This window comes from Gallinula chloropus, assembly GCF_964237585.1.
Source record: "Gallinula chloropus genome assembly, chromosome: 16".
NCBI classification, from domain to species: domain Eukaryota; kingdom Metazoa; phylum Chordata; class Aves; order Gruiformes; family Rallidae; genus Gallinula; species Gallinula chloropus.
The window spans coordinates 3,357,754-3,501,932 of NC_140101.1; the positions used below are offsets into that span (position 1 = coordinate 3,357,754).

General features: G+C 47.0%; 1 protein-coding gene and 1 long non-coding RNA gene across 10 annotated transcripts; both read right to left on the reverse strand.

The window, feature by feature from the left end:
* Positions 1–16,925: 16,925 nt before the first annotated feature.
* SLCO4A1 (solute carrier organic anion transporter family member 4A1) lies at positions 16,926–30,680 on the reverse strand (the record flags this gene model as incomplete). The annotated part of the gene is made up of 11 exons (XM_084271494.1): positions 16,926–17,162; positions 18,520–18,668; positions 19,197–19,261; positions 19,588–19,760; positions 20,375–20,540; positions 21,120–21,315; positions 22,384–22,538; positions 27,455–27,566; positions 27,851–27,972; positions 28,801–28,891; positions 29,858–30,680. The coding sequence occupies 11 exons, from the start codon at positions 30,678–30,680 to the stop codon at positions 16,926–16,928; spliced, it is 2,289 nt and encodes a 762-aa protein (XP_084127620.1).
* An 18,272-nt stretch (positions 30,681–48,952) lies between these two features.
* On the reverse strand, positions 48,953–115,813 carry LOC311197848. 9 transcript variants are annotated; one of them, XR_014617668.1, is made up of 8 exons: positions 115,641–115,813; positions 115,067–115,276; positions 112,498–112,590; positions 111,759–111,955; positions 94,397–94,582; positions 92,954–93,137; positions 90,686–90,779; positions 89,191–90,257 (listed from the first exon to the last, which is right to left on the reverse strand). It is a non-coding gene; the product is annotated as an uncharacterized lncRNA (long non-coding RNA). The 9 variants fall into 9 exon arrangements; XR_014617666.1 differs by lacking the exons at positions 89,191–90,257; positions 90,686–90,779; positions 92,954–93,137 and adding exons at positions 48,953–49,110; positions 49,539–49,692; XR_014617670.1 differs by lacking the exon at positions 89,191–90,257 and having other exon boundaries at positions 90,525–90,779; positions 115,101–115,276.
* Between the last annotated feature and the right edge of the window lie 28,366 nt (positions 115,814–144,179).

The following is a 144,179-nucleotide window of genomic DNA, read 5'->3' on the forward strand; positions in this document are numbered from 1 at the left end:
GTGTGAACTCAAGGGAGAACTTAAGGCCATGGTAAAGATCATGGTGGAGAGCATGGACTAAGGCCTGGGACAAGTGATTGCTGAGCAGCCGTCTCTTTCTTTGAGGCTTGGGTTTAAGTTAGGATCAGGCATCTGATGTGGTCTCTGAATATCCGACATCTTCACAACTCTACAAGTGAGAAAAGTTGTCAATTTTTATCCTTAGAAACGAAACAAGAACAGTTTGAGGTTTACTCCTCCTGTAACAAAGGCACCAGGTGGCTGGCAAAGAAGCTGTGTTGCTTAATTAGCAGCAAGGGGAGCAGAAGGCTGTCTGTGAACGAGCGCTAGTGCAGCAGAGCTCTCGCCGAAGGAAGCCAAGCAGATGAAGCTGCAGGATGGATCCTCTCCAAGTGATGATAGGAGAAAGGAAGAGGGGCCAAGCCAGTGAGAAAACCCTGGCACTGCTTCCAAGCAATCACAGAGACCTTAAACACTCCTTTCTTACAACTGCGCGATCATCTGTCAAGGTACACACTTTGCCTCAGCCTCTATATTATCTTGCCTAACGAGGGCTGCTGTCCATAAGACAGTGACTGCAGCACCCTGCCCCCCTCTGGGAACCATAACCCATCAAAACATATGGCTCTGCTCCTATACATCTGCTCGGTAGCATCAGTTCTCACACGAGATCCTCAGCAAAGATGGAGATGTGCAGGAGCGGTTCATGGCTGCCTACAGCTTTGGAGGAAAAAATTCCACTCTCCTGGTTTTTGGAGCATCTCTCCTAATTCCATCAGATTATGGTGTTAGTGAGGGTCGGGGAGGCAATAAGCTAATGCATTAGCTTTTGAGGCTTTGGGGGGGGGGGATTTACTACCCTCCCTTTCCTTATACCACAGAGATGTGGCATAGTTTGACATGGATATTGAGAACCAGCCCTGAGACTGTGTGCAAGAAGCTTCCCCTGAGCCTGGGGAGTAATGAGGATGTCCCTGCATTTTAAAAAAGACAAGTGAAAATAACAGAATTCTGAGGGGTTTGGGACTGCTGTTATCAAGATTACCAAGAGGTATTAAAAAGTATATGGCTTTGCTGTCTGCCCAGGAGATCAGCCAGATGAGAAAGGAATAACTCCAATTTTAACCGGCGAGGATTCAGGTACAGGGCCACAGAGCTCTCAGATGGTGTGTGTTGCATCAGAGAGTGCTGTGAATAGCCACAAGCCAGTAAAAGCAATTACTGGGACATTTTGCCTTTCCTTCTTGGAGAGGATTCAGATGAGTCCCAGCAGTACCACTGATGCCTTCCATTTGCATTAAGAGAACGGGAAGTTCAAGCACAGCTCTTGAGGCTTCGTGTTTGCTGAACACATCAGAAAGGGTAAACTTTTCCCAAGCAATTGCAAGCCCCATGAGTTCCACAGGAGATCCAGAAACTGAGGTTATCCCATAGTTTCTCCTAGTTTTGCTGGAGTAAGGATTGCAGCAAAGCAATGCCTGGCTGTGAAGCTGTCCCTTGCTGGGCAGGATGGGTGTCTGCCTCCCTGCAGCCCCCTCAGTGCTCTTTGCTCTCTGCCCCCAGCTTAGCAGCGATCTTCTGTTTATCCCCCCTGCCTGTACATCTGCTGCACTCACCCTTCAGAGCCACCATCTCAGACAGGGTAATCCTCTTTTGGTGCCTTTAACTTTAATTAAAAGGTCACTTTCCCAGCACAAGTGAGAGGAGCCCAGTGGTCCGTTCTGCTGTTCTTACAAGACAAATTAGCCAGGAAGTTATGACTGGGAAATTCAGCAACCCTCAGCAGCAATGATAATTAATTGTCATTCCACTTTAAAGGGCTCCCTCATTCACCCAGGACAGCAGCAGCCAGGGAAAGGAAAAAACCTGAAGAACTGTGAATGATGATCTTAATGCAGCAGTGGTATTGGTAAGGCAATGAAGTCTTGAGTTCAAGTTAACAGCCCTGAAACACTAACAGAAAATAAAAATGGAAAGAGGAGAAAGCTACATCTTCATGGCAGTCGTGTTCTGCTGCCAGTTTGAATGGCTGTGATCAAAAGGAGGAAGGACTGGGAGTTTTCTTCTTGCATTGTAATACATGTAACAGTGTTTTCGGGCAGGATGCTTTGAAAGTCACTCTCTTTTTAAATGTTCAAGGACCAGGTGAGCTTTGTGGGTGAACACAATGCAATCCCTACATCCTTCATCAATAAATCTTGGTTAGTCTTCTCTTCCCCATGTGCCACCAACACCAGGTCTCACCCACCAAGTCCTGGCTGGAGGCACAGCAAGGCAGCAAGGAGCCCTTGATGATGGGATGATGGAGAGGAAAGGTGCTTACAGCCTCCCCTCCTTAGCAGAAAGAAAACGGGCAGAGCAGGACTGCTCATGAATATGACAAAATGAGCAGTTAAAACCACAGGGGCAATTTCATAGTGCCTCTGGTAATTTGTAGCTGCTCGCTGGAGTTTTCCCTCATTGCCATTTCACAATGCCAGCTGATTAAATTTTGCTGTCTGGTATTGAGTCTAAATAATAATTAATAACTTATGAGGAGGTCTTCTAATGAAGCGCGCTCTGTTCCTGTGATTCACTTGGTGCAAAGCGTTGGGATTACTTCCCACCAGACCCAGGGGAGTCAGCCAGCCCTGATGCTCATTTTCCATAAATTTGGATACTGATCAGTGAGGTCTGTAAGGTGCCACCCCTGTGTCATTCAGCTGGCTTCCAGCTACCTGGGGCTGTGGGTGAGGGGACCCAACCATCACCATGGCTCCTGTAGTGCTGAGCATCATGGCCAGCTCAGGGGAAGAGATGAGTGATGAAGTGTCCAGGGACATTACAAAAATGAAAGCCCACCAGCTGCCCTGGAAGCATTCAGCCTCTCCCAGAAGCTATTTCCTCTTACCCACCTTTTATTTGTTTTTCCTTGTCTGCATAAGGAAAGTCACCACAGGGATGAAGTACTGGGCAAGGATGAAGCAAAAGACACTTAGGGCCTGGAGCATCTCCCCTGTGAGGAAAGGCTGAGTGAGCTGGGGCTGTTCAGCCTGGAGAGAAGAAGACTCAGGGGGGACCTGATTAATGTTTATCAATATCTGAAGGATGGGCTGCAGGGGGAAATGGGCAGCCCCTTGTCAGTGTCTGTGGGGACAGGACAAGGGGCAATGGCTGCAAGTTAAAGCACAGGAAGTTCCACACCAACATGGGGAAGAACTTTTCCCCAGTGAGAGTGAGGGAGCCCTGGGACAGGCTGCCCAGGGGGTGTGGAGTCTCCATCTCTGGAGAGATTCCAGCCCCGTCTGGACGCCGCCCTGTGCAATATGAGCTGGGGAGCTGCTTTGGCAGGGGGTTGGACCCCATGAGTTCTGGAGGTCCCTTCCAACCCCTGTGATTCTATGATTCGATGATTCTATGAAACATTTTGAACCCTATAGTGGGTTTCAGCTCTTCCAGTTCCCATCCTTGGTGGAGGAAGACAGCAAATCTGCCCAGGAATGGTGCAAAAATGTACACTGGTTCACCCGGCTGACCCAGTGGGAACTCCACTGCCTTAAACCCAGGGGTTTATTCAAGCCCAGCAACACCTGGGTGTTTAAACCAATTCCCTTTCACACAAACTGCATACTCAGTTCACAAAGGCAGCTCTGAGTTTCCCGGACTGAAACGCACTGAAGCAGCTTTTGTGCAACTTTAGCTCTGAGGATCCCTGATCAGAGGGGTGATGCAGAGTGCCTGTTTCTCCTCCAGACTGGGAGGCAGCTATTTTCTCAGCTGAAGTGCCGTGTGTGGATCCAATATGCATGAAGAGCTGTTGAAGTATCAGTTGCCAGAGTCTGCCAAACAAGAAATAGATTTGCCTTCTACATTCAAGTGAATTTTTATTTTTGTCAATCTTGCCTCTCTTATAACACGTTCCCCCACCCCCCCGTGAAATGTGTTGAACGGAGATAACCAGCCATAACGTGTCCCTGGGGATTTGCAGTGGCAAGAAAACAATCTTGATATTCACAATGAAAAATGTCAAGGAGTTTTATGCCACTTATAGCATCAAATTATGATGGGCTTTATATTTTGTCTGTGGAGAGCATGCTTTGGGCTGGGCTATTTGAATTTATGTACTTGTGTGTTTATTTACTGCATCCACTGATCAGATCAAGAAAGCCATGAGGAATCACAAACAAAGCTCATCATTTTCCCTGCACACCCCAGGATTTCTTTTTTAACTGTAGAGTTTTTTCCCCCCTGTCTAATTGCAGTGCTATTACCTAAATTCGTAGCTGTGGACACAGCTCACAACTCCATAGGCAAACACCTGGGAAAACCTTTGCAGGATCAGGGGTGATGACAGCAAGACAAATGCCACCAAGGACAGGAAAGGTGCTGTCACAGCCAGGAGAACAAAACACATGGGATTTGGGGAGTGTCCTCGGTCCCCTGCAGCTGTGGGATCCCCAAAATACGTTATTCTTTGTTTTGTTAGTCCTTGTGGACTGTAATCCTACTGCAGCTTAGATTCAGAGTGTCTCTGAAGATCCCATGCATAGGGAAGATAGTGGGAGGAAGGTTTACTCACCAAAGGAGATTAATTAGGAAAAAAAGCAGCTGATGAACACTGAATCAATAGGAACTTAAGGGCATGAATGAGTAAGAGCAAGACAAGAGCTTTTCTCTCTCAGCTACTGGTTTCACCACGTGGTTTCTGGTTTCTGGTATCTTCTTCAGCAGGAATAGTGCTTAAAAAACCAAAGATGGTAAAACAAGCCCAAATTCCAAATGCACATCACTGGCCTGAGGAATGGCTTGTGGCAACTCTGTCTCTCTCATGTTAATTTTTAAAAAGACAAGTAAAACTTTTCAGTTCCCAGACACAGAAGACACAGAGAGGGACCCGAGCACTGAGACCCAGGCGCTGCAGAGCCCATACATGCAGGGAGATTGAACCCAGCCAGATGGCTCAGGGACTGAGTGATGAAACACAAGATCTACCTCCTGTTTAAATTCAGACCCAATGCACTTCAAATTAAGCAAATCCCCAAAAGTTTGCATCACCTGAGCCACGTTCCAAACTGAACCTGTCAAGATTTGGCAGCGTTTGGCTCTGATACAGAGCTTTAGCTTACCCTACCTAATCTTCATGTTATATTGAGTTGAAATATAGCTGTGAACTCACTTTGATTTTTTTTTTCCAAGGTAACTTCCAGTCTGGGTTCACTTAATGCCATTACCCAGGTTTTTAATACCTAATTAAAAGCCAGTGGGACTGCAAGAAAATGCCGCCTTAGGCTCTTCACATCATCAGTGGCTCTGTTAAGATGGGGCTGCCCCAGAAACATTTACCCACAGAGACACTGGTGAGTGTGCTGACTGAATTTTATCCTTTTATATGTGTTAAGGGGAAAAAAAGCTTCAGGAGGTGAGATGGGGAATGCTGCAGAGCAAAGGAAGGTAAGGAAAGCCTGTAACATTGCTGTTGTCAGAGCAGTGCACAGAGAAAAGGTTAGCATGAGTGTCTTATTAATTGCCTATTTTAAATGATACCCTTTGATTGTCTGCAGGTAGGAAAGGATGTGTTTTCACCACTCCTAACAGCTGTTTGGGAGTTTTTAATTACACCTGGCACATTAAGAGAGGCCTACATCAAAATACTCGGCACGGGGGAGGTTAAATGTTGCTCTTTTAAGACTACATATTGTCTTTAGATTTACCTCTATAAACAGGATATTACAGCAGCAAGTGTGGCAACACTTGGTAAGCGCTTCTTCCTTAATCCATTGCAGCATTTTCATGCTCTCAGATGGTTCCTACAGTAATTGTGTTTCCTTTATCTTTAATTCATAACTTGATCTTTCATTTAAAATGGTTCTTTCTTCCTCTATAGGTGTGTATGTACATGTCCTGTCTTGCAATACACAATATAAACCAAAAACCTAATGCCAGAGGGAAAGCAAGGCAGCTTTTCCCAGTGTGAAATTTCCAGAGGAGGCTGACATTTGAGGAAGGCTTCAGGTGCCTGAACACAGAACATGTGCTGCTTTGGACCTCCCCTTGGTATCTGAGACATCCCCAGAAGGGCTGGAAGATGTGACAGAAAACCTTTGGGACATCCAAATCCTCATAGGGACTGTGTCCCACCCCACCCCTCCCCAAGGTTGGCTTAATAGAGCACACAGAAAAGCATGTTGTCATGGCAATTATTCCTGATGTTGAACAAACCCAAGGGATGAGGAAAACTTCCCATCTGTCTTCAGTTTTTGGGGGGATTTTGGGAAGATGAAAGTGGGAGACAGTGGCCTCCTTTGTGATGTGAGAGTGGCAGAAGCCTGGGGAGGGTTGTCCCCCAACTCAGGCTACATGGGGGATGCTCTGTGCCCAGGCACCAGGGGTGCTGGCCCCAAGCCCCAGGGGGTATAAGCTGCTCAGACCTGGGTTTAATCTACCTACAGGATTTGTGTAAGAATTCCATGAAAGCTGGTATCTAAAGCTCTCATGAGGCAGAGGATTTGCTCTGATCCTGGGCAGGATAAGCAAAGATGGTGTTTCTTTGAAAACCAAAGCTGGCATAGATGTAGGCAGGATCCCTCAAACCCACAGAAGCTCTGGTTTAGGCTGAAAACACCCAAAAAATGTGCTTTAAAAGAACTGGGATTCCAGCTCTAGGATGGGTCCTTGCTCTGAAGTTGTAGAGCCATAAAGGGAATTTGTCTGTTTTAACACAGCACTGGAGCTTGTTCTGTCTCAGGCTGAGCCTTGTGGCTGTGGTGAGGTGGGAATGGGGTTGGGAGAGACACCCAGGACAGCTGCTCAGAAGAGGAGGGTTAATAAAGCACCTCCCAAAGCTGCTCCTCGAAACCCATCTTTCCCCATGCCCTAACACACTAACCACACTCCTTACCCAGGAAGGAAACCCAGTTTCCCAGCTCTGCAATGAGCACCATTACTTTGGGAATAATGAGCCAGAAGAAAAGCAAGAATAAACTTCAATAACACTCAGCTGCCTCCTGGCATGGGGCAACATTAGCAATGGGATCTCTCTTTAACTCGCTGAGCCTTTGGTTTCTCTCTCCTGCTGCAATAAAAGGCAGAGGAGATGCCAGGAAGGCGGGTGCTGAAGAGGAAATGTGTAAAATGAAAGCAAAAAAAATAAACAAAAGCCAAACTAAAATAGCAGCAGTCTGGGAAGTGGATCCATGGAGCAGTTTATCTGTGAGTCAGATCACAGCGTAGCCAGTCCTGGTGCCTTTCCCACTGCTTTCCTGGAGAGCTCATGAATGCAAACTAATTCTGTAAATACAATTATTTGCAAATGCTTCTTGGAAGTAAATTCCCCCCCTATAAAGGAGCAGAAACAAAATTCAACACGTGGAAAGTGAGCATAAAACAGAGTCAATTGCTTGCATTAATCTGCTTTGCAATTGGGTTGTTTTTTTTTTTTAAAAGGTAGATTGTTGAAGAATAAAACCATTTTTCACAACCTGGAGAGGGGCTGGCTATGAGCAAAAGCTGCAGCACACACAGTCTGTGCCGCTCAGTTATCACTGTCCTGGCGTGACCCAGATTCACATGGGATTTGTCACCGTTCCCAGGGATGAGACCAAGCATCACCAGGGAAGGCAATGCCCTGGCCATGATTATGGAGGGGTTTGTGTTGCTGGCCACACTCCAGGCTTTTCTTTGCCCTGACTGTGCTCAGGTGGGCCACGTGGAGTTTATAGGCTCTTTGCTGCTGCTGGGGAAAACTGAACCAGGTAGATAGAGCAACAGTCCTCAGGGTAACTGGGCAAAGCAGCCAGAAAAAGCCTCTCAAGCTGCCCACCCACAAGCTTGGAGCCATCTCACATTAAACTTCTTTATGGTTAGCTTTCCTAACAAAGCCTGGAGCTCTGAATAGTTTTATAGCATCTTTCATCCTTCTGGTAGGACAAGAAGGGAAAACGCAGCCAGAATTTGCAGTATGACAATTGCAAAAGGAATAATTTGATAATATGAATGTATTTATATCCCAACACTAAAAGCAGCTGCTGAAGCCTGGGAAACCACTTTGGGTGTCAGATCCTGCAATGAGCAGCTGGGATGTGGGAAAGGCTTCCTGGGATAACACAGCCCTGGGACAGGCAGGGCAGAGCCCACTGGTGACAGTGAGGAGTGTTCTGGAAACCTGCTGCAAATCCCCCCATTCCCCGTGCGTTTGGCATCCATGGAAATGATGGTGGAAAAGACCTCAGAGAAGAAAATCTGGGGTTATTACCAGATAGAAATGGTAATCTGTCTGATTAATCTGCTGTCTAATAATAGGCTGCCCAGCTCGAGGGGCTCAGCTGTGGTTGGGGACAAGAGATGTGCAGAACAGGGACGGCTGCTGCCACGGACTCCAGATAAACCATGGGATGGGATGGGATCAGTGCTCACCAGCCCAAGGTACAAAAGGCACTGGGTGACACTGTGAAATGCCTGGGGTTATTTCACATCAAAATAAGATCTCTGCAATGTAGAAATCCACATGAGACCCAGTTATTTCCATAGTCAGTGGGGGGGGAAAACAAAACAAAGGGGGAGGCATTCCTAGGACACTGGTCATCTCATCCTATGGTAGGAATTCATCCTGATGCCAGCTGCTGCCTGAGATGAGTCATGCCCCAGGAACAGCCTCTGCTCTGCTGGCATGGAGGGAGGAGAGCAGCCTGGCACTGCAGGCACCCCTGTCCTGGACTTCAGCAAGAGGCACAAACCTTCTCCCATTTATCCTCTGATGAACAACAGCAAAGTCCCAGTTTAGGCACAAAATGAATTTTCACGTAGTTATTTATGAAACAGAAAAGAAGAAACATAAAATGCAAATTTAGAAAGCTGATTAATTTAAGTGAAATAATGCTATATTTCCAGGTTTTCAGCTCACTGAAGCCTCAAAGATATATGGAAAATCTTTACAATTCTTATGGGATAGGAAGAGAAAAAAAATCTCACTCCCTTTTACTGCTAGTGAGGCATTAAAATTGCAAACCCTCACTTTCCAAGACCACCTGCTTTTTCTGTACTTGGGGCTTTTCTCCTGCCTCCCCCCTCGTCACTAACAGTTGTATAAAAATGCTAAGTATCTCACAGAGACAGAAGTGAGATGTGCCTGCTAGATACACAGCATATTTCCAACTTCAGGCAAAGAGACATTCACAGCTATGAAGCTCCTCTAATGAGAGCAACCTTGTGCTTAGTGGGAATGTTAATCAATTAGACACGCAGAACATTAGTGGTATTTCTTTTGCCTAATTAGGTTAGCAAAACATGAGTACAGCCACTTTTTATTTTTTCCTTCCAGCTCTCCAGCCTGTGCCTCCCAAGGAGCATCACCCATCTGGCTCTGGGATGCTCCAAGGGAGATATTTCCCCAGGCACCCCAGGGCAGAAAGCAGCTGGGTCCTGCCTGTACCCGCTGCCCCCCTCCATTGCCCACCCTGGGGACAGGCAGGACAGCCGTTGTGGGAGTGATGTGGGAGGAATTCTAATGCTCCCTACAGCTTTTACCTTTTTGAGGCTGAAGGCAGAAGTTTAGCAGCTCTTTGGTCTGCTCTGCGGTCCAGCAGCACTTCCCCCCCCCAAACCCCAGTGCTCACAGAGCTGGAGCACATTGTTTAGGTGAACCTCAGGGAGGACCAGATGGTGTCCTGCTTCTCCAGCCTTTGCAGGATTCACAAGGAATCACAGAACTGTAGGGGTTGGAAGGGACCTGGAGAGCTCATCGGGTCCAACCCCCCTGCCAAAGCAGCTCCCTAGGACAGGTCACACAGGTCGGCATCCGGACGGGTCTGGAATATCTCCAGAGAAGGAGACTCCACACCCCCTGGGCAGCCTGTCCCAGGGCTCCCTCACCCTCACTGGGAAGTTCTGCATATTGGTGCAGAACGTCCTGTGCTCCAACTTGCAGCCATTGCCCCTTGTCCTGTTCCCCACAGACCACTGAGAAGAGGCTGGCTGTGTCCCCTTGTGTCACACAAACTGGGCATTCCTGTGACCCATTCCTTGCAGAGCTACTGATATCTCAGAGATAAGAGTCTTATCTCTAAGGGAAGAGGAGCAGCATTGTTTGATTCAGAGCAAAACAAGATACCAGAAAGTCCAGAATGACACAGGCCTATAAAGTGGGATCCCTGAAGAACACTGATAAACTGCCCCAAGGCTTCATCAGTTTTCTTCCCACTTATCTGATTTCAGCAGAGGCAGGTAGCAAGCACACTGCTGGGTGCCCAGCTTGCCAGGGGAGAGAGACAAGGAAAGGAACACACTGAGATATTTCAGCAAGAAAATATTCTCAGGGCAGATCCGAATGAAGTGTTGAAAGGATTGCACAAACCCAAGTAATCTTCCCAGCTTCCTGGTTTGTGGATTATCCTGTAAAAAAGAAAAGGAGGAAAAGAAAGTTTTAATGCATTGTTAAAGATTAACCACTCTGGAAAGCCCCAGATTGTTTCCTCAGCAGCTTGAGTTGCTCCTCAGGAGATGCCTCTCTCCTGCACATGGAGCAGCAAGTCTTTAAGAAGCTAATTAAATGGACAACCCCTAGTTGATCCTGGTTGATGTGAAAAAAACACCCCACAAACCCAACTGCCCAACAACCTTTTGCTCAGAGTCTAAACACTTTAGTGTCACTCAGTGCATCTCCATGTGATGTCAGTCCTGAGTTAGCACTAGCAAAGTGCTAACCTGCAGCCCCATCACTGCTGCCCTCAGTGCCACCACCTGCACTTGAGCTGCTACGGACTCACTGCTCAGTGAAGGAAGTTAATTGGCATTAACTAAGGGTCGAAGGCTCTGTATAAAAGATGACAGCACAAATCCACCCCGTTTTGGTGCATCAAACTCGACCTGAGTTGCTTTATTTTTATTTATTTTTTTTCTTTTCCCCCTCAAAAATTAGTGTCTGCATCCCCAGAGGCAAATCCACCACCAACCCATCCTTGGGAATGCAGTCATGGAAAAATGAGGGGCAGTTCTCTTTCCCTGTTAAAACCATTTTTCATAGATATTGCTTAGGTGATGACTCCAACTACAGGGCAGATTTTCTCTCTAATGCCATAAAGACTCAGATACCTCACAATTTTTAATTCTTACCTCTGCTGAGGTGGAAGGCTTTGTCTGTAATTTCATTGACGTTCAGAGCATTGCTCTGCTCAGAACAGATCTCATATTTTTATACCAGATTGCTAGAATAGGAAGAGATGGCATTTTTCCTATTAGTTCGAACCAGGGCACATTAGTATGTCAAACATTCACGTCTAGAGCTACAGTTTCTATAGTTACTAGTGCATTAGTGTTTCACTGAACTATTGCAATATTAATTTTAAAGCAGCTCTGCTTCCCCCTTACTACGAGGGTGGGTCTGTAATGAGAGGTTGGGGTGGACTCATCCCATTGTGCATAGTTTTAGGAGGTTTCTTGGGACCAGGTGTTAACTGATGGAGTAATGAAGCAGGGAAGATGCAAGACACTGGAACTTCTTAATTGAACAGGACATTTAGTTGTCCACGTGTCTCTAGGAAATTGGACGAAGGGGTCACCAGCTACAGGGGAAAGGCAGTGCCTCATTCACAATAACAGGATGGTCTCATTTTCAGCTTCTAAAATTGCTTTGTGCAGGTCAATATAAAAACTTCAGGGAAGACAAGAAAATTCCGGCATTTATTCTATTCCAGAGGAAATTATTTTGGCCATGGAAAATACCAGCGCATTCTGCTCCCTTGAATCCCCCACAGCAGAGCCACAGCCACCCCACACACCTCCTGGCCTTCCACACCTTTGCTGGAGGACAAATCTTATGAGAAGCAGCTTATGAAGGTGTTTAGTCTGGAGAAGAGGGAGGGGAGACCTTATGCTGCCTGCAGTTACCTGACAGGAGGGTGCAGAGAGGTGGGCGATGGTCTCTTCAGCCAAGTGACAGGAGATGGGACAAGGGGAAATGGCCTCAAGCTGCACCAGGGCAGGGTCAGGTCAGATGTGAGCAAAAAGTTCTTCACTGAAAGAGTTGTGGGGCTGTGGAACAGTCAGCCCAGGGAGGGGGTTGAGTCACCATCCCTGGATGTGTTTAACAGCTGGGTAGATGTGGTACTTAGGGATCTGGTTTAGCATAGGGCAGGAATGGTTGGATCTTAAAGGTCTTTTCCAATCTAGTCATTCTGTGATTACATGAGTCTGCCCAGGCTGGTATACCACACACTTTTCCTCTAATCTGCCACTCTTCTTTATTGCTATTTGACTTTAAAGAAAGCCCGAGAAGTTATTAATTATGAGCCTGATTCAGAGCCCACTGGGCTCAATAAAAGGTTTTCTCCTGATTTCAGCTGGACCAGAGCATCCAAGGGTTATTGCTGTGCTCCAAAACAAGTGTCTTTTGCAGCCACAAAAAATACAGGTAGGCTTTTCTGCACAACAAAAACAAACAAGGGTCTCCTGTGGGGATCTGAAGATTTCATCCTCCTGTAGTTTAATTATTTTTTCTCTTCTGCTCCTCACTCTGTTGCTTAGTTGACTTCAGTCAATTCAATTTCTGTTCTAAGCAAGAGGAGGGTCAGACTAGAGCAGTCTAATCCAGCATGGCCAGAATAACACCGTTTACTCTTGGCTAGCCAAAGGAAAAGTTTGCTGTGGGGAGAAGCAGCTTGGAAATCACCTGTTAATCTGGTTTTGCATCACCCAGTTTGCTCTGCTGCTGCCACATATCCCCTGCCAGCCTGAGGCAAGGCAGAGATGTCTTCATTGCTCCCCTGTCACAGTCTTTACTCACCTTCAGGGTCAGTTTTGGCTCTTTGCAAGTCATGTTCTCCAAAAACCTCAGCAGTTCCACCCCCCAAAGCTTCAGCTGTGAAAGGGAAGGAGCTGCACAGCACCAACCTCCACCCCAGGGAATGGCCCAGCACCAGGCAGCCTGGCACCCCTCAGCTAACCCTTTGCCCCCCAGACTCTCCTCACTTTTGCCTTCCAGCTTCATGACAACACGGTGACAGCAGTGAGTGAAGGTAAAGGGGGATGAGCACGGGTTACCCTCCAAACAGAGGCAAGTAATCATTTAGGGTTAGATGCAAAGGTGAGTCTGGGTGGCAGAGCCACAGGGGATGGATGTCTTGGGAAGCAGAGTTGGGGGATTTATTGTCACCTCCCCCTGAGCCAGGTGAAAGGCTCCAGCCAATAGCAATTGCAATAATCACACTTGGGGGAAGAAGAAAATCAAGAAGGGGGAAAATATATATAGAGAAACTGCCTTTTGATTGACAGCTCAGAGCTCTGCAGCCCTGCTTGGGAAGGGAAAGCTTCAAATAAGAATTTATCAACATTTGTAAAGATAACACAGCTGGTCTGGCCAGACCTCACCGGCCACATCGCTGTCCCATGACAAACGATCTCCATCTTCCCTGGAAAGATGTTTCTAGAAGCCCCAAAGTTTACCGGGAACCTCGTTCAGCCCTTACAAAATACATTAGGCTGGTGCAAGTCCAGAATCCAGCGCACCGGTTCCTCCCCAAGACCCTCCCCGCGCCGGGGCAGCAGGCAGAGCTGCGGGGACGAGCCGCGGCGATGCCGCAGCCAGCCCGGTGCCGCCGTCTCCATTGCCATCTAGCGGCACCGGGACCCAGGGCGATGCGCTGGGCCGGGAGAAGGGAAAAGATGGGAGACCCACCCCGCCCTCCCCGCCCCTGGAAAAAGGGTTTTTTCTTTCTTTCAGTGCAATCAAAACACGTCAATCAGGTGTTTTTCCCCTCAGCCTCCTTTCTGAATGATATTAATCCGAGGTTAAAAAGTGAATCCAAGTATAAAAAGTGATTTACCAACCTGAGCTCCTGGTCCCATCCATGGCAGGAAGGCAGGTGGGGTGCAGGGAAGGGAATGTGGGATACCAAGGGGGTGCAGCTGGCGTAACAGGGAGACACCCAGGCTCTTCTGCAGACCGGGTCGTAGGAGAGGCCAGTCAGTGCAGCAGGGAGAGGGAGGGAGCTCCGCAAAACCATCTGTGTATCACATTCAAAGCTTTTATTTGCAGCTATTTAAAAACCTCCAGGAAGCTTCCAAACAAACCAGCTAGAGAAACACGGCTCATTGACTGCCTGGCTTTTTGTCTACAATAAATAACATTCAGTTCTTCCTGCCTAGACTCCCTTCTGGGTGCTCATTTATTTTACTACCCTGTGGCTTTGCCAACACCAACCACTGTTTGTTTCTATTCTTCAACAGCGTGAATCGCTCCTTAAACAAACTGTAGGTGACGGGACTTCGCCCTTGTAAACGCCCTGGTTTTCATGGGGTTGGTCTGTGGATGTAGGAGGGCAGCAATTGGTTTACCTTGCCTTCTTTGTTCTTCATCTTCAGCAACTAAGCAGCTCAATCTGCCTTCAAAAGCAATTATCACTCATCTCAGGAGAGGGTAAATCAGCAGGAGACACCAACCCACAGGGTCTCACTGGCACCTGCTCTCCCAGGGGCTTAATGCTACAGTTTAAGCACAACCCTAAATCCAAATGCTCCTCCTCAGATGGACTTACAGACCCTTGAAGACACCACAATGACCTGCAGTGAAGCCTGGATCCCCATGGGGTGGTCCCAATGCCGTTAGCAGGAGGATATGCAGGCAGCACAGATGTAGCCCACCCCTGCCAGGAACAGCAGCTGGAAAAGGGGGATGACTGAAAAACACTCACACAAGTACCCATGAAGTACTGATTATATTTCTACACTTTTATAGCAATATACTACTTCATATGAAGCTGGGAAACATACTCTCAGATATTTCAAGTTACTTGTGTACCTACACAATCTGTTTATGGAACAGGAACATCTTGTTGCTATTTACTCAAATCTATGGCTTACCAGTCCCACAGCAACATAGTAAGTGCCCAGAATCCCGTGAGCTTTTCTTTTGCTCTGGAAACACCACTCTCAGATAAAACTCATTCAGAAATGCCTGAATTGCATTGCAATATCCAGATATATACATGAAGAAAACCTTCAACTTTTCATAAATACACAATACATAAAATGTGTTCCCAAAATATATTCATGCATTTTCCCCACCTAAGATCCCTGTTTGCACCCAAAGAATCTGTAAGTTGGGAAGGGCAATCAGTGGGCAAGGCCTGGAGATGGCCTTGGAGATTTTTGCAGGTGGCTCCAAACCCAGGTGGAGGTTGTGGAGAAGCCTTTGGTGTTTGCATGGTGTTGGGGTTAATTTCTGTGTCTGTGGGTCTAATTCTGCCTCCCTAGAGAAACAGGGCTCTCCTGTGTGCTGTGCCCCATCAAAGTTGCATCAGCTGCCTGTGGCCAAAAGCCACCCCCCTTCATCTCACCCTTCGCTCTTTCAGTTTTTCCAGCAGTTATTGGAGATGCTCAAGTCTCTCCCAGAGCTTGGCACAGGCTGGGGAACAAGGGATTTGGAAGCAGGAAGGTCACTACCTGGCTTTGGTGGAAAAGGATCTGTGAATGGAAGAAGCTGCTTTTCCTGACCTGAAGTTCAACCACAGTCCCAGCGTCCCATCCCTGTCTGCGATGGGAACGGTGCCGACTCTGCTCAGAGTCAGTTCTTTGCTAACAAGGGAAACAAATGCCCATCCCTCTTCTGTTTCTGAAAGCATAAATACACAAAATATACAAAAATATCTACAAAGTACTTGTAAGGAGCAGCTGGCACAGAAGCCGTGCCAGTGCTGCAGCTCAGTAATGGAGGTGCCGCCCCTGTGAACGCGGTTTGTACAGTGTAGGTCTCCAGGGACTGGCCACAGCCCTCCCCTGGAGCGGTACCTGGATCGTGTGGCTGTGCAAATACAGGCAGAGTAAGCACTAATCTCACCTGAGCTGGGCTGAGAGCTGTAAACTCAGACATATGCCCTCCCAAATCTCACTTCCCATCCTCCCCCCACCCCCCTCAAGAAGGTCCTGGTCAATATTGCAAGCACACATTCTAAGGTCATTTTGGGAATAGTTGCCCTCTACTTGCAAGCAGGCCAGTTACAAGTCAGCATCCCTTTTCCACAAGTGTAAGCTATCCCTTAAACCAGCTCTCTAGGGACAAATTCAATTCATCCTGACTTTTCTCATCTGCCCAAACTCAGTCTCTTTACAGAGCAACAGAAGAGAAGCATTGCATAGATCTGTGTCTCACAAACAGCACGAAGTAACTTCAAGTTTTGCACAGGACCTTACACAAGGCATCACCTTTAAACAATGCAAGATTTAAAAAAGGAAAAAAAATAATAAGTATGAAGTGTCACCATGGTGTAAACTCTGTGATGAAAAGAGGCAGTGACCGTGCAGTGCTCGGCAGCTCTCAGGAATAGCTGCCTGTAGTGTACTGATGAATTTGCCAGACAAATCTCTCAAACCTATCTCCCATCGCACAGTAATACAAATTTGCATAATTAGAGAACCTGCTCCTGAACAAAAGGAGCGATGCTGTGTGTCACAGGAAGGAGGAGGACACTGTCAGGGCTGTCTGCTCTGCATACAGCGGTTTAAGGGCCAGCCCCCCCCTCTTTGCACTGCACACTGAGGGACAGCAAGGCTCTTTTTCGACTTAAGAAGCCTCAACAAAAGTTTTGCTACTGTTGGCTTTACAACTGAGATACCAGGACCCAGATCCTCTGGTGGTTTGACCCCACATGCTCCATTGGAGTTACTGGTGCTTATTTCCACGAGTGGAGAATGTGGTCCTTGCTTGTCAGACAGAAGAAAGCTAGGGTAGCCCTTTCTTTAAATTAATGTGGGTAACTGTGTATGGCATCAGCGCTCAATTTTAAGTGTGCTTCTGCTGTTAAGAAAACTGCAAGCACACTGGTGGTTAATTATTTATCTTGAACTAAAAAAGTTATATTACTATAACTTAACACCCCCCCCCCCCCCCCCCCAGGAACAGCATAACGTCTTCTCATCATATTTTTCAGGCTGAGAAAGTCACTCGCACACACACAGTGTTATATCTGTCCTAGGGAACCTGCTTTGGCAGGAGGGTTGGACTCCATCTCTTGAGGTTCTTTCCACCCCCTATGATTCTGTGATTCTGTGATATCCTCTTCAGCTAGCAGTGAAGGTTTCTGTCCCTGGAGGTCACAGTTGCCATTTTCTGATGCAGCTGAGCTGCCCGGAGCCGACTCTGCGGGCGGGGGTTTGTAGAGGAAACAGGCGATTATGAAGAAGCTTGACCCAAGCACCTGCAGCCACAAAGACATCCTGTTACCCTCTGCTCCCCCAAAACCACCTACCCAGCCCTCATTTGGGATGGGAATTGCTGACCAAGTGTTGGGGAGGAGATGACTGCCCCCCCTCTCTATTCTGCCCTCATGAAACCCCATCTGCAGTTATGTGTCTAGAACTGGGCCCCTAATACAAGAAAGATGTGGGACTGTTGGAGAGGGGTCAGAGGAGCCAGGAAGATAATCAGAGGGCTGGAGCAGCTCCCCTATGAAGAGAGGCTGGGGGAGCTGGGCTGGTTCAGCCTGGAGAAGAGAAGGCTGGGGGGGGACCTCATTGCAGCCTTCCAGTCCCTGAAGGGAGCAGAGGAACAGGAGGGGAATCAGCTTGTTAAAAGGGCAGAGACAGGTAGGACAAGGGGGATGGAGCGAAGCTGAAGAAGGGAAGGTTTAGATGAGATATTATGTGGATGCTTTTTACAGAGAGAGTGGTGAGGGGCTGGAACAGGCTGCCCAGAGAGGTGATGGGTGTCCCATCCCTGGAGGTGTTCAAGGCCAGGTTGGCTGGGGCCCTGGGCAACCTTGTGTATCTCCAGGACCTGGAGGTTGGTGGCCCTGCCTGTGGCAGGGGGGTTGGAACTCTCTGATCCCTGGGGTCCCTTCCAACCTAGACCATTCTATGATTCTATTCTATGATTCTGTGATGCAGATCAGCACACAGAGCCAGAGGAGGGTAAAAATCCAAATTTAGCCAGTCCTGTAGCAATGGGACAGCGAGAATTTGGAAACTGTTCAGTCCCAGCCCCACACCTGGAGCATACCAACACGGCCTGAGCCATTTGCTGGAAGGTTTTTGAAAGCCTGTTTATCACAGCAACTTCTAAACACCACTGTCTAGGGCAAGTGCTTGTTTGGGAGCAGTTAAAATAATGGCTTTCAGCTAATAAATAAGAAATGTAGGGCTAAGCTCTCTTACTTTATAGCAGCGATCAGGGAATGGTTATTTACAGCCTGCCCACAATGCCATCCCTCACTCTAACACACCACAGATACATATTTTACTCCTTTTCTAGGAAAAAAAAAAATCACTTCAGTAACTGTTGGAAGAAATGGACATATTTCATATGGTGTGAGAGAAGCTGTGAGCCTGGAAAGTAATGGGAATTGAAGAGAAGGATGGTGCCTGGAGCACCATTACCTGGTGAGAGGCAAATGGAGCTTTTGCCTTCTTGGAGAATATTTCTTGTGTGAAGCTGTAATTTGGGTTGGGGGGCAGATCAGCACAGCCCAATTTTGTAAAATTCTCTCCCAGAGTAAAACACTGTCTCCTAAAGACCCACTTGCTCTGTCAGAGAGGGAAGTTAACAGGCAGCATCACCTTGTAGACCAGTCCAGCGATGAACGTGTATCGGCTCATGGCTGAGTTCTGGTAAACGTAGCAAGAACCTTGCTCACCACACTGGTCCTGCCAGAGCAGGCAGGATTTGTCAATCATGGAGCCAAAGGCGATGGGGCCAGGGATGCCTCCTGTGGGAAAGGAGAGTGGACCTTCAGCACAGACAGCACACATGCACTGGTCTTGCAAAACACAAGGTGCTTGCCAAAAAACCCAAGTGGGCTCTGCTGCTACCATGATTAAGAAACCTCATCATGCAACATCTACAGCCATGCCCAGAGACACAGGGCACCCAAAACCTGCTGAATTTCAAGATCTGAGATTCCAGCAGGTCTCTTTGACCACCCTGACCCACGTGTTGCATAAAAGCCAAGAGAAACACAGGATCTTCAATACCTCTGCTGTTTTATACTTCAAATAAGGACTTGGAGCCTGGGTGTTTCCCTTTGACTCCACCTCCATTCAGTTTGCAAACCACATGCAAAAGGAACTGGGTTTTTCTGAATGATAGCAAACAAGAAAACATCCTCCTTTCAACAGCATGTGTCCTACCCTCTTCTTTTCCAACCCACTGTGTTTTACTCTCAGGCAACAGCTTGGCACATGCTCCACAAAGCCACCGGACCACAACTGATGCCCGAATTCGCTCTGTTCCTTACCTAGTGTTCGTACTACAATCCACTGGATCCCGAGTGCAAATGACTTTTGCCTGTCAGGGACACACCTGGGGAACAAAAGCAGATTGTTTAAAAAAGCTGCCATGCTGCATGGCACCTCCCCACTCCAGAACCTCACGCTTGGGGCCTCCATCCCCTCCGGAGATCAAGGTTCACCCCAGTGCATCCCCACCACTGCTATAAGCCGTAACACACACATCAATGCCTTATGTTGGAGGACAGAGCTGCCAGTTCTCAAGTTTGCTTTCCCAGCCAGCCATCAAAAGGAATTAGTCCCAGTGTCTCCAGGCTGCCAGTAACAAGGTTCCCACCACACATTCCTCTTGGCTTCAGCCAGCAGGACAAAGCAGAGACGAGGCGATCCCGTGCTTACCGCAGAGTGGCAGTCAGGGCAGGAATACTGCTCAAGAAGGTGAATAAGATCACCACGAACATGAAGAACAGGAGAAGAGTCTTTTTCTCACAAGAGGAGGTGCATTTCCCTGCCTCTGCTGTGCCAGGGCCAGGTAGGAGGGATCTCTCAATGCAGCTACACTCGGAATAGACCTGGGAAAGAAAGGTCAGTGGGTGGTCTGCAGGAAGAGCACGGACAGTCAAAGCTGGCCTTTAAAAACACAACTTCGGGAAGGTCAGAAACCAACCAGTTTTGCTGTTGGAGTGGACCAGAAATAAAGCTGCATTCTTGATCCACCTCTGTTTCAAAACAGGTTTTTATGCAAGAGGCAGCCCTTGAATGTTCAATGCCATCAATATCCTTCCCAAGCCTGTGCCTGTCTCCGAGTGGCATGCTGGAAGGAACAGAAGCTCCATCATCATGCTCACTGGTGACTTAAGGTAAGTGCTGGGACAAGAACAGGGTGCCCACTGAGCTCGTCGCCTGCCTGGGTGATTCCCCACAGATTTTGGCACAGTTTGAGCCAGGGTGAGGCAAAACCAAAGTCGGGCACATAGAGAGAAGCAAAGCAGGGTGACATGGGAGTACCTTCTGCCTTCATCCCAGGTGGTGCCTGAGAGCATCTTCTACCTGCACCAGGCTGTCTCTGCCTTCTACACTGATTTGCTGCGAAGCTCAAACCTGTGGAGACTTCTGCAGAGCCAGCCAAAACATTCCAAAGATGATGTGCCAGAGCCTTGTTAATACACAGCACTTCTGGACATACCTTCTTGCCATTCCTGAGGTTTTCAGACACTTCTTTGCACCCGGCGTGGCAGGGAGAGTAATACATAATGTCATCACTCCCACAGACAGGGCTGTAGGTCTCCTGGAGACAGCCACACGCTGCGTTGCAGGCTGCTGTCAGGTTTAGGTGGCCACCAGGCAAAGCACTAAGGGAAACACAGGAGCAGTCAGAGGGGAGACACTGAACAGCCTTTTCCAGGAGGAAATGGGTAGAGCAAGAGAAGGGCGAGCGGGAGGAGATGCATTGGATCCTTAAGTAGCACAAAGCCAGGCTTGGGAAGGGGTTTCATCTCACTCAGTTTTAAACCATGAACAGGACTCATGGCCTGAGACTGTCCCTTTCCCACATCTACCAAAGGAGCTGAAGAGACCATCTTACAGGCAGATACCTCAGTTTGGAGAGAGATTCCCACTTTTTATCCACTGGGATAAACTGAACTGAGATGAGGGACCCTGTGAAGGCAACTGGAGCGTGGAGTTATCTCCTGCACTGGCAAGGCTGATCTCCCCTCCCTCACTAAAGAGGGACCCCACTTCCATAAACTCCAACCTGATGCAAAAATTAAGAGCTCTATATTCTGGGTCTCACCCTAAGAATCTACCAAAGGCTGACTGGACATCATCCTCCCTCACCACCACACTCACACACAACAACCACCAGTTATCCTTCTATTCTATCCAGGGCCACACAGCACAGGTCTGATGGGGTGCTTGTTATTTATTACCTTCCATCGTACATCTGAGTTACTCCTGCCATTGGCATGTTAGGGCAGTGAATAAAAAAAATGAATATAGCCAGAAGACTCAACACTGTGCAAAATAAACACAATTTGATGATTCCTGAACAGCGGAGTTTAAATTTATTCACAAGGAATCCTCCCAGGAATGTGCCTCCCCCTCCGGCTGGCACAACCAAATAACCTGAAAAAGAGGAAAAACAAACAAAACAAAGTTTAGAAGTGTCAGCAAGGAGTTTTCATGTCTGGATACGTTAACTGCAGTGTGTCTGTGTGAGAATAACCCTTTGGCTGCTGCGTGGCTTCTTAGTGGGAGTTCAGGGGACTTTGCTGCTGGATGTGGTCCTCCGTAACAGCTAATGTGGCAGGAGCCTGGGAAGGCAGCTTTTCCTATCCAGGGATTTTAAAGGCTGAATGAACTGGGGCTGTTCAGCTTGGAGAGAAGAGACTGAGAGGGGATCTGATCAAAATATATCATATTTATGGTTATAAATATCTGAAGTGTGGGACAGGGGGAAATGGCCAGCCTCTTCTCAGTGGTCTGCGGGGACAGGACAAGGGTTGATGGCCTCAAGTTGGAGCACAGGGAGTCCTGCACCAATATGTGGAAGAACTACTTCATGGTGAGGGTGACAGAGCTTTGGGACAGGCTGCCCAGGGGGTGTGGAGTCTCCTTCTCTGGAGAGATTCCAGCCCTGTCTGGACGCCGCCCTGTGCAATATGAGCTGGGGAGCTGCTCTGGCAGGGGGTTGGACCCCATGAGCTCTGGAAGTGCCTTCCAACCCCTACAATTCTGTGAAAACAGACTCTTTGAGGAGAACATCATGAGTATTGATACTTGTTGGTCACCACTTCCTCAGTCTACAATGCAGCACCTAAATGAGGATCTTCCCAGTTTCAGGATGCTGAGAAAATACATCCCCCCAGTTCAGGCATCCCTCGTTAGAGGAAACATTTAGTTAATGTTTCCTGGTAACACACTGGGAAGAACAGTCTACAATTATTTTGCCTTCCTCTAGAGGGTAACAGATGGCTACAGAAGTGGCACATTTCTTTCTGATGTCAGTAGATACAGCTCTGAAAATGCACTTGGTACAGATGTGCTGGTGGGAAACGATCCTATCTAACAGCTAAAGACAATGACTGCTCTGTAAATGAACTGCAGAGTGTTTGTCTCCATTCCATGTGAGCTACAGTGCTCCTCTGTTTGTAAGCAAAATGGGAAAACATTGCAAAAACCTGGTTTTCTTACCAAAAAAGGTAGCAGCTTCAGAGGCACTTAAACTAAACTGAGACTCCAGGAACTTGGGTCCAAACGTGGACATCCCAGCAATGAGGGTGGCTTCGGTTGCTCCCGCTAAGCAGAGGAAGATGAAGGTAGGGTTCTTCAGAAGCAGCAGTACTGATCTGGGAAGGACAAATACACTGCAATTGAATCACTGTGACATTTTAATTTCAGGTCTGTCCCTTATCTTAAGTCGGAAGAACCACATGTAAGACCAGGCAGCATCCCCCCATGCTGCATGCCTTTGAAAGAAAAAAAGCCAAAAGGAATTAACTGTGGTTTGACAGATCAGTAAGCTTCTTCACTTCTGCTTATTAAGCCCTGCCAGCCAAGAAAGGATGCTGAGGATACCCACAGCTCTGCCTGTCTACCTGCACACTGTAGATATTGGTGCTTTGTGGAGACAGTCTCTGTTGCAGGTGGGGATCAAAAGGTTTGCCTTCAAACTCTGCCTTTATACAGAAAATGTCTCTGATGTGCCAACCTGCTCTAGCTCTCAGCTCCTACTGGGCACTGTCCTGACTTCAGGCACCTAACACACAAACTGACCCTGGCTGTCTTTTATAGCCCCACTGGCTGCCAAATACCAAGGGAATCTGAGGAACATCAACAAAACACCTAAACCAGGAAGGAATAACGTGGTACTCTTCTGTGGCCCTTACAAGGGCACCAGATGTGTCTCTTTTTCCCCATGTGCATGTTTAAAATGGGAACTGGATACTAAGAATGCGTGTGACGATTCACACACAGGGTGCTTACAACTTCTACAGGAATGGTTTCAGTGGTACTTTTCCAATATTTAGGGTCAGATCAAGTGTTTTCTGTTCCCTAAATGGGGCAATACTGAAAGGACACTACTCTTCACCAAACCTCAATTATTTCAAGGCTTTATTAGTCCCAGGTGGCAGTTATCTTAGGAATCATGACTCAACTAAGAGCAAGGAGCAAAGTTGTTCACGCTCACGTATGCACATGTTCCTCATGTGCACCCATATATCCTCATGAGAATAACAATCTCTGATAACCATGGATGTTTTGCAGCTCAGGGGAAATACCAAGCAAGCCTTTCTATATGGAGGAAACACCTCCAAGACGCCTTATATCCCACTGGAAAACAGAAAGCAGTCTTTCTCCCACAGTCTAAGCACAGTTTTACTTTAAGCTTAATGTATAAACTGAGCAAATACATTTTCTTTTTGTCCCACTGGGATTTAGTAGAGAGCCCCCAGATATGCCTGAAAAATTGCCATGTGTCATTTATATGCAGAAAGATGATCCAGCAACAATTCCATCTCTGAGACACAGAAAGACCCTCAGGCACATGGGATGGTCTCAATTATCTCTCACTATCTCGGATATTGGACTAAGAGGGTTGACACTGCTTTGTAGGGAGTGTTTTGTAACGAGCTCAAAGTTCTGCCACGTGATTTTCCCCAAGCCTAGCCCAGATCAGTACCACAGACCATCCCAGACTGGCACAGCTCCGTCATCCCACAGTGACGGCAGCGAGAGGGATGCTGTGGGATGCTCACAGTCACTTGCCACCTACTGCTTTGGAGGAAACACAAAATCAGAGAAAATCCACTGTAGTAGAGTGAGATGTGCTGAGGCTCAGCGTCACATTTATGCAACTTCACCCACAGAAAGTGGAGAAATTCATTATATCAGAAGAACAAAGTAGCTCAAAAGCCAGAAATGCCACACAGTCTTACACCTCGATTACAGGGGGCTTTACACTAAGCATTGTCTACCCATTGGGATTAGTTTCATTTACTAACCTATTTTCAAGGAATAATCTTTTTGACTGTACTTTATCTTAGTGAAAAAATACTCCTTGTAAACCTCGGGGCTGACACCTTTTTACAGTTCAAGAGAAGAGAGAAGTTGTACCCTGGCACCAGCATGACTTTGTGCCTCTTGGTCAAGGGTTAAGAGTTGCAGGTAGGAAAAGGCACAGGAACTCCTTTCAGAGCTAACAGTAAGGATTTACTCAGGTTATTTAACCTATTTATATACAGAATATATAGTTATGAGGAACTATGACCGTAGCAAAGTCAACATAGAACTTTTTATTGCTATCAGTAGGATTTTAATCACACCCAGAAACCACTTAACCCTTGAATACTCTTCTCTGTCCTCCATTCTTGCAGCCAAAGGGATTTCAGGAAGCTCAGCGCTGCCAAGAGAAGAAATCCACCATCTATAAAAGCCTTCACTGATATGGGCACATACAGTTACTCTGCATCACATTATGGCCCTTATGAGTAAGTTGGGACCACGGGTACAATCAGAGCCTGCTCCTCTGAGGAATGCTTGCATGCCCAGGGCACCCCAGACTTTAAGATTTAGAGTATGGCCACCAGCTAATGGGTCAATAATAACAGAAGGATATTCATGCAATCTTAGCTTTTCTTGCACAAAATGACACCTACTGTTACCCTCAAGAAGGGACCAGAGGGCAGCACATCCATGTGTAAACCAACCTCCCTTTGCAACCCACAGAAGCTCTAGCAAAGCCATGAGACAACCCAAAGTCACACTGTGCCATGTAATCCAAGAGGGATGAGTGAAATATTGACTGTGGCTTCTTGTGTTGAAGATTAGGCTTGAGTGAACAGTGAGTGGCCCTCAGAAATTCTGGTCCATGTTAGGACAAAGACTACTCTCCTGGCACAGCTCTACATGTCCTCTGTTTGAATCCCTTTGCATTGACAGCAGGGGTTATTTCACAAGAGCAAGCATATGGAACCAGAGAAAGGAAAACACTGTATTATCAGGCCTTTCCAACCCAAGAATTGACTGACATCTCTTCAGGGCAGAGGAATAAGCTCCATGGGCTGCATTCCTGTAAGCTCCTGTTCTTAGGCAGCACTGTGAATACAGCAACTCATTAAACTCACTCAGAAAGGTCCTGATTGAATATTTCATTGGTATTTCTGCTGATCTTTGCAAGACTCTTACTGTCTATACCATGAGAAAATGTGTGGCATCCAATCCCTTACTAAAACAAAAGCAACAGCCTCCTTCAGCCTCGCTCTCCAGCCTAGTCCATGTGTCCCCAAGAGCTGCACAGATGTGGTCTCCTCTTTAATGCTAGTTTCCAGAATAGCAACCCTTTAAGGCACTTCCCTTTTATTAATCAAAACCAGGGAACACGAAACTCTGTTGGGTTTTTGTTTTCAAACCAAAACCACACCAAGGTCTGGACTGATCTGAATTACTTGATACGTGTTGTCCACCTTTGGTATCTGTTCTTCAGGTACAATGGGTGAAAGAAGATGCTCCGAGGAAGACTGCCTCCATACCTGCTGTCAGACAGCTTCCACAGAGAAACAGTGGGAGCTTTGTTCCAGATGAGGAAAAAAAAAGCATCAACCCCTGAATTTCATCCCTCTCTGCTACCCTGTTTGTGTTGGGTTTAGACATAACCTTATCATTATTTAAATGCAGGTTTTGAATTTAATTTCCGTGCGGAGAATAAGCCATGACCTTGGAAAATGGCATCCAGTCAAGAATGCCATTTAATAACAGTATTGAAATCTGTTCAATGTAATATTCTTCATAAAACTGCCTTAACCCCTGGTAAACTTCCTACAAAGTCTCCCAAGAATTTCAGACCAACGTGAGTAGTTGCGTTGACGCAACACAACAAAAGCAACCTTGCACCTGGGAAGAAATAACTGCTTGAATCAGTACAGGCTGGGGGATGACCTGCTGGAGAGGAGCTCTGTGGAGAAGGACCTGGGGGTCCTGGTAGATGACAGAGTGGCCATGGTGTGTCCTAAGTGGCTAAGAGAGCCAATGGGATCCTGGGATGCATCAAGAGGAACACCTGGCCTTGAACACCCCCCAGGGATGGGGCATCCACCACCTCTCTGGGCAGCCTGTTCCAGCCCCTCACCACACTCTCTGTAAAATCTTCCCCCTAATATCTAATTAAAACCTTCCCTCCTTTAGCTTTGATCCATTCCCCCTTGTCCTACCACTATCTACCTTTTTAACAAGCTGATTCCCCTCCTGTTTCTCTGCTCCCTTCAGGGACTGAAGACTGCAATGAGGTGTGTGTCCCCCCAGCCTTCATAAATACAACTCAACATCAAAAAAACCCCCACCAAAAAAAGTAAGAAATTTCAAAGATCCATAGTGTGTGTTTCCAGATCAAAAGACTGCATTTAATTTTGCCCACTCACTCATTCCTACCCAGGAACCTCTTTAATCCAATCCCTACCAAGCTTTGCACGTGAGCTCACCCATGGCAGAACCAAGCAGCCGCCCTGTGATTAAGCAGACTGCTGTGTCAGTGCTTTGCAGGAGAGATAAGGAGTACAAACACGCAAACTGTGGCTGGAAGATACAAAGGTAAAAGAGAAAAATAAAATATAGGGAGACTAAGAATGAAAGAGCAAGAGAACCGAATGATACCTCGATCCCTGGAATTGGGATGGAGCTGTAAGTGGTGGGGGTTTGTTTCCTCTCATTTCTCATTAAAAGGACAAAAAATAAAAGAGGATCTAACACAAGTCAAAACAGAGGATAGGAAGAAAAGCCCTGAGGGGATGGAGGGGAGGAGCCCTGTCACAGAACCCAGTTAGGCCAGGTGAGGCCAAACCCAACACAAAGGAAGAAATGATGCGGCTGGAGAGAGGGAGTGAGATGGCAATGCCTGTGCATCCATTAGTACCTAAAGGCTGGCACCAAGCCACTCAGTGAAACTTGCCATGTTGTACATAACTGAAGGTGGAGCTTCACATATGGATGTGAGCTTCAGACAACCAGAGCTGGGACCAGTCCCTGACCCCTGCCCTCCCATGCAATCCCCAGCTAAATTTCTAGCTCAGGCCATTTGCCCATGGCCCCTTCAGTTGCTGACAGGACCAGGCGCTATGAAATCTTCTCTACAAGATACAGCATCATCACTGTGTTTGAAGATGGGCAAAGCCTTTCAGCCAGCAATGTGGAAAGCGAGCTCAGTCTGCACCCATTGCTCTGGATTCTGGGGAGGGCTCCCTGAACAGCACGCCCAGGGTGGGTTTCTCACCGAGGCAGATCTTTAACTGTTTTCCCAAAGTCCGGATCCGAGGCTTTTTTGTGGCTCCCATCTTTTAGCTGATGAGCCTCCGACACCCTCATCACAATATACCGCTGGGATCCTGAAAACGAGAGGCAAAGAGGAACAAGGAGCGTGTGAGACACGGCGTGTGGATGCTTCACCAGAACAGTGAATCCACAGGGGGAAACCACAACACAACAGCCACAAGGGAGGAGCTAAGAAAGAGGGAGCTGGAAAGCCACAGGTGTAAATTCAAGTAGGAATTGAATCTTAAACACTGGAAGCTCTTCCTCTGCCCCCATGTCCCCAGCTGCATGCATGCAGGATGCAAGTCCCAAAGTGAGTGCTGTGCAGCCCTTGCCCCAATTCCCTCAAGTCACATACCAGGGAGACGCTGAGGGTACCCCAGGATGGGGATGGAGATGAGGAGGGAGGCTGCTCCAGCCCCAAGGAAGCCAATCCACCATGCCCCCACCCAGAGCGTGTTCTCCGGGGAGATGTTGATCCTGTGAGAAACGAAGCCGAAAGGACACAAAGGAGAGAGGTGACAGTTTGAAAGGCAGCAGGACAGATCGGCACGTCTCTTGCTGAACCTGGTGTCAAGGATCAGGAGGGACACGAGGGTGGACATCAGCAAAGGAAACCAAGCTCTGGCCACTCCCACGGTGATCTGCCATACCACAGTGCTACCTGCCTTACTGGAGAGCACAACACTTAATGAGACCAGGGAATTACATCATTTAATTCTCCTTTAATCTCTAGTTTGGACATTAATGGCTCCAAATTTCACTTGTGCTTTTTGCTACGATGCAACTGCCACCCCATAGCCACCCTTTGCAAGAAAACTGGTGGAAATAACCCATTCCTTCCCCTGGAAACCCGCTCCACATTTCTAACCCATTCACCTGCCAAAGAGCCTGTAAAGAGATAAGAATTAGTTCACAAATACTACGCAGCTTGGAGGGGCCAAGCATCCCGTTTGGCTGGGAGGACGAGCAGCACTGGTGGTAGCATTGCCTCATCAGGGAACTCATTCAAAAAAATCCACCTGCTGCTCACAGCCTCATTAACGCAGGCAGTGCAGCGTGAGGAAGGATTTAATCTGACGGGTTTGTCAGCAATTTTCTTCCAGTGACAGCACTAATGCAAGCCACCCTTCCAGCTTTGGTCCCCCCCTTACCCCCCACCCCCTTCCCAGAAACACCAACGGGCACATTTCCAACCCAGCTCCCAGGTTCATTTCTCCAAGTGGTTACTCTCATTTCTTTTTGTTAACCCAAAGGAAACTCAATAGCATAAAGGAAAAGGAACGAGATTATTTTTTAGCGACTTACTCTCTGCCAATTTCAGTATAAATATTTAGAAACATTCCTCCTACCAGATAACCCGCTGCAGGCCCAAGGATTGCAGCAGTGTAGAAAACAGCTGAAAGGGAAAACAAGCCGTGTTAGAGAAATAGCAGCATTTCAGCCTAGGATGCTGTGGAGCACTGCCAGTGCCCAGCATCCCCCACCCTACCACAGCAACACAGATCCCTCCCGGATCTGGGATGCTCAGCCTCCTACCACGTCACCCCCAAGACACTGAGAAACACAGACAGACAGCTTTAACATGTTTTCAGCTCACACTTCTGCTTCAGGGAAACTTCTTCAGGAAAACCCCAGTGCTACATCCTGACTGCCTGCATGATGATCAGTGGCATTGAAAATACACAGTGTCTACACTAAATGGGGCGCCACTAACACTTCATTTGGTTTGCTGCTGTGGAATGATTGTCACATTACTGATGATCTCCTCCTCTCCTTGCACAGCCTTCTGATATAATGCTATGGACAGACTGCTCAATTTTGCAATGGCTAAAGGCCAGCCTGTTCAGCTATTTCACCCCATAGGACTCTTAGTATTCTGCAATTGCCAAGTGATCAGCAATACAGCACAGAGGAGTGAGCTGAGCCTCTTCCTGCAGTGCAGCTCGGCTGTGCTTTGCACCAGCAGCAGCCAAGCAGCCAGGGGACCATCTCTGCTGAGCTACAGCACTAAAGAAGTGATGTCCCCTCACACAGAGAGGGGATGGCCTCGTGGCTGTTTGCCAGAGATGCCAAGCACATGCTGGGGCAAGGCAGGAGGGCTCTCCCCAGCTGGCCCAGGAGCGGGAGGCACCTCCTGTTCTGCAGGGTGTGCAGTGCGGGAGTGAAAACACCCAGCTGTGCTTACTGTTCCCAACCGTAAATAATCAAAGCTTCCCCAACAGCTGCCACGTCCCTCCAATGACCAGCTCACCCATTATCAGGAAGCTGCTCAACACCACTGTCCAGTGCCGAGACGGATGGAGCGGCTCTCCCTCCCATCACCCAGCTCACGGGTTGGAGCTGCCCCTCTGGCTCCACTCACCAATGTACACAGGGGAGTAGTTGGTCTTGACGTTTTCATCTAAATAGGTGACGCCGAGCGTGTAGAGCGGCGTGGCTCCCATCCCATGCAGGAACTGGCCCAGCATGAAGATGAACCTGTAGCTAGAGAGGCTGGAAACAGCCTGGGCGCAGGGTAGGCTCTGGTTCCCCCCACATTCACCCACCTCCGTGGCCAAACGCACCTCGTACCGTCCCGTGGTGAAGTGGGGCAAGGTGAAGAGCAAGGAACCCAAGCCCATGACCAGCACACCCCAACCCAGCCATCGTGGTTTATGGCCATTCCCCCCAAAATAGCTGACAAAAGTCAAACAGATGCAGGCTGCAATGTCGTAGGAGCTGGCGATCAGCCCGCTCTGGTAGCTGCGGAGGTCGAAGCGTCGCTCGATGGAGGTGATGACCGTGTTGATGAAGCCATTCACCGTCATGCCTTGCAGGAAAGAGGCCACGCAAAGGAAGAACAAGACGCCCTTGGATGTGTTAAAGGCCTGTAAGCACCTTGGGGTGAACCTGCCCCAGCCACACGCCAGTTCCTCCCCATCAGCCACATATTTAATCCCTTCGTTGAACTGGGTCTCCTCCTCTCCCGGTGTGGTGGAGCAGAGGGGCTCTGCGCAGGAGTCAGAGGGGCTGGGCACACAGGAGGATGCCGTGCCATTGCTCAACAAGGGGCCACAAGTCTCCTGCTCACTTGGGGCATCGAAGGTCTGGCCGGCCTTGTTGGGAGGAGCAGATGGGCAGGAGAAGTCAAGTGTCTGAGAGAAACAAAAGCCATTTTCTCCAGTCGAGTTCTGGGGCATTGCCATGAACAGGAATGCAAAATCGAGCAGCAGGTGGAGGTGGGGAGGGTGGCCAGGGTGGCTTCACGGGGCAGCGAGGACCTGCCGGTGCGGGACATGCAGTTTTTAGTGCTTACATCAGCAGGGAGATGGCAAAGGTCTGAGCCAAGACCATTCTGATCTGTGAAAAGAGAATTTTTACACATGCCTTTATATAAAACCATGCTCAAACCCCCCCAATATTGTTCCCCATAAGTTTTAGCATTTCACTGTGCTAGATGTCTGCCCTCCACCATGGGGGTGGAGGCACCTCAGGTATCAGGGAACAATTAATATTACAGAAAAATCCCAAAATAATCAAGAACATTTAAGAAAAAAATGAAATAAAGCACCTCTAAAGCTGAAGCCCCTTATCCTTCCTCTCCAAGAGACCCTGGCTAGATACTCTCACTTCACTAGCCACAACCTCTATCCTTCTCCTTCCCCCTTCAGAGAACAGTGCGCACGGCTACAAGTTTCCCACTGTTAAAAGTCCTTTGCTCTCTCTCACACCCTGCCAATAACAGTTTATAATTATCCTGAAAAGTTTCCACAGTCAGATTGATTTTATTCCAAGCCCTCAGATCTGTTTACAACTATTCAGTAAAATCCTTTCTATAACTAATTAGACTACATGCCATTTCGGAGGGAGCTGGAGGGCAGAGGCAGCTGACTCTAGCCTGATTACTGATGCAGACTGCCTTCATTCAACGGGTTCCTGTGCATCACAGCACCTGATCATGCTGGCAATCAAGAGTGGTTTTTCTTAAATGCCTTGACTGAACTATAAATATGAGAGCAATAAGGTTCCCCCTTGAGTGCTGGTCTTAAATACATGACAAATGCCAGGCAAGAACTGTTTTATTAGAGAGCATCTTCAAAGCATCCTGTGTTTCCCAATATTCTTTGCCAATATATGATGGAGTTGTTCCTATTAAAACCCACTCCTCTTGCAATGGCAATCAGCCTCAGCAACTGGGAACAGGAAAGAACAGGCACTTGTTTTCCCAACAACATGAACCTGGTTCTGATCTCTGTAACCTGGGAATATTGCTGCCTTTGGTGAATAAATTAACTCAACTGCTTGTTGCTGGGAAAAACACCCCAACTTATTGAAATTTTCTTGGTAGATCACAGCATGCATGAACCCTTCATGACAGGCAATTCCTGCAGGCACAGGAAGACTCAGCAGGACATGATGCTTAGAGCAGAGTCATGGTCCTGCTCCTACCCCAAAGGCCAGACCACTGAGTGCAAGCAGACTTCAACCATCCCAGGCTACAGCGGGTCTAGTCCTCAAGGAAAGTTAAATGAGAGCCACCTTTTGTTGGCAGATAATTCTTTCTTACTTGCCCTGTCTGGGGAGCAAGGTGCCCCAACTATTGCAGGATTCATACTTCAGGAGGAATTTGATGATTGTACAGGGCAGGGTGAGCTTGGCAGCCAGAAGAGCACTGCTCTGTGTATCTGTGCTGGACTCTTCTGTACTGGAGAGGGTATAAAGAAGGGCTACAAAGATGCTGAGGGGACCACAACATCTCTCTTATGAAGAGAGGCTGAGGGACTTGGGACTTCTCTAGGCTAAGAAGACTGAGGGGGGATCTTACTAATGCTTCTAAATACTTGAGGGGTGGGGGTCAGGAGGATGGGGTCAGTCTTTTTCCAGTGGTGCCCAAAGACAGGACAAGAAGTGATGGGCATAAACTTGAAGATAGGAAGCTCCACCTAACCATGAGGAGGAACTTCTTTGCTGTGAGAGTGGCAGAGCCCTGGGACAGGCTGCCTAGAGATGTTGGGGAGTCTCCAGAGATGGAGACATTCAAATTCTACTGGGATGCTGTCCTGTGCAGCCTGCTCGAGGTGACCCTGCTCTGGCAGGGGGTTGGGCCAGGTGATCTCCAGAGGCCCTTGCCAGCCCCGATCACTCTGTGATCCTGGGGGTAAATTGTACTTTAGCTGGCTGAACGCAGCACAGGATCACTTGGATGTGTAACATGCACATGCAATAACAGACTGCTGGCATTGAGGTTTTGTTGCAGGGACAGGCTGTTGCAATGTGTTGGCAGAAGAGGAGAATTCCTGGGATACAAGACTATATTTTTTCACTTTTTCACCCCTCCAATGGTCCTACGACTCTTCCAGCTATAAATCTGTTTTCTCATCTTTGGATGCACTATTGGAAACAATAAATAAGAGTGCTTTAGCACTCTAACTTTATTAAAGTCAGAAGTAATTATTAGGTACTGGATCAGGCTCTAAGGGGTGGAACCGGTCACGTTACCCCAGTGTAAATCAAACGTGCCCCCTGCACAGCAGCCAGCTGGCTTCAACTGCACGCTGAAGACATAAGTCTTATGTTATATTTGACAGCACTTGTAAAAAAAGGTTGCTTGGCTGGGGACTGATTTTGCAAGCCCTGCTTTCAGTAGATAAAAACCCCATCGCTGTTTGTTAGCTGATGAAGAGCTCCCCACCCAGCTGGGGGAAATGCCTCTTTACCAGCACTGGGATATAACATTAGTATGTAATGATACTTCAGGATATTGTGAGTCAGGGAAGAGATTACAGTTCTCAATTTAAGTTCATTTTCTCTTGAAGTTGCAGGACTCTGAGTCAGTGCATCCAGGTTCCCATATCATCCTCCCCTTCGACTTTGGTTACCCTTGGTCCTACTTTGCAGTAAACAGAGGGGAATGTTTCTAAGGAAACCACCAGTCTTCCCTGCAAGCAGCAGATGTTTCCCCACACCCAGAAGCCTCATCTACCCCCAGAGCCTACATCCTGGCCATCTCCCGATGGACCTGGGGCTAATGACTTGTACCCAGGTGGCCCTGGCAGGAAGCCCATTCCTCCTCAGTGCTGTCCACCAAGCTGCCTTTTATCTCCCAAAGTGTTTCTAAACCGGCAGTGACACATTCACTGGGAGTATTAGCTTTCATAAGAGCCATATGCCATTTTGGAGGACAGAATATAATCTTTGGGGGGGGAAAAAAAAACCCAAAACCCTACCCAAACAACAGCTTCCTAATCATTCTTATTCATCTAAGCCATCCATTTATTGCCTCCCATTCATTTCGGTTTTTAATGACTCAGCTGGTGATTTCTTGCTTAGGTTGACTCAGTCCCAATGCTATTATCTCCCAGCTATAGATTTATGCATTTTGCTGTTTTTCAGCTGTACAGCTGTTTCCACACTGCCAACACCACCAAGTCATCACAACAGAAGTAGCAAGGCAATGAAAGCATAGGATTTGTATTTTGTGATTAAATTTGTAAAGACACTCCCCCTCCCCTCTTAATATTTAGCATTAAATCAATAGTAAAACTTAAAATGATCACCAGATGAAAAGCTTGTAAGTCACAGAACCAATTAAAAACATGTTGTGTCTCTGCTGAGGACTGTGATTAGATTAATGTTACAAATTAGCTTATAACTGACATGCAAAATAATCCCATTTGCTGAAATACACCCAATAATAGTTAATCTTCCTTTTCGTTCTATGGTTTTTGACTTTTATAGGGTATTATTGTGGCAAATAACATCTATTCATAACTTCTGCTTTCCGTAGCTAAGCACAGTTTATGGGCAGGCAATCATTTTTTTTCAATTCTATGGCACACATGGAGACATTTGCCAAGGAAAAGGAATGGGAGATTAAAAAAATCATCAGAAAACATACTGTAAACCAGGAAGGATCAGCCCCAGGTGATGTTCAGTGGCTGCACTGGAGGATCTTAGTTATCCTCCCCAACACACAAGTGAGCCTGACCTTGCTAAACAGATACTTTGACTTCGGGAAAAATCTTCATCCAAGAATCAAGCTCATGTTACTCCAGAAAGAAACAAATTCATCTGGGTTTGTACATTTAATATCTCTTGCTAACAAATACTGAAGTTTTCTCAGATCCTTTGACTTCAGAGGATTATCAGTATTACTTCTGTCAGGGCTGATAAACACCATATGGATCAAGTGTAATCCACTCGCTGGTTTAGGAATGGGAAAGCCTCCCAGAAGTGAGATAAATCCACATCCTGGTCCTGTGAATAGGGCTTGTCCTTAGGGCCCTGATGCAGTTAAAAGGGAGATAAAAGAAAGTGCCTGGTGATCAGGCTGTTCACAAGCAACACTGAGCTGTTTTCCTGGCAGCTGAGGAACTTTCCTCAGCTTACACAAAGTGTGAACCTTGCATTTTTCAGTGTGCTTTTTAAAAAGCATCCTTTTGGTTCTGTGACACAGAGGATGCTGCCATTGCCAGGAGCAGCACAGGGACCAGCCTGGAGCCTTTTGTAAGCAATTCTTAGAGAAACAGCATCATCCTGCGCACACAGAAAGGTTTCAGGAATGAGAAATACTTGTAAAGACCAGTCAGCTGACCATACATCCATCACTGTGCTCACTGTCAGTGCTGCAGGGACTGCTGAAGCACAGGGGAGGTATCTCGAAGCGCGGGGCAGTAAGATCACCCTAGCACACCCCTCATATGATCAGTCCCACCGGAGTCCGAAGTGTGGATGAGAGCCATAGAAACTGGCTTTAAATTATCACACGAGCAAGGACATATTTATAACTAAATGAATTCCAAATAGCAAAGCTTAGCCCTCACAAATCCTTTGTACGTTTTCCAAGCGCAGGCAAATTAATGCAGTAATATGCAAGAAATCAGGAAAGTGGCTTGGATAATTTTCAATTAGCTGCTTGAAAACGCTTTGAAGATAAATCTAGCCAGATTTTCCAAGCTTACTTATTTGTTCCAGCTTATCTCTAGAAATACAATTGGCTGCAGCTGCCTTAGACCTTCTTTACAAACTTGCAATGCCGACGCACAAAGCAGATTTAACCGGACCTTTTTACTCTGCCAAAGCAAAGATTAGCCAGACAAAAAGCCCTTTTATGCTCTCATACCCAACTCCCTTTCCCTAACGTCACTCTTGCTGTAATATCTCTTTCCTAACGTTAAGTTTGGTCACTGATGAGAAGGTTTTCATGCCAGCACTGTGCTGAGCTCTTCAGCCAGAGTTACTCCCTATGGAGCTGGTGTCTCCCTGGCTCTTCCAACACAAATACACCACCAGCATTTTCCCAATATTTTCTTTGCCCACAGCACGGTGTTATTCCCCATCATTTGGATTCCTGAAATCCAATCAAGGATGCTTAATATTCAGGACAATGTTTCTGCATGAGACTTTTGTCAGCGTTTCCCAGTGATTACCAGTTAGTTCCTATAGATAGAGATATCCCTTAATTTCCCTAGAGGCAATGCAGATTTAGGCAAATCCTGTGTGACGTAAGAAGTGAAACCTCAAATGAGGAACACAAGGCAATTCTTTGCTGCTTCTAAAGCTAGAACCCATAGAAACACAATGCAATATCCTACGCTACACAATCAAAGGATGCTGAGTGCAGGGTAAGTAGAATAGAACAGCACTGTCATCTACCATGATGATTTACATGGTTTACAGGAACTCTCTCTCATCTTCCTGGTTTGATTAGTGAGATGATGAAAATAAGAAGGTCAAACCAGAGGAAATGACACTATGAAACTTTGTGGATGGCATAGCACGGAAAGGACTTGGCACAAATGACACGAGGTTCTTCAGTTGTAGGTGGTGTAATTACACAGAATTACTGCAAGTCCTCATAAACAGAGGGCAACAGTCACTGCTGGAGTAGCAGAGTCTCAAAAAGGCTTTCCACAGGTTTGCTCTTACATTGCTGCTGGGGATTAGCCTCTTCATTGAGATACCTCCTTCATCTGGCTCTCCCCCCCCCAAGGATCAATTCATGTATTCCACCAGGCTGTGCTCCTCTTGCAGGGTACTGGGAATCTATTTTTGGCTTGATGGTAACAGCAAATACAGAAACACACTCACGCTTTGAGGCAGAACTATTTATATAACCTGAGACCACAAGTCCCCCTCCTACTACCACCCATTCAAAAAAACCCCTAGAGAAATTTGCATATTTCCACAACTGATGTTCCCTTGAAACACCCACTGTACCTGTGCTACTGCTGCAGGCTGCGAGCAGGGGGGTTTCACATGAGCCCTCACTGTTGAAGAGCTGTTCCTTCCCTGGGGTCTTAGTGCCTTTTACAAAGGGATCAAGCAGGCCAAAGTTTGGAAATGAAATACAAACCTTAGAATCCCTGATTTCTGCTGCAGGATGTGGAAAAAAAACCAAAATCTATGTGGAATCTCAGAGCATTATGCAGTGCTGTAGAGGAGATCTGGCATGGGACACAGGCTCCGTGCCACCTCTTTTATATGCTGTGGACAAAGGGTGTTGGTGGTCAACATCCAAATTACCTAGCACTTCAGGTGTTTTCCTGAGACAAGATTACCTTCCAACTGCTATCCTCCCTCCTAAGCAGGCTTTCTGGGGAAAACCATATACCAAGAGGTCATACTGTACTGTCAGCCAACAACTGCCAGTTGTTGAGCTTTTTATGACAGCTTGAGCTTTCCATGACACGTTCTCCAGCTCAACTCTATATTGGTGGGCTGGATGCTCCCCCATTCCTGTTTTAGCCAGAGAACACAGAGCTGAAGGGAGCATATCAGAAGAGTGAAACATCTGATGGAAAAAAACCCTGCTGATCATGAGCATCCCCTACAACATTCGTCATCCTCTGTGAGCGCAAGAGCTCTTGGGTCCATGAGACAGGCAGAGTGTGGAAACGCTGCATCAAGTGGGAGCACAAGAGAAACAGAGACTGTGGGAAGGATTCAGCTGAGGGAAGAGTATTTCCCACACAAGCCCACTTTTTTTCCACATCACCAAGTAATAGCTTCCCCAAACAGCCCCTGGAGCACAAGCTCACTGGTGCACACCGCTTAGCCTGGATCTTGTTTAACATTCAGTGATGCTCTCTAATCCTCTTAGGTATTAGTCTTGAGATTCCTGCCAAGCACAGGAACAGCACAGCCTCCCAGACAGCACTTAAATGAACTCCCTGCTTGAAACAGGCCGTTTTGACAAACCCAGTAGAACTCCAGCTGCTTGCTTTTTGGTTAACCTCCGATTAGCACCTAGGAAGTCACTACAGCACGCAAAACACAAAGTGAAATAACACTGATTTCATGTCTCAGGTGACTCTCCAGGAAGTAATTCTGCATTAAGGATTTATCTCTCATAATTACTCATTTTAAAAGTTAAGCACCTAATTTGAGTTAGACATTCCTATTGTCTCTCTCTTGCCCAGTGCAATATCATCACATCCAAGCTCCCTACAGCCCTCAAGCCACATCTCCACAGTCATTATCTTATGTATTACTCAATCCCTCATTACCACAGATACCATCTGGAGCAGGAACGGGCACATAATCATATTTCTGTTGGATGAGCCACGCACATTACGCTGAGCTTATTCTGGCCTCACGTTGGCTACCACAAGGCAAACCATGTTTGGCCTAGCACAAAGCCAGATGGTACAGAAATCTTTCAGCACAAAGGAGTTCGGAGACGATCAGTGCACGGGCTCATGGAGTTGTAGGACTTTTGACAAGGCGTTTACAGCCCCTGAGTTTCTGGGCACCAAGCACTTCCCATCTGCCCTCCAAACACGAGCTAGACAAAGGCCTTACACTTCATCACGTTTCATGCCCTCAGAATACACACAATGTCAGCTTGCGGTTAATTTGTGTTTGATCACGCAACACCCTAGATCCTGCCAGGCTGTGGTATATTTTGGTATTTCTTTGAAGAGGGCACTTTCCTATTGTATAATCAAGAGAAAATGATGACCACTTTCAAAGGGATGACTTCTATTCATTCTCTAACCCCCAATCCCAAACCAGTAGCATAACCACAAACTACAGCTACGATAACTACGAGATGAAGGGCAGGAACCCAAACAGGAATGTGACAGTACATGAGATCAGCACGCTGGCATCATGCAGGGCTGCTGACTACTGTCACTATGGAAGGGCAGGAGCCTGAAGCCAGCTCAGATCTGTTTCAATGATGAGTCCTCGTGCTGCAAGTTCCTACAGTGGCTACAGCAAACATCTTGCATTAGGAAGCACTAAAAATCTCAAAGATGGCCACAAACTCAAGGGGTTGCAAACAGGCAGGTGCACCTTGTTTGTGCTGTTCTTGCCTACCTGCTTCTTGCCCAGCTGTATTTCAATAGAGGAACATCCCCAGTGATTGGAAGAGGTGAGACTCCCTAATACTTAACCCATTGAGAGATGGTGGTGGGAAATGCTGAGCAATACCATTCTGCGTTGGCCTCTCTAAGAAACCCAGCTCAGCATGGAGCAGCAATGCCACCCCCCCACTCCCCTCCATCAATACCCACACTGATGCAGAGCAAGGTGGGTACCCAGGTGAGAGCACAACCTCTGCAAGCTGCCCCTCTTGCAGGCTGGCACATGTTTCATCTGACAAGGCTCAATCCCACTGCCAGGGAGCAAATTGCTGCCAAATGGTGTTTCTTCCTGAGATAAAGAAATAAACAGGCATATAATGTTCCCATTGTCAACCCAAAACATCTGCTGGAATTCAGAGGGGTTTGCTGTCCATGCGCAATGTGGAGATGGCTTCTACTTTGTACCCTGGCTTTTCTCACACAGGAGGAGTTACAGCCTTAGACAACAGCAGCTGCTGGAAAACAGATTTACTTGGAAATCTGGAAATTGCCTTCAAAGGATTCCTGCTGCCATGCAGCAGCATAGTGGGGTTTTCATTTCTGACTCTGGAACTTTTAATCTTCCCTGCTAAGGATCTGCACGCATCCTACAGCCCCTGCCAAGGTGGTACAAGAAGAGGGATAACCCTGTTCTTGGTTATCAGCTTGAATGAGGTCATTGAGGATCAGTTTTGATGGGTGTTCCCTAAGAAATGATGGGCACGATCCTGCCATTGCTGCTTACCTGTCTGCAGTGAAGGCACTCAAGTGGGGTTCCAGAGACCTCAAGCAAAAAGCAAAAGGTAATATGAGAGAATAAAGCTTGGTTGGTATGTGATGGTAGGCAAGGAAGGGGTTTTTTTAATCGTCTCTTGAAAAAAAGGCAATATATTAAGTATCAAATTACTGTAAAACAAGAACATCTGAGACAGACTCAGTGTACCAGGGGCTGGATGCCTGCTTTTCATCCCTTTCAGTTCAGTTTCTACAGCATCTGAAAACACTCTTTTCAAGGTTTTCCACCAAAGAGGATGAAAATACACAATGCTTAAGGGATCACAGCCTGGTCAGGGTTCCAGGGGGACTGTAGAAAAGGCTGATTCTGTGGTAGCCAAGAGCTACATTTGGACCAAAAGGTCCAAATCCTCTGCGGGTTGAATCCACTGCAGCCATATAAAGATGACCATAAAGCTGCTTTAAAAGCACTGCAAGTAAATCCCTTCTTTGGGACAATTCTTATGCTAACACAAGGCTCCATGGCATCTGCCCTGATCCTGCTGGATCAGATCACTCACAGAGGGAAGGCCTTAGAGCAAGCCCTTCCAGCCAAGGAGAGGTAGACCCGCAGCTGGGACAAGAGATGAACTTGTGTTTTCTAAGGGGCTTTTAATGCAAAAGAAATCATGAATTAAGATTTTAAATCTGATTTATCTGGAGTGTGTTAAGCTAATGAGATTGATGCAGTTTTCCAAGGAAAGGCTATGAGGGAACGGACAATCCAACAGAGCCTTTGGTCTTCAGACCTTCTGGGGACTTTATTTCTGTGTCAGGGGTCAGTACCATTTATCACAACTCTTGAATCTAAACATTTTCTCTCTTAATGCCATCTAGAAAAAGAGAGTCCTACCTCATAGCATATCCAAAGCATTTGAACTTCCAAATATGAAACCACAGCTATCCAAATGCCAACAAGTACTTTTTCTTGGATTTTTTTCAGCCAGAACATTGCAAAGTCTAAGTATTTTTATGGGGAGGGAGGGGGGGAAAGGAAAAGTGACCTTGCTTTCTCAGTGTAAAAAAAACTGTCCAACTCCTTCAAACTGCTGATGGTTAAACAAAGCTTGTCAGCACTTCATTTTCTTTCCTGAAGCTACCAAGTCAAGCTCTGAGATTTCAAATGACAAAGATTATCGATGCCACAAGGCAATACCCTTTACCCATTAACAACAGCAATTAAATTCAGTGGATTAGCACAAGACAAGAAATGGGACTGGTGTTTTCACTACTCCAGGAATTTCAAAAAACTGCTGGAAAGGTTCAGCACTTCACTGAATGAGGCAAATGAGAGTCAACAGAGTATTTCCCACCACTGACACATTCCCACTGCTCACAAATCTCGTTTAGAAATGGAAGGACATGACTTGACAGCAGCAACACCATACCCAGTATTAAGGGGTACTTCTGTCTGAAGAGAGATGTAACATTGCTCTGCTAATATTAAACACTTAGTGCCTCCTCTCTTGCTCTGGTACTAATGAGAGGTCTTGGTGGGAAAAATCTATTAAAGTTAGTGGCCCGCTCCAAGTAATCACCTACAATCACTCATCACAGCTAATGAAGTAGGATGGATGAGTTTGCCTGGGATTCATAAACCAGATGAAGCCCTTGACCTCTCTCAGTGTGTTTCCCCAGAAAGTGGTTGCAGGAACTCTTTGTTCTTAAATCCCCCAGTTCAGCATCACTGCTCCTATGCTGGGAGGTCACCCAAGGCCAAGATGGAACAAAACTAATTATATCACAGGGATGTCCAGCAATAAATCAGTTTTGAAAAGGAAGAGTGGTTCCAGGGTAGGAGCAACTCTTACATCTAGGAGATCCCACAACTAGAGAGGGCTGGGACAGCTGGGGAACCTGCTGAAATACAGGAGTGGGAGAGAATGCCAAGCCCCACATCCTGCCTGTCTGCTCTGGGCTATTAGTGCTCTGAAGTGCCCTCACTGAGCCAGGATAATATGATTTTTAAACACACCAGGGAAGACCAATACACTTCAGGATGGCTGGAGAAATCAAGACTGCCACACCAATGCACTTCAGGGCAGCCCACATCCAAAACCATGTACATGGTTGGCAACTCCTACACATTACTTCAACTTGGTTTATTAAGCATAAAATCCAAAGGGGGAACTTTTCCCCCTGAAACCACACTCATCATCTCGCTCAGCCATCAGCTCTGCTGTTTGCAGAGTCCTGCAAAGCGTTTCTGCCATTCCCCACATTCACCATTGCATCAATGGGATTCCAAGGGTTGCAAATCTCCCAGGAGTCAAATAATGAAACCCAAATGGTAAAGCAGAGTATTTGGCAATCTGGCATACTAGCATCTTCACCTGGGGGCTGTGACCAATCCTGTAGGTAAACACAGGTTTCTGGGCTTGGTATGTTCAGTTAAGATAACGGGAAGCAAACCAACAGCTCAATGATGCTTTTTTGGGGTAGACTGAGCAAAATAAGCAGTGCAAAGCAAAGCCATGATTCACCTTTTGTGCTACTGCAGGGTGTAAAGCCCCAAATCTGAGAGCAGGATCCTCCCCAGCATGCTCCATCCTGTAAAAACAGGCACACCCCCCAAAGACTAAAGCTGCCTCAAGAAGTTTGCAGTTAGAAACCATGAGGCTCTGAGCAGCTGGATGCTGATCTCCCTAAGCCAGTAGATATTTCTTTTGTTAGTGGCAGATCCCATCTTCCCCCTTGCCTGCGAATCTCTGATCTCTCTAAAGATTTCTAGCAAGTACTTGCTTACGTGCTCAGGTAGTTTCTGGTTTCAGTGACTTAAGAATATCTTGCAGGAATTCCAGCTTCCCAGCTTATTTCTCATCCCAAGTTCACACTTAATGTGTTTTGTTTTTTTTTGTCACTGTCACTTCGTGGGTTTGCCCCATGGCTTAAAGGAGTATCCATGGAGTAGCTGTTCCCCAGGGCTCTCACACCCAGGCTCGATCGTTGCGCACTGGACAGTTTCACAAAGTTGTGGTGGGGCAGGTGGCTGTGGTCAGTTCCCCGCTGCTGCTTCTGTTTCTGGCTAGTTTCTGAAGCCTGCAGGCTAGACCTCTTTACATATAAATAGACACGTCTTTTTTTTTTTCCTCCCTTTCATTATTTGACTAACCCCCCCTTCAACAGCTCAAGGCACATGTCTCTAAGCACCTCCTTTGTGTTTGCATCCTCCTCAAATGCTGATTTCAGGTATGTTTTTACAAGCAAATGGCACTATTGATCATATCAACCCAGAAATAAATAAATGAATAAACAAATAAGCAGGTGCCAGACTGGGATAACTTCATATTTATAGCACGTTGCCTGGCAAAACCAGGCAGCTATAAAATGGTAATAAAACGTTAATGCAACAAACTCACGTGGCTAATGCACGTTTGTGCCTTTCCAGCTCTGAGAACCGAAAAACGGGGTTTTATTAGAACAAAGCTTTTCATTTGTAGCATCTGAACAAATAGGCCAGCAGAAGCAATGTAGGTAGGGAGACGAAAGCGCTCCAATTCTGGCTCTGAGACTTCCATTTCTAACTTTGGTCACTACGCTCCTGAAGCAAGCATCATTTTATCATTCACACGCTTTTTATTTGCCGTGAGGACCATTTTGCCGTGCTGCCTTACTACCGCGCCTTATTTTCCGCCTTTTCTCCGCGGCTTTCTAATTTCCGATAGAAAAGGAAGCTTTTGGCAAAAGGGAAAAGGAAAATACCCAAAACCCCAGTGCATTAATGAGTTCCGGGTCCAAGACCGTAACACCAGTCCCGAAGCATCACCGGAGAGCGCTTACAAATGGAAAAAAAACTCAATGAGTTGGACTATTTCGGTGACTTGTCACGCCTCTGAGACAAGCTGGGCTGCTGCCGGCGCGCACCGTGGCCATCAAGGCACCGAGCCCACACAAAAGCCCGCACGCCAACTGCCTTACCGCCGAGCATCGCACCCCTCAGCCCGGCCCCGAGCGCCCGCCAGCGGGGCTTTCGATCCCCCGGGGGAGCGGCGGATGCTGCGCGCCCATCTCCGCCTCCTCAGCGCTCGCCTGGCCGCTCCCGCAGACACGTGCGGCACCGCCCGGCAAGTCCTACCGTGCAGGGGTTGGGGGGGGGAACCTCGCCCGGGCAGCCCCTACCCCGTGGTGCCCGGCCCGCGCCCCTCCATCCCTCCATCCCCACTCCATCTTTCCTCCATCCCTCCCGCATCCCTCCGGTCCGGTACCTGCCGCCGGGAGCCGCCGCTGCCCTCTCGCTGCTGCCCTCCCTGCTCCGAGGCAGCGGTACTCGCTGTCGTAACGGACGGGCGCGTCCTCCAATCGGCAGCGGCGACAAGGTGCGGCCTGGCCAATGGCGAAGGAGCTGTGGCTAAAGCGAAAGCAGGGTTAACGCGGGAGCGAGGGGTAGTGTGGGTCGGAAGGAGGGTGGGGAGGAAAGGGGATGGGGTGGTAAGGGGATGATGGGGAGAGGGATGGAGGAGCGAGGAGAAACAGGGCGAGGAGGGAGCCCGGGGAAGGGCAGGTGCATCTTATGAAAAACGCCCGATTTCCTTCGCTGTGCACCTGAGGCCTCGCAGCCCCCAGGCGGGGCTTGTCCCGCACCCCCCGCCCCCGTCCTGTTCCCTCCCCGCAGCCCCGGGGCATCCCAGCCTCCCCGCGCCCCCGGGATGCTCAGGGTATGTCCGTGGACCAGGCGGAAGGAGGAACCCGCGCTGAAAAGCAGCCACGTCCCTGACTCCGGCAGCAGAGAGCAACGGCAGGAGCTTAATCTTTATTTCCAGCTATCGCCACGGCCTGACCTGGCACAAAAGGAAGAAGAAGTATGAGAACAGATGCGTTATTTTCTCTGGGATGTAAACACGGCCATTAGTGTTATCTTTATTGGTGCAACGTGGTGCCAGGTGCTGTGGGGCTGGGCACCACGTGGTTCTAATGATTGCTGAGAGGGTGTAACAGCTCTAGGGCTGAGGAAAGGCTGTGGGAACGTGGAAACCCTTTGATTTCCCTATTTGTAAAGGCCCGTTTCTCTCTGCTTTTGGGGGATGTGCTGTCAAAGCATTTGGTTTACAGACACGGGGCAGGGGAGCCTTGAATGGTTACAGGGGTGAGGGTCCCCCCAGCACCTACACCTCAACACTCTGCACCCTCTGGGTGTAAATAATCTGGCCAGGAAGAATCCTGGCAGATGATGTGACATGTGCAAGGGTCTAACAGTGCAGCTCTTGCATGCCTACCAGGGTGTGCAGCCCCCTCTGCATTGCTTCTAAGTGCTGTTTCACATCGCTTGGGAATTTGGCCTGTTTCTGCATGTTCAGAGATAAATAATTCAGGCACTGTGTGTTAGCTCTTTAAAGCACAATCAGTTCTCCATTATCCTGAGTGCGCAGGAAAACCTGGGTAATGGAAAACCCCGACCAACGCTGCTCAAGGAGAGCAAAGATATGGCTGGAGGCCTGACCCCCGGCTGCCACGCTGTACCTGCCTGGGCTCGGTGCAGAGGCAGCACTGCTGTGCCTTTCCCACGGCTGCTGCTCAAGCTCAGGGTCCCACAGGTAACTGGGAGCTGAGGCAGAAGCAGACCCTGCTGCTCCCCGAGGCTCATCCCAGGCTGCAGCAAGGTGCCTTTTGCATCGCTGCCTCCTCATCCTCCTCTGAAGCAATGGCTCCAGGATGGACCCAGAAAGTGCTGCCTTTTCGCCCTGTCCTTGCTGCGCCTCACGGAGCTGTTGAATAAGCTTTTAAAGCTTTTAAAGCCTGCTGTTTGCAACATGCTGTGGTCAGGAAAAGCAGGAAGCATTTGCTCCATGGGCAGTGATACTGCTTCATTATACAAATCCCTCCCTGTATGCTGAAGTTAGGTCAGTGTTTTGGCTGGTGCTGTGTCATGGATGGTTAAGACCCTGTTTGAAACCGTTCGTATTTGAAATAAACAGGGTGGTAAGATGTGCAAAGGCAAAGAGGGGTGTCAAAAGCAACCCAACTGGTGAAACCCCAGATTTCCTGTTCAGCCATGCCAAGTTGCACTTACTACCAGCTCCAGCTTCAGGGTGATGCATCTCTGCTCCTCAGCTCTCATCACTTCTCCACAAATATTTTGGTCCATCCTGCCTTTGCTGGGGGTGTCCTCAGAGGTGCAGAGTAACGTGGTTACTTAATTTTTGGTGGCTTTTCATACTATGTCTCAAAAACACCTTTCAGGAGAGATGTAAATATATAGAGCTTGTGCAGTGGATTTGCATGAGCTAATGTTAACTTAAGGTGGCCAAGGGAAAAGGTGTGGAAACAAAGGACAGAGTTTACCTGGAGGAAATCTGTCTCCTACAAAAGCTGGCACAGCAAATCAGCCTTGCCATCTCTGCTGATTCACTTGCAAATGAGGAGGAGTCTGTGCCAGGGGCTGGTTTGTTTTCAGCTGTGTTTTAGAGCCCCCCAGGCTCAGCCTGCAGGAACCCAGGCACACCTTGCTGCCAGGAGAGGTGGAAGGTTCATCCAGAGCCCGAGTCTTCCCAGGATCTGGCTCATCCTGAGCATCTTTGTAGCTGGCTGAGGGAGCTGGGCCTCTTTAGCTTGGAGAAGAGGAGACTGAGGAGTGACCTTATTAGTGTTTATAAATATGTAAAGGGCAAGAGTCAGGAGGATGGAGCCAGGCTCTTCTCAGTGATGGCAGCAATAGAACAAGGGGCAATGGGTGCAAGCTGGAGCAGAGGAAGTTCCAAGGGAATATAAGGAGAAACTGTCACTGTGAGGGTGACAGAGCCCTGGGACAGGCTGCCCAGAGAGGCTGTGGAATCTCCTCTGGAGACATTCAAACCCACCTGGAGGTGTTCCTGTATGATTTAGTCTGGCTGATCCTGCTCTGGCAGGGGGGTTGGACTAGATGATCCGTTGAGGTCCCCTCCAACTCCTACCGTTCTGTGATTCTGTGTGATTCCTTTGTAAGGAACAGGAGAAGCTGGAATTCATATGCCAAAGCTATGGAGTGGTATGAAGTGTGTGTGATGCAATGAAAGCTGAGGGAGGCAGGGGGTGGGAAGGACAGGCAAGGTTTGGGCAGAGCCTGGATGAGCACAGGGAGCCCTGCCCTTGCTGGAGGAGCACGGGCAGGGTGGCTGGGACCAGAACGTGAAGGTGCTGGGGTCTTGGCATGAACTCAGGTCATGCCTCACTCCATTTCTCCTGACACTGCAAACCTGTGAAGGTGAAGGATGCAGTGGGAGCAAAGGTAAAGGGGAAGAGCAGAATTGCAGAGTGCTCAGGTAATCCTTAACCTGCTGTGAGCCAGAGGTGGGGGGAAGGCAGTGGGGAGGCACAGCCCAGTCCCCTGCACTGCCACGGACCTGCATCAGCTTTGCTTGACAGCATCTGGCCTAACTCTCCCTCACATCTTCTAGCCTCTCATCCCAGGACCATCTCCTTTCGCTGCCTCACCTGTCAGGCTCAGCCATGCTGGACACAGAGCTCTGCCAGTGGCTGATGCAGCTGGTGGCTCTTTTAAAATCCATGGGGACAAGGCTTTTGTTTGGTGTGGTTTTGGTGGTGGGCACAAAGGATGTTTCTGCCCAGGGCCATCTCTGATCCTGTCCATCACTAAAGCTAAGAATTATCAGGGCAGTGATGGTAATAAACAATGACAAGGAGACTGGTAATTGTTTTAGTAGTATTACTGATAACATTGTAATATCTATATTATTTTATGGGTTTCTGTCTCCCCAGGCTTGGGAGCTTCTGAGCATTCTAGTTTGCCTGAACCCCTGATTTTACAGGTCATGTTAACACTTGCAGGTATCCCTGAAGTTACTTTCATTCAATATTTCACACCGGGGTGGATTTATGATGGGATTTATTCTTCCAGCAGAACCTTTGGGAGTGTCAGGAGCTCTGGGCTGCCATTTTTTATAAATCTCCATAAATCATTAAAGCTCTGGTTTTAATGAATGCAAATGTAGCACCATGGAAGGGAACTCAGTTGGCTGGAGGTGCTCCCAGAGCTGGAATCACTCCGTCACCAGCGGCTGTTGAAAAGATGTTTCTTCAAGTTCAGTCCTGTAAGCTGTGTGGGATCTGAGGTGATCATGGCAATCTTTGGGATAAATCTGTGCAGACGTAAACCTTATTAACACCCATCAAACAAAACTATCCTTGTTTTTTCAAAGATCCACAGAGCTGGCTGGGAAAGAAGGGGAGTTGTTGGACATTCATCATGTAAAATCCTGTTCTGGGAACATTTTACATTTTTTTTATATGGTTAAGTGTGCATGTATTTACAAGATTAGGTTAACATAGTAATAAACAATTTATTTAAAGACATAATATCTAATACAGATATCTGGTGCATGAATGATCATTTCCTAATACTGCTGTTATAAATACTTCCATGATTTCCATTTCCTATTGCAGAACAAGCCATAAATCTCTGGGAAGGAAGTACAGAACTCAATTTTTTTCTAAAAAGATGCTTTTTTTTGAGTTTTATTATAACTCTAATTTGAGCCAGAAACTCATTAACAGGAAACATACAATAAATAACTAATAATGATGGGACTTTTCAAAAGCACTGGCTGGTGGGAAATGGCTTGCAGTGGAAAACGTGCTTCTGAGAATCCCACCAGGATATTTCACTGGACTTTGTGCTACCCTACCTCTGTAAGACCTTGCTGGTTTTGCAGACTGGAGCATCAGAATCCGTCCTACTCAGCCCTGTGAGCTACATTTAACATCACAAGAGCAAGGAATGCCGTGAAGGAAAGGGTGAGGTGGGAGGTTTAAAGCAGGCTCTAGTGTGGCAGCAACCATTGCTGAAGGGCATCCCAGAGCTGAAAGCACAACTGTGCCTGAGGAAGGATTAGATGGATTCCTGGGTGACACACGCTCTCCTGGCTGTTAAACCCAGTAATCTCCCTGCAAACCTCTATCTCAGTGTATCCCCAAGGTGCTGATGGCCAGGGGAGCATTGTGAGAGGCTGCTTGTCCTGCTTTGCCCCTCTTCATACACCAGCCAGCAGCACCAGCGCCCCAGTGTTCCGTGGTTAGTGGGAAACAGTATTAGGAACTGTGCCATAGCATGCTGTGGTTAGTGGGGAGGGGTATTAGGAACTTTGCTGCAGAGCGTGCACAATGGGATGCATTAATTTTAAGAGAGAAGGGAGAGCTGTAGCTTCTCTTAAAAAGATTTCTTTTTAAAAGGGTCTGAGCTCTTTTTTCTCAGGTCTTTTCCATTAGGTGATGTACAGACACCACAGCCTTTTTTTTCCCCCCTAAGACAGAGAGAAAGAGAAGTGATTTCTCCCACCCCAGTCAAGTTTTATTTGAATGAACTATGACATTACACTGGGAAGGACAGCAGAAGAGTCCAAAGACAGCATCATCCAAAGACACCATTGTTCAGAAAGAAAACACCTCGAAGCTCAGCTACTAAAGGCCTTTTCCAACCAAAGGGATTCTGTGCTTCAGTGCAGCAGCTGTAGGGTTGTTCCCACGGAGTGTGAGCAGTACGAGGGACGTGGCAGCTCTGGGTCAGCATCAAGGTCACTCCAGGCTTAGGAGAGAAATTTTGACTGTGATGACGCAGTAATCTTGTAACTGTTGCTTTTTTGGCTGAAAATAGCCCAGATTAGCAAAAGGACACTGTGGGACTGTATGTTCTGGGTGCAGAGGAGGCAGAGTTTTTATGGTAACATATAAATGCTACGCTCAGGTCCAGCTCTGCTGCTCAGGACAGGTGGTCAGCACCTCAAGGGTCTCCTTCCTCTGTGCTGATGTGCTGCACAGCTCACAGGAGCTCCTGAGCTGGATGTGCAAACAACATGTAGCAATAACAATAATTACAGTCCAGGCCATTACATGGGTTGTGCCCAGCTCCAAAATTTAAATTCTTTGAGCCTAATTAACACACTAAGTTCCTAGGAGGGATTATGGCCTGTCTCCTGAGATGGGGGATGGAGCAAGGAACGCTTTCCATCTTACCTTCATGGGCTGCTAGACCTGAAGCTCTGCTCCAGGATGAGGATCAGCCACCTCGGAGAGCTGCGGGTGTGGGGGAGCTGTGGGAATCCCAGGGCTTGGGGAGGGAGTGAGGGCAGAGACGAACCCCAATCCCACTTTTTCTCTGCTTGGTTCACTAGGAGAAAAGAAAGCCATGAAGAGTAACCAGAGCAAAACATACAAGAGTAAATCTTTGGTGAGCATGTGACAGCTCAGAACTCATCATTACATTGGACCAAGCAGTGATGCAAATGGGAGTGTGGGGAAAGTCACCTGTGCTGTGGCCTGTGCTTCTTATCCACGTGCTGTGCTTTTGGCACCATATCCAATGGGAATATTTCCTCTTCATTTAGCAGCAGCACAGGCTCCACCATACCAAGGAAGAGCACCACAAACCCTTTTCAGGGCAGAAGTGAGGCAGCAGCATCTCAAATAAGATCCCAGCAACGCCCGCAGTGTGCAGGAAGTTGGTGCAGAGCATCAGCACAAGGGTTTGGCTCCAACCAAGTTGCCATGGTCAACACAGTATGTTTATACAGCAAGAAGAGATTATATTCATCAACACAACACCCTTCCTTTTTACACATGTTTATGAAGTAAAATCATCATTCAACTGCCCATCCTCTTGCTTGGAGACTAGGGAAAAAAAAGGTTATTTTCAGTCATCATAGGTTTTAAATTTTTTCCCTACAAAGCTTGGTGAAAAAACACCATTATAACTGAGGCATGAACTTTTAATCACTTTGTTTTACAATCTTTTTGAAGATTCCTGTTGAACTGAGTCTTTCAACTCTTTCTGCTGTTGACTTAAAATGCTGGCGTGAGCGTTGCTCTGGATCTCACGTCCTGTGCTGTGTGCCCTGCCCAATTCTCCATGTTGCCATTGCAGTGTAACAAAGTACAGACCCTTATTGACAGTGATATCATCTGCCTATGTGATCTGGGAGGTAGTCATGAGCATCATGTGTACGTGAAGAATATATTCCAGCATGCTTAGTTAGCTGGATTGGAAAGATTTTCAGATAACTATTGATTTTCCAGTCCTGTAATTAGTTCAGAGATTACAAACATAGAAAATATCGCTCCAGAAATTGATTTTTTTAATTGTTCATAGCACCAAAACTGTGGTGTGACTGCAAAGCACATCACATGCTTTCTGCATAAAAAGACTTTGAACTTTGGAAAAACACTGCTGCTGGAAACACAGAGAAGCCAACGTCAAGCTAATTCCACTGCTGCCTCTGGTAAGGCTGGATCCCAGTTGTTTCAGCTGGTTTTGAATACCCATCCTTCTAGTTCTTCCTGCAAGACCAAATTCTGCTACGGTGAGACTGGATCATGTGCTGACCAGGAGCTTGGATCAGGATCAGAGCAAGCATCAGCCACCCCTTACGATGCAGAGCCCTCATCTAGGATGCCCCGGGGGAGCTGGGGGTGATGTACACCCATGTGTGCTCTCTGCTCACCATCACACACTGCCTGTTGTCCCTCCAAAGAGGTCACAACCCCATGGAGCACATCCCACCTATTTCACCAGCACACACCCCTCTGCACTCAAAATGCTCCTGAGGAGGAGGCAGGGTCCTTTGCTCCCTTCCCAAATTCACAGAGCTGCTCTTAATCACCATCACAAGCACTCACATGGATGCTGTGATACCCTGAGCCAGCTGCCAAAGGGCTCTGGCTGCAAACTCCATTGGCACAACATTTCCCAGCAAGCCTGTGTTTTTTGCTGGTCAGCTGCTCCACCCCAGTCTCTGCTGTGATGCTTTATAAGTTTAAACTTCACAGGCTTCACATCGCTGCTGGAGCTCTGCAGTAAGTGCCGCGCAGGCTGGACTCTGCCTCAGCCCTGGCAGGGCTCGTGCATCACAGGTAGCTGAGCTCTCCTGACAATTCCCTTCCACCATAGCTTGGGCCATGCTCAAATCCTTTCTCCTCTCCTTCCCCTGCAGCAGGAATTCAAGTCTCAGTCTCACAGGCTAGAAGGGTTTACAGGTCACAGCTTTAACTTGGTGACTGCCACGAGTTTCTCATCTGAAGCGATGGCACAGGCACATGCTATTTCCCTGTTTATAATTAACAAGAAACATAATCAGCTCCACTTCTTGCTGCAGTAGGCCTGACTTTGCATTTGGCATGCTGAAAGCCATTAGGGACAAGCAGCAGCAGCATCTTCTGCAGTTGGCAGAGGCCAGAAGCCAGTCTCTGTGGTGTCCTCATCCCTCCGGTCCCACGTCATCACAAGGGCACACCATGCCGCAGGTCGCTTTGTGGCCCCTCTCTCCAGTTAGGGCTTTTCTTGGTTTATAATTCTCTTCAAGGACAGTGAGGGGAGAGAAAAGAGGAAAGAGATATTAAGACTGGGAGCACAGCAGAGCAGGTCAGAGTTACTGCAGTGGTTCTGAGTAGCCAAGATTTGTTTCTTCCCCACTTGCTTACCCAGCATCTGATGTCCGAGGAGGACCAGGAGCAGCAGGCAGCTGGCCAAGGGCAGTAACTTCTACCACAAGTGTCTGTGGCCAGGAGCAGACAAATTAGAGTGATTAGACACCCTATGGTGACTGTGACCTTCAGCTCCACATGCCCCAGATCCACCCACAGATAGAGTGAACCCCCAGCCTTGACCCCAGCTGTGGCCAGGGATGCTCCCACCTGAATGTCCTGTTTGCTGTTATCCCAGGCTCTCTCTAGCAGCTAGGAGCTGCATTTGCACAAGCAAACTTGCCCTGGACTTGCCAGGTCTGGAACATCTTTTTTTTAAATGATTTTATTGCTTTTAGGCAACATTTTTTCATCTGTTATTGTTAACTAAAGAAAGATGTCTCCTCCTCTTCAGAGGGGATTTTGATGCTCCTCAGTGAGGTGTGAGCTGGCTGCTGCTTCACGCTGGTGACTCTGTGGCTGCAAATGCACACATGGGGTGGCTGTTCCCTATGGAAAATAGGAGTAGTTATGTCCAGTAAAAAATGCCACAAGCTTCCTCTTCCAAAGGAGCTGCTATCTCCCTCTAACAGAGTAATGACAGATATATTCTGTGAGGACAAATCCAGGCTATCCCAACAGAGGTAATGAGGGCACTGTAATTAGGGAGGTTATTAGAATGACTTCATTTCAGTGCACAACTGTGTCAAGCATTAAACAGATCAGTTAAGTCACTTCTCTAAAAATCATGCAAATTAGGTAAAGTGGGCAAACAGCAACCCCCCCCCCCCCAAAAGGTAATTTCCAAGTTACAGGATTACATATTCTGCCACAATCCCTTAGAGAATTTGACATCTATGAAATTTCCTCCAGAACCCATGAGATATCATGAAAGAAGTAGTGATGTACATTTTTAAAAATCCCAAGCCTTAAAATAACGAATATTCACACTGGGCAACCTTTGATTTGGCTGAGAAAGCACTTCTGCAGCTGTATAACTCCCAAATACACCCAGTCTGGGTAAAAACACAGGGAGCATCCCTGGAGGTGGGAAGTGCTGTGGTGAAAGTAAATTTAATAAGACATTAATGCCTGTGACATCTCCCAAGGTGAGTGATGTCACACAAGGGTGCCAATCCTGCTCCTGCAATCACTGCACTAGCCTGTTTTTAATCTTTACTTGAAAACACTCCCACAGGGATATTGTTATGCAAGAATCCTATGGGAGAAGTGAGGAGAAAATGCTGCTTTGTTCTTTACCTCCCCCCAAAAATGATGGAGGTCACCCAACTCCCTTGGGAAGCAGGATTTGGGGTGCAGATGAAAGAAATGGCAAACTTGCCACCCTCTGCTCTGGGAGAGGTGGATATGAAGAAAAGCAGAATGAAGTGATGAGGGAAAGCCCCAAGCAAGCGTTAGTTTCCCTCTAACCGTGGTCTTCGGGGGTTAGGCACTAAGTAGGCGTTTTGGGGGTTCCCCCGCCCCTTCCCGAGGTGGGAGGGTTTGCAAGGCGACCTGCGGGCATTTCTCACCTCCCCTGGGATTCCTGCCGGGAGAGCTGGGTTAGCCCAGTCTCACTCTCCCATCTAGCGGTAAAACAGGGAAAGATGGTCCAGGCAGGAGGAAAGAGATGAAGGAAGTTTGAGCTTTCTGGGGCTTTTGGCGGGGGTATCGCTGGGGGTTCAGCTGCACCCATCTTCCCCTGCTCGCGGGGCAGCCGGAGGGTCACCAACCTGGTCCCGGGGGAAACGCAGCGAAGTGCAAAGGTGGCTCCGAGTCGTTCCCTGGGTCCGGTGGCTTTTGGGGGCTCCAGGAATAAGCCACAAAGCAGAGAGATCTGTGCATGGATGAGTACAGCCCAGGTGAGACAGTGGGGCTCTAAGAGCACCCACTCCTCGAGCAGAAGGATGGCTTTTAAGCTGCTTGTGGTGGGTGGGAGTGGAAAGCTGTAGGGGCACGGAAGAGCTGCAGCTTCACCTAAATAACCTCTTAAATTTGAATAAGCTTCTCTTCTGCTCTGGCCCAAATGCAGATGCTGTTTTGCAGCTCCTCCCCGGACACCCCACACACCAGCCCCAGAGCTGCCTTCCTGGAAAGACCACAGCAGTCTGCAGAAAGACCATAGCAGGGTGGGTGGAAAGGGCGGGGGTGTATGTGGGTGCACAACCCACACACATTGATGTAGGGCCAAGATTACTCACTCACAAGCATTCTGCTCCGGAAACATAGTCAGAAGCTAAAGGCCAAATAATCCTGTTTTTCCCCTTGGGTGCTGGTGCAATACCAGTTCAGTCTCCCTGGGCTGGAGAGTCCTGGAGCTCAGGTCCTGCTGTCCCAGCTTTAGGATGCTGTGATTCCCACTCCAGTGCCCAGAACTTAGTTCCAGAGACCTGAGATACAAAATGGATGCACTCTTACAGAAGATTTATGGTCTCATGTCATGTCGAAGAACTGTGGTATTTCCTGGAAGGTTAGATGCTGTTCCTTTCAGTAAAAGAAGATCAAGACCACAAGGAGGGTGGAGGGGGGGGAGGTAATCTCTCATAGATCAGCTGTTTACAAATCCCAGAGGCACAAGCGTTTGGCTCTTGCTGCTGTTCATACACAGCCCACGTTCTACGCTGCTACACTTGGTTTCCTCTGGGTGTCACACACGTAGCCTGCGGAGTGAGACGACTTCACTGGAAACAGCTAAGGCAGATAAGTGTGATACTTGCTCTCACTGTCAGATTATTAAAAGAGATCGTAGAATGGTCTGGGTTGGAAGGGGCCCCAAGGATCACAGAGTTCCAACCCCCTGCCACAGGCAGGGACACCAACCTCCAGGCCTGGAGCTACACAAGGTTGCCCAGGGTCCCATCCAACCTGGCTTTGAACACCCCCAGGGGTGGGGCACCCACCCCCTCTCTGGGCAGCCTGTTCCAGCCCCTCACCACTCTCTCTGTAAAAAAACTTCCCCCTAATATCTAATTTAACCCTTCCTTCCTTCAGCTTTAATCCATCCCCCTTGTCCTGCCATTCTCTACCCTTTTAAAAAATTGAGATAAAATAGCAGTGATGCAGGGGCTTGGGAGGGGAGGAATTGGCCGAGGAAATCTTCTGCAGAAGGCGTACAGTGCTCTAGGGGGGTCTCTCATGCAGCAGCACCCACATGCTGCTGGAGGGTGATGCAGGCTCAGCATCACTTCAGCAGGAGGCAGCGGTGGGGCCAGGCCACCTGGGGGGATGCATGAGGCTGTACTGGTCTGTACTCACTGGGACAGGACATCGGGCACAGCTGGGGCTAGGGTGGGTGCTGGCTGAGGGTGCTGGGCCCCCTGCACTGCTGGGGCGCAGCTCCCACAGCGCATCCCTCAGCCACTCGGCGTGTCGGGAGAGGGCAGCCTTCGCCGCAGACGGATGCGGCCAGGAGGCGGGAGGCAGCCCCCGCCAGCCTGGCCCAGGCAGGAGTCATGGCTTTTCCTAAAAGCTTTAATGAGGAACTTTAAGTGATTCCCGACGTGGAGAAGGGGGTTGTGCGGGTAAAAAGGCACCTCTCTCTCACGAAGCCAGGGTTCTGTCTGCGTTCAAGGATGTCCTGAGATTGATCTACACAGCTGAGCTGGTGGGGGAAAGAGGGTCCGTGGAGCAAGGCTGGCCACAATCTGCTGCTCCAAAATCCCTTCTCCAGCAGACTCACAGACATCCATCAGGTTTCCCCCTTCTCCACTGCAAGCTCATCTACACACAGGATCATCCATCTGACTGTAATAACACTGAATATGCCACTACCTGAGGACCCAGGTGGGACATCCTGGGCTTGCATCTCCAGCAACAGCCCTGCAAACCCTCTCCAGAAAGTGTACTCTGCTAGAGCAATAAAAAAAAGGTTAATGGAAAGACATGCTGGAAAAGTGGAAGCACAGTTAATGCTACTGCTGTGATGCTTCATTTGAGCTGCGAAGAGAAGATAAAGTTCTGCCTCCCACTAGAGGTGTCACCAGGGAAAATTATTCCTTCCTTCTCTAAATGGCATCACATTGTTTCTTCTTTTCAGTTAGCTGCCAACTTGGTGTAGCAGTCTATTTTTTTTTTCATGAAAATAACCTAGTTACCTGGCAGTGGTGGTACCCTCCTTCCAACCTCCTGCCCCCCCAGACAGGATCAGTACAAAAGATATTCAAAAATAACTTCATCTAGGAAAGAAGAATAAATAAGGACTGTTCTTAGCATGTGACTAGCTAATGAAGCCCCACTTAGCCTTGGCATACTCATCAGCTTGATCGTTGATTGTGTGTCTGCAGCTACTTCATTCTTCTTTGCTTGTTACACCCAGGTCAAAGGAAACACACACAAAACTGTGTCAGGAATTATCAGCACAATGGAGACAACCATAGTGGTGACCCATCCCAACTGGAAAACTACTGGTTGGGATTTTTAATAACCCTTTGCTTGGAATTATTTTGTCTATCAGCAAGAGGTAGGTCACTTCCAATCACCAGGGGTGAAATTCAGCTCATCACACCACCTAATGCCTCTCATTAATGAGTTGAATCTTAACAGTCCCACCTGGGAGTCCCCTTGAAGAAGGTGCACATTTCTGGGGTTGTTTAGGATTCACCACCACTCTAATGTGCTGGTATCACCCAAAGGACTCAGGACTGTCTGCACCAGCCCAGATGCAAAGGCTGCAGGTGAGGAATTGAGCAGGGTGCTCCTGGGAGCAGCTCTGAATGTGACTGTCACCCTCACCAGCCACTGTACCACTCTCCTCCACCCAGAAAGACTTTTCCCCCTTAGCAAGAGATTTTTCAACCAGCTGTTGAAGTCCTAGCAAACTTCTGGTGAAGTATATTACAGAAATACAAGGAACCCTCCAACAGGATTTTCTTCTTAAGCACCTTAGAGCACTGCTTTCTCCCTCTCCCAGAGCCAAACCTGGAGAGATCAGGGGTTGCAAGGTGAGTGAAGCTTTAATACCATGTTTGCTAATAACCTGGGAAAGAAAAAGGGAACAAAGGAGTAAGAAAGGAAGAGAGCTGCTTGGACCCTGCCTCACCACAAGTGCCAGTATCCCCATTAGTTTGCCATGAAACTCACAGCAATGGCAAAAGATGGAAGAGAACTGCTGGAAGGTGAAGTGCCCTTGCCAGAGGACTCCACTGCAATCCAGATTATGCTGCTGTAAAATCTGCTTGTCTGATCCCACCCCGAGACCTCACTGACTAGTTACTGCCAGACCCTTTGGTCTGTGCTCCTCTCAATTCCTAATCCAGCAAACCACCCTCTCCTCACCAGTTCTGGGTCAGAAGAAAATGTTGTTATTAGGCTACCTCTATTTTATGGTCTTTTAATTATTTCCACCTCTGTGATTACACTAATTAGCTAACTGGTTTCTAATGGCTGTACAGTAGCTCACATTACCCTTTCATTAATCACAGCATTAGCTAGCCTCGTTAAGAGCCCCTGAATTTTTGCATTGCCATTTGAAATTATCCAATGCAAAAGTAATCTGAAGGGGGGAGCAGAAGTCAATAGGAGCAGCCACTGTCTTCACCAGCAGCTTGGCAGAGAGCCTCTCTGATATATTTAGAGACGTTATGATTTACAAGAGCCCGCCAACCATTTACTTAGTGCCTATAAAAAAAAAAGGGAAAGGTAAACTTGAAGTTCCCAATCACAACTATTAAAGGCTCCTTCTCACTTTCTTTGATTTGAGGCGTTTGACTGACGCATCCAAATGAGATCAAAAATAAAACAACTGACAACATGTCTCCTTCACCCTGGGAGCTGTAACAGCACTTGCTGTAGCTACACCATCGCATCGTCAAACCCAGGACAAAGCAGGAATAAAGATCTAAGAGGAGGTTAAGATTTTGCCACTGAAAAAACCACATTAGTCTGACAGCTCTTGAGACCTTCCTATAACTCCTCATCCAGAGAGGCTATTTGATCTGCTAAAGGACTTCTGAAAATAATCAAAATGAAGAACAAAGTAGCCCACATTGGATAGCTTAAATACATGCACAGGGGAATGCTCATCACTGTGGTTATGACAGAAAGTAATAATAATAATAAACACCTACTTAATAGGAGAAATGCAAAAGTCTGTACAAACACCAATCAATTAATTCTGCCAGCCTCCAGCACATCAGGCAAGGGAAGGATGATGGGCAAGAAAGCAACTGCCTGGAGACCTGCAAACTGCCAGCAGGGTTTTGTAAGGCAACAGAGATGCCAAGTATAAAGAAACCAAGAGAGGACTCATATATCAGACCCATCTTACCTTCCAAGGGAATTGATCCCACTTTCTCCTCTAGAGATGCAAAAGATGCACATACCTGCAACACTCAACCCCTTTCCCCATCCCAGGCCAATCCTGCACTTCAGCCTCAGCAAAGCAGCCATCACCACACAGCAGTCTGCAGCCAGCTGGAGCCAGAGCTCTTGCTGAAGGAGTGCGTGCAGGTGGGCATGGAGGGGGCTGTGGCACCAGGGGCAACAAGCTGGTAACTCCCAAGGGAAAGGGCACAGTCAACAAGCCAGGACAAGAGCACAGGCAGCTACTGGGGCACTTAAATGCTATTCCCCAGGCAGACATCAGCACTTTGCTCAGCTGTTCGTGACCTTCATCAGCACCTTCAGCACAAGCTTACTGATGCCTTCAGTGAGCACTGCCTTACCTGCAGTTATCTCACACTGGCTTTTGGAACAGGACAAACTTTGACAGTTATCCTGGATGAGAGAACAGCACTGCATGAGGATTAACTCAACCAGACCTTGAGCAGCAGCTGCAGCATCTCAGCTACCATTGGCTCCTGTAGATGTTTTTTAATAGCAGCAACCTCTCTATTTAGTTACTTTTCATCTCTTCAATCTCCAGCCAGTAGCTTTTGCCTGCTGCAAAGCTGAGCTCTGAAGAAGGATGTGCCTAGTCTGGCTGCAGCGCGTGGCCCTCCTCCCACACTTGGGCATGCCGACTCGGTGTCTGCGGGATGATGTAGAGGGTGGCCAAGCCCCAGTTCACCAAGATGCTTCAGTGATGCATAATTTTAGTAAACACAAAGTAAAACGTTTCTAATGGAAGGGACGAGGGTGATGTTGGTCTCATCTGCCAGGGCTGGCTTTGAAAAGGAGGGGAAAGCAGGGAGTCTTCATTTCCTGAAACTGAAGAGCCCCCATGACAAGAAAACCATTAAAAAGAAAAAAATAACAATAATACTGAGCAAAATATTGCTTTGGGGGGAAATTTTCTGCTTGGTTTTAGCACAGATGTTGATATTGCACGCTTGGAAATGGCTGCGTGGAAACGCATTTGCAGTGTGCTATTAGATGGTGCAAGAAAGCAGAGCTGTGCTTGCAAGGGAGAAATTAAAGCATTTAAAAATTAAAAGACATTTTAAAAATGCCTTCTGAAAGGCACTTTCTTCTCTGAAAGAGAAGTTATGAGTTCAGAGACTGAGCTTCCCCAAATCACAGACCCTAAAAATCAGAGCCTGTGACTACCTCAAAGTACTTGTCCAACACTTCGCTTTGCTTCTGTGGAGAGAGCTCTGGTAGGAACCAGCTGCCCCCCCTGCAAACCCCCCTGGGAGCTCCTCTACTTGAAGCAAGGCTGTACCAGGCTCACCTCTGCAAACCAGCCTAGCCTGGGAGCTCCTGCCCACAGCTCCCCAACATCACCTCTTTTCCAAATGTGCCTTCACATGCTTAGGAGCAGATTGGGAGTGGGGGGATCTGGGACGTGCCAAATTTCCCCAGGGCAAGCCCTTACCATGTTGGGAGCAAATACCCATCCTGCCTGATGCCTGCAGCGCTGGGATTCAAAATACAGCCCTCTTAGTGCCTCCATATGAAGATCCCACAAAGTAGAAGGGGATGCTTTCCAAATTAATGGATCTCATCATTTCAAAACCCAAAGCCCGTGGGAGGAAGGAGCCCTGAGCCCCATGGGATGAGGGAGCCACCAGCTGAGGCTGAGCAGAGTTTTTTGGGCATCGTGCACCTGAAGGCAGCACACAGCAGGGCTCATGCACGGAGGCGATTGCTCTGTGCTTTGCATATTCCCTCTGTGCACCGGGCTGGGATTTTTCATTGCATCCATAATTCATATCTTGCTGCAGCAATTCTACAGAGGCAGAGCAGGACCTCGGCGCTGGTGGTAGCAGGGAAAAGACAGACATGCTTTTCTGTAGCGCTTGGGTCCCAACCAGCATCGCCACTTCATACCAAGGATGAGAAAAGGCAGTGAAAGAGCTGGGGATGGGGACAGGGCAGGATGTGCAGCCTGCTGAGGGGTGCAGGAAAACATGGGAGGGCCAACCTGGCTCAGAGCTGTGCATCCTGGCAGACCCTTGCTCTTGGGTCAACTGGCAGCGGAGGCTGAAGATGGCAACTGCAAATCCCACAGGGACCCCACATTGTCACCCCGAGCCTAAGCACAGGGCTGCTTGTTCCTCCAGCTTCATTAATTGAAGCCAATGCCATTGCAAACCAAACTTGGTGCTAGATGCCCGTACACCAGTAACTTTTGGGGTTGGGATGCTTTCTTTTTCACCTGGCCCCAGCAGTGCTGAAGGGTGCTGCTCTGGCTCTATCCCATATAGAAAACAACCTGTGCTCACTCCCAGGGCTATAAAGCTTTCTCCTGGAACCCCGCTGCCTTCCCTCTCTGTAACACACAGACAGGAAAACACAGTTTGTCAGAAACGAAAGTGTTTTGTGAGATTAAAATGTAAATGTTGCACTGGGCTTTTCAGAGGGGGTTTGATATTTTACTTGTGGCTCTGCGAGGAAATAGATTTTTGATAACTCTGCAGAACTGCTGCTGCCCAACCATCGCTGCAAACAGCCAAACCCTTAATAAATAAATCCTCTGTCAGCCGGCTCTGAAAAACAACTTGCTGGTGCTTTGGAGAAATATTGGGAATTTCAAAGCAGCCTTGCACAAGGGGACCTGTAATTACAGCAGCCTCTCCTACACTGCCTGGCTTTCCCAGAGCTCGCAGGGAGAGGGGGCCTGCAGAACATCCTCTTTGACGATGCTGGCAATACACACCATATATTAACTTTTTACCATGTTTATTGACTTGAAAATGTGAGGAAAGGGCTGTATCAGGTGTTATGCTTTGCACTGCCTACATGTCACCCAGGAATACCAGAATGGGATGTTGAAAGGGAGTGTGAAAATAATTCACATGAAATCGCTGCCCGGCTTGGCCCCGGTTTGCAGCCTCATCTCTGTAAGTCACCTGCAAAAGGATCTGGCTGAACCCACAGCTAGGTCCCTCCCAAGGCAATCTTTTCTCTTATCCTTGCAGGATGGATCCAGGTCTCTTTTCCCATGGACTCCAACCCTGCAGAAACTTGCATCACACTCAGCATTCACTACCACACATGGCTTTGGCTGCGTGCTAGCCAGTATGTGGCATATAGTCTGTGGATTATCCAGGCACCTCGTTGTTCCAGACTGCTGCAAACACTGCTGAACATCAGGACAAAAATCATCAGGAGGAGTTTGCTGACTTTCTACTGACAATCAAAGCTCTCAGCCACCAACTGGTGCAGTCAGGACTGAGTTGCCAGGATTTTTACATCCCTGGTTAGCCCACATTTAAATGGTTGAACCTTGGTATAAGAAGCTCTTGGCTCACAGCTCTTGGGTGAAAATATATATATACACAGCTTTATTACCAAAAAGCATCATGAGTTTAAATTAAGCTTTGTTGCATAATACATGTAATAACTTGAATACAACCACTGCACAACACAGCGGTGCTCGGAAATGATCAGCAAGTCAAGAATCACTCATAGGATTAATTTGGAAAATAATTTCAAACAATTGAGATAGATATGAAAATGAACAGGCCACGCATTAGTAGAGCTTGAGCCTAATCTGTAAACTTAGCTACACACTTTTTATCCCTTAAGTAAACTAGGAAGAATAATGTATTTATAGCCTCTTGACGTAAGTAGCCTCGCTGAAACATTGCATGTAATAAATATCCTGCCATCCCAGAAAGTCTATAGGACAAAGCGGTACCGAGGTACTGCAAAGGCAAACTCCACGTGGCTAATGAGTCCTGGTGAGCTGCCAGCCAGCTGAAAACATTGCAAATGAGAGAAAGCAATGAAAATACAGACTTTATTAATATAGGGTAGAGTTTTATTGACACAACCACAGTGCAAGGTCACTGGATATGGTCTTTTTCTTTTCATCTTCACGTGGCACCTTTTACCATTCCTTCCAACGATCCCTTTGGAGTTTGGTCAGCTTTATCCCAATGTTTGTTGTTTGTCAATTATTTTCTCCACTGTTGTTTTTTTCCCCTTTCTGATGTAAAGCTTGTAGGATCTTGGCCCTTTTCCCCTGACCCATGCTGCCAGCATTCCTTTTTAGGGAATTACAAATTACACAGCGCATCCGCATTAAAACAAAATGCCTTCATCACCATTTTTAAATAAGGATGTCATTTGTAAATGCTTTATTCATAATTCATGGAATTATTACTGGGTGCAGCCACATTCTTCATCCATGTACTGTAAGATATGTTGTAAAGTGCATTAGTAAAAAGCTTTATAGATGAGGATATGACAACCCAACTGTGAAGCACATTATGTGATGTACTGTAGCTGCTCTTGTAACAATCTTTATGCAAGATTTTAAGCTATCAGTCAGCCAGGGGCTGATTGATAGTGTAAATGTTAATAATTAATAATAGGATAATGTTGATAACTAATTAATAGTAAATGATGAGTATGGATTTTTTTCAGTTAGTATTATGCTAATATGCATTATTCACTGAATCATAAAATCACGTTAGAGATGAGGAAGTCTCTCTAGCTTTCTCTGTCTGTATCACTCATGAGTCAATGCTGCTCTTTCCTTGCATTTCCGAAAGCAGCTCTTCTCATCTGGCTTCCTGGATGAAATCCGTGGGTTAGGAAGTGTTTTTAAAAACAAATTCAGAGCTCTGAATATGTGCTTACCAGAGCGATGTGTAAAGTCATGGCCTTTGGGACATGAGTGCAGCAAACTCGCCTGCTCTGGGCCTGGCAAACCCATGATCTGTGGGATGCTCCACTACATTTACAAGGAAATAGTTAAAAATTATGGAATTGCCACTACAGATTTCTTTCACTTATGTGTGGCATCCTCCAGCAATTTAAAACCATCAGGTTCTCCTCTGACAGTGCGTACAGAAAGGTCCTTGAGCAACATGTAACACAGGTGGGGTGTAAAGCTGGAGAGAGAGAAGCTCACTGGAGAGCTGCAAAGGTGACTCAATGGTGGCATCATTTTTTTTCTAGTTGACATTATCTTTTTTTATATATGCCAGACAGGATGGAAACAGGCGTTACGTCATGCGGGGTGAAGTGACTGTCTGCTCGCCACCGGGCACAGAATGCTCGGAGGATGTGAAATGCCAATAGCAGCCTCAAAACAATCAGGATTTAGGAATGGATACCATGCAATGGCCCCTGGGATGTGCTGGATCTGAATGCTCCCTGCGGGGAGATCTCCCCTTCTCCACGCCAGCAGCTCTGTCTCCATCGCCTGTCTCACGGCTGCCCTCGCAGGACCAGATATAGAATTTTGCCTTCTCCAGTTTCAAATACTAAGATGCAGGAGAGCTCCTTCCTGGTACTCAGCTGTTTTATAGATAACCTAAGCCAAAGGCATCAAATATACTGAGCTCGATGGCGTTTTCCTATCAGCATGGTCTCTGATGAGGAGGGGTGCACTCCACGTACCCCCAGTAATGATGTTTTGATTCCTTAAACCCCACTAATACCACCCAGCTCTGTGGAAACACACCAACACGGCTTACTGATTGGTGTGAGAGCAATGTTTACGGAGAGCTAAAAAGTGAGAGTTAGTGCTGGAGCTCTCTTGTTAAGGAAATTAGTACTGGGAGCTTTTTCTTAGAGAGATGAGAGTGCTGGGAGCTGATCCGCAGATTACCTTTCTCAGCCCTCCTCCCTTCCATGCCTCTCAGATCTTGTGTTTGGCTTTTCAACGGGGTTTTTTTTGTGTCAGATAAATCTGCAAGCACATTTTCGGGTGGATGTCACCAGGATCCACTTCCTCCCGGCCCACAGACAGTCTGTCTCTTATCTCACTTACATTAGTATCAATTATTTACAGCAGGAATGCTAAATCATGAAAATGAAGTTGCAGCAAAGCTCTGCCGTGGCTAAGTACCCCACGCTGGCTGCAGCCTCCTGAGCCCCTCAGCTCTTTGTACTTGGCCTGGGAGAGCAGCAGCCATGAATTTATTGCCCCTTTCACAGCTGCAGGTAAGAGTGGTGTCCGGGCATCAACAGCCTGTGTTCTCCATGGGGGTAAAAACCCCACAGGGAGTGAATGCCTTGGGTAGCACATCTCTAGGGAAAGCTTTTCCACAGTCACTCGATCTTGGGGCAGCACAACTCCTTCATATTCATTCCAGAAAGTTTCCTTTACTCCTTTTTTCCCCCCTTCCTCAGAGGCTTTCTGACACTGGAATGTGATGTTTGGAGGAAGGAGACCATCCACCTATCCACACAGCCCACGTGTGATGGAGCTGACACGCCAAAGCAGGGTGCTGCCAGCTTTGCTGCACCGCACCAGTATCATTTCCATTTCCCTCCTTCTCCTTCCCATGGGCATAATCTCTTCCCTGGGGGCCTGTAATTTTGGGGGAAGAAGCTACTTCCCTGCTCATGGCATCCAGTGCCATGAGGTTTGGATGGGGTTTTCACACTGGCACACTGAGAAGCTCCTTAAATGACTGAGTGCATAAGGGATTTTTTTTTTCTTTTTTTTTTTGATGAATAGTATTTAAACATGAATAATTAAAATCTCAGTTAAATGGGGATGTTATACAGCTTAGGACAGTATAAATACAAGTGTCTGGGCTCCGTTCGTATCTTTACTCTTTGGATGCAGAACAGCAGACGTACTTTACCTCCGCTGGTAAGTGCACCACTAAGTGAAGTGATGCTTACACCCTTGACCTTGGAAAAGTGCCTACATTTAAATTTCCAGTAATTCTCAATATTTTTCAGATAAATCCCTGCTTGCACCAGAGAAGCTGTCCTTTCCTAGTTTGGTTTTGACTGCTTATCCAGCATATTCCCACTCTGAGAAGAGATGCCCTGAGTGCAGACACTGGATAAGCTATGGGCTAGCAAGGGGGTTACCCCATGAGACCTGAGCTAGCCCTTAGGTTGCAAAGCTCCAAGCCTACAACACAGCTCCTTAAAGGAAGCCTCCAGCCACCAGTGGGAAATTCATCCCTGGAGGGGTGATTTCAGGCACCTTTGGGCCTCCCTGGCAGCATGAGGCGACTGCGGTCTATGCCATGGTCATGGTGAAGAGATGAAGGGTAGGCTTTGGCTTGGCTGGAGGTTTTCATCTCCAGAAGCATCCACTGAGTGATGGAAACCTTCAGTCAAGGCAAGTCCCCCAAAAAAGCTGGCTTAACCCTTAGCTGGTGCTTTGCTGTCACCAGCACATGTCATTTTGGGCAGACACAGAGGTCACTTGCATAGAACAGGTATAGGAGGGAGGGCAGAGAACAAGAAGGGTGTTTTAATTTTAAGCTGCTGTGAGTCACTTCATTAGCCCTGACCCAGTTTGACCCTTTTGCTGTTGTATCAGCCTCACTGTTTATTTTCCTCATAAAACTAAAGCTAGATCGATTGCCTTTGTCTCAAAGCCCTTTATGCGTCTTGGCGCCCAGGAGCAGCCCCGTTAGCAGCAGGCCTGATGCAAATTGGATCTCTGGGAAACAGGGACAGACACAGAGCCGACCAACGGACAACAAGCAGCCCTCCCCAGCTTCCTCCTTAAGCTTCAGCTGTTGCATTTAAAGGAGAAACTCTATCTATTTTTAAAATAAATGTATACTGCTATCTCTCTATATATGTGCATGGTGTGGCTATGGGGTACATGCACCTATACAGTCAATAATCTCATCTTGCTAGGGATTTAAATATTAGTCTTCAAAATCCAGGTCTAAACCACCAGATTTATTTGTGTGAAAATATACCCTTTCTTGCTTAAAGAAGGATATTAATTATAGATGCAAACCCATAAATCTTCTGGCTTTAGGTGAGATATTTGCTGGATTATAAATATGAATTGGAGATGAGGGTCCTGCTCTTCCTATTATTACAATCATTATTACTTACTGGTTAATATTTTCTGTATGATCAGTATCTTCAGGTGGGTCAAACATTACTGGGGAATGGGGAGCTAAGCCTTCAAGGGGTGCACACATGTTGAATTCATTAGAAGGTTTTCTCTCCCAGCCTTGCTCTCGGCTGTGTTTCACAGTCCAGTGAGTCATTAAACACCCCACTCAGGTCTCTTCCTCTCCTCTCCATCCTGCTTTTGGTACCTTATTTCATTGTACTGCTTTTGCCAGATCATATCAAGCTCCCTAATGTTTATTAATCACGTCCTGTGCATCCCATTGACAACGTGCTATTGTTTCTGAGGTTCTGCTTCAACACCAGTCTTGGAAAGCAGCCAAACCAGGAGGCACCAGGGACCCCAATATCACCCAGGGCTTAGTCATAGGTGACAGTTTTCTTCCTGGCCATTTATTACAGCAGATCTGGGAACATCAGTAATAATCCACAAGGGCTGGACAGTCCAAGGAGCTGAGCACTCAGAATACCAAGTGGAGGATTTGCAAGGTGTGACAACTTCGATGTGACAACTGTAGGCAGCCCTGATGCTGCTGCTCAGCATCCCCCCAGGATAGGGCTGGTGGAGCCTCATCATACATCACCCCAGAGCTGAAGACTCAAGAGTTGCTAGTTAATTCAATTGCAGGGAATCTCCCAGGCTTGAGCAAGTGCTCCAGAGCCAGGCACACCAATGAACTAGAGCTAAACTTCAGACTTCACTGGGGACCACAGGACTTGCTCTGTTTGCTTTATTTCCCTGCTGAGCTCTGCTGCTCCAGCCATGGAGGTTGCTCCATGGTCCATCAAGGACCAAACAGAGCCAGGTGCCAAATACAAAGGGGTAGATGCTCTCAAGCATCAGCAGACCCAAAAGACACAGAGCTGGTCTGGTGTGTGCCATGAGGGATTCCTAAAGGTAGCTCTGCCCGGTGCAGCAATGCAGCAGGTTGCTGATCAAAGGAGATAGTGGGATCTCAAACTAGGTCCATATAACACTCTACCCTGAAATTAATAGGACCTTGTGTGCCAGGGCTGTAAAGACAGGACACTGTTTAAGGTCTGCTTTCTTGAATTAGACTCCTGTGCTTAAATAAATTAAGTGATCTGTCAGTATATTAAATGATTTAATGCCTTCTTCAGTTTTGCAGTGGAATCCTAATGAAAATACTCTTCAATATAAAATGCTGAATAAATTAAATGGTGAAGTGTTTTAATAAACGGCCTGTTGTTACGGTGAACCACATTAAATTAGTGTTTATCTCTATGGTAATGATGTTGCCCTGGCTTTAAAAGAGTTTCTGCTGGTTCAGGCTTTTTCTGACAAAACATAAGCGTTGTGCTTAAGTTGTTCAGTTCAAAAGCATCTGCAAGGTTCCTGGGCCAAAACCTGAAATCAATGGAAATCTTGTTGGCTGGCTAACACAGAGATGGATTAAATGGCAGTTGGAGAAGAGGGCTCTGCAGACTGAATCGGAGCTGCTGAGGAAGTTGCTGACTGATGTCCTCTGCCCTGAGCAGGAGATAAAGTGTGTGTGGGGTTAGCTACTGTGGGCAGCAGCATCCTACAGTGCTGCCTCCTCCCCACTAAGTAATAATCTGGATTTTCTGCTCTCCAGTGCTGGTCACAGCAGCAAAGAGGTGGCAGGTGTTGGGGATAGCAGCTATGGCTTGAATCATGCTTTGGCTAAATCCAGCACAGCTCAGGACCCAGAGCCCTTGGTGGTGTTCAGCAGGGGTAGGTAGCTCCATGGTGTGGGCATCAGGGATGAGAAGGTCCCAGCCTCCCAGCCTCAGGGATGAGGCCTCAGAGTTACGACTGGGTAGATTTTGCTATTGAAGATCCACAGTGAAACCACAAAAACACTGTGAAAGGGCTCAGGAGTTTGTCTTTGCTGAGTTCATTGCATGTTAAAACAACAAAGTACTTCTTTTTCATATTCTTTGTATAAAGACCTGCTTTTAAAGGTGAAAACCTTATCAGAAGATAAAGTTCCTTATATATAAATCAATTATGAAACAAATTTAATTGTCCCTCTTTTGGATATCAGCTTTTATCTAACCACCTCTATCCATCACATTATTTCTTTAAAAGGAATTTTTTTCCTGACACTGTTTTTAGAGCTTGAAAACAAAGAAATAATATCCCAGTACCCAAAGAGAAAAAAACATTATATATATATATATATACACCTATAAGGTTTGCAGTGCACCTGGATGCACAGTAAGATGTCAGCCTGGGCTTTGTGCTGGATTTGGCTGGGAGAGAGTTAATTTTCGTCACAGGAGCTGCTATGGGGCTGGTTTGGATTTGTGCTGAAAACAGTGCTGATAACACAGAGAGGTTTTGGTTCCTGCTGAGCAGCGCTCACACAGAGCCAAGGGCTTTTCTGCTCCTCACCCCATCCTGCCAGTGAGCAGCTGGGGGTGCACAGGGAGTTGGGAGGAAGAAGAAGGAAGAGGGGGGATGGAGAGATTGCATTTGTCTTCCCAAGTCCCCATTACATGTGATGAAGCCCTGCTGTCCTGGGGATGGCTGAACACCTGCCTGCCAGGGAAAGTGGGGCAGGAATTCCTTGTCTTGCTTTGCTCACGTGGAAGGTTTTTCTTCTACCTATTAAACCTTTCTGCAGGTCTTTCATGTACTTGCTGTGAGCTGCTCCCTTTGGCATTGCCTTTCGAGGGGTTTTATAGTGAAGGGATGGAGGCTGGGTTTGTTTTATTTGGTTTTATAGTACTTTTCCAGCCTTTCCACTGGCAAGATGAAGCACTAATAGCACCGAGGTGTCTGCGTGAGTCTTCATCAAGGCCAGACCAATAACTCTGAGAAAAGGGAAGTGTCCAATAGCTCAGGGATGATGACAACGACTTAAATGCTTGATATTAGGAACATCATAAAACCAAAGGACCACCCATCCATGCAGTGTGGGTGTCTTATGTCGATTCATGGTGATCTTTGGCAGATCCAGGATATGGCTTAAGACAAAAAAAACCCCACAGCATGATTTTGAAATGGCCAGTGATGATGAAACCATCTACTGGGAAGTTGTTCTGATGTTACTTCTCCCAAATTAAAAAGCACTTCCTTCCCAGTCTGAATTTAACAGTGTCAGCTTCCAGTCACCGGCTCTTTTTATAGCTCTGTCTGTTAGATTGAAGAGCTCTCCCTTTCTGCATTTCTGTGCCCTGTCTGAATACATCTGGATTGTCATTAAGCCATCCCTTAACCTTCTCTTTGTTAAGCTAAGCGTATTGGGGTCCTTGAATCTGTCACTATAAGGCATGTTTTGCAACGCTTCAGTCATTCTCATGTGCCCTCTCCCATTCATCACCATCCCTCTTGAGTCGCAGACACCAGAAATAGCTGCAGTGTCCCACTAGATGTTACACCAGAGATATTTCACTTTGCTATTTTTTCAAGTTGTGTAATAGGATCCCTCCTCATCCCCAGTGAAATCCTGGTTCCTAGAAGTGTGGCTTCATGTGTTCCCAAGTTAAACTGGTTGACTTTGCTCATATTTGATAGATGCCGGTCTGAGGAAGAGACCGATCCACAGACAGAGCGTGGTCCTGCTCCAAGTCTCATCAGCAAACTTTGATTGGAATGAGTTTTGATTTCCTACCACTTGCTAAAAATTATGAACTGCAACACGGCCTCTTGGGATGATTCTCTGGTATGTTTAAACGTGGCAGAGAGAGGGGTTTTCATCCGTTTAGTGCACGCTGTGTTGATTTTACATTGTTTTATCTTCCTAATAAATGAAACAACATTAAGTCAAATGCCTCACAGAAGCCAAACGTAACGGTGTTGATGAAATGTACTAAATCAATCAAATCCATAATCACATTCTTGAAAAATTATATCAATTTCATTTAATAAGATCTATTTTCCATTAACTCATGTTGATTGTAATTAATTATTCTCCTTAAATTGTTATTAATCAAGTCCCTTATCAGCTCTTCCATTATTTTTCACAAAATCAACATCAGACAATCAGATTTATAATTACACGAGTCATCCTCCTCATCGACTGTTGTGCATTGGCACAAAATCAGCGCTGCTTCAGTCTTCTGGAAAACTCCTCACCTCACAGACATTGCCAGCCCAGGGAGATCCTGGGACAGATTTTAAAACCTGAATATTGAGGGCTGCTGATCAAAACCAAATTCTCTAGCTGTAGTGGCAGCTGTTTAACATCCCAAGTAGGAACTGCAGATACTTCACATCATCGTATTACATCGCTACTTCACTTAGCTTTTTCCCCCCAAAATAGAGAAATTAAATATTTAGTGTCTGCCTTTTATGCATTCTTTTTGCAGCGTCTGCTATTCTGTCTAGACAACTACTTTTAATCTCTCCTATCTAAAGAGCACTTCCCTCCTGCCCTCAGCTCTGCTAGCCATGGGTTTGTCCTAACAGCCTTCTGCTCGGGGCTGCTTTATGTTCCTCGTTACCCACTTTCCGTTCCTTCCTTGGAGCGAATATAAACCTCCTCTCACTCCCCTCTGAGCTTCTGTTTTTAACCAGAATAACGTTCTCTTTAATAACCTTCTCTTTCTCAGCTCTGAGACGTTACTAGATTCCCTGAAAGCCAGAGTGGTTTTAAAAGAGTTGCCAAATTTCATTCACATTTTCTGTTTGAAGTCCTGTGGGTGACCTGGGTTACATCACTGAAAAGCCAAGGGAGACCTACTGTTGACTCAGGCTTTCTTCTGTCTCTGCCCAGCTCGTACGATCAGAATGGGGTCACCTCTGTGCTGGCTGTAGGAAGTTTCTGGATCTGTGATCTCCAGCTGTCAAGATGATCCTGCAGAGGATCCTCCTGGTCTTGGTTGGGGACTGCTCACCTGTGACATTCAGAAATTCCAAACCCCAGCAGTGTGAACACTTCAGCTCACATCATTCAAGTTGAAGTTCCCCAGGACAGCATAGGGAAATTTGCTTAAATATTATGTAGAAATGTGACTAAGAAATCAGTGGGATTTGATTCTCTGAAGAAATACCTTCTTTTGGCTTCCTTTGTATTTGAGGTCACTTTCTCTTAAGTTTCTAGTGATGCCTGGAACGCAGCAATGTCACTTCTGATATTGATTGTCCCTCCTGCACCTTCTTTGCCCACTCAATTCTTTCTAAATAGGTTACAACTATTGATTTTAATATTCCAGGCACATGGATTTTCTCCCCAAGTTTAAGTCATACTCTCCAGATAGAATTTGCACTCATAAATTAGTCGTTCCCACTTTTTTTTTTTATTGCTCTGACTTGCTGCATTGCTGTACAGGCAATTAATGTTCTTCTCCTCACTTCCTTCCCTTGGTGTGTTCATTAGCTCTCATCCCAGCATCTTCATTTTCTTCCTTGGGCCAGGGATGGATATTGAAAGATTTCTGTGCTTCTTCATGCTCTCCAGTGCCTGATCCTACCCATCCAGTCCAACCATCGCTTCCAGAAAGGCCACCAGCCCAAAAGGTTGGCAGGAGAAAGACAGAAGGGAAAACCTCAGCCTGACCACTGCCAGTTGTAGTTGCAGGGCCATCATGGCAGGGGATGCAGAGTGACTCAAAACATAATCTGTTGTATGTCTGCTTCAGACAGAGTCCAACCTCCTGATTTCTTCTGGCAGCCACCTCCCACCATCAGCTCGACCCTCTGTGGCTGTTCCTTCATCACCCACGAGCACTTTGTGCTGCCACAAACCCACCACATCTTGGGGGGGTGAGGGGAAAAATCTCACTTGCCTTGTGGTCCCCAGGGGATTTCCAGCAGGTTTTGCAAACCCCAGTGATGGGGAGGGAGGTTAACCTGAGAGAGAGGAAGAACTGTGCTCAGGGCACCTGCACATGTGGACTGGGATCTGAAGGTTTCCTCTCACCTGCTCATCTCCTGCCTTTGGCATGTGCTTCAAGGTTGGGCTGGTGCAAACCCAGCCCAGGCCAAGCTGTGTTGCCCACCCAAGGTGCTTGTGCTCATTTTAACTGGCTCTGTCGAAAAGCAAGTTAAAAAAACCAACCCAACAACCCTTTTCTTGCAGGTCCTAAAGATTTTGCAGCCAAGGGCTGGAACAGAGGCTTCTGATGGGTTTGCAAAGTCTCCTGTCTGGGTGATTTCATTTACAGCTGGTGCATGTCAATGTCTTACAGTTAGAGAATCACTGAAACCAAACCACAGCAATTCTCTGGAAAATAACCCCCTCCATCTTCTTTAATCCAGCAGAGTATTTTAGGGGCAGATCTGTGAGTAGAGAAGTGGAGAAGCATGAGAGAAAAAGAGCAGGAAGTCTGTAAAATAAACAAGCTACAAACTGCCTGCAGGTTGCTGTAAATTATGCATCTTTCCTGTCGGGGGATGTTCAAGGTTGTCTTTTCCTTTGAACGGCTCTTCTACTGGATACTCACATTCATTTCCTGGGATGCTGCTGCTGGGGGTTTATGGTTACTTTGCCTTCCCTTTCCCTGACTTTTAAGAAATTTCTTCGCTGTCTTTTAAAGTTCAGAATGTGGTGAGTGAGATCCACCCCCACAGCTGAGTGATGAGGGAGTGGGAAAGGGAAAAATGGTCTCTGGTAAGAGGTTGGTGCCTGCTTCAGGGCAAGCATCACTGCAAGACCCGTGTGGCAGGGTCACAGAATCACAGAATCACAAGGTTGGAAAAGACCTTTGAGATCAAGTCCAACCATTCCCATCCTAAGCTGAACCATAACCCTAAGTACCTCATCTACCCTTTTTTTAAACACATCCAGGAGTGGTGACTCAGCCCCTCCCTGGGCAGCCTGTTCTAGGCCCTGACAACTCTTTCAGTAAAATATTTTTTTCTAGTATCTAAACTGACCCTGCCCTGGTGCAGCTTGAGGCCATTCCCCCTTGTCCCATCTCCTGTCACCTGGCTGAAGAGACCATTGCCCACCTCTCTGCACCCTCCTGTCAGGTAGTTGTAGGCAGTGATATGGTCTCCCCTCAGCCTCCTCTTTTCCAGACCAAACATCCCCAGATCCCTCAGCTACTCCTCATATATTTGCCCTCCAGCCCCTTTACCAGCCTGGTTGCCCTTCTCTGGACTTGTGGGTCCCCATGTTTGAGCCCAGACAGACGGATGGCATGGTGTCTGCAGAGACCCTGCACAGCCCCTGCCTGCTCACAGTCCCTGTCCGTCGCGTGTGCAGAGCCAGGAGCTTCAATGGGATGAACTGGAGCTCCTTACTTCTTGCCAAAAAGCATGATGGCTGTTCTGGGAAGAAGTCTGAGCTGCTCATTTCTTTAATGCAATTGGCACTGGGTTCAGTTATGAATTTCATTTTTAAATTGTAGCTTAGAACTCTTTTTTTCTTTTTTTTTTTTTTATTATTAAAACCTCTAAATTTCATTAGTTTGCACTTACAAAAATAAACCTGGCATCAACTAGTGAGCTCTCCTGTGATGGTGTCATCAATTTACCCTGCCACTGAAGCAGCCCCGTGTCATGCCTGGCACGGTGACAGCACCCAACTTCAATACTGCAGCTGCCTGCAGTCACCTGCCCTGCCTGGAAGTGAAGAGGGACTTTCATGGACTTTTCTGATTAGGAACTTTGGTTTCAAGGTTTCAGGTGAAGGGAAAAAAAAAAGGAAAAGGAAAAAAAAAAAGGGGGATGTTGATTGTAAATTTAATTCCTGCATCTTAGTCATTTCTGAGCCATGGGTCATTAAGCACACATTAGTACTGCTAGCCATTTTTCATAGGGGCTGCACCAGCGACATGGAGCACAGCTGCTGCATCCTGGAGCATCCTGCCTGTGACCCATGGGCATCTCAGGGTGGTGGGGGGCACCCACAGCTTTTTTATCAGGCAGATCCCAGAAGAGAGCCAGAACGGTTGCTGTCCTGAGAGCATGTGTAGCAGATAGAGTATAAACATCCCAGGAGTGGTGACTTCTGCTGTGTTTCACATTAAAACACCTTATTGTCTTATAAAATATCCCAGATCTGTTTCTTATCTCTCCTTGTGCTCCTGTTCATTTTTAACCCTTGCAGCAAAGATTAAACAGTTTCAGGCTTCGGGCACGTGGTCAAGGACTCATCCAGCCCTAGCAGAACACACGCTGTTTGTTGCCAGTGTAAACTGAGGTTTTCTTTTAATGAAAATTAAAATCCCATGGAAGATCCACCTGTGAGCATTTGAAAGACCCATCCCAAGACGTCGGACCAGGGTCACCCCACAGCTCGTGATGTCAGTCTGTCCGAAGGCTTGAGAAACAGCCCGAGCAAGCCAGCTCCTTTAATGGGCTCCAGGGGGTTATTTATAGCCCCTCTGAATAAGTGCAGCTGATACTTAAGATCGGCAGATTTAATGACAGCAAACTGGCGAAAGGCCAGGTCTGCAAATAGTGCTGCTAAAAGTCTTCTCCACCATAAAACTTGTTTAATGTTAGAAATCATATCGTGCAGGGTTTTGCCTGCCATTTTTATAATTAGCAGGAGACATCTCCATTTTGCTCCTAAGAGCTGCCAGCACTTTATGAGATGCAGCTTTCTTTTGGTGGTGGTTTTGAAATTTATCTGCGCATCCCCAGTGGCTCTTGTGTTCTGTGTCCCAGTCAAGAGGAGTGTGGCCAGCAGGTTGAAGGAGGTGCCCTGGTCAGACCCCACCTGGTATATTGTGTCCAGTTCTGGGCTCCCTGGGATAAAACAGACAGGGATCTCCTGGAGAGAGTCCAGAGGAGGCTACGGAGACGATGATGGGTCTGGAGCATCTCCCCTGTGAGGAAAGGCTGAGTGAGCTGGGGCTGTTCAGCCTGGAGAGAAGAAGACTCAGGGGGGACCTTATTAATGAACCCTTGCCAAGGTGCTGCCAGTCTGTGCGACGACACCTCTCTGAGATGTGACCAAAAATCCCATCAAACTAACCAGAAAGGCAGGTCCCAGGCTGGGCAGACAGGAGCTGGGTGGTGTGTGATCTATAAGCATGCAAAATGCATTGAAACCACCGCACTTTGTTCTCACTTTGTGGACATTGAATAAGTTTGTGATACTTTTCTCTGAAGAGCTATGTTAGATTTTTGCAGCTATTCCCACTTCTTTACAGACCTCTCGATCATCTACAAAATCCGTGGCAAATTACCTTGAAATGAGTTATTTTATTCCCTTTTTCCCCCCCTTTCTGTAATAGAACAGAAATGAGCTCAGGTAGTTTTGCTTACCAACCACAACAAATGACTAACAACACACAGAGCAGTGTAGCACACATTATGGCCTGGCATCATCCCTGGCAGCATCACTGACGATGGCAGTGTGTTCCTGGGAATGGCCTTTGCGGGTAAGCATCTGCCCTGGGGTTCACAGAGGGACCCCAGGCTGTGCTTGGGGCACAAAAGACTTCTCTTCCAGCCCAACCTGTGACCCACTTTGCTTCACAAAGGGCATTGGGGTTTTTTTTGGTGTTGTACACGTTTGCCTTCCCTGAAGGACTAGTGCCTTAAAAAAATATGTGTTTAGGATAATGAGAAGCAAGCAAAATGATAGAAAAAAATCCCATTATGTTTTGCATTTAGAAGTGCAGGTGCACTTCAGGAGCTCTCTCATCTTGATACAGTAAAATAGCAAGAAGGCTGCCCACTTTCTCTTCACTGTGGTCACCCATCCAGCTTCCTCCATCGGCAGAAGAGCTAAGAAATTGATCCTTGCTCTTCTTATGAAGGGTGCCCTTGATATCTGCCCTTTACCTGCACACCTCCACAGTGGCTGTCATCACTTGTGTGTGTCCCACATCACTCCCATCCCATGGTGACTCATGGGGCTGCAAGAGAGTCCAGAGGAGATGGGATTATTCTGTGCATCTTTATGGGAATAACTTTGGTGTTTGCACTGTCCTCTGGACCTCCTGCCATCTCAGCTATACACAGATTTTGGTCCAGCTCCCTCCCATTAGAAAGATTAACCATGGGTGAGTCCCGGCCAGCTCTGTGATTTAGATTACCCATTTCTGTAATGGACCTAGCACCTGCCTGGCTGTGAGATGGGCTGATATTTATAGATGCACTCTGGATCCCAGATAAAATGCTGTATCTGTAGTTGAAGATGCAAGAGATGATTAGAGTCCTTCCCATGGTATATAGTTTAAAGTTGAGGTACTTCAGGAGTGCCTTAATGCCTTGCTGACCGGACACCTACATTCAGAGGGAGCTTTAGAATTAAAAAAGGCAGAGGAAGGAAAAGAACTGTGGATGGTACTGAAAAAGGTGCTAGGTATGGCTGTTCGCTCTGTCTTTTTTTAATTTTTAGGCTTTTCCTATCACATTTTCCCTCCAGGAGGATGAAAAATTGAAAGAGCCAGGCAGACGCTATCTCCTCTTCAGATACAAGTGAGAAGTACGCACACAGACATTTATTTACTGGAAGAAGGATAACTCCATCACACAGAGAAGTGAACGTGTCTCCTTCAATTGCCTCTGTGAGTTCTGTGCCTGGGAAGACACAGGGGGATCCAATAGCACTGTGGGGTTCCAGCACTGGGAAAATGAAGCCCATGCCCTTACAAGACACCGTGTGCCCTATTTCCAGGTAACAACCGGGTGTGAAAGAGGCACCTTGTTGGCAGTACATGTGTTTAGACCTGAATTTCACACTTTGTTGGTCTTAGGGGTCCCTGGAGGCTCCCTCATACTGCTTAGGGGGATTTGACCTTGGGATGCTGGTGCTGTGCTGGGGGGGGGCTGCAGGCTGCGGCTCCTGTGGTGGAGGATCCATGTCGTGCCCACGGGATGCTCAGCCTGGCTCTGCACGGGCCAGGGCACAGCTGTGAAATCCCCACTGGGAAAGGTTAGTGCTGCTCAGGTGCAGGTGCTTTGCGGTGGCGTCAGGGAGCGATGCTTCGGCACGTCTGATAAATGACCCCTCCCCTGACACCGCGCCGTGCGTAGGGCCACGCAGCGTTGCTTTTCCCCAAACACCTTCCTCCCAAATTCATAACACAAGCGGGGTTTGTAGTGACGTGAGTAGTGACGGAGGCCAGTGGCTGTATTTTGAGCACCAAAAAAGCCTTGCAAGATTTTGCAATGGACTGCCAAAGTCCCCTGACACCCCTGCGATCCATGTGTAGCAGCTTCACCAACTCTCATTTCAGGACACCAGCTCTTTCTCCTGCTAACAGTTAATGCTACAAATCCAGAGATTTTCCCCTGAAAAAGTATTAATTGAATTCTCTGTACAGGGACCTGTGCTCCAAACCCAGGGTGACCCATCAGGAACATGCTTTTCCAACTCAGAGTACCCCGGAGCAATGCAAACCCACCCTCAATTGCTCTGGAAGGGAGCAGAAGCTCCCAAAAGCAGCACCCCGTGTCCCATGCAAGGCAGCGATGCAGCCTGAGCTTTGGCAATAAATGGTCACATCACAATAACATGTTTGCAGATCAAAAGGCATTTTGCTACAAACCCTTCAATTCCCAACAATGGCACCTGATGAGAGCAGGGTGTCCTTTGCCAGCATCCAAATCACAAGCAGAAGAGGCATTTCACTCAGTAAAGCCACAAGTTTTGAAATTACCTGATTTTTTCTGGCTCAAATTACCTAATTGCAAATTATTCACCCAGTTCTGGTCAAATGTCCTGTTTTTAGCTGAACTAAAACCAACTTTATAATACCCTCTTAGCCTACTGGGCTTATCTCCAGAGCTTAAAGCTGTTCAGCTTCCTTGTGTGTCTTTTCATTCTCATTTATTTTCCATACGTTTATTAATAATAACAATAATAGTAATAATATTAATATTAATAATAATGAGTTTTAAAAACGGATCAGGATCAAAGTTTTCTTTTTTAGTGCAGTTTGCTGGGGTATATGGGGAAGTCTGCAGACCCTGAACGATTATCAGGAATGCCACTCAAATTACAATATAATTGTCTGGGTAAAAAGAATATATTCTGGCAGCTAATTCTGATTGCAGTGCACATTTCTGTGCCTGTGACAAATGATTTCTAAAGTTAGACTCAAGGACACCGAGCTTCCAAGAGGTCACTCATCTACGGTGTTTATTTTATTTGCCATATGAAAAGAAGTTTTAAAACAGTTTTAAATTAAAGGGGGGTGGGAGGGGAGGGGAGGGGAGAAAAGGAAAGAGAAGCATGGATGATCGGAAAAAGATTGAAGTGTTTTGCTTTAAAAGGACTGATGCTTGGAGCCATAAAGTATGAAATACAGGAGGGAAAGCAGATTTGGGGCTAACCTACAATATCACATTAGACTTTAAAGCTGTTCCAACAGACTAAGCATTTGAGAAAGAATCGGAGAGGTTTGTGATAAGTTGCTCCTCTTATCGGCAAACTGTCATCTGTCTTGAGTGAGAACATTTTGTCCACCCTACCAAAACAAGTCAGAAAAATTGGATAAAAACAAAAATATAAATCAGAACGGTAGCTGGGAGCAGAAGTGAAATGATGGCAATTTCCTGGCAAGGATGGCTGTACAGCTAAATGTCAGACGTGGCAGAAAGAATTATACTTACGACTTGAGGTCAGGAATTATGTGTGAGTGTGTGGTGGCCGGACCCCTGGCCAGCGTGGCCACCGTGGGCCCTGCGGGCAGTGACACCGGTGCGTGTCCCGGCTGCAGAGCAGCTCTCCCACCGCTGTCCCGCTGGAGGTTTTGCTCCTTCCCTGGCTGCGGCACAGCGTGGCTCTGCAGCATGAAGCTCCCGTAGGGTTTGACAGGGTCTGTGAGGCTGGATCAGACCCTTTCTGCTCCCAGGCACAACGCCGCGGTGCCTGCAGCTTGCTGAGGGTCTCAGGGTGATCTGTGCCACTGGAGGCATTGCTGGAGCTGCCCGGCTCCCTGCCTGGCTCTCCACAGAGGTTTTTCCAGGGAATAAGTGTCTTTCAGATAATCATGAATTATGTGCCTCCCAGCTTGTTTCTAAATCTAATCATTTCACCGCATTCCCAAAGCACCCCTGGAGCTACAGCGGTGGGTGGAGGATGGAGGTGCCCCCTCACACTGGGTGCATGCGCATCTGCAGCATCATGGGGACCACCTGCAGCCAAAGGTGTCCTGTGGGGAAACCCCGCTTGGGTCAGGGGAGAGCATCAGGGTACCACCAGCTCCTTGGCAGTGGTGGCTATGGACAGTCCCTCTGATGGCCCTCTCCTCCTCAGCCCTGTGTGCAGAGGCATTTAGCTGCACTCGTGCTTATTTGTGCTTCATGTGCTCAGGCCAAGGGGACGACACACAGGGATATCAGGTGCGTGTGGAAAACATCTAGGGACATGGGCACAATACCACATCAGCACCTCAGCACTTGAGCTGGAGGTAAAACGTGGTGTCACACCAAGAACAAGCTGTTTTCATCATCTCCCAGGCAGAACCCTGCAGCCCAGGAGAGCAGACATTGCTTTGTGCACCAGGTATGCACCAAATTTCGACAGGGAGCAGCAGGAGGCACAGGGACCTCAATGTCTGGGGCAGCACGGGTGGAGGGGAGCCAAGGCACAGTCCACCAGCCCCTTCCCTGCACTGCACCTGACACTCCCAAGTGTTTTTCTCCTTCACTTCAACACATTTGACACCGTGTTCCCACTGCAGGAGCCAAGCTGATATCACTGGAGGCAAGACCTGAATCAGATGCTGAAAAAAACATCTATTTAGATGCACCAGAGCTGCTGTGCTCTTGGCAGCAGCTGAGCCACAAGACACCCAGTTGCAATTTGGAAACGGAGGTACAAGGGGACACCTGGAGACACCCTTTTCCAAAATCCCCGCATGGGAAAAGGCAGAGACCATGCAGAAATGAAGTGTGTGGTCCATCAGGTTGCGAGTGGTGAAGACGTGGCAATGTTGAAGGCTTGGGCTGCTTGGGTTGGGGAGCAGCACCTCTGGAAGCAGAAAGGGAGATGATGGTTCTCTGCTCCTTGTAAAGAAAGCAAATCAGTGGAAAACTCCCCAAAAGCCCTTGCAGGTGTGGAAAGGGAAGCCAGAGAGGCTGCAAAGGCTCACAGCCCCTGGCACCAACTCCCTGCCCAACCTGCCCCAAGGTCACTGCACCCAGCAAACACCCTCCCACACCCCCAGCGCTGCAAATCCAATACAGCAGTGTGTTGGGGCTGTGCTATGGGGAGCTGGGCTGCTTTATTCTGCTTTTTTTAGTTAATTTGTTTTAGTGGCATTTACTTTGTAATACTTGGGTGCTCAGGGCACTGCAAGTGCTTGTGCAAATCCAGTTGAACGTGCAAGAGCTGAACATTCGCTTCAACCCAGCTTGGAACAAAACATCCTGACACACAAGGGCTGGATTCTGGGTACTGCAAATCACAGAACCACAGAACATTAGGAGTTGGAAGGGACCTCGAAAGACCATCTAGTCCAACCCCCCTGCCAAAGCCCCTGTACAAGTGCCAACAGCAAGTGCCCATCTCAGAAAGACTAAGAGGTTTGTCAGAGAGGGACTGGGAGAAGGGACAACAATTTATTCCCCATTGGAACTACTCCAGGAGCAAGGACATCAGAGCTGCCCTTTGGGCAGACACTGCTCAGAAGCTGGTGCAAACTCGTCTCCCAAGAGTATCGTTCCATGCACATTTTGTTGTGAGAGGAGGAGGAGGAAGGACTCAGGCAAGGGTTATTGAAGGCTGTGCTGTGCACCTTGCACATATACACTGCATTTGGGCAGCAGTGTGAGCATGTATATATGTGTATATATGACATACATGGGTATTTAGTTATCTGTGGCATGTGGGCTGGGGAGCAGACAGGCTTTCCTCTCACCACAGTGGGGTGTGGGATGCCACACAAATTCTCTCCATCACTTCTCTGGAAGTCCTGGCAAGCCTGAGGTAGACTGGAGTTAATCAACACCATGTTGCTGCTCACCACCGTGGGCAGTGGGACTTCACTGCAGCATTTCGGGATGCCCTGGAGCAGCTGCAGCCCAGACATTCCCCCCCCAGTGCTCCAGGGAGGGCTGAGCACTCAATCCTTCCCGGGCTCTGTCTGCAGTGTCCCGGGTTTGCTGATGAGACTTTTCAGTCCCATTTAGAAGAACTTTATTGGCACTTTTTTTTATGCCCCAACATCGTGGCTGGTACGAAAGAGCTGGAAGATCAGCTGGGTCACAGCTAGTCACAGAATCACAGAATTGTAGGGATTGGAAGGGGCCTTGAGATGTCATTGGGTCCAACTCCCCTGCCAAAGCAGTCCTTCTCTGTTGTCAGACACACTAAACTTCTGCTTTGGTTGCTTTTGGTTGTGCTGTCTGTTTGCTTGCAGGGATTATCATATTCCCCACCCGAATTGCACCACTGACAATAAATCCAAAGCAACCAGGGCCTGAATTTTTGAAGAGGTTTCCCGAAGGGAATGTCAATTACCTTTCCCTACCAGCACCGCCAGTGTCCTCTGGCACTTACAAATCCCAGTTTTATTTTGAGAAATGCAGCCACTCGCTCTAATTATCCAGCCTGCACTCTAAGGCAAACAGAAAAAATATATATTTAGTAGGTAAACTTGAAAAGGCAAAGGGTGGTGACAGCTCTGGGACTCCAGGTATGAAGTACAAGCCCTAACGAAGGCAGCCTGTCTGTATGCAAGGGTTTGCATGCAAAGTGGTGGGAGAAGGCTGCACACTAACTCCTGACGTCTCATTTGGGTTGAAATTCCCGTCCAAAGCAGCTGGGATTGCTTTTGCTGCTGGGGATGTGGTTAGGGAAAACATTGCGGTGACCTGGGTGGGTATTTCTCTCTCTGCCCAGCACAGTTACTACGTTCAAGCCCACTGAGAGCCCTCTGCTTTCCTCTGCTGGTTGATGTGGCATCAGAAGTTTGTGAAGGGGAAACTCAAGAGTCTTTGGGTCCAAAAGAGGATGGAGGAGAGACTTCCTTCTCCTGATCTGCCATGACCACAGAGACCAAGGGTCCTCTTGGCGCTGCTATGGAAACAGGGAATTCGCAGGGGAGGAACTGCCCTCCTCTGCCCTTGGGTGGCAGTGTTCCCCTCTCAGCACTTGCCCTCCAAGTGCTTTGTCTCCCTCCATCGCCACCCTTTCCCCATCTCTCTCTTCATGGGCTGCCACACTCTCTTCCACATTTAGATGCCAGTCTCTCTTTGCTCATTGCTATTCTCTCCCCATCTCCTTAGCTCAGCCTAGTTTCAAACGTGGATGCTTTGTCAAGGTGCCAGGATCTCCTGGCGGAGGTGAAGGTTGGTAGATCAATGCCACAGATGCCTCCCAGAGCATGAGCATCTCTGCACGTCTTGTGTCCAGAGAGAGGGACCAGATGTGCTGAGGACCCTCCCTGCAGCAGCACTTCCAGATCTGCAGCCCCAGCTCAGCTGCCAGCATTACTCCAGCACTTGGCTTTCCCCCGGGGCTCACCAGCCCAGCCATGAGCACTGTGGCATTTGGGAACCAGCAGCACTAATTATCTTTTAAACCTCATTATCTTCTTTCCTATGATCTGTTCTTTGTTCCTCCTTCCTCCCTCCTGTCTGCTGGCAGCAGAGAGCTCTGCCTCTTCCTAAACTTCCTCACAGCCCACCACGTTCCTGGACAACTTGCACTGAAGACATATTGGATTTTTATCTCAAGCACCCAAAAATCAAGGACAAAATCCAAGGTTCATTGCTCCTGAATCACAACCAAACCACAGGCAGTTGCACCAACTCAATTAGATGCAAATACTTCTGCAGAAATGCCTCTGCCAAGAACATGCCCTGCTGCTGACAGAGGGGTTCAAGAGCTTCCCAGGTATTTCCAGTCTGGTCCCATAGGAGAAAGAAGTGCTGAGATCCCGGGACACGGAGTATGGCTTTTGTGGTTTGTATTATTTGTAAGGAAAATAACCCTGTTTGCCTCAGACCAGCTCATTCTGAAATCTCAGAAATTAGGTGTCATTACTCTGCGGGCGTAAAGTTGTACCCAGCCAGCAATCCACCTCTCTGCAGATAGATGAGGAGGATAATTTGATTCCATCTTTGGAAATGTCAGGCTTTATGGGTGAATAAAATACATTCAATTTTCTTCTGTTTGTCAATATTGGGTGAAAACGGACTAGAAATTGCTTATAAATGAGTAGTGTCAAGAGAGAGGCAGTCTGTTTGTTACCCCAGCACTGCCACAGCAGCCGCAGACACCTCTGTACGGTGTGTAAGAAACAAGTGAGCAACAAAATAAGGCACAGATGGAAGAAAGAGTAACCTCTAGCACCTCTCCATTTACACCTACTGCTGTACAAGTAAGTCCAGGTCCTGCAATCAATAACCCTGGCACACAAAATAAGACGTTCTCAAAGCCCCTGCAAATTCTTGGTCTCAAAAGGAAATTTGAAGAACCTGGTGAGGATGTGCTGAGCCGAGCTCTGAGCCAAAGGCAGAGCAGAGACCTGAGGCTGGATCAAAGGAGCCCTGTGCCCTGCAGAGCAGCTGAGCCCCTGATCAGTCTCCTGCAGCCAGAGCAAGAGGTGGATGATGGGGCTGGTCTGGTGAAACGCAGGTTACCCAGGTGCTTGAACTGCTGAGCCCAAACCAGGTCAAAATCTGAGCACACGGGAAGGATGCAGCCCCTGGCAGCATGGTAATGCTAAAGGGCAAGATTCCAGGAAGGGGAATAGAATAGCTGTAGTGAATGAACTTTTCAGATAAATTATAGCTAAAGAGGAATGAAACATTATAGTTTCAATTACCGCTGTGCCCAGCCACGCAGGTAGTAATTCAAACAAGAAACAATTGGTGGATTGTCACCCTCAAATCAGACACATACCATTTAATTCCATTTACTGAGGGTTCACTGACTGTATTTTGAATCAAATACAGCCATTAATGTGCAAAGATCTGAAAAATGCATGTGTCCCTTTTACAAATGTGACAGCAAGGCACTAATTCCTGTAAAAACCGTTTTCTTCAGGTTGGGCTGTTCCCGTTGCCTTTACTAATGCAGATATTACTTATTAAAAGTTTCTGTATGCCAAGCCAGTTCTTTTGAAATGACCTCTGCCTTTTTTTTTGCTGTTCAGGGCACACAGAAAGCACGGCCAAATCCAGCCTTGCATCCCATCAGCCAAACTTTGCCAATTGATTAGAATTGTAGAGAAAGCTACTTTCATTAAAACAATTAGATCCTTGCTATTATTGCTGTGTCTGGCTATTACGGCATAAATATAAATCATTGGTTTCAGGAGCTAAAAGTTTTCAAGTAGAATTGCTCTAATATCTGCCCCAGGCAACAGGGAGAGGAAGGATGATGTTCTGGAGGCTTCTTGGTGGGCAATAACTGCACCCTAACCAAAAACCTGCCACGTTCCTGAAGTGAATATTGCTGTGCTGCCCTGGTTTTGCTCCAGCAGGAAAGCAATGCATGATGATGGGCAGGGTGAGTGGGAAGAACAGTGCTTGGGAGGAGAAGAGCTGACACCTTCCCCAGGTGATGCCTCCTCCCCTGCACGACTGTCACGGGTTGTGTGTGTCCCTGGCTGCATTTTGCATCGTTTGAACCATGCAATGGCACTACACAAAGCTAAATGTATATCCTCCCTCATCCAAAACACAACTTAAAGGGGGAAAATGTCCTGTTCAATGGGATATGGTGGAGTACTTTTGGCACAGAGACTTTGGAGATCATCTGGAGTACTTTTGCTTTCCTTTTAAAAATAAAACCCCCTGTCTCCCCTGTGTCTGCACCATCACACACTCTCCATGGGGCCACAAGGTGTGTTGCCTAATATAACCAGACCTTTCCGTGAAAACACACTTGTCCTTCTGGTCTGGCTGAGATTTCATCAAAGGGCAGATTATTTAAATATGATTTCACTAATGATTGAATGGGTCATCAGAACGGGATATGAAATTTCAGAGGTTCTTCTCCTCCTGCTCCTTGCATCACTCCAGGTCACACTTCCCTACAGATGCTCCGTGTTGACTCAAGGACACTTCCAGGCAGCACAATATCAAAGGAGCAGGGATGGACAGGCCAGCTCATCCTACACATTTTAAATTGCTGCAAAAGACTCAGAAGCTGTTTTGCAGAGGGACTCTGTGGCAGGGACTGAAATCAGAGCTCAGCATGTGGCTTAGGCAAACAGAGTGGTCATTAGTGACTTGTTGTTGTGGGTACACCGGTGCAGACTGCTAATTCAGCACAGGAGTCATTAAAAACAAGCTGCAGTGGACAGAGGGGGGTTGGTAAAGGCTGGGTGACTTATTTGGCAAGGAATGAAGATGACCCTCAATATCCTACGTTGCTCTGCTTGTATGTTTGGAACAAAACCTGCCAGGAATTGGCTGGGGACAGGATTAGGCACTCATTGTTTCATTATGCTGAAAACTGTTAAAACCCAATGCCACTTTTCCTCAGCCCCTAGCCAAGGGGCTCATCAGCCATTCAAGCGGTCCCCCTCCTCCCGGGGGAGTTCACCTCTTCCAAAACTTTCACCCCAAGGTTGCTCCTGGGATGAGAAGGTGATATCCCCACACCCAGTGCTCCTGCCAACCTGTGCCATTGGCTGGGGGGGGGACATTTGGCTCCATCACACCGAGCGTGACTGTTCCCACATGTCTGAGAGCGAAGGGCTCAGCCTGGTCCTGCTCCTGCTCCAGCCTGAGCCCCAGGGCGTTAATTGCCTCTGAGCTCACAATTAAAGAGCAGCATCCACCACGCTGCATGGGTGTCCCTGCGTTGAAGTTCCTCCTACCAGGTGCTTTTAATTTATTTGTATTTCCAGCAGCGATAATTGAGTTATCAATTTTGTGCTCTTTTGGGCCAGAAGCAAAGAGATCAGAGAGCTATTTTATGCACCTAATTATAGATTATTTCCCATAGTTGAAAAACCCCAGAGACACAGATCCAGAAAATGTGTCATGAGGTGCTCCGTGTCCTCTTAATCTCTACTGACTTCTCCCTTTTGCTCCCTTAGACTCCAGTCTGAACGTCCTCCAGACACACCAGTTGTCAAAACCAAGGGATACCTATTTCCCCACAGGACAAAATCTCTCCCCATCCCAGCAGAAAGCTGCTTAAAAATCAAATTCAACTTAAACAATCTCTTTAAGCCTTTAGCACCTCGTAGAGTCAGGCTGAGATTTATTCAATTTCTGTGCAGTTTGGCTATAATCTATCTTATCACAGTGTCCTGGGATCCTGCTGAGAAGTGAAAAACTTGATTTTCTTTCCCAGTTCTCTTATTTGAGGGGTTGAATTTGGTGTGGCCCTTCATTTTTCCATCAGGTCCCCACTCCCTGGGTGCTGCAGAGCCCCCTCCATCCCATGAGGGTCTGAGCTGCCTTCAGCCTCTGCAGATGAGCTGCCTAGAGCACACTGCAGTGCAGAGCGAGTGCTAAAGTCCAGCAGATCCTATTTTTATATTTACAGAAAGAGATGGGAATCGTCTGTGTGTCGGTATTAGGTTTCTGGTGGTGACATGAAGAGGCCATCCAAGATGTATGACCTAGCAAATGTACTGTAATGCACACATCACATTTGTTCTCCGAGTAAATAGATATTGTCTAGGGTACATTACATCTGTGCTTTCTTGTTTAATTTAATGTAAGTGAACTGCCCTAATTTCCCTAAATTGTGGTAATAAACATAATGCTAACAGCGGTATTGCTAATAATTTATTTTGCAAGTGATTAATCAACAATGAACTATTTTAATTACCTGTTCTGAAATGCCAAACTTTAAATTAATTATGTGTCATTATATGAATTCATACGTGTGTGTATATATATATATATATACACTTACATACGAATTCCAAGGCTAATTAAAACGAATAAACCATCAGATTCGATGAATTCATAGAGCTGAGGGGCGATCCACTCTCCCCTGCTCTTCTGCCTTTTTGCCTTTCATCCCTGGCACAAAGAGAATTAGATTCCAGGGCTTTAAGCAAGTCATTCGTGCTCCTGGAAAAGATATTACACAGAGAAAGTAGCAAAGTCCCTGGGTTCCATGCTGCAAACAGATGTGCTGCCATGTGGCATGGGCAGGGGGTGGCTGGAGCAGGGTTGGGGGGAGGTGGGCTGTGAGGCTTCTGCCCCAGGAGACACAGAGTGGGACTCTTTGGAGTGATCTCTGTGCCAGAGCTCAGAGCTGCCTAGAAATGAAACCAAATGGGAACTCGAACGGAGGAGAAGGAGGTGATGCAGATTCTGTGTCCTCAGTTGTTTGTGACAGTTTTTGGAGGGGAACTGGGGATGAAATGAACAGATTTGGGGCACAGACAGAGAGTTTTCCTTTCTGCCTGGGACTGGAGCTGCATCTAGAGATGCCACAAGGCACAAAGCTGATGGCGTTGGGGGGTTTAGCAGCAGGAGCACCCCCAGGTGCCCCAAGATGAGGCTGGGCAGAAAGGGAAGACCATCGCTTTGAGTTAAGACACAAGCCCAGAACTCACAGCCAAGAAGTCCCCAGCCATCCAGCACCGACCCAACCAGCAGCAGTGTGTCCGTGCTCCCATGGCACGTGCAGCATGAAGGGGCAGGGGAGCTGCAGGGGAGGGAATCTCTACTTGAGGGGTGAGGAGCACGACAGTCCTAATGGCTTGTGGTACCGGCTTGAAGAACAGGATGATTAATGAGAGCAATGGCACGAAGGAACCAGAAACTAAGTAATGAGACCTTTATTTGATACATAATACCACTGGGACCTACTATAAAGAGAATACCAGGAGGAGGGCTAAGTTTCACAGGTTTGGGAATGCATCAGGAAGGGGGAGAGTATTGCTGACTTTGCAGTCAACTGCCTGGGCTGTACACAGCCAGGGCTGCAGTGCTGTTCAGAGTGAGCCTGGGACATGTTAATTTGGTCATATATTTTCAGACTGTGGAAAGACACTCTGACTTTTGATTTAGCGTGCTGCGTGGATCGATGCGAGTTGTGGGTTTAAAATGCAATGTCCAGAGCCTGATTCAGTCACTTGATGGTTGAATTCCAGCTGGGAGAAGCAGAAGCCATTATATACATAACAAGAACTTCCTGCCAACAATTGCATATAGTTTCAATTGAAGGAGAAGAAGTTGCTGATAGTTTAGGTATGGATGTCAGAAACACAGCAGTTAACAGCGGAGATGAATGAGAGATTGGGAGGTGATAACTTAGATAAATTGGTGTCTCATCCATATTAAGGAGACAGCTCATCCTCAGTTGCTGCCGGATGACATGAACAGTGGAGCGTATATGGATACTAAAATACATTGGTCTTAAAGTTAAATCCCCAAGAACCATCAGAAATAAGTCTCAGAAGCCAAAGTGAGATCTGGTGCACACTGCAAAAATATGCAGTCTGTCAGAGCACGCTGCTCTCTCCATATAACTTCCACCGTTTGTGGGACAATTATAGAGAAAACGATACTGTGATCTGTAAAGCAGTTCCTGGAGTGGTTTTATTCACTAACTCAATGCTACGCATAATCATTGCCAGCAACATCTCCAGAGGTGTGTGCATAATAGAGAGACATCAAGTCAATGAGTCAAAACATCAGAAAATAAAATTCAGATGAACATCACATTCAAAAATTATATTGTCTGTCATTTAACACTGTCTGAAGACCTCCTTATTGAAATAATACATCTAAACCAAAAGTTACCCCAGGCAGTAATACCGTATTGCGCTGTGTTTAGGATCTAACAGGAACTGGGGTTTTCTGCAACTTGAGCTGGCTGCAGAGGAAAGCAAACTGGGGTTATAAGCCCCGTGGGGATCTTCAAACTGAAGCACCCAAAAGACTCATAGAGAGGAAAGGCAGGTGCTGGGAGGGTCTGTTCCTCTAGTGTACCCACTTCAAAACCTGCCAAAGTCAGTAGTGACCCCCCAGCATCACCCAGTTCCATTGCTGTGTGAATGTGTACAATATTTTTTTTCTTTTAAGACCCAAATTAGCTGCTAAAGAAGACGTTGTGTCCAAATGCAAAATGAATTTGCCCTCACTGACATCACACTTCACTGGATTAGATCCTTCGCTCCTCCTCTTTGAAAACACCCATTGAGATAAGAAGTTTCCCTTTTTGAAAGTGCAGGTCTGGAAGACCTTTAAATCCCCTAACTAAATTCTTATCATGCCGTTTTCCCAAAGCACCATGTATAGCATCAGCTCTGTGCTGCAGCTCGAAAGGAACAATTCCCTGCAGATGCATGCATCTGAGGCCAGGAATATCTGCTCCTGGGTGTTTTGGTAGTGATATCACAGCATGGACCATAAAGCAAGTATATATAAATATATATGGAACGCATATGTACATATATATGCATTTTTTCCCCTAATATATATACATGCACATGCATTTCTTAAAAAGCAAGGCTTTTATCCTAGGCTTGATTTTCTCCTACACCACCTGAAATCACAGCCTATCCTGTTGTAATAAAGCATCATAAAAATATTGCCAAGTTGGTTATGATTTCCCACAGGTTCCGAGTTGTAGGTACAGGGGGAAAGCTGGTTTTGCTCCCCACTTTGTGCTGGCTGCCTGGATCTCCACACCCGCAGCAAGCACAGGTCCCTGCAAGAGCAGTGGTGGTCCCACCCCACCTGCAGGCAGATGCGGATGGGAAGAGTAAGTACTGCATAATGAGTCCAAGTTGCTCCAGGGTGTGAGAATGAGCAATGAGCATCTCTGCTGGAAGCAAAATCAGGAACTTGGGTGAGCTTTGCCATTTAGACAACAAATCACCGGGTGTGCTTGAGGGTTCATTTTTCATTGGAAAGCACAGGCAAAACGAGGACCTTGCTGCTTATCTCTTTATTGCTCATTGGTGCTTCTTTGCCCTTCATTTCTTGGAAAAGGCATGCTGCTTAAATGGATTGAAAGGTGGGCTGTGTGAAAGAACTGAGCCACCTTTTTAATCCCAAAGGCTTTAGTAAAAGGGTTCGTTTTGCTCTCAGGGAAAATCTCTGTGGCCCCAGTTCATTTGCGTCCCCCTCTACCCCATCCATCCAGGTTGCCTTGTCTGTATCTGAAGGCATGCTTGCCATCCTTTGAAGAGGTAGTCTCCTCTAAAAAAATCAATAGTTAACATTGTCTTTAAATAGTCTGACATTTACCTTTACTGCAGTTTTCATTTCTTTCTGGGATTGCTCAGACATTTGTATTACCCATGTACATTCCTTCCTTCTCTGCCCGTAGCCACCGACCAGGAGCTTTGTGAGGACGGCAATCCTGGTGGTGTAGCTCACTGCCACAAATAAGGAGACTTTAGCAAGATAATTGAGAGGACTGGAACTCGCTAATAGAAGCATCTTTAATTTATGGAAGACATCAGGTGAGAATAATTACAAGCAAAAGGGTAGCCTAAGTCCCTGAAGAAAATATATCCTGAATGCAGTTTTCCCAACAAGCAAATCTGAATGCTGGCCCAAAGGTCAAGAACAAAAGACTGTGAGCTTCAACCTCCCAAGCCATCCACCTTTCCTTCCCCCACCCACCCCCCCTGCTCCCCCCACTCCTTGTCAAGAAATCGTCTAGGGGTTCATTTAGAAAGCTGCTTGTTCAGAGTAGGGCTGTTTGCAATCTGGGGAAGTTAAGCAAATTAGCAGAATTATTAGGTAAGAGGCAATTCTCTTTGCACAGCCTGCAAAGCAACCGCTTGTTAAATTAGCTCACACGAGAGAGTTGCGCTGATGTAACGGTGGCTGCAGTGTTTGCAGAGGGAAGGCTGTGCAGGCATCCTCTTTGGAATAACACTGCTGTACTCCCACTGAAAAAGAAAAGAGGGGAGTTTGTGCAGATTTGCTGGCAGGCTGGGATAGGTTCCTCGCACAAAGATGCCTTTGGTTTTGTTTTACAGAACATTCTTGCTACCTGGTTCCTGCTGCAGCAAATAAATATATAAATGGGAACCTAATGAAGAAGAAAACCCTGATACCTTCAAACTAGCTACTTCTATAAATAGGGAGGGCTGGAGGAGAGCTGATGCTGCGAGACCCCTGGAAGCAGGTGGCTGGTTGCACCCGCTCCCCTCCGGGACTTGCAAGGACACCTGGGGTTTTGCAGCCTTGTCGTCCTGGGGAGACTTTGGGAATGAGTCTTTCAGCAGCACAAACAGAAATCGGAGTCCTCTGAGAAGACAAGGAGAGAGTGGATCACACATGGTTTCTGATCACTTAGTCTCATTTTTATATACTCTTTGGCTATTGATTTGGTATTTTTATACCTTACGTAGTGCACTTAGTACAGAAAAAAAATAGATTAACTAAGTAAATGTGCTTTATTAGTGGGTCTCTGATGGAAAATTATGTCAGTTTTCCATTTAAAAGATGCATCAGATTAATCCACTCATGAATCAATTTGTTCAAGCTTGAAAACCTACTAACACCCCACATAAAAATTTCCAGTGTCAAACTGCAAGCTACATACAACAGTCAAAGTTCTAAAATGAAGAAAAGGTGCCGCTGGGAAGTCTTTAGCACTTCCAGCACAGCTGAGAATGGAAAGCCCATCCCCAAAGTGAAGCAAGGGTGTAATACCAGGCTTAAGCCCAGCTTCACCTGCAGATAAAGCCACCTTAGCAGAGTCATGGAACTGCATCCGTCAACACCAGCACAAGCAGCAAAGCCCTGGGCTTTTCCAGCCTTACCCTGCCTGTTCAGAAGTGCAAAAAGCCCCCATGACTGCAAGCAGAGGAACTCAGGAGACCAAAAGTGTCTAAAACAAGGGCCAAGACACCTGCCAGCTCCTTCTTAACTGCACCACATAGTCTGACAACCCATTACAAGCCTGAAGACAGTGTGGCTGTGGGGAGCACCAGTCCTGCCCTGCAGTAACTCTGCTGGCAGAGCAACGGGGAGGCTCAGCGGGCACCAGCTTCTCTGCAGCCCTGATGCAGGAGAGGTTCCTGCAGACATCAAGGAGGCCATTTGCCCTTGAGGAACCTGCAGAATCAGGCTGGGCATATTCACCAGATAAATCCCCTGCAGCTGCCAGCAATGGACCTGCACCACGATGCAGGAGCTCGGGATCCAGGTTCAACTGTTCTCCCAGCTTTAAGGTGTATCATGCCTGAGATCAGTCTAAGCCTCTGTCCAGCCCTTAGCTAATAGGTACTTTCTGGCTCTCCCAGGGTTTCCCCAAATCCCTTTTTTTACTTACTGCTTCAGAATCCATAGTCTGCTTTAAAATGAAGAAGGATACTATCTTTGAGCCTCTGCAATGGTATTTTTGGAGTCGGGATGATTAGATTTTGGAAGTGCTGGTTATTTAACACTGCCCTATGGCACAAAGGGCAGATTTATCTATTTATTTTCATTTTCTGCTTCTTTCTATGACTGACAGACGTCCCAGCTCGAAGGTTTTATCCTTCCCAGGCGTTTTTGGCTCACTGGGACATGCTCCTCACCATGGAAAGACAGCTTATGCCTTTCTTTACAGGTGATCCACTTTTCCCACTTTTGCCCCATACGACTTAACAATCAACATATTCTGCCTCCTCTCCCCACCCCACCCCACCCTTTTCTTTGTGTAAACCCCTCAAATTCTCTTGCAGAATTTGGGGCAAACCAGCAATGACTGCTGTCCATCTGAGAATAACGCTGCCATGGCATTAGACAAAAGCCCACCTATGTTTCACTGCTGCCTTTCATTACTAAAGAGACTGGAAGGAAGGCTGGCATGTTTTGAGGGGGTGTTTAGGGAGACACAAACATGCTTCCATCCACCGTCACGACAGGATATCAGCTCATGGATGAGCACTTGTATGTTTGGGAAATAGTTCCAAATCTCTCCCTCTCTTACTCATTTTCCCCGACCCTGTAGGGGTAAAAGGAGAAAGCAGAAACTATCTGCCAGGCATGGCACAAAATGACTGGGCGGGGGGGCATGGAAAGGGCTAAAGGCAAATGTTGTCAGAGGGAGGTACTAAGTGATGTGAAATACCTGTTCCATGTAGAGATGTAAAAGAAGTCCTTGGTGTTCAGTCTCTTATATCTTCAAGAGAAAGACTGGCCACACTCTGCCTCCATCACTCAGTTATCCAGCTCGCTGTAGGCACAGCAGCTCAGACAGTGCTTCCGTGCTCAGCCCCAGCTCTGTGGTACAATCCTACCTTGCAGCCCTGTGACTACACAGAACATCCCAGTGTTTATTTTTGGTGTTGTACAATTAAAGACAACTACCTATAGCCTGCTGAGATGTCTGGGCATCCTGCAATACCACAGGCATAAGGTAAGAGCGGATGAACCTTGCAGTAGGAAGCCTGTCCAATCCAAGCAGATCAATTGCATAAGAAAATACTTTGCATGGGGCATTGACAAGTTATTTTCTGCTGTAATTCCATTTGCTGAATACCCTAAAATGAAGGATTTTACTCTCTGAGAGAAAAAGGAGAAGTTATCCACACCCCAAGCTGGGGTGTTACTACAGCTCAGCACTGCGGCAGTAGCTGAGGTAATGCAGGAACCCGCCAAGCTGCTATGACTGGCCATGCACATGCTGTCTGTCCACGTCAAACACAGAGTAAAGGACGTTCTCTTAAACCTCAAACAAAGAAGCACACCCAGACATGTTTAAATCCACAGTTGCAAACAGCTCTGCGTGCACAGTCACTGCTGTGCAGCTCTCCAGGCTGGGTGGCAGAGGAGCATCCCACACGCAGGAGCCCAGGCATCCTTGCCTGGATGTACAGAAGACACCATCATCTCTAGCCCTTCATGCCTTTGGGAAGCACGCACAGCACATCTTGCTGTTTATGCCTAATCCAAACTAACGTTCTGTGGCTATCATGTGCATGATTATGGCAGTCGTTTTTAATTAGGGATTGTGTCAATAGTATTGACATTTTCATCGCTTTTTGGGGAAGTAGAGGATATTTTCCTGCAGGTGAAGTCCCCTCTTTGCACTTCTGTGCCCCCCCAGCTCCACTTGCTGTACAGAAGAGCTGTGCATCTCATTAAAAAAATACACTAATATTAATCCTGTTCTCTGTGCAAATAAATTACAGCAACTTAACACAGAACTTACACAACTCAAGGAATGCAGAATTGTGGATTCCCTCCATCCTATGGGAAGACTTACAATCTTATTCTGATAATATATATCATTAAAAGAAACCCCAGCAGGACCCTGGAAATGCTGGTGGCCCTGTGACGAAGAGGATGCATTCAGTAGCTTGCTGGGAAGTGGAGTCAGACACAAACGGCTCAAGCCAGTCATTGCACTCAGTGATAAACACACTGTGGGAGCTATCATTCACCCAGAAGGAAAGGGGAAGGCAGATCATTACATTTATTGGTCATAGTTTTTCAAGAGTCAATAAAGACCCACTAGAAAAGGCATGGTTAGTAGCAGGATTATATATTTTTTCATCTATCTCAAAAATACCTTTGGCTCAACAGCTATACATAACACCAGGAGAAGGTCTGTCTTCTGCCCAATACGTCAGGATGAATCTTCCTCCTAGATGATGGTCCTGGTGTAGACGCTGCTCACATTGTACAGTTTTTAATGTCTTTAACCATCTTTAGCTTTGTATCCTGATAGCCCCTTCAGGCTATATGTCAATGCCATCTGGAAGGAAAAGAAAAGACTTCTGCTCAAGCCCCACGGTAACGCAGATCTCTTGACTAAAATTGTGCTTCCTTCACTTGACAAACTGTCAGCACAGACCAATTATCTGCCTGTTGGTTTGCTTGTCCCTTCTTTCTCCTCTCAGAAACAAACAGACAGAGGAAAAGGACGCACATCATAGCTGCTGATCTGATTGCTCTGCCCAGAGATGTGCTTGCAGATGTACCAGAGGTAAAAATGGGTCCCTTCTTTGCCACCTCTTTTGCCACCTTCTCTCCTACTCTTGACTAATGAATGCTCCTGGGCCTTTGCGACAGATAATGTGTCTGGTTTTATCTGTCTTAAGTCCTGGATAAATACATGGTGGATATTAGAGTATTAGTGTATTTAGGCTGATGTGTTTAGCAGACCTAGATTAGGAATTGCTCCTCAAAATATCGTTTGCATTTGCCAACAAAGGTCTTTATTACAGAAGAGGGTCAAGCAAAAAAGGATTATTCCTGCTAATTATTCACTGTTATTTAATATTTGCACAAAAGGTTTGCAGGACTGAGTCCTCAGGATTGCCTTGTTTGAGATGCTAATAGGGTTTCCAGGAAACCAGCAGTGTCTGGTGTGCCATCAGAGCCGCCTCTTAGTGGATATGGAGGACAATTAGATTTGATGTAGTTAAGGGTGGTTGGCTGAAGGCTTATAATGACTTAGCCAGGACCTGATCCTGGTGTTTTCAAAGTCAGTTGTAAAACTTCTACTCAGAGCTGTGCTACAGGAAACCGAATGAAGCAGAACCAATTTTCAGCCCATGAGCAGGTTCATGACCTGGGCAGTTCCAGGCTGTGATGGGCTGGTGTGAGCTGGCTCCATTGGCTCCAAACCCTGCTGGTGCATCGGGAGGGACTGGGGAGTCAGCAGGGCTGACACACAAACTGTTGGGAGGGATATTTGTCATTTTTTGGCTGACATCTCTGGTTTGTCCCTGTATATCAGCAGTCCCTAGAGACTTCCCCTAAAGTCTACCAGCTGCTTTCTGCTTGGGCTTCATATTTCCTCCTTTAGACCATAATAGGCTGTATTGTTATAGAAATTCCTTGCTAAGTGAACTGAATTTCTCATTCCATAAAGATACAATTAAGCGATAAAAATACTGGCAGAAATCTTCAGGCATGGGTGCCTGAAGGTGGGATCCACGTTTAACCCTTTAAACACGTGGCCCAACTTCTGTAGCCCCCATGTATTAGTCTTCTCTAGCTTGAGGAGAACTGGAAGCTTCCCTGATACTTGAGGTGACTTTGGAGGTACCTAAATACAGACCACACTTCTTTAAGGAGAAAACGTTTTCATTTACATTCCATGGTTTTGTTCAAATTGCAATGCCTCCAGCTTCTCTATTTGACATTTTTTAGTATCTTAATTATCATTACCAAGGAAGAATTTTAATAATGGTGGTGTTTACATCGGATGCAGCCCTGGGGAATGACACAGAATAACCCAGATTGCAGGAGCAGGACGGAGGAGCGTGGTATTTTGGAAACCCAGGCCACAGCCTGCTGGAAGCATCTGTTTCTACTCAACCTTTTCCTCTAGAGTCCCAATATCATTCACAGCCCAGACTGCCAGCAATTAGGGACTTGTGCTGAGGATTTCCCTTCTCTTGTGCTTTCATCCCCATCTTTCCTTGCTGATGAATCTTGTGACTGGCAGCATCAGCTTTAAGGTGATCATTGCTCAGCCACTGCTGCTCACATAGTCATTCCTGTCTCAGTGGATGTCTTTGCTTAATGCTTCTGAGATGGAAATCAGGAGGTGGGATCGGGTAGTGCTCAGAAAATGGTGCTGGTAATTGTAAAGCAAATAGTTGGCAGTGAAAGCATGCTGAGAGGTGTGCTGGTGGCTGGCAGCCACAGAGGTGGTGGCCACTTGGCTGTGTTGCCAAGGGCAGTGCTGTGTGGCTGCAGCTGGAAAGCCACAAGCATCCTTACTACCTGTGGCTGCAAACTGGCTCCATGCTAATGTGGGGATCTGTCAGAGCTACTCGCTTTCCCCTGCAGGTACCAATGTGCCTTGCAGCATCTCTTCTATTGGGCCAGGTCAAAGTCCTTTTGGGTGCATTGTTGGGTGTTTGGAAAGACGCTGCATTTGTGGAAACGAAATAAATTTTTAAAAATCAGTAATTTGTTTTACATGTTTCCAAAAAATCATCTGTTGGTATGAAAGAAAACATCTTTCTCCAATAGTTCATCCATCACTTTCCATTTTTGCATTGTAAGAAGAAAAAAGAGCAGGAAATATTTCTGACCAGTTCTGATACAACTGCTTCTCCTTGCTGGCATATTTACACTTCAACACTGATGAACCACAGAAATGGAAGAAAGTAAAAAACAACTTAGTATGTCCATCTTCCAGGCAGCAACCTGGATGTGTATCCATCATCACTGCCATGCAGTGATGCTCTAGCAAAAGGAGGTGTCACCATGGAAGATGGTCTCACAACATGGCAGCTATAGAGAAACTAGTCACACTTAGTGAAGTTCTGACATCTTAGCAGTGTCTTCAGTGTGAGAAGTGATCACTGCACCCTGAAATAGTGAGCTGGAGCCCTGAGCTCCCGGTTCTGCGTGTGGTCTTCAATCTAAACTTGTTCTTGGGCAGAAGTACTGGGCACATGCCAGATCTAATTGAAGTATGTAGGGAAAAAACAACCATGTAGCCTTCAGTAGGATTTTATCATGGATGTTTAAGCACTGTTACAGTGCAGAAAAATGAGCTAGCAGAGGTGGGTAAGTACCGTTTTCCTTTCCTGTGAGGGAAAGTCCTCCTGCAGTAACATTGCTCCTGATGTCTTTGCCTTTCAAATACTCAGTGACATAAATATTAGATGCATGTTAAGCCTGATATCCAACAAATAGCTCCTTATCTTAAAGTACATGAATGCTCTTGGCCCTAGTAAGAACATTTAAATGATACCTAAAGGACCAGAGACGTGGAATCAAGCGAACGACATTTCTGGCATGTGAAAAGAGACAAATCTCTGCACTCTCTCGTGCCAGGGGTTAACCTGGGCCAGGTGTCATTAAAAAGTAGACATGAATAATCTCACATCAGCCTTTTGCATCCAAATGGCTCATTATACCAGCAATATTCATGGCTTGTGATAGTCCTATAGATTTACGATGGTTAGGAAAAGATGTCGCCCAGCTTACTTTCCCACCAATCATTATTACATGGGAAACTGAGTGATTTTCTTTAAGTCCATTAGCATAACATTAGTGCTTATAATGACCAGACTAGGATAGACACTTTACAAGTCTTTTAGGTCAACAAAGTCAAACTGGGGACCCTTTTTTAGGAACATAACTTTTACCTCCCAACATTGTTGGCCAGTACAGGCTATGGACGTTAGCGTTTGGGGCAATTAGGAAGCAGCTGGCATTCCTAATTCATCCCTCCTCCACTAGTCCCCTATCTCCCCATTTCTTCACTAGATCCTGGTCAACGAGCTGCTTGGCGCACGGTACAAAACACAAGGAGGGAACTTCAGATCAAAACGTTTATTCTTCATTGTAGCAGGTGAAACACTGAGGCACGGGGCTCCTGGCTTGGCATGAGCAAAGACATACGAAAATGCACAGCATTTGCAGTTGAAATACACCATCCTGAATTACAGCTGAGATCAATATAGGAGGACGATAGAGATTATCAATCTTGAGTGGTCTCCGTTAGGCAGAATTGACTGGCAACCACATAATGACTCAGGCTCAGCCCACCAGTTTAGAGCCCGAGTGATAGATCTGCAGATGCCAGTCATCATAATTTCCTTATCGGCAGCGTTCACGTAGCCATTTGTCTTCTGCTACCTGAGTTGCCTTGGTCCAGTTCAAGTGTTTTATCCTCCAAGGTGCGTCTGAGAGATCAATGCACAGCTACAGCTGGTTGAAGGGGACCAAATCCATTGAACAGTTGATTTGGTTCCATTTTACCAGCTTTAGCAAAGCATTTGGCCTCATGGGCTCTGGCCACCAAAGAGGGGAATTCCTCAGGGTCTTTTCTTTCCCAGCTGCCTGGACCTCTTCTGAACTTGCTGCCTGATGATGCACTGGTTCAAATGGCTTCACTTTCAGGCAGTCAGGATTTATTTAAGCTTCTTAGCAGCTATGGCTGAAGAGCGGGTCTGAATTAAAGAGGCAGGTTTAATATCAGTGGAACAGTCTGCAGCAGCAACCACCAGCCCAGAGCATTTTTAAGCCCGCTATTTGGCTCCATCTGTTTTGAGAGCCACGTTGCTCTTACAACGTGACATAAATAAAGGCTCTTGTTTTAATCCAGATACTTTAATTGTCACCTCCTGCCTTCTTCCTTTCAGTGTTTTATGGGCTGCTGTCCTCCTCTGTGCCCTGTGTTTCCGTGTCTGAGGTGCTGCCTAACGCGCCGCAGCAGGGAAAGCGGAGAGATGTCCCTTGCTATGTCCAGCCCTGTCTGCAGCCAAGTAACTGGGGGCTGCAGTGCTCTTCTCCCCTCGGGGCTCTCCTTGGCAAGTGGGAGGGAAGAGGTTGAAATACCTGAAACCTTTTTTAGAGGTTAACAGGCTCTACCTCCCTATGCTGAAGCTCCCCGAGTATTAAAAGCAGTGGCTTCAGCAGTTTTAAGATCTGCTTGAGACAAGGGATGGTTGGATTTGCCATGACCAGAAATCAACAGGAAAGGGGTGGAAAGGAAAAGAAAGGCAGAGGAACACAGGGAAAATGGCTTTTCTTTCTTGCAATCCCCAAATCAGGCCATTTCCTCCCAGAATGGCAACAGTGAGCCCCTGCCAGGCAGCCCTGAACACCGCCGCTGCCCAAGCCACTCATGCCATGGTTTGTGTTGCAGCGCTGGGGAGTTGATTTCTCCCAGAGAGCCCTGCAGCATGAACACCCCACTGCTAAAAATAACTCAGTAAATCAAATTTAAAAATCACAGCGGCTCCGATCATTCCTGCAGTGGGAGCCAATAAAGTCAGGCCTTTCCTTCTTCACCTAGAGCCACACACAGATATTGCACATTGCCATGTGCATAACCTATTTAAAGAATTTATATGCGTCATAAGGCAAAGGTGACTTTCTCCCCCCCCCCTTTTCCTTGCAGCCCACCACACTGCAAGATGATACCAGGAAAAAGCACCTGCACCTATAACCGCTGCACACAGAAATATTGCAAGTGGGCCAGCATCTTAGGTCCCCAAGAAATACAGACTTTGCGTTGTAACAGTAAGTACTGCAGATCGCTTAACTGCCCAAACCCGTTACTCTAAGCTGCCTATAAATAAATGGAGAGAGAGGGAAAGAGAGAGAATAGCTTTTTTAAAAGAGCTCTACAATTAATTTAATCGAGTTATCTCAGGGTACGTTTTCAAGAGACAATCAAGCTAAGGAACTAAATGGAAACTTAGACAGTGAAGACCTCGAAGTATTAAATTCATCCTTTGGTGAGTTACAGGAGGCAAAGGAAAGTAATTATTTACCAGGGATTGGGGGGGAGGTGGAAGTGCTGTTGGTGACCAATGCTACACTGAGCCTGAAAGCTAAACCCGGATGGGGACACAGATTTTGGTTTAGCATCACCACCACACACTTAAAACACACTCTGCTCCCCAGGTGCACTTGCTCTGTCCCAGTCCCATTGATTCACAGAGAGTTGTTTGAAAGCAGCACTGTGGGGAAGCAGTGGGGGGTTACCCTGAGCATCTGCTGTTGGGGACAAGTGCTGTCCTTCCTCCCCCATGGCTTTGCTTTGAGGAGTGCCTGGGAACACATTTGGAGTCAGTGCGAGTCAGCGTGGCCGCTCTGTAACATTTTGTTTAAATTCTCTGCAGTGAGTTATGGGTGAGGTTTTCCTTTTTAGAAAATTAGTTTTTCTCTTCTGGATGCCATTAATCAAAACTAATGATGTCTCTCCAGTGGTGAGGCTTTCCCAGCAGCCGAGAAAGAGCAGCCCACGTTATCGGCTGGAGAGGACTGCAACAGTCTGGGGCTTGTAGCCTCCCAGCAGGGAGACCCCAGCTCTCCCCCAACCCCAGTACTGCCAGGCTGGGCTCTGGGGCTGTACAAGCCATTGGAGCAAGAGGAATTACAGAAGCATCACTCACACATGTACAAAGGTCTGAGCTGTGTCCAAGCTCCTGATCTCTCCCACGAGGCAGTGCTCATCCCCTGAATGCCTGTGGGCTCCCACCCCTGTGAAATGTGGGGGTACAGGGTTCGCCTCTGCCTGCTCCATGCTGCCAGGTTCAGCAGGCAGGATCTGGCAGGAGAGTTTGCATAGACCTAACAGCCAAGCCAGGCTCTGGTGTCCCTCTCCCTTCCTGGCTGTGCTGATGTCACAAGTGCGGCAGCACCCGTGTCCCAGACTCAAAGCCTCCAGCACCCAACACCACCAAATTCAAGTCGGCTGTCCAAAGTGAATCTGAGTCCAGTCATTTCCCCTTGCAATTGCTCACACGTTGGAAAGGTCCTGGTCCCTCAGAGCCAGGACTTCACAGGACCCTGCCATCGTGCTGGCACATCCCTGAGCCGGGCAAAGTCCACGCATGCTGCTGGATGCCACTGGAGAGCTGTGGGCACACTCAGCACGCAACACTTGTTAGAGGCAAATCAAGGCCAGAATAACAACATGAACTCACACCTCGCTTTTCTTTCTCTGTCAACTGTCTTGTAGCACCTCTGCTTTACTTTGGGCCTGGGTGTCAGTTCCACTGCTAATTCTTATGGGTGTGAAAACGGGCAAAAGTCCTGCGTTGCCAAACCACTGCCATGGCTAAGAGGATCAGCAGTAGGCAACATAAGAGGCTCTGATCTATCGAAGACCTTTCCACTTTAGCCCAATATTCTAATAAAGACATGTTATAGACAGTAGAGAAAAGCCAAGGAATTTATCAGCATTTGTCGATATTCCTAATGAAGCAGAAGATTCAACATGCAATAGAATTAGCCTACAACGAACCCTTGCATAGGGCCCATCCTTCTGAGTCCAGAAATCTCCTGCCTATTCCAGTCCGATACCCTTTTGAGAAATGAGCGTCCCTCAAAGCCATTATCATTATAAGCTAAAAGGCCAAACGAGACAAAGTACTGTTGCTCTTCATCTGAATAAACAAATCATTTTTAGATCAAATGCATTAACAATTTATCATCCTAAAATCCAATCAAAAGGAAAAAACAACAATACAGAACATCGATTTCCTACAGCTTTATCTTAATGAAGTGCACATTCCTTTGGTAATTAGCTTTGGGAAGGGTTTTTTCCCCCCTTTCTTCCAGCTAATGTGTTATTTGATTTCCATCCAAACATTACTAAATTGGAGGAAATTTCCCCCAAAATGAAGTGGCTTTTGATCATACAGGAAAATGCCTACTCTCTCCCCCTTTGCTATTTTTCCCACCAAGCAGCCGTACTTGTACTGCAGGTGATTCAACTTTATGGCACGGTGTCTCTGCAAGGATGCTTAAATCAATGCCACAGTGGCTGTATTCTGCACAATGTGCCATTTGTAAACCAGGAAATACAACCTCGCCGCTTTTATCCTTTTCCTTCCAGACATCAAATATTAAATTAACTTATATTATTACAGGGGGGAAAAGTGGACTGTGCTTTATTAACGTTTCTAAAATTATAGATATTCAACCCAAAAAAGCATACTCTAGACAAGGCTCCGGAGTCTTCTGCTTGGATTTTGACTTAATTAAAAAGCACTCTGTTCCTTTATGCACTACAGTAGCTGCTGACGTTGCAGTAGCCACTCAGTCTTTCAAACCAAAACTATTACCTGAACTTAATAAAGTGTCTATTTAATTTATACACCCCCATGAACTCACCTGTCTCCCACCGACACAACACGGTCCTTGCTAACGACCAGGGAAGGCAGCAAGTTGACAGCAAACTCACCAGCACCCCAGGGTAGCTCAGCTGCCCCATAACATAATTCCCATCACCTTTCATCTGCCTTCTCTGCCACTAACAGGGTTATCCAATATCCATGATCCAACGACCCACCCCGCATCACTGGAAACGCTTTTTGCCAGCCCACCTCTCCGTTCCTCCCCTAAATCTCTCCTTTAAATCTTTTCTTCTTTAAATGATGCTGAACAGAGGACTATTGCTTTCATCCCGCTTCGCTGAGTGTTTGCTGGAATGCAATGGCTAATTTCATAGTCCAGTTTTATTCGGATGTATTGCCAAGGTACAGGGCAGTATCTGCAACAGAGAATAAAGCCCCCAAACCAGCAATTATCACCTTATTCCCTAGTTACACAGAAAATCAAAAGCGGCCTTACCAAAAACTTGGCTCTCAATTTGAGAATCTCTGCCTTAATCCAAATTCTAGGTCCTAGGCCTCTTGGAAAAACAAAGGTCCAGTTTCAAGCACAGACCTGCTCTGTTCTGGCAATGCAGAGCATCAGAATCTGGAGGGAGCTGCAAACACGCTGGCTCCATGTGGGACAGAGACAGGTTCTCCACAGCAGTTTGCCTGGAACGCAGGGCTCTGAGTGGGTCTCTGGGAGCTGCAGCTCCTGAAACCAGCAGTGCAAATAGATGTGGGGTGGGATTTATTTATTTATTTTAATTCTCCCAACTCCTGCACTCAAAAGAGAACAAAGCCGTTCCCTAATACAGTTTGTGCATTTTATGGGCCAAACAATTAAATAGGTTTTAAAACATCTGCTGACTGCATAATTCCATACAGGGGAGTGTACTCAGCGTTTTTAAACAGCAACTGATACGAGATACCACTTAATAGTACAAAACACCAGCAGTCCCGTTAAAATCAATAGAAAATTAGATGCTATGAAAATGCAATATGTGTCCAATTAGTTATAATTGGAGCAAATGGTGATGCAGATAAACTCCTGGAGGAAGACGTATTTGTCCAGATCGCTCCCTGCCTGCTTTCGGCACAGCGCAGTACCAGCAGTGGCGGGCGCTGCTGTATCCTATAGCATGAATGATGATCCATCTAATACACGTATGTTAACTGTTATCTAATTATGGAGTTGCTCAGAGCCTGCAGGACTGCTTTGGTGCACCACTGTGTCTGGTGAAAAATGATCCTCTGTCACACGGAAACCTCCCTGTTGGACTTGACAAATTATGCCAGCAAACCTGTTTAAGAACTAAAAAATCCTTGGACATGGTGACAGGCAGAGAAAGATGCTGTTTGGGGGCAGTTATTTATTTATTTATCAGTTGGAGTTTAAGAACTGTAGCTCAGTCCCACGGATACTCACTTCTCCCCCCCTGCCTGTCTGTTATTCTACCAGTTCAAACTCCTTCTCACTGATTATTTTTCAGGCTTCTTTCAACTCCTAAAAACTCAGCTGCACGGCAAAATGGGAACTAGGTTATGTGATTCTAACGCTTTATTTTTAACATCTTTGGTGCAACATATTGGCCTCCTCTTTGTTTCATCTTATGACTAAAGGAAAAGAGCAAAGATCCCATATCCCAGCAGCACAAAAGCTACACCCCCAACCAAGCATCACTGAGAGCCAGCGCTCCAACCCCTTCATGCCCTCACAGTGCATGGAAGCACATCACCTGTGGTACAACAAATGTTATTAATTTGGGGGCATTTTTTCATATATGAACTATAAAGTATCAGTTGTTTTACCAGAACTATTAGCTCAGAGCTAAAAAGCAATAACTTCCTCCAGGGTTCGTATTTTATTCCTGCTTTAAATGAATAATTCAAATTATTAAAAACTTACATCCACTGGAAGGAAAAAAAAGTCTTTACCAAGACCTGAAACCTTTTTACATCATTGGAGACTGTTACTTACACCGTTAAGGGAACTGTCTCTCAAGAAGGAGGAAAAAAAGAATGAAGTGGCAGCTTTTATTTGTTACGCTGACTCAGCCAAATGGTGGAACAAGAAACGTTAAGACCCAATCCATAACTTTTGTGGCCGTTCAAAGGATGTATTCTTCCTCGACACTGATAAAAGTTTAATATGTAGTTGCCCAGGTTTTTAATAAACTTGTCAACAAAAGAGCAAGGCAAATTGATGGGGACCTTCCCAGGAATAAATTCAGCTTCAAATAGGCCAAATGAGCGTGGAGGACAAGGAGGGGAACGGCACACGGGCGACTTTTGCTGGTCTTTGCAAAAATGGCACGATAGATTTTAGCGGGTGCGTCGTATTGTCTCAAAGACAAGGCTTTAGGACAAAGCTGGCTTCATTTAAGGAAAGTGAGGTTGTGCGGTGCTCTGCATCAGAGCCCTGACAACCCGTTGGGAGGGGAAGGGGCAAAGCCTGGACATCAATAAGCCCCTTACCCTGCCCATGCATCCCGGTCCCCATCCCGCAGCAGAACCACTTAGGGACAAGCTGCACTGTCCTTCCCTGCTTTTTATCCCCCATTCCCCATGCACATAGGTCAGCACATCTCCTCCAGCTATCACCTGCACAGCCATACCCCCCGCTCAGCCAAACCAACCCTCTTCTCCAGTCCATCTTCTCCCTTCAAATACTCAAGATCGAGCTTAATTCAGACAAAACACAGACCTTTCCTAGATCGCACCCCTATAGCCTATAGCTACATGTACCCCTCATGTATAGGAACCAGTTATATTGCATCCACAGGGACGTAAGCTACACAGACTTCCCACCTTCAACAAGGTTTAAGCATGAAATCACTGCATGAGATTCATTATTACCTACTAGCCTCAATCAAGCTGGTGCCTTAAATTATTAAGGCTTTGGGTTTTTTGTTAATTTGTTTACCCAAAGTAAACACAAATATTAAATCAGAGCTTCCAATAATCTCACTGCCAGAAAATTAACCCACGGCATCCCAGAAAGGGACACCACTCTCCAACTTCTCATGACACCTTGCTTCCCACGTTGCCGGCTCCCTCCCAACGCCTCCCTTCACTTGCACAGAGCAGTTTCAACAGCCAAAGGCTAAGTCCTGCCTCCAACACCCATTCACTTCCCAGATTGGAAGCACTGCCCCGGCTGTTGTGGTGAACTTTATTCTCTACAGCTCTTAGGTCACTGGATTCCTGCTCCCGTAGCTTTATCCGACTCCCCAAATGCCAGGGTTGACTTGCCTATGTAAGGGCTTTGCAGGGACGACTCCCATCCTTACAGCTGCCGGGTGACTTCTGCAGTCAGTGGTCACGAGTCCTGTGCCTCTTGGCTGCCCAGATGCCACCTAATCCGGTCCCACCAGAAGGGCAGCTGAGAATGAGCACTATTTATAGCAGTTGTTCCCTGGGCTCCCCTGGCTCATCAGACTGCCCAGGGCTTTTTTAGCTAGCGGCACAGGTCCCTGCACAGGCCATATCTGGGCATGGCAAGGCATTTACAGGCACGGTGTGTGCTTCAGGAAGGGGGGGAATTAAAGGGGGGGTGGGGAAATGGAAGACCCTGCATCTGTTTGAGATGTCAGTTGCCCTGATTCCCCCAAGGCCCAGCATCTAGCTTGCCTCCTGAGCACCACCGGCAACTGCTTAAACCTTGGGCTACTGAATTCTACTTTATTCAAGACATCACTGCATTTGAAAGCCGTGCGCACAAGGATACCCACCACCAGCCTCTGCTCCTCTGTGCAGCCTGTTCTGCAAAAATACTAACTAAACCAGGGATGCACGCTGATCCTGGCTAAACAGTGCAAGCAAAAACTCCTTCAGAACATCACAGGGCTCAGCAGTGGTCAGGAGGAGGCAGCCCGTGAGGATGCCGCTCCACCTGCCCATGCAGGTACCCAGCGATGCTGTCACAGCTGGGCAAGCCTGGGGGCCATGCTGGCTTAGCACAACCTCCCTGGTGCTGGCAGAGTGAGCCAGCAATGCGGCACCGTGCAGTACTGTGCCCAGACTGGCAACCAGCATCTGTGAGGCAGCAAGTAGCCCCATGGTGCTGAAGCACTTCAGGCCCCATGTCCTGGCTCACTCCTGCTCAGAATACCCCACAGGCAGCCACGGCCCCGCAGCAGGGTCCCAGCTGGAGGCCCGGCCTTGGCACCTCGCACGCTGCACCTGCTCAGAGATGTTGGAGGATCCAGACAGGTCTTTGCAAAGGGGGCTCAGTACAGCCAGGTTGCGCAAACCAACACCAAAGCAGGAACGTCCTCACAAACCCAGAACCAGCTTGTCCTTGGGTAGTTGCATCATCCTGGCTTGGCCTCCTACAGCTTTAGCCCTATGGTGAGAGCAACAGCTTCAGCAGCATCTCCATGGTGAGCAGCTACTCAGCCTCTGGGGGAAACTGAGGCAGGGGAGCTACACAACTTGTCTGCAAACCCAGCAATATGGCAGTGGAGCCCTTGCCCTCGGCTCTCATCCTTGGAGAGCCAGGCTCCCTGCATCCCAATGGGAAAGCATCTTGCAGCATCGCTTCCCGCTTGGCCAAGGTCAAGAGCAACTTTAGCATCAAGCGGAAAATGTTAAAGCTACAATCTTCACATACTTAAATCAGCCCTGGGCTTTCCGGGGAAGGATCGGAGCTGAGGAGCGAGGATATTTCTCTTGCAAGGAACACACCACCCCCTCGCCCACAGTCACTGCTAAGTGCAAGATGTGGTGAAAGTCTTTAAAAATAGATATATTCCCAAGCAATTCATGCCGCTTGCATCTGGCAGGGCAAACCTAGCATGGAAGCTCTTGCTTACTGACTAAAAAGGATCGTTAGCAGCTCGAGGCTCACGCAACCTTGAGTCTCTCTTTCTGTCTTCAGGGCCTTTCCTTGTTCTTGGCCTAAACCAGTCCTGGGAAACACAAGGGAAGCCCTGCCCAGCTAGGCTGGTGTCAAAGGCAGGGAAAGATACTGCAGTGCAGTGCTGATCTCTTCTGCAATCGGACGTGCAGACTAGCCCGAATGCTGAGTCAGCACAATTTCTTTTTTGATTGGTTGATCTGAGTAACATACTTTCAATGTATGCTAAAGGGGCAGCAATTAATACATTTTTCCCCCCTTCTTTTCCCCACCTTTCCAAACCAGTCTGAATTGAACGCACAAATCTTACCCCCAAAGTCACTCCCTGGTCCTAAATATTCTGAGGTTCTTTCATTTTTAATTTAGGGCATTAAAAAAAAAAAAAAAAGAAAAAAAATTTGCAATCTAAGCGATGCTCACTTTGATCGACTTGTGCTGCTGCAGCTAAAATATCTGTCCTGCAGGTCAATCTAATCATGCTTAATAGCAGTTTATTCTTCAACGCAACATTTTTCACGTTGGGTCGACAGTTTTAAATGAGATTGCTGATGCACCCCTTTACTAATGCTTTTACCAGGGCCAGCACATCCCTTGAAATATTTGTGCAATAAAATGCTTTATTGCTCTTGATGAATGCACTATTAAACTTGAATTGCAAACATGCCCCCCCTCTCCTTCTCTTTTTTTTCTTCAAAAGAGGGTGCTGGAATTTATGGGACCACCTGTCTTCCAATATTAAGTAATAGTAACAACAGTAATAATAGATCATCAAGGTAACAAATGCTCAAAACTAAAAATGCCCAAACAAACCTGCCAGGGAAAAACCCACACGGCACAAATTTGTCACTGTGAGCTCGTGTGCATGTGCAAAATATCCATCTTGGACCTGGCGGTAGTTCCGCTTACACGCGGAGAATTCATCTCGAGAACGGCTGGGTTTTGTGAGGCATAGAATAGAAAAATTTAACTAATTTGGTCCACTGGATTTATGGCTTTTATAATTCTCAAAGCTCCTGTTTCTGCGCCCGGCACTGCACACTCCCTGCTTTGCAGGATGGATGGATGGGTGGACCTGAGCATCCCAGCGCTGCTGCACGGCGGCGGGTCTAGCACTGATGCTCCTCGCAGCATCCCCGTGATGATGCTCACCAGTTCATAAAGAGAGAAGGGGAACTGGCTTAATTTTAACTACCAAATAGAGTGGACTTAGTGCAACAGTAACAGGTTCAATCCAAATAGGTGTAAGAAAGGAAAAAGGAACTGCCACGGAGCAAAAGAAGGCCTGCAGCCAAAGGCCTGCAGCCGTTACCTGCTTCCATCAACGCCAACACCAAGGGGCTGACGTGGCTCCAAGAGGGGCCACACATAAACTTCCCATTTTGGTTTTAACATCATCCAAGCCCAGGAGCCTCAGGGACATGTGCCATGGCAAAGCCTCCCCTGCCACATCCACTCCCATGCCGCGAGACAGCGCTCAGAATTATAGCTCTGAAAATATTTACATAAAAAAATAAATCTGAGCACTTAGTGACTTCCTAAAGTTAGCAATTCCATGTGATTAACAAGCGTATTAATTCAGAGGGGCGGGGGGGAGGAAGGAGATAAAAATTGCATTAGGAATGCAGGTATCTACTGTAAATCAGACCGTGAGCAATTTCATGAGTGCAACACACAGTGGCATAGGAGTTTTAGTAAAAACTGTGCTGATGGAAGAAAAGAAAAGAAAAAGAAGCCAAGAAAGAGAAAAAAAAGAGGAAAGATAAGAAAGAGAAAAAAGAAGGAAGAGAAAAAATAGTAAATAAGCAAGAAATAGACAAGGAAAGAAGAAAAGAGAAGGGAAAATAGGGAGAATAGGTGGGGCAGCAGGAAAAGGAGGAAATTTTGTGTTATATCCGGAATGGTGTGAATTATCCAAATTTTTCATCCAGAGACTCGGGCTGGAATCGATGATTTACAAGGGAGCGAAACTGCAACCCCGCCTGGGCACCAGAGCTTTCCTGCTCGGGCTCAGCTCTTTTCCCAGCGTCCAACAACAATGTTTTAAAATCTCACCCTGCAGTGGCCAGACTCCAGCAGCAGCCAGGGCCTGTCTTTGAGCTGACCCAGGGGTTGGGGACCGTCCCCATGCAGTGTGGTTGCTGGTGGGACTGAGCCCAGAGGATGCTGCATCCCAAAGTGACCCCGTCATGACCAACCAAGGAATCCTCAACTTTCCAGGGCCTGCCATAACCAGAGCATCCTAAAATGTAAAAGGGATGTTGTGCAGATCAGCCACCCTCCAGTGCAAACTCAGCCTTTCTAAAGCCTCCTGGCAAAGGAAAGGCTTCTCCTCTGCTAGGAAGGTGCTTAGCACTTCTCATGCCTCCATCAGCCATCGTATTTACCCTAACAAATAAAACCTCTTAATAAACACCACTGAATCCTATATGTAGGAAATCTCCCTGATAGCCCAGCCTGCCTATTCTAACCTGCTATTCACAAGCACTTGCTTACAGTTAAATTCCCCTTGGCAGGTGTGTAACAAGTGATGATGGTGCTCGCCGTGAAGAGTCAGAGAAAGACTGCAAAATCCAAACTCCAAGTCTCACCCGCTCCTAGAAGAGGATGCTGCGATGAGTAAGGATGGGTGAAGCTTTGTGAGGGATGCCAAGGCATCGTGCTGACCAAGTGATGCCTTAGAGGAGCTTGTTAGCCAAGTGAAGAGAGGTGTCAAGGTTGCTGGGAAATCACTCAAAAGCAAAACGTGTTCTCAGCTGCCCCATGAAGATGGAAGAAGAGTTTGGGAAGCGGCTTTCTGAGGAGTTCAGCTTTGCCCATCATCACAGGCATTGCAGAAGCGTGAGGGTGTTTTTGGAGCTGAAAGCTTTACACCTTCAGATACAACTCACACCTGGGCAGAACAGTAAACTTGTATTTCAACCCATTTTCTTTCACCTTGCCTCATCATTGTACATTCCTGGAAAAACAGCCAACTATTTCACACCTGAAAAGTTTACAAGGGAAAAGTGAAAGCTGCTGAAGGCTTCCAGAATTAAAGGAGCTCATTTTCTTGGTTTTCCTTTGGGAAAACAAGACCCCTATATTCAGAGCACTCTTCTGGTTTTAGCTGCGATCTGCTGACTTGGTGTCTTGCCACACTGACAAGAAAGACCTCCTTCTCTCCAGTTTTAAGCACAGAAAGTTTTAACATGGCGAAGATTTGAAGAGTGGAGTTTGCACATTAATTTAAAGCTAAAACAACACTACACGCCCAAGTCACAACTCCTGTAGCCTTTTTCTTTTCACTCTCCTCCCCCCCCATCTCCACCTCCTTTTGTTTTTCATACATATAAAGATCAGCCAGCTCTGCCTGCTATCTAGCCTTATTTAGGGGGGGAAAAAGGGTTGATGGGGAGGCAGGAAAAAGGAGCGATTGGCCCAGATCCCTGTTAAAACCCAGGAGTGGACAGCCAGCTTTCCTCTGGCATCGCCTTTCAAAGCCCATGCCGCAGTCAGCATATTGAATATTTAATGTCCTGATGAGCATTTCCACCTGCTGACACAGGCAAAGTGACAGAACAATACACGCGCTGGAACAAGATCATCAATTGACTCCCCAGTCGGTCTGCCGGGTCAGGCAGTTTAAAAAAAAAATTAAAAACTAAAAAATTAAATTATTTGGTCTGTCTTTCTCCCCCCACTTTGCCCCGGGATCACACATCGCTCCTCTGAGAAGGGTTCCCACCTGAAATACATACTTCTTTACATTCCATAGCTTGCCAGGTTCATATGGGCATATAAAGAAGTATGTCTCTCAAGCAGGTAGTTTCAATATGCGCATTTATATAGTTACAGGAGGAAAAATAACGCTGATTTACGATTTACATCCCCGAGAGTGAGTTACAGCGCAGTTTAAACCAGCAGACTTTCCTCCTGCCCAGCCCATGTGCAGAGACACACACACATATATCACCCCCTTCCCAGCTCTTGCTCCTCACTGCTAATCCCAGACTTTACCCCTGGCAGGTGATGGATTTTGGTCCCTAGGAAGAAGAACTGGATAATTCACCGGACACAAAGCAGCAGCACTCCGGTGGCTGCCCTGGCAGGGACTCTTTGTCACGCAAACGGCACAGAGTAAAAGCCAACCTCCCACTCCGCCTAAAAAGTAGGTGTTGCATTTGAAATCATAAACTTTCAGCAATTAAAAAGACCAGAATGTGTTTTAGTGGAAAGGATTTGCTTTATCTGCATATAGACAAAGGCATGCGGGGGAGGGGGAAAGTTAAATCTGTATTATTTCCCAATTGTCTCCATCCTGCAATTTGGAAACAAAAAGCCAATTTGTTTTCAGAAAGCCAAAAATCAAATGGCCAGCTACTGATTTACAGACCGACTCCGGAAGGACTGCTCCATTTGCCAGAGTAAGAAAACTCATCAGCTCCAGACAAGCAATTGCTTTCATCAGTAAGTAGAGATTAAAGCATAGGAAGAAGAAAGCGTCTTACCTAGTGAATCCAATGATTTTTCCTCTGCTGGTCACTGAGAGACAGACACTACCTCGCAGACACGCAAACCCCAAAAGATAGCACATGCCTTTCAGGGAGTTCAGGGTATTAAATAAATAAAGAAAGATGCAAAAATCGCTTCTAAGAAGTCATCCAGTCGAGCTCCACGCCAGCTGAGGGGTTTTTTGGGGAGACATCTGCAGATACACAACATAAAAGGCAGCCGAAGCCAGGTGCCGGCATCTCAGGCCGAAGTCTTGTTGAGTTATCCCTGCAGCCCCCGCGGGATGCTCGCCCGTGCACGCCGCCACGCTCCTGTGCGCCCAATGGGGCTCAGCCCAGCGTGCCGAGAGCCGCTGGCTCCCTCTCCCTCGCCTCCTCGCAGCCGCGCTGAGCTTTAAAGCTCCCCGAACAATGTGGGCCGAGCGGCAGGGCTGCAAACGCCGCCCGGGCTGAATAGGAGACTATTATAGGCAGGATTTAGACAGGGAGGGATGATGGAGGTCACGCCGGGCGCTGGCCGTTCGCTGCCTGCACGCTCAGCACGGCGAGCGGGGCACGCTCACCTGCGCCCGCCGCCCCTCGCCCCGCTGCCGCCGATCGATCCCAATTTACAGGCAAATGCAGAACAGCTCCCTTCATGTTAATGAATTTTACCGCTTCCCGCGGTCTCCTAATGAACCCGTTAAAGGGGGTTTAAGTAAACTTAGCAAGTGGCAAACTAAGCACTCTGGAATACCTAATTGCATCGACGCTTTTCCACCGCTCTCTAAAATATCGCTGCCAGTTGGGGAGCAAATCCTTCCCAGCTCCACATCCTCTTCCAGCACCACTGAAAAGCAAAGGCCGCACAGAGCTGGGGTGTAAATCCGCTGTGCCCAGCCCCCAAAATGGCTTTACACCACTCACACAACACCAACACATGCCTCAGTCCTGGCTCTCTGCAGCTCCTCGCCTTATTCCCGGAGTTTGTTGGTCCTTTTAACCATCGTCATTTGTCTCGTTTCAAGGCAAATTTCAACCTTTAGTTTGGATTAAGGGGAAGAGAGATGGAGCTGTGGCACCATGGTAATGCATGACTGCAGTGAAATTAAAGCAAAGGGAGAGCTCGGGAGTGTGAGGGGAAAGTCTGAGTGCTTAAGATTAAAGAAAAAAAGAACCAAAGCAACAAAAATCAAAGTGCTGGGGTGGGTGTGTGTGGGAGGGTGGGTTTGTACAGCCAAGGCACTCTCTGGTATTGAATTTCCTTCAGACTGACAACAGGAGGACAACTACTGGGCTTCTTGGACCATTAGACATCTGCAACTCACACCCAATTTGCTTTCTTCAAACCCACTTGGTCTAGTTTGTCCTGAACAGTCCCCAACTTCTGCAGGTGAGCAGGACAGCAGCTGCTGGCCACTAAGGAGAGCACTATGTAAGAACTAAAAAAAAAAAAAAATGACCTTTCCAATCCTTGCTGAAACAGAAGGCTATGACACAGCCCCAGCAGCAAAGTTCATCCTGGAGTTTTAAATCTGCTTTGAGGCTCTGTGTGGAAGCTCATGCTTTCACATGAAAAAATTGTGCCTTTTGGTGGAGGAGCTGATAAACGGCCTGATGGTTCTTTTGATGGTGATTTCAGAAGCACCCTGTTGTTCCCATCCTGCAGCTACTACCAAGAGTAAGTGGTTGTAGGCGAGCATCATCCAATGTCTTGGACCCACCTAGGCTTGCTGAGCTCCTGAGCTTGCTCTTAGCAGAAAAACATGTGCAATAAAATTGTAGGTGTTCTGGGGAGGAAAATGGATGGACACCTGGAGAGTGCAGAGGCCAAGGGGCAAACAAAAGGGAAGGGAATAGCCTAAGGAGTTGCCTGGAGGTGGGAGGGGGAAGGAGGCTGGTGGGAGGGATGGAAAGCAAGATGCTGTATGTTATATCCCTGCTGTGCCCTAGGCTCAAGGTACTGCTCAGGTCCAGGTGGCAAAGTCAAGCTGGAGCTGTACAGCACAAAACTTTGGGGACTTTGGAGACAGCCCATATTTAGGGCTGGGCACTGGAGAAGGGAGAGCCAAGCGGGGCTGAGGCAGAGGCATATGCTTGCCCCAGCACAGGCCACAACAGAGGGGCTAGGCTGGGCACAGGGCTCAGCCCTTGGGGAAGCACAGACACAACCACCCGCTCGAGAGAAGACCAGCAATTAAACTGACAGCACAAATCACCGATTTCTGCCTATACAATTACACACGACTGCTGAGTGTACACTCTCCCTGGCACAGACATAGACATGGAGCCGTACTCTGAACGCAGCCTGGAGATGCGCTTGTATATGTTACACCTGGTTATATATAGCATTTCTATACCTAACTATAAAGATGTGTAAAATATACATTCACATGCTGTAAAACATAGCTTAATTTGTGTGCACGGGTGTAGGTACCACAGTGCCCACCTCACGGTGCTGATGTCTATATAGTTATGTGACTAGGTATCACCACTATCATATAAAACATAATGACCACAGTCAACTCCAAGCTGCAGGAGCAATAACGCTCGATTGATGTACAAAGTGTAACCTGAATTCCAAACCCTTGCAGGGAAAACCTAACTTCTCCTTCTCATATTCCCTTTCCCATCATCCACAAGCCATTCGCCTGTAATTAACGCTCGTTTCTCGGCATTTTAACAGTTAATCACCGCAGCATTGAGATCATTGCAAGTTAGGCTAAGTTTAACCACATTTCACCCTTTTGCTCTGGCTGCTATTAGCTCATAGCACTAGTTTGTTGCAAATAAATAAATAAAGCCCCAATCCCCCCAGGTGTCATTAGCCAGCCTGTGTCTGAATTAGGCATTTAAAGGCCGGTTTAACCTTGCAGAACGGTTGCATGTCAAAGTTCTAACATTTCAGTTCAGATTATTCTAGTGCACTGCTTGCTCTGCAGTTTGGGAGGGTTTGGGTTTGTTTTTTAAATGCGGAGTATGCCACAGCAGAACAAAAAAAAAAAAGGAGGGGGGAGTGAAGGGGGGGGAGGGAGGTCTCCTAACCCATCCATAGATTAAACACACACCCAGCGCATCCACACACACACACACACACACACGCACGGCACATACACGCATACATTTGCTGGATGCAAAAGCCCCCATTTAAGTCCCTGGGTAAGTTGGATGGGCACTCGGTCCTGCGTTGGCCAGGAAAAGTGTTTAAACCCAAGCTGAGCCGGTAGCGGTTAAAGGCAAAGGCAGGGAGCAGAGGAGGGAAGAGGAGGGAAAAAAGAAGGAGGAAGGGGAAAGAAAAAAAAAAAAAAAAAAAAAAAAAGACATACCAGTTAGGAGGTTCTGTTGCAGCAGAGGACTCACCAGAGCACTAGCTGAAAGCTGAATCAGCTTTCGAGAGTTAGGGATGCATAGAGGAGGGTCATGGAATCACAAGGTAATAATGCGCTTCATGCTGCAGCCGTCAGCCTTCTCCTTATAGCCAATCTCTAATGCAGGAAGGGAAAAGAGAGCAGGCCCGGGGATGGGATTAGTCCTCACTTGGAGAAAAAAAAAAAAAAAAAGAAAAAAAATTAAAAAAAAAAATCATCAGGCAAACCCTCCCCTCCCCAGCCACCCTTACCTCACCCCCGCCACCCAGCACCGCTACAACTCCAGCCCCGCTGCTGCATCGCGGCTCGGCGGGTGGGGGGGAAGGCAGGCGGGAGGCAGCGCGGTACAGCGGGGGCTGAGCGGCGGAGCCTGGGCGGGGGGAGCGGGGCTCTGAGGAGCGCTGCCGGCGAGGCAGGAGTTAAGGAGAAGCAACCTTGCCCGCCCGGATTGCAGCAGCACACCTTGATGCGAAAGGGCTGCGCCTGCAGAAGTGCCCGCGCCCCCCCCCACACACCCCCCCCACATCCTTACCCCTCCCCGCTTCGCCTCTTCGCTCCCCCCCCCCCACTTCGCCCCCCCCCCCCCACTCCTCCGGGGGTCAGCCCGGGCTGGGGGTCAGGCTGCCAGGAGGGATGCACACACGCACACCCCGGGCCGGGGGAGGGATGGGGGGGGGAGGAAGAGGGGGGGCTGGCGGAGGGGTGGGGGAAGCGCTGGTCAGAAAGCGAGTCCACCTTTCCAGTGCTTATATACCCAGCGAAGCATCCGAAACACGCACTCCGGGGCGAGTGGCCCCTTCTCCTGCTCTTCCCTCCCTGACCATATTTAGTCAACCACGGCAAAAAATAGCCTGTCAGCTGGAGGCTGCTGAGCAGTATTTGGAGTTCAATCGCTCCTCGCAGCCCATTGACTACTGGTCCGGCAGGGTCCTGACTCTGCCTTTTTTTTCCCCTCTGCTATTTTTAGCTAGGCCAAATAAAGAGGGAGCTCATCTTACTACTCTCCGCTGGCCGGGAGGTTTCACGGGGCCCTGGCTATGTTTGGTAAGCACCGGCATTGGGAGACGTGGAGCGCAGACCTTGTCCGTGCTGGAAGACCTTTGGCTTCCTCCTGCATGTGTTATTTCCCTTTTCTTTCTTTCATTTCTATTTCTTCTTCTGTGGTGGAAAGATATTCAGGAGAGAAGGTGGGGAAGGAGCTCAAGGGATCGTGATTGTCACCTTACACAGGAAGAAATGTGGTTCAAAGACGTCATGCTGGGGCGAAGTCCCTCACCATGAGGGCCTGGGCACCCCGTTGTTTGGCCACACCTGTTCTGCTGGATCTCCAAAGGTGCTGAAGGCTGGGAGGGTGTTGGACGTTCTGCCCTACATGGGGAGCACCGGGAAGCCCCACCACCAGCCAGGGAAACACCTCCTGCTATGGTGGGTTAATGTGGGTCACCAACACAGCAATGTCTCCTGGGCCGTGAGTTCATGCAGACTTTCCAACCTCCAGAGCATTGCCTGGTGGTACCCCAAGGAGAGGCAATTTTGACAACACGGGCACTGCCCTTTACTAGCACCCAGAGAAGAGGTGAACCACTCTAGAAACTTGTGTTAGACAAAGTTCTTCAAAGTCGAGATGTCCAGGACACCAGAGCCTTAATGAGGTCACCTTGGCAGAGCTGAGAAATTATGACAAATGTGGCATTGGACGCACTCAGCCAACCTGCCCTTGTTTTCAGCAGCCCCCCCTCACATCAGAGGATCTTCTGAATCCAACAGCCCCCCATGCCCTGCCTGCACTGGGTCTCCACACTGTGCTGCTTCATTGATGCTCAGCCAGAAGGACCACAGCACCTCCACACAGCCCAAGGGCAGCTCATGCTGCTGACAGACCACCACTGTGGGCAGGCTTTGGAGTGTGGGGGCTGGAGGGACTGGTATCTGCCTGTGCATGCTTGGGTGGTGGTGGCTGGATGTGGAGCCAGGGTGGGAACTTTGTGTGAACCCCAGAGAGGTGCCCTACACCCTCTGCTCCCATCAGCCATCAATGAATGTGGAGAAACGTGTGGTGAAGATGTCTGCCCATGAGGTAGGTGCACTGCTGCACAGAGACACGGCAGTGCCGATCCCAATGGATACCTCCACTTAGAACATCCGTGTGAGACCATCAGGCAACACTCGTCTGAGGTTGTCATACTTGTTGGGAGCTGATAGCAAGTCATCTAAGGACAGGAAATGCCTGCAGGAATGACCCCATAGTGCCATGACGTGGGAAGGGCTCACAGGAGGTCCCAGCGGTGCTTCCCCATGCCCTCATGTCTGAGGTCCCCGGCTCCGAGGACGATGCCAGAAATAGCCACTACGGCTGATGTGTCTGCTCTGCTCTTTCTCTGTCTCAGCCAACAGCTCTCCTGAACCTGCACTGGAAGCTTGGATTTCCCTCTACCCCCCTGTCCTGAGGACAGGCTGTCCCACACTGTCACTGTTCAGATAACCCAGGACTGGGAGTGTGGGAGGAAAACCATGAAGTCTGTTGTCCTCAAGGCGCCCGAGCCATCTCTGCAGTGGCTGCAACATAGAGCAGCCGTCAGGCAGCTCTATCAGACCCCAGGGACCAAACCCCCATGGGTCTGGCAGTGGGGAGAGAGCCTGTAGAGTGCTCCTCCCCACTCCTCTGCCCCAACATGATCCCTGCGACCACCAATGTCCCCTTTACACCTTCAGCTCATTTTCCTGCAGAACAGCTGGGAATTTCCTGCAGTGGCATAAACTGCACCATTGTATTTTTTCCTTCTCTTTTCCATCACCACAGGGATGTCCAAGCTGCTCCCCCTCAGCCATCAACCAGGACCTTCAACGCTTTCCCAGCCTCTGTTCTTTCAATAACTGAACCCATGGAAACCCTTTTCCACCCTGGCTCACCCTAGGGCCACCCCAAATTCATCCAGAAGGGCTTGTACCCAAAATGCCATCCCAGGCAGCACAGGGGGAGTTCATTGCCTGTTACCCTCTTGGTTGCTTCTCGGGGTTTTTGAGAACCTGTGTGCCAAAAGTGACAGGTTCTCACGCTATTTTCAGCCTCATCCAAAATGACAAAGTCCCTGGAAGGAGCTGCTCCCCGTGCCCCAGCAGGACCCTGCACCGGCGGCAGGGGAGCTGTTAAGAGCCTCTCGCTATCGCAGGCGCAATCGTGCCCTTCTTTGGATTGAGTGAGTTGTTATCACATCCCTGACAGGTTCCCCAGGGTTGAGAATCCATCCCGACACCGAGATATGTTGGGAACGGGAGCAAACTATAAACAGAGATGAACCAAAAGCAAATCTCTGAGATGTGAATCAAGAGACGGTTTAAAACCCAAACCTGCCTTTTGCACACAGATTTCTTCCCTTCACTAATTGATTTACACCACACTCACCCTTGAGCTGGCAGGGACTAAAATACCTGCGTTCCTCTCCAAAATGCACGGCATGTTTTTATCAGGACTTGGTCTGGAGCTTGCTCCAGCAGGTGATAACACGGGGAGTTTGGCACGCAGACTGCCAGGAGAGCTGGGTCCTGAATGTGCAACCACCACAGCCTGCTAAATTTATATCTATATTTGCATACACACATACATATACACAGATATACGCATGTGCATATGTAATAGCTACACATTTGTGCACAGAATTCCCCACCTAAGCTCCTGTGAGCGAAGGAACCTGCAGAAGATGCGCATCAGACTGCAGGACTGAACCAGTTCAAAATGTTATGTGAGAGATTGCAACACTCCAAACGAAATGCAAGATGTTACTTTAAAAGAAGCAGGCTTGGGCTTTTGAATTTATGTAACCTAAACTGATTTTGTCTGTTTGAAATTGTTGTTGCGTGTGGGGAATCTCAAAGAGGCGAGGAGCAAAGCTGCAGACGTTTCCTTTGGAGTCCAAGATTACAAGCCCCTTTACTTCTCCTTGCAGCTCCAAAGCTGTTAATGGTTTGCTTCATTTTATTAACAGCAGACAAGGGAAAAAAAAAAATCCTCCTCAGAGCATGTGTGAGGTGACAAGTTGGATAATAACAGCTCCTTTGGAAGCTTTTATAGTACATTAGGCAAACATAGTGGATGTTTATAGAGTTTTAAAAATGCTGATTATATAAAAATGCATTTATAGCCTTCTAAAATACCAAGCTACTGTAATATAAATATTTCCAATAATAAAAAACTAAGAATGCAGATTATTGACCCAATTGGAGCATCTTTGGGTATCGATTTCTGGGGTTCCTTGGGTCAAAATCTGATCTTCAACCAAAATACCAGACAGTACCCTGTGGTGAGAGCCAGGTCAGTCAGGTTTTCACATCCCGCAGAAGAAGCTGTGTTTTCCTGGCATGAAGCCATACTGATTGAACCATGCACCCAGTTCCACCTCCCAGCACCCCCAAACACCTCCAGCTCGAGGGAGCTCCTACGGAGGAGAGCATCCTCAATCAGGCATCTCCCAGCAACCAGGTCAATCCGCCTTCTCACCTGGTGGTGGGGAGGCTTTGGTCACCCAGTGGTTGGTCTTCCTCTGTTCTCCATAAGAATTTCTATGAATAATTAATTTTTTATTGGCACAGAAGCTTGAATGTGGCTCTGTCCTGTTCCTAGCTGATAAGGTCACTGGGGATGTGTTTCTTCTTCTTGCTTTGACCCAAAATTCCATCACTGGATGGAATTAGCTTCTGCCAATGGCAGTTGTCTCAACACAGATAAATTCTTGCCAAAAATTAAGGTCCTGACAAATTGGCATATCCCTACCAAAAAAATAAATACCCAAAACACCTAGTGAAGAAATCAGTCATTCTGTATTTTATATAAAACAAACCTTTTCTTGGCTTTTATTAGTGACTGGGGAAGACCAGCTCTGGGCTTTGTAGTTGCATGCAACGTCCCCTAAGTCACCATGAGATCTGGCTTTTACATCACACAACTGTAATATCTGATATATAGTTTGACCCAAAAGAAAAGTGTTTATTTCAATTTCACCCTCCCGAAGCTAATTGTCTCCCTTTTGGTAATTTTAGTTCATTCTTTTAATAAAAAAGCACCTTTTTTCTGCAAGGTCCCACCTCTCTATTAACTGAGCCCATGGCAAAATTTCATATTCCTTGAGGAAATCTCAGCCCCACCAACGAAAAGCAAGTGAGGGATGCCCTGCCTGAACTCTCTGACCAGATGAAAGCAGCAATTACATCATCATTTTGCAACGCAATGGTGCTTAAAAACACCCATCTCAACTCTTTCCAGAGACTGACTATAATCTTTGCCACTGTACATGGATATAGCATGTCAGTGTGACATACAATTCACGTGGTATGATGCAAAAGGTGCTCCCTCCCCCACCCTCAAAGCTTTTTCCTTTCATTTTGTGTTTCTGGCAAGAGAAAGACAATAAATTGGATTTGAAAACTAACAATAGAGAGAAGCAGTGCTCATTAATAGCATCCGACTCACCCCCTGCCTTCTCAAAATCCTAACGTGGGAGATGGTGGTGTGATGCTCCCCCTTTTTTAATTGGGAAACTGAGGCCAGAGAAGGGGTTGCTGTTCTGGGGAAGCAAGGGCAGCTTCTCTGCATCCTCCCAGTGAGCCCAGCCACCTCCAAGGCTTACAACATCTCGCTGTTGGCGGATGAAACAGTGACATTAGAGATAACTTAGCCAATTACCCACCAGCTGACTTGAGTTCATTCACATGTTGCGAGCTCTTTTTTCTTGCTCAGGAAGATGTAAAGGTCGGGTTTTGTCTTGGACTTTTCCAAAGTTGTGAAATACAGCTGTTGGATGCTATCATCAGGGTGAAATATGGCTCTTTCCCTGCCTTGGTGGGAGATTTTTTGGTATCTCTGCATGCACATACACACAAAACGAGCCTGTGGTTTCTGCAGTCTGTGTGTAATATAATGCTCTTTGTTTTGGAAGATATTTCTCTGAAGGCTCTAACCACCTCACCTCCAAACACAAATGTTTTTCAATTATTAGAGGGGTGGTGTTTTTTTTCCCTGCATTGCTGGAGCAATATTAACAATGGGCAGAAATGCAGCAGAACAAAAGATTTTCATAGCAGTCTATCTGTTTAAGTATTTATAAAGCACCAATCTCTCAGGTACCTGGCTCGTACTGTGGTTTTAAAAGATTATTATGCTATCATACTATAAAGGAAAGAACAAAGGACAACTCATAAATTTATCCAAAAAGCCCCCCCTCCCCCCAATATTTTCCAATCTGTGTGATCTCTCTGAAACCTGGGATCTTCTTTTGTGTCAGGACATTTATGTCTTCTCCGATGTCCTTCCAACAATAAGCGTTCCAGCAACAGAGATCCCATTATATACTGTGGTTTTGTTTGTGGCAGAACAAAATTAAATGAGTACATAAATTACTCTGCTCCTGGAATAAAGAAACAAGCAAAAGAGCATTTTTTAAAGTGGCTTCTTCTTTTATTTTTTCTTTCCCTGAGAGGATGAGTTAGGTTTCCTGAAACCATGTGCAAATTAAAAAGTTCACAGTTCAGGCTTATTGTGAGAGCTAAATCTCAGTCTCATTTTGAGAGGCAGCGTGTTTAGGAAGACACATTTGGATTTCTATAAGAACTTGTAATTGGTTTCCCACATCTTTCCTGAGTGAGCACGCCTCCTGCTCCCTCCCAGATTAACATCCGTGGTGCTTAACGGCAAACAGGACACTCATGGCTGGGTGCACGCTCCAGAAATCTCTCCTAGTGTTGATGGAGCACTGCAGCATCCCTCTGTGAAGACACACTGCCTCAAACAGCTCATATCTGAAATGCAGCAGTGCCCTTTGCAGCCTCAAATGCAGTCTGCTGCGGGGTACCACGCTCAGCAAGGTTCTGAGGAGCAAGAAGAGCATCCTTGGATGGATGAGGGCTGCAGCAGGGACACCAGCGGAGAGGGTTCAAGTCTCCTTGAACACCTCCACCCCACAGAGCATGGTTTCTTATCAGGCTCCTCCACTGCAAATCTCAGGCCAGGAGTGAGACTCCTGGGGTCTGTGCTGATGGCTGGCCAGAGCCAGGGCTGTGCCCAACTGGTTTGGGAGCAGAGGAACTGGGAGGGGATGGGAGAAAAAACAGCTCAGGAACTCACATGAGAGGTGGAGGTTGGAGGGAAAAACAAAGTGCTGGAAGGGCTCTGGACTTTTTTGCTCACAGACATCTCTTCTGTGTTCATAGGGTATGGTAGCAAGATACATGGTATATTTAGCACAGAGAAAGCAGCTGTTCAGAGGAAGCACAGGAGTTTTTAGGTAATCATGTTCAGTTCCTGAGGAGTCCCGTTTACAAATGCTCACCACTTCACACCCTCCCTGCCTCTTGTCTCCCCATCAGGCTGTGCTGTGCAGATGGATGCTTTGGGCTCTCACTCAGCCTTAACTTCTGCTTTCATTTCAGTTCCCTGGAGTTGTTGGGACTGCCTGGGTTTGAGGGTCATTCCACCACCTTTATCTAATATATAAGACTGTTTCTGAGTTCCTGACAATGTCTGTGCCAAGGAAATCCTGCAGCACTGTGTTGAGGGTGTTAAAAACCAATAACCCTCTGCAGCCAGGGGCATCAATGAGACTCTGCTGCTTACCCAGGAGCAGGCAAGACATCCTTCAAGGACCTGTGCCAGCATCTTTGTGCCTGATGCTCTGCTGAACCAAGCCCCTATTCAAATCAACCACCCTCTACAAGTTCAACTGTCCTGTGGGACCTGTGTTCCCCTCCCAAAACTCATTACACAGCACTTGTGCTGCTGGATGGGGTCAACCTCATTTGTATGATTAATATCTCATCCTTTTTGTTCAGGGTTGGGATTGAAACCACACCTCTTCCAGACACAGTGTTGGCAGTACAAAGATCATCAACTCTCCAGGGCTCAGGAATCACCCTGGGAAGCACAGCACCTTCTCACAGCCCTTCTGCAGAATTTCTAAGTGATGGGGAATTAGCTGTTCTCCCACAAGTAACCCACTAATAGATGTGATTAGCAATTAAGAAAAACATTATTATCTGTCACATGGAATTGAGGAAATATTCCTTGCAAGCCTGTGTGTGACAGCAGTACTAAAAGGGTCCAGGAAGGGTAAGAAAAAATCAGTAGGACAATGTCAAGGAGGTTATCATAGGCAAAGGCATAACAATGGGAGAGGAAGCCAACAAGACGATCCATGAAAGATGGTTATGAGCAGCAGTGCCAGCCAGCAGTGTGCACCGTGTTGCACTTACAGGAGAAGGTAATTTATCATCAGGTATGGGTAGCAGTTCTTCCAAAAGATCCAAGAATCCTTTGATAAGTCTAGGGAAAAAAAAAATCAACAACAACAAAAAATAGGTGAAGCAGTAAGCAAAAATAATTTAATAAAACCAGGTGCTCTGGACTCATCATGATAGAGAGTTCAAAAATTTGCTGCTGCTCTCAGTCTCTGCCTTGTGTGAAGCCTTCCACAGTGGTCTAAAGTGTCTGAGCAGCATTTAATGCAGTCCCTGCTCCTGCCAGACTTTCAATGGCAATTAGGCACCAACCCATGCAGACAGATAGGTGCTTGGTAACATTTCCAAAAGCACAAGCAGTGAATTAGATGCTTACTTATGGCAAAGCACTTCTGAAATTCAACTGAACTCCCTCCCACATCTTAAGAGGCACAAGTGCCCTTGGAAACCTGCTCTTTCCACATCAGAGATACCACGATGAGAGATGGTCAGGTGGCATCTAGACCACATCTAGACCCTGGTCAGATATCTCCAACTGAAGCTTTCCCAGAGTACTGTGATACAACAGCTTGACAGGAGCGCTGTTGTGCTTGCTACATGGCAAACTTAGAGCCACAGCCTTGGCTCCCTTTCCCTAAAAAATACGGAGCCAATGTAAGAGAAAGTGATATTTTTTACTCAAGCTGCACAAGTTAGGTTAGTTTTTCATGCTCAGTCTGCATCAAGATGCAATATAGTCAAGAATAATTAATTTCCTCTTGGGATTCTTGGAATAACTGGAGCACAGGCTGCTCTTTAGGAAGGGCACAAGTAACCCTTGGCCATGTTCTGACTGAAAAGACTCATCTCATCTAAAATTGTAAAGAAATTCTCTTCTGGATCACATCTGGAAATGAAGGCTCCAATGCAAATCTTGTTAAATCAACTGGCATTGGACCAAACTTAAGCTGTTATGGGTATTTTTTAGGACATACCCCTCATCAGTCATGAGCTTATGGTGGCTCCAACAGGCTTTTGCTCATTCCTTTCGGTCATGCTTCTCTATTTATTTAACATTAGCCAATTTATTCAAGTGTAAGTTAAGAACCAGTGGATTATAATAAATATTTATTAAAGTTTAACAAATCTGTAGGACCTGTATGTATATTAATCCTCATTATAAGTACTGTCATTTGCCACTTAACCTACAGTAGCTGTCTTCCAAATTTATTATATTAAATACATATTTGAGATGACTAATTTACAGCATTAGCAGAATACATTTGTGTCACATCCCATATTCCCTGACTTTTCATGCTCCTTATGGAGAATCTCTTTGGAACCAGCCAACACGCCCCAAAGCTGGCAGGGAGATGAACATTGTGAAAAGTCCACTGACCACCTTGTAAACCAGGAGTTCTGAGAGAAACAAACCCAAAACCTGTGGAGGACACTGCTAAAGCTGAGGCTGAAGTGTGGAGCAGATACCTTCTCCTTCATGGGACCGTCATGAGCCCATCCCTTTGCCTCAGCCACGTGTTTTGCTGCAGCCTGCTAGACATCAACGACCTTTGGTCTGCTACTCCTCCCATGAATGTGGTTGAACTTGGCTTTCAGGTTCAAAAGTAACTGAGAGGCCCAAAGATCCTGAAGGCCTAATCTCCCTTTCTTTAGGAATCTGTGTCAAGAAGCCGGAGGGTCCTGATCCAAACCTCTCAGAATCACAAGGTTGGAAAAGACCTTTAAGATCATCAAGTCCAACCATTCCCATCCTATGCTAAACCATATCCTCAGTACCTCATCTATCCTTTTTTTAAACACATCCAGGGACGGTGACTCAGCCCCTCCCTGGGCAGCCTGTTCCAGGCCCTGACAACTCTTTCAGTAAAAAATTTTTTCCTAATATCTAATCTGACCCTGCCCTGGCACAGCTTGAGGCCACTTCCCCTTGTCCCATCTCCTGTCCCCTGGCTGAAGAGACCATCGCCCACCTCTCTACAACCTCCCTTCAGGTAGTTGTAGGCAGTGATAAGGTCTCCCCTCAGCCTCCTCTTCTCCAGACTGAACATCCCCAACTCACTGCAGTCAATAAAAGTCTCCCTGTGATGCCATTGACACAGACCCAGATTTTCTAAGCCCAGCCACTGACAGCACCCGTGGTTTTTACACACATCTGACTTGGGGCTGCAGTTTTCTGAGCAAGCACTGGATTTCTCCTTGCTTTTTGTGCTGGAATCAAGCACATGTGCAATGAGGTGTGCGCCCATTCGAAGGCAGAGGTGAGGTGTGTTGTGCTGCAGTAATGGCGTGGTAACTCCATTAGAAATGATGGTAATTATATTGTGACTCACCTTAACGCTACCACATTATATCCTAATGACTGTTCAGTTAATTCATTTTTATTGGCTGTGTCTTGGAATGGAGCTTTGGATTGTGCTGCTAATGCATTGGAAATTAAGAGTGTACATGGGATTTGTACCCAACTGCATGTCAGTGCTCCTTGCCTAGAGCAAAGAGATTGTGGAGTTGAAAGGGCTTTGTACAAGGAATAGGAAATGCAGCCCTGCCCTGGGTCCATCAGCAATGTCCCCGCTGTTGAGAGGTGCTGGGAAACGTGGGCAGGGCTAAGCTGCAAAGAGCTGCCTGGAAAACTCGAGTAGGTGTCATTGGACACGGGAAAAGTAGAGCAGCAAATGAATTGTTGCTTGTTTTGTAGGGGATGGTGACTGTGGGAGGGACACTAGCAGGAGAAACCGCCGAGGTTTGCCCCAGCCATAGCCCCAGGCTGCCTGCTAGGACCTGCTTCGTTAACCTTTGCACTAATGAGAGGTAACAACCAGGATCTTGGCTGAAGCTGGAGCCTTTTCTCCCACACTTTTGTGTGTAAGGAAAGGGCTCTGTTTGGCTGTTGTCACTGTGGTTCATTAGGACCATAATTTATTTGGGGATGGCGTTTTTGCAAGGTGCAAATTACCTTCCTTAGGGGACAACCTGGCTTCAGAGTGGAGTCCTCACTGGTTCAGCTTTCCACCCATCCAGACTGATCACCACAGGTATTCTTAGAAGGTTGTTCTGAAGCAGAAATTTCATTTAGTTATTTTATTTTCTGCCTTTTAGCAAATATTGTTATTTCCCCCCCACACCCCTCCCCCGCTGTTTCAGATGGTGACAGGTTTTAATGTCAACATCAAATTACCCCATATTTTTCAGCCCAGTTCTTGAGCCAGGACCTCTGCTGACACATGGAGTCACGCTGGTTGTCACTCTCAGCAGAAGGACCAAGACCGCCTGAGCCTGGGCGAATAAATTTCCTTCTTCCCTTTAGAGATGGTCCCTCGAGACCAGTTTTCCAAGCAGAGGGATTTTCCACTCTGCAGGACAAACAGTGCCATTCATAGAAAATATATGTTAATGGAAGGGAGCTTCATGCCAGAATCTCTCTGCGTGTGTGTCAGCCTCAGCAGCAGTGACAGTGCAGCTCCAGCAACAGGCTGCTTCAGCTAGCCAGGCTTGGGAGCTGCAAAGGGAAAAACCACTGCATTTCTACAGCCCTCAGCAAAACAAAGCACACTTTTCTTTCTCTTTTGGGCTGGATCTTTTGTTTTCATTTTTTTTATTTAATCGCAGGCACCAAATTTACAAGGACAGAGTGTCATTTTCTTCTTTAACAAAAAATGATACATCCAGATTTCAAATAACTATCCCATTTAATAACAGTTATTTTAAGGTAGGTCAAACCTGTGGCCCCAAAACCCTTGACAATGTTCCTTTGATATATTCCATTAGCCAACAAAGGGTTTGATGTAAACTGACATACATCTTTTGAAAGAGCAAACTGGATTGCAACAGCTGATAATCTCATTTTCTTGAAGGACTTCTATCATGTTAGCTCCAGCTCAAGGCTGAGGTCTCCAGCAGGAGTTGAGGACAGCAGCAGGTTGGTGAGAAGCTCTGCTAAGAGATGGGTTGGAAAATGGGGACCACAGCAAGCCCAGCAGCCACATCTCATGGGGCAGTGATGCTTTTGAAACCCCTGCAGAGAAAGTCAACAAGTCACCCAGATAGGCTTAATTCTCTCCTTATATTGGTGAGAACAGCACCTGGAGAAAGTCATAGGCAAGTCAGGAAATACTGGATTAGTTTCCTCTGGAGGTTAAAGAGAGCCAAGAAGGTGAGACTGCTCCCCTGCACCACAGCTCCATCCAGGCAGTGTGAGAGGTGAACCAGCCCTGGTGGGGTGGTGCAGACATTGTCGGTGATGAGCTCAACAACAAGCTCATCCCATGCCTGTCCATCCCCACCACCCATCCTTCTTCCTGGTGCCACTGTGAGCAATGTGTTTTGGGGTTTCTTTCCCCATGCAGGAAGGTGTCCTGATGGAAGCAGGGAGAACTGGAGGACATTGTTAGTCCTCCCAGAAGTCTTGAAGTCAACAGGTACCACTGTTGGCAGTGACAGCTCCTTACTCCATGAGGGTCCTTGTACCACCAAGAAGTGGGTTTCATGCTACTAATGGGACATGCACCTTGGTCCTGGAGCCTTTTTCCAGTCCTTGGAGCACTATTAACAAATAATTTTGTCCAAAGTCCTAAAGGTATCAGGTACATTTACTGTTCTGCCAAATAGCTGGTTCTTTCTGGTTTGGCACGCAGCATCTCATTCAGGAGAGAAGATAATTGTCTGGCTCAATAGCTGATCTATTTTCTACCCAATGATGCTTTCCCTTTTTGAAAATTGATGATCAATCAGTTACATTAAGAATCACCTGGTGTAATATGTTTACCACACATTATGTTTATTCCAGTGTGGGAGGAATGCATTAGGCTTCATATCATTCAAAGGGGATATTTCTGATGTAAAACTCTGCTGTATTAATGAGAGTACCCATCAAAACCATGGGTCAAATGAAAATAGAACAAATTGCAAACTCCTGCTGAAAAGTCATGCTGGAACCTCCAGCCTACACTACCTGTACAAATCAAACTAAGCCCATTTTTGGCTCAGACATGTTTACATTCTTATAGGAAAAGATATTAAACTGTATTTAATTATATCCTTGTACAAGGTTGGGGGGGTGTTTGGTTTGGGTTTTTTAGAGGGTTTTTTTTGCTTGATGCCACCCAAAACAACTGAATCTTGAGTTCAGGGCTTTAAGATACTACTGTAATGCAAAGAGTGATATTATCTCTGTAAGACAGATCTGGGCATGGAAGCAAAGCCTTTCCTCCTTTCCAAAAGAATCACGGATATTTAGGAATCATTTAGTCTCTTTTTGTTACATTTCAAGTTTTATGTTGTATTTTAATAAGTCTGTCATACTGGACAGGCCAAAGGATGTTCAGCTTCTACTGTAATTAGAGAAAATCATTGCAATGGATAATATCAACTCAGATTTCAATGATCTTGCTTCCACCACTCCAAATTCTGCTGCTCTTTGCACACTGAAGTAAAATAAAGCCAGTCTCCAGGCTGCCCCCCTCAAGGAGGATTCATCTCCCCCAACTTCAGGTTCTAGACAGGCACAAAGTCAATCATTCAGAGTCTCACTGGAGGATAATTTGTCCCATGCTAGCTTAGCCACCTGTGTTAAGCCTATTAATTTCTTCTGTACTAGCTCTGGGAGTAAACTGGGCAGGAGGCCGGTAACATGTCTCCAGCAATGGAAGAACTATCACTTTGATGTATCCCAAGAAAATCCCACGGGAGAATTATGCTTTTGGTGCTCCCATTAGCATCCCTGGCCAGCATCCAGAATTTCTCCTGGAATTCTGAGCTACAATCAGCTTGTTAGACCAGACCCACTCCTGTCTACAACCAGCATCACCCGGTCAGAGCATCCCCCTGCAGACATGGAGGAGTGCTATATTTCATCCATTTAAAGAGCCAGCAGAGCTCTCTGCTATGATTTTATTTCTTCCTCTCCCTTAGACGAGTTAGCTGTGGAAAAAAATCACCTACAGTTAAAGTTAGTCCATTGGAAACTGTGAATATTATATTGCCCTTTGTGCAAGAAAGGAATTAAAGAAATGGATTTGGCCTTGATTTTTTCATTTGAACTTCTCTGCTTGAGCTGCACTTTTCTATTACCTCTGCGACTCTGCCTTCGTTATGTTATTAAAAGAAAAGTAATTTATGATTGCCAGTCTTGCAGTCTCTAATTATTTCTGGCTGTGCATCACAATTATTAACTTGAGTATCCACACTTTTTCTAACAGAATGAAAGACATTCAACCCCTTTTGGGTGAGTTTCTCCTAGATGGCAATGCATCCATCCTTGCAAGCCACCATGTCCAGTCAATAACGACACTTCCCCAGCTCCATTTGTTGTTTACACTTGGTGCAAGCCAAACCATCGGATTTACAGTGAAGATGAACCACAGTCATGGGTTACTCAAGGCTTGGGTGTTAGTTCCTAGGTGTACTAAAACACCTCCCCTATGAAGAGAGGCTGAGGGAGCTGGGCTGGTTCAGCCTGGAGAAGAGAAGGCTGAGGGGGGACCTCACTGCAGCCTTCCAGTCCCTAAAGGGAGCAGAGAAACAGGTGGGGAATCAACTTTTTAAAAGGATAGAGACTGGCAGGACAAGGGGGAATGGATTAAAACTAAAGGAAGTAAGGTTTAAATTAGATATTAAGGGAAAGTTCTTTACAGAGAGAGTGGTGAGGGGCTGGAGCAGGCTGCCCAGAGAGGGGGTGGATGCCCCGTCCCTGGAGGTGTTCAAGGCCAGGTTGGATGAGGCCCTGGGCAACCTTGTGTAGCTCCAGGCCTGGAGGTTGGTGTCCCTGCCTGTGGCAGGGGGGTTGGAACTCTCTGATCCTTGGGGTCCCTTCCAACCCATGCCATTCTATGATTCTATGATCTTGCACTGTTCATAGTCTCATTCAGGACTATTCAAGGCAATAAAGTACTACTCAGCATGAATGAGAATATCAACATATCACAGCTGTTCTCCCTTCTTTTTTTCACCTGGATTGCACTGGTTTTCCATTTACCTCAGGCAGGTAATGAAGACATCTGTTCTCCTCCCAGCAGCTCTCTGCTACTTGCTTTTTGAGAAATGAAATAGCACTATTTCAGTGATTTTGATCAACTGAGAAAATATCACCTTGTATTTATGGAGGTCAGGACAGTCATTACATACAGGACATTTCTGTGCAAAGCACCAAGGAATGGACGATGAGTGGGAAGATCAGATTTCTGAAACGAGTTCAGATACCCCAGAGATGTTTCACAGGTGGATCTTGGCTAAGAATATCTCAAGCAGAAATGCCCTGGCCAAGTGCAGTGCTTGTGAAAATCAGAACAATTCAAAAAAAAGCTGGGGAAACCCCCACCTTTCACAGCAGAAACCCCCAAAACCATCGGGAAAACTCATTTTGTGTTGGTGAACGTGCTTCCCTCAGCCCCTCTGCTGACTCACAGCCTGGGATGTGCTCTGCTAAATTCCAGATTTCATCTGTATCAATCATTTCCCCATGTAAAAAATATGCTACCTGGCCATAATACAGCAATCAAAGTGCTCCACGCCAAAGAACACATCTCTGTGAGTGAAGCCAGGCTGGACTGCTTTTTGGGTCCAACCTCAGGCTTTTCTGTAACAGGGCCATTTGTCTATAAAGCACATCTCCTTTTTATCATCTCTAAGATAACCTTTATGGGAGGTGTAACTACATGCAAAGGAAGGAAGGGAGGGGGGAGGGAATCTTTAAGTATTTTGCATTTATAGTTATGTATACCTTTATTGCACAGTCAGTAAAAAATCCCTGCTGATTATGTCATTGCTGAGGCAATCAGGTGCCAAAAATATTTTTTTTTATTTCATCTGAGCAATAATCATTTTCTGCCTGAACAGGAGACCCAGTTATTGTTTCTTCCCTTATGTTTTCATTAATTAGAAGGAAGTGGAGAGGTAACAAACGACTCCCTGGATGCTGAAGTGTACATTTTTCACTGTCAGGTTATAAGAGGCAATGGGCAAAGACAATATATCCTGTCAGATGCGAGAGTACTTATTGTCAGCATGGTTTGTAAAAATAGAAAGTGAGGTGGCTTTTTCTGGATGGAGTTGAAGCTATCTATGGATGGAGTTTAATCTGACTAATTATAACTAAAGGCTTTGGCAAACAGCATCGTGTAGCTGGGAGAATACTGGATGGTGCTTTTTTTTTCTTATCAAGTCCATGTGAATGTTAATGTGTGTAAGTGTAAAATCGACTTCTATTAAATCTTCTAAATTGCTCTGCACTTCTTCACCCGCAGAGCCTCCCTTCTTCATAACTGCGCTGCGGAGTTGCTGGTAAAAGTATTAAAACTCTTTGAAACAGCCATATATCTCCTGGTTTACAGGAAGTGCTTCGAGTGGAGGGGGGAAAAAATAAAAGAGTCATTTCCAAGGAGCACTTCTCTCTCACAGCAGAGCAGAGAGAAGGGTGTTTCAGCCACAGCAGAGTGGCTGGCCAGGCTCCATTCCATCAAGCAGCTCCCTAAATGCCCCCCCGCCCCGCCCAGTGAGGAAGGCAGCCCTTCTGGGAGTGATGCTGACTACTAGTGGAGAGGCACCGAGGAGCAAACCCTGGGATGCCTGCTTTGGCGTGGGAGTTTCAGGGGATTCAAGGAGCTGTTTCTGACCCTCCCCTGTCAAGACACAATCCCTAATACCAATACTGGGGGGTGCACCAGTTCAAGACAGCCAAGACGAATCACCAGTTAACCTGGGATTCATGGAAAGCCTTTCCTCCCAGACCAGGAGTGAGGATGAACATGAGATCTCATGGAGATGGGCAGGGCCCTTTCTTTGATGCTGAGCATTGCCCCAGCCCCTGTGCCACTGCACTACCCTCCTCAGGGCCACCGTGCTGCTTCCTCAAGGTTCTCTCTAAAAGCTGGCAAGCTACTGCAGAATAGGAAAACAGGCAAGAAAAGCCAAGATGAAGATGAAGTTTTTCTGGCATGCAAATTTTAAGTTGAGGTTTGCTTTCTTGTTGGCACACTGGTGAATCTTATTTTAATTGCATCAGGCTGATTCCCAGATACAGAGAGCTCTGTAGGTAGGTGACCTCTGTAGCCATAACCCTTCCCACCCTCCTAAGCCCAAATCCTTTGTAACATTTACCAATTGCCTTTGGTTTGTCAAGGTCTGAGCAACCTGTACAAGCCACATGCTCTGCATGGTGCAGGCTGTGTTGTGCCCTTTTCAGAGCCCAGTAACAGGAGAGGAGGAGAGGAGAGGAGAGGAGAGGAGAGGAGAGGAGAGGAGAGGAGAGGAGAGGAGAGGAGAGGAGAGGAGAGGAGAGGAGAGGAGAGGAGAGGAGAGGAGAGGAGAGGAGAGGAGAGGAGAGGAGAGGAGAGGAGAGGAGAGGAGAGGAGAGGAGAGGAGAGGAGAGGAGAGGAGAGGAGAGGAGAGGAGAGGAGAGGAGAGGAGAGGAGAGGAGAGGAGAGGAGAGGAGAGGAGAGGAGAGGAGAGGAGAGGAGAGGAGAGGAGAGGAGAGGAGAGGAGAGGAGAGAAGAGAAGAGAAGAGAAGAGAAGAGAAGAGAAGAGAAGAGAAGAGAAGAGAAGAGAAGAGAAGAGAAGAGAAGAGAAGAGAAGAGAAGAGAAGAGAAGAGAAGAGAAGAGAAGAGAAGAGAAGAGAAGAGAAGAGAAGAGAAGAGAAGAGAAGAGAAGAGAAGAGAAGAGAAGAGAAGAGAAGAGAAGAGAAGAGAAGAGAAGAGAAGAGAAGAGAAGAGAAGAGAAGAGAAGAGAAGAGAAGAGAAGAGAGAAGAGAGAAGGAAAATGGAATTATTCTATGTAGTTATTGTGTAACACTCTATTCTTTGCAGGTTAACAGCTTTTCAGATGTGTCACCCAGATAACCATTTTTCAGTTATTCTATTTTCTCTTCTAAGAACTGCAGCCATGAAATCCACTCTGGATGTCCCAGGAAGCAGATGATGTTTAGGCAAGTGACAAAAAGTCAGTTCATTTTGTTCTAATGATACACTTTGCCTGTCTGTTTCTTAGTTTCCTAATTAATAGATAGTTACTGACTTAGCAGCACTGTTAATATGTGGGAAACAACAACCACCAAGATACAGTTCAGATCCACACTGGTTTAATTTAGATTTTCTTCACCAGCTTCAGTCAGGTTAGAGATTAACCCAGCCAAAATCTGACCCAGCTCTCTTGGCACTGGCAGTCCACAAGTTCTATGGTAATATTTCCAGTGTAAAGCTGTGGGTGTTCATAATTTTGCATCCCAAAACAACTGTGATGTCTGCTGAGAGTATTTGCTTGATGGCATTTCTGCTGCTTGGATGGGTCTTGGAGAGATGTAAGAGAAAGAGAAAGAAAAAGTAAAAGAAAAAATAAAAAGGAAAAGGAAGAGAAAAAGGAAAAGAAAAAGAGATTATAGTAAGAACAAAATTAAAATTTATCTAAGTTGAATGAAGATTTTATCTTCCATCCTGCCTAATCCTAAATGTGAAAGGTCAGTAATGACAAGGTGCTATGAAAAGGAAGAGGCTGTGGGGTTGATACAAAGGAGAATACCAATAAATTGCAGCAGTTTTACATAAGACTGCGGCTCCGGTGTGGGGAATTAGATGACACAGACCTGAGGGGCAGAGTCATCGCCCATGATGGCCCGAGAAGCCCAGGCTCTGGTCCTCATGTGGCTGGACACAAAGGCTGTCCTGTGGGTCCTCCCAAGGGGGTCCCACTTTCCCTGAGAGCATCTCTTCACTGACACAAGGGATGCCCAGTCTGAGCAGAAGAAACCTCTCCCTTGCCAATACTGTGCTAAAATTGGCGAGGGGGGTCTGCCTTCGCTGCTACATCGTAAAACACACCCATAAAATCAAGGAGGAAGAAAGAATAAACCAAGGAGAGCAGCACTGTGTGCAATCAGGCCTTTTGCCTGCCTGAGAAACAGCCTTTGGAGTTGCCTAGATGCAACGGGTTGCGAAATGAAAGGTGAGCACTGAGCAAACTGTGTGGCCATCAAGTGCTCTTTGCCCAAGGACATCCCTCTGCAGCCCCACACCCCCACCACTGGCAGCTGCCAATCACTGTGAAGAAGATATTTTATGGCAATAAAAATAGGAAGTCTCCCTGTGGTGTTTTATTCCCCCTCCCTGATTCTCTCCGGCCGTTAAGCACGAGGGACATCGAAGGCCTTTCTCCAGCGCATGCTCAGCATTACGGCTCCCAGAGCCAGAACTGCCCACAGCAATAAAAGGTGATTGTTTCCAAAACTGACTATCCCCTTCGTTTGGGTCATTCTTTTAATTGACTTCATTAATAAAGGAAAGGCCCTGTTTAAACATAACTTCATCTTCCTGGCAGAATATAAGCAGATGTCATAAAGGAAACGACACGCACTGTTTTTAACTCAAAACTTTAATACTAAATTGCATTAACTAATAACATAAAAACACCAACCATCTGGCTTTTTGGTGGGAGGACTCTAATTCCATTAGGACTTTAATAAATGTACTGCACTGTAGAGACATTTTACTTTGATAGCCTGGGCAAAAATGAGTAGCGTTTACAAGATTAGTATACACAGCAGCCCCGGGATCTCTCCCGTGGAAAGGCTCTAGCTGGAGCCAAGGGGACATCACTGAAGGACAGAGATGATGCAAAAAGTACCCAGCACTGGGGGATGTATCTGAGGCTTTCATGTATTTTTGGGCATGATGTGCTGCTGCCCAGGGAAGGGGAAATAGCTGCTGTCTCTTGCACTGGTGGGGTGTCCAGGCTGTTGGTGGAGTCGGCAGAAACGGTGCAGGAAAGGGGTGGGCTGCTCCAAACCCTGACATCTTTGACTCTCTGGGGTGACATCATTCCCAGCACAAGACCTCTGCTGTGCTCTGGTGTCTGTCTCGTGCTTCGTTCTACCTCCTGCCAGCCTTGTCTGTCTGTCTGCCCTCCTGACACATGTCCTGAGCCGCCCTGCCCTGAGCAGATCCCATCTTCTCACTTGAGGTGGCCCATGCCAGCTGTCTGCCTGTGTATCTAAGTCCTTGTGCCCACATTAGTCACTTCTTCCCTTTCAGGAAAAGGAAAACAGCTAAGGGTTGTGCTGTTGGCTGCTGCATCCATGCAAACAGCACATGGATTGTGTGAAAGGTGGAGCCTGAAATGTACCCAGTCACAAGTGGACTGAATTTTTGAACTGGTTAGTCACTGGTAACATCAATTTCCCATGTACACCAGCAGGATGAAGGATGCAGAGTCCTATTTTGCTCTCGAGGTGCTATTAAGGTGAATTAATCTGCATATGCTGTGAGACATGAGGGCAGTTCTGTGTCCTTCAGTAGGGTTGATCAGCAAACCCTGACTAATGCAACGGGCTGATTTCTGGCACACCAAGCTTCCCTGGATGCATAACAAATGGCAATCAGCGAGGGCAAAACCTGACAGAGTTATTTTTCACCAAGAATTACTATGCACCACGGAGTGGTAGGTCTTTCTTTACATCAGCTTTGTTTTCCCTGGCTCTGTTTTCTTGCAACACCCTCAGACCAGATCCCCACCTTCCTGTGCACCCTGGCTCATCCCACAGAGGGACAGAACAAGGCAAAGAACTTCCATGCATCTTATCATTAATACTTTTAACAGAATTTATTAATGGTGGGCATGTTTGGCTTATTTTGAACAATACGTACTCCAAATTGGTCTTAATGCCAGGTGCCTCTTGTGATCACCTCATCACAGTAATTACTAGAGCTTCTCTAAGAGGCAACCTGTACCCAGAAATATTTGTGAGTGAAAGTGCATTTCCATGTAGGTATCTTTGGAACACAAAGTCAATTTGGAAGGAGCTGCAGTGTCAGATGAAGCTTTTAAAAAGTTGGATGTCTTCCAGATTTTAATTTACATGATCATTAATACTGACTTACTCCAAATATATCAATCAGTTTAAAAAAAACCCTACCATGCCTTATTCCCAGTTCAGGAAAGAATCCTTAACCAGGTGAATGCTTATGCACTCACTTAGCTTTAGGGAAGCACTTAAGTCTTATTGAATGGCTCAGCGTTAAGCACATTTCCCACTGAGAAAGGGTTGGAATTAAGTTTTCAAAATGCAACACCCAGACCTGGTTTGAGAACAGATTCCCTGGGAAACCCCTGCATGAGGCATGGGTGATGCTCTGCACGCCACAGCCCCCAAAACCTGAGCCTCAGCCACCCCAGGGCCAGCACGAGGGTTTCCAGCAGCCTGTTTGAGCCTGTGTTTGGACACACTGCCACAACCAAGCAGATGTAGTTCCCTTCACTTAATGCTCCTTATTATCAGCAAAAATCCTATTTCCCTCTGCTGCCAGCGTGCGCACAGTATGGTGTTCCCATCAGCAGGGAAACCCCACAATCCCTTTAACCTGGCAAAGGAGGGGTGTGTGTGTGGGGGGTGGTTTTCTGACACAGCAGACATGGAAAGCTATAATAAAGCCATCCAGAAAATGACAGGTTACAGGGCTCTGTGATTTGGAAGCCGTTTCTATTAAGTTGCCTTCGTGTCTGGTGGCGGCGGGAGGGATGTTGATGAGGATCCCTGGCGTACTTACGCTGGGACCCAGCCGAGCCCTGGAGCACGCTGCTGGGAGAGCAGCTAATGCCCCGTCTCTCTCTCCTGATCCTTGTACTTCTGGTTGGTAATGCCGTTTCTCTGTAATACAGTGTAAAATAAACACCCTTTGGGTTTTCTACCTAAATCCGCAATACAAAAGGGGAGTTGACTTGAATTGCATGGCTGAATCATTAGAAAATGAATGCTTTGGGGGGGGGAAAGCAAGAGAAGAAAAGAATTACATTGGTGATCCCCCAGCTGGCTTTTGTGTCTGTTCTCTTTCAGAAATCTCTCGTGTTGCTGCTCTCTGCGTTTTTCTAACAGTATTGATACATGAAATAAAGCACAAATAACCTCCCTTTCTATTCTTAAGCCTTCGATCCCTGATCACTCCAAGCCTCTTGCCATAAGACCATTTTCAGCGTCCGCTGGGCTGGAAGTGGCCACCAACAGTCAATGAACTGAGGAAAGGGTCTGAATATTTGCCCTGTCACCATCCAGGATGTGCTCTCATCCCATCAGGCATCTCTTTGGTCTTCTTCCAGATGGACAGCAGGATGGGTTTTTTTTTTTTTTAATCCAGAAAAGATGTCACTCAGTATTTTGAGGGGTTTCAGGGGTATGGACCCATGCAGACACGCTGCCAATGGGTTACACCATGGTGGCTGTGCTGCTATTGCTGCATGTGCTCTACTGGCAGTCACATTTTGGTGGAGGGATGTAAACCAGTGCACCCCAGACCTGCCCACATAAACAGCTATTTTTTTCCCATTAACTGCACTTCCTCCTGCTCTTGCCACAGAGGTTTGCATTTGCAGTAAGGTCACTAGCAAGGGTATAAAACTGAGGATAAACAAAGGAGAAAAGGGGGTTTCTTGGTCCAAGCCCACCCCAATTTTACTGTTGTTCACCCTTTTTGGTGTTTAGCAGAGCTCCTAGAGATGCTGTTAGCCCTTCCAATGAGGCGATTGCAGAATGATTGCTTTTCAAGGTCAACGATTTAAGTTTTACCACTCTTCCTCCAAAAGGACAAAAGAACAGCGGGCAGGTAGGCAGAGATGCATAGATTAAGCAACATGATCAGCTGTTAATTAAAGTCCTTCAGGAGGAGGAAGAAATTATTTAACCCTTCCCATCACCAGGTGAAGCCCCTTATTAGGGGCAGAGTAAGTTTTTTCTCTTCTTTCCTCTTATTCCTGTGTGTCAGAGCTTCTTATTCCCATGCCATCCTCATCAAAGTGTCTGGTGTGCTCTGCTCCTTGCTTTTCATTAGAAATTATCAGACAGAAACTTCATTTTTACTCAACATTTCCTGACCAGTTCAGTGTGTAATTGGCTTTCCTCTTCCCTTTTGGCAATCAAACATCACAGATTTTATACATGTATATATAAAGATATGGTGGGGTGTATATTTATGTATATATGTGGGGAGGGTATATATTTATTAAAAAAACTAAATACAACTGGAGGAGAAACTCCCTTAATCATATATAACATTCCTGTCATCAGTCCCACCCTGACACTGGAGCTGCTTCTCAGTCTCACAGACACCTGGACCTTCAGCTTGGGATGAATAAATCCAGAGACCTGTAACTGGGAGATAACATTGCAGCTTGCTTGGGTGAAGTATTGCAGCCTCACAGCAGCTGCCCAGTTCCCTGACTTTCTTGCAGTGCTTTCACTCCCTCCTCTCTGAGTGGAGGAGTTCATTTTTTCATGGGTCTTGGGGTTTTTTTTCCTCTGTTTTCCCTGCTATTTTCTTTGGGTTGGTTTTGGATTGTCAAAACAAACCTGATGTTTTGCCTGGGTGTTGGTGGTGGCCTGGAAACCAAGCAAGGGGGAGCAATCTTAGACCCACCAGAGAGGACCAAGGAGACTCAGGCGCCTGCTGGAATTAGGGCAGGTGAGTTACAGAGGATGGGAGAATGGAGACAGGCCTGGGCTGCTATTCTCAAAGCCAGCAAGGGAGATGCTGTGGCTGTTGGAGCCGTTTTCCTTTCCTGATTTTATTCTGCCTTTCATCTCCTATGCCCAGGGTCCTTCCATGAAAGGTACCGAACACCTTCCATCTGGTGGACCCACAGGTTCAAACAGCAGAGCAGGATGCTTTTTATTCTCTTGGTGAAGCCCACAGGGATCTCATAGCATGGGCTGTGTACAGTGGCACTGAGCAACCCTTTCAAACCACTGTGATTTATATGCTTGAGAAGACCACTGTGCTCTGGTTCAACTAACACCAGGGCAGTAAATTAATTCTGCAAGGGTCCTGTCCAAACTTACATTGATTCTGATTTTGTTGAAAATCATCCATTAGCCAAGAATTACTACCAGTGTTAGTGGAAATGCTGTAGTGTCATTAATTGGAATTAATGGATGGGTAGTTTTTATAGGAGATTTGAATGAATGCAATATTCCTTTCAAAAACCATTTTATTAGAAATTTGCTTGCCAGCTGTAAAAAGGCAATGCCACAACAAGCCATTCCACAATGCTTTATCCATGGCTTGATGTGTTTTTAATTAAGGAAAAGCAAAGCACTTAGAAGTGTTTTTATTATAAAAAAAAAAAGCTGTATAACAGATAGCTATTTATTTACTGCATAATGGGGAACTTGGACCAAGAGAGGCTGGGAAGGGTCATAACAACACAGTCCCTGTTTATTTACTGGACCCTGAATATTCTCTTTCTTCTGGTATTTGAAAAGACCGCAGGTTATTTGTGATACCTTATAAACTGTTCTGTTGCCACACTTCTTGGGGGTGAAAAATTAGAGGATAACCTGCTCTAGCTCTTTTCTAAGGACAGGTTATAACTCTGGAGCTGGAACTGCTGCATTAGCCCCAGTTCTGGCTGAACTGGTTCAAGCCTAACTGAGAATAACCCACTTTCTGCCCATTCCAAGGCAGTGTAAAACAGGGGAAGAGGTAAACTGATGATATTCCACTGAAGTCAGACGAGCTCTCCTGATCCATGGTGTGTGAAGGTGTTCTGCCCTGCCTGTTCCATATCATGGGGATGCAGGGCAGTTCATATACCTCTTCCATGGCATTTGGAGCACTTCACCAAGGCAGGATAAGACTGGTGATCTCCCTTTCTGCTGGAGGAGGCAGAGGTAGAGGAGGTTAAAGGTCTTGCTTGAGACCACAGAGCAGGAAATGACCAAATTAATTGCAAAAAGTCACCCTCCCCCTCCAAGAGAATATGGGAAGGCTCCCTACAGCACTTACTTTAGCTTTTCAACAAAACCAGATTTCTTTTTTTAACTGTTTCAGTGCTGTCACAGCTACTTGCCATCTTCCCTTGCCTCTCTCTCCATCTATGGCTTATCCAACGTCTTGCATTTCCCGTGAGCAGACCTCCAGTGACACAACATCACCATGGTGTACCTGATGCTGGCGGCAGGAACACACGTGTGCCTTATATGACCAGTGTGCAAGAACCCTTTTTCTGTGGTTCTTTTAAATGTGTGTATGGGAGGGGGCAGGAGGGGAGGGATGTTTGAAACAGCAAAGACTGAAGGAAGTGCATCAGGGTCTCACAGAAGCCGTAGGAGCAGGGTTTAGGCAGAGGTGAGGACAGCCTGTATTAAGCCCTATGTACATAAACAGGGAAGTTGCACTTTAAAGCAGTTAAATATAGTAGTGTGCTCCTCTCTGAGGTGCATGGCTCACGCAAACAGGGTCCTCACACCTCGGGTCCCTGCCCTGCCCTGACCTGTGGAGCTCACCTGGAGCAGCAGTCCCCAGGCGCGTGCCCGCGGGGAGCGGCTGCGGCACATCAGCGCTGTCAGAAACCCTTCACAGTCACGGTCAAGGACACTCCGCACAGCCGAGCCTACTTGGAAACGATCTCATTCCTTTTCTCTTCCTACGTGGCCGGTATTGCTTTCCAAACAATCCCATTTCCCCCCTAAACCTACACACAAATCTACATCTTAGTAACCAGCGAGGAGCAATAGCAGCGTGCCCCGGTGGCTGGGGGGGAATTACCCCACTCAATTGACTGTTATTAGAAACAGGGTCCAGGGCCATGTTCTGCTAACACAGAGCCACGTAGGGGCTTCACATGCAGAAGGGGTGTGAAGGACGCGCTGACTGCCCTTGGATGGTGTGGTGGATGCTGGGTGCGCAGGGCTCAGGTAGGTACCGGTGAGCAGGGATGCCCCTGCTTGCTCCTCTGCTGTGCTGCCAGCCGTGACCCTTTGCACAAGAACTGGGCAGGTTTCTGAAAGCCAAGGGGAAGCACAAAAGGAATGAAGTGGGGGTTGTATGATCAGAATCCTAATTAAGGGGAAAATATTGGAAATATGCCATATTAGAAACGCTATTACGATTAATAGTGACAATACCACTCCTGGGAAATAGGCAAATTTACACAGTAGCTATACATAAAATTTGCTTTAGCATATTCCCCTCTCTACCTTGTTTGCACACTGTGATAACAAATTGCTTGTATACTGTATGATGGTATTCTTTTTGTATTTAAATATTTGAGCCTGTGATTCATTTTGTGAGGAGAGAAAGGCATGCAGAGGGCTTCGAGCTACGGAGCAAAGTAAATGATGTCCTGTGATATATTTAGCAAGTGATAATGTGAAAAACACCAAAAAAATCCAAGTATATGTGGGCAGGAAGGTAAACACAGTAAGGAAGAGCTTAATTTGGGATTTCCCTAGCAAGAAAGAGGAGTGACTCTACATGTAAAATGTGAATCTGTCAATCATGGTACTACTTTAAAAAGTTATTTTATCCTTCAATTCTTCAATGTTCTTATTAAAAAATAATTTAAAAGGCAGAGGGGTGGATGATATTTACAGATCTAGAAATGTGAAGTATTTTTTGATAGCAAAAATGACAGAATTATTTACTGTTGGTAGTTCTTTGTGCCATTTAACTGGATCATCTTTAGTATGGGATAGCTGTGAGCTCTCTCCTTCCACGAGTAATTAAAAGCTGCTTTCTGCTCTGAGCTCTGAGCCAGGAGAGACTCTCATTTGCATGAGGCCTCGTGCGACCAGGCAGGATGGAGGGCAATGGGCATCCCCCTATGGGAGTCCTCAGCTCCAAGGATCCTGCTTTAGACTGGTGCTGGGATAATGAAATTTCTTCCCATTAGCAATATTAGTTGGAAATGGAAAGAGGAAGGCAGGTTTCTGTTTGGATGGAGAACACCTTTTTTAAAAAGCCCTTTTGACAAAAAAGTCAAAGGAGTAAAGAGCACGCTGGAAGCTACACCTCAGTGCAGGCAACAAGCAAATAGACTGACAGAACTTGCCCTCAGGATCATGGAAGGAGATACTTTCACCTGGGAAGGAGACAAGATGGACTCTAGACCCTTTGAAAGGATAAAAGAATTGCCTATTCCATCCCACTCCTGGGGCAACAGTGGCTTGCTGCTGGCACACACCTGGGCTATTGCCCACGAACTCTTTCCCAGCCCCATGTAAGGAGGAGCCTCAGCAGACACAGTGGGTCATGGCACTGCATTCACACCCCAAGCAATTAGTCATGCAAAAATTGATTTTCCCTCCCCCTTGGGCTGTTGGGGAACATCCCCTTCTCAAAATACAGCCAAAAATGCAGCACCATATTAATCCTCATTGGAAATGCAGGACAGATCCCCAGCTGGTGTAAGCTGTCAGAGCTCCCTGAAGCCTGCATAGGTTTTATCATTTGGATCAACTATACATTGCCCCAAAGACTTTAAAACCAACAATTTGCAACACCAGTACAATGTCTATAACAGATCATTCTCAAGACACCCACCTTCTCATTTAATAAAGCCTTTCAAGTCTCTTTGTATTTTATTCATAGGAGCTGTAAAAAATCCAAGGACCTGGTATAAAGAATCATTTATACTCTTCTACATAGCACTATAAATTTACACTGCATTTGCAAACTAAGAGCCCATATCTTAGAGCAAACCAGAGCTTCAAAGTGAGAGCAAGAATGGCTTTCAAAAGGCCAATCTGTCCCAACTAGAAATTGTCTCGAGAGATGAAATTTATAGCCACAAACCCTGAAAATGAAGAGAAACCAGATGTAGAGTTTAGTTTCGTTATTAGACCTGGTCTGGCTTGTTTTGGTTGGTTCTTTTTTTGTTTGTTTGTTTGTTTTTTAAATCACCTTTTACTGGTTTGCAGGTGCAGAGCTGCTTCTGCATTCATCCCTCTGATGCATAAATATACACACACAGAGGGAGAATGGAGCTGAAAATGCAATATATGGGGCAGAGATGCTAAATACCCGGGGCCATTGGGGTGAAGCCCATTGCACATTGCCTTGCAGCCCATGTGTAACAGCAACACACAGGTGTAGCTGGAGGAATTATGCTCTCTATGCTGCGAATACACTGGGGTGGCTTAAAATATTATTCACCCTTCTCCATCGTCTCCTCATCTCCCCTCACTTTACATCACCAGGGAGCGTGACCCAGGAGCCACATGCACCAGCACCGGGTTCTCCAAAGAAAGTCACCTTCAGCACCCAGCCCTGCTCTGCTCCTGGCTGCCTTCAGCTCCCTGATGGGCAACGGGGCTGTTTCCAGCTGGCCTGACCGATGGAGCCACCAATTCCTCCTGCAGGTCCTGGCTGCCCTTTCTCTCCACCAACAACACTGCTGCATCCGTGAAATTCGCCCAGTCTCTGCTGCTCCCAGCTCTCCCCTTCAGCTCATTCAAGTAAGCCGCAAAATGGCACAAATCCAACGTGATCAAATGCTTTCTTAGTGTCAGTCTTTTATTTCAAAGGACAGGAACGAAAGGGTACGCGGCGCGGTATTTATGACCCTGTCAAGCTCGCTGCTCTCACCAGAAAGTGCTCTCAGGTTTCCTTCCTCACTGGGGAAGGAGCAGAGCCGGTGCCGGGGAAGGGCAGCCGCATTCACAGGGGGAATGAGCTGTTGTTGTCATCTGGGAGGTGTCTTCCTGTTCGGAACACTCATGGTGGCATCATGCAGAATTGCCCCTGGCTGTCAGCCTGAGCCCAGCACCAGCAGGTTGTAAACAGGGTTTTCTTTCTTCCTTTCTGTTTTTGAGTAGAAAGGGGTTGGGAACGCAGCACGTGCCACTCGTAGCCTGTGCACCCAAGCAGCTTTCAACAGGGCAGGATGAGATGCATCTGAATGTTGTCTTCTGTCTCCCACTTCCCCAGAGGACAGGGACACCATGAGATGTTTCCTAATTAATTTCTTTTTTTAATCTAACGAGTCACATACACTTGAGGTACTGTGAGCATGGAACTGTGCTTTATTCTCCAGTGGGAAGGCAGTGCAGTTTGTGTCGGGCTGTATCTCCTAACTTAGTGAGTATCAGTACCCTCACCAC